This window comes from Epinephelus lanceolatus, chromosome 3 (assembly GCF_041903045.1).
Source record: "Epinephelus lanceolatus isolate andai-2023 chromosome 3, ASM4190304v1, whole genome shotgun sequence".
In the NCBI taxonomy this organism is placed as follows: Eukaryota; Metazoa; Chordata; class Actinopteri; order Perciformes; family Serranidae; genus Epinephelus; species Epinephelus lanceolatus.
This window is the reverse complement of record NC_135736.1, coordinates 31,522,090-31,630,682: the sequence shown is the minus strand read 5'-3', so window position 1 is coordinate 31,630,682 and position 108,593 is coordinate 31,522,090. Positions and strand designations below refer to the sequence as shown.

The window sequence follows — 108,593 nt, the reverse complement described above, 5'->3', positions numbered from 1 at the left end:
ACCTTTGAATCTGAGAGGTCAGTCACAGGATATTTTCACTCCAATGTGCCAGGCTACACTGCAGAAGAAAGCAGTGATTGCAGTCTATTGTATGGTCTCATTTGTGGTGTCATGTGGATGCATTATACCGTAGCCCAACACAGCAAGGCCATTATATTTTCACAGCAGAAGAAAAAGACTTTTTTCCATTTCACACTTCCTGAAATTTAAGTTATTTATGGTGTTTAGACAGTGCCAGAGCACATTCGGCACCCTAGGCATGCTTCCCCTGGCACTCACCCAATTTTAGGGACCGAGCACGGCGTGGTGCGGGGACATGACATGTAGACTCACAAGTCAGTCTTTAGACGCTTTGCTTAACTAAAGACTGATGACTTTCTCCCTGATTTTGTGTTTAGATGGGCGGATACAATTTCAGAGTTTAAAAAACTCCCTACGTTGCAGAACCAATAGTAAATCTGCAGGGCGGTCCTTCGGTGGCTCGCTGAACTCTTGTGCTTGTAAACATAGTCCCACTAGAAACACGTATTGCGGTACAAAATGGCTCAGCCGTGCTCGCAGAAAACGCCGTCAAAGTTAGTGGATGTTTGTCGCGTTTGCGGTGACACATTCTCGCCAACTAAAAGAAACAAACATAATCTTTTACAAGGCCATGACTCATCCGTCCGGCCGGACTATAGAGGGAATCGCCTTGTTGTTTACAAATACTTCCGGGTAGAAAACCAGCAGAGCTTTTAACTATATATAGCCTATATATCACATATCACTGTATCACCGTTTGGACTAATCTGATGTTTGTAAAGTCTATAAACACAATGACTGAACAAACATTACTATTTCTGTGTGCACGTTTAGCTGGGCTAACCGTTAGCCCTGTTAGCCCTGTTAGCCGTTAGTGGTGTCTGTAATAGGTAATAACTCATTAAACGGTCCGTGAAAAAAATATCTTTTCCAGCGGATATCTTAGTTACAACATGATTGAGCTAGCAAAGCAGTTTTGTGTTGCTATGTGTGGTATTTATTCAGTTTTGGGAAATCACGATGTCTAGAAAGCATCAGTGGCTGCAGCTGACAGGGACAGCTAACACTAGCAGCAAAGCTAACATCAGGACGTCATCTGTTAAAAGCCTCCCGTTGTCGGATACGACATGAAACTACTCCAGTTAGCTCAATCATGTTGTAACTAAGACATCCGCTGGAAAAAATATTTTCTTTACGGATGAGCACACGTTTGATAAAACAGAGTTAAATCTCTCGGCATCCATTTTCAAGCTCTCTGTGTGTTTGTTTCCTTGCGGACGAGAAAAGGAGGAGCGCACATTTCCGAGAAGGCGTGTCCTTTTCAAAAATGCAAGAGGCGTTGCTTTGTTGCCGGCCGTTTTCGCCGGTGTGTTAAACACACTTTAGAAAGGAGTGTCTCCAGACTATCAGAAGGCGGAGATTTCTGATTGTCTGGTGGCGAGACTACATGAAATGTTCCTTTTATATGAAATCACTCTGTTTGTTATTATTTGATAAAAAGGATCACGTTTTTGAGGGGCAGGAGGTGCTCAAAAGCTCACCTCACTGTCCACGCACATCAGAGCTGATGAAAGAATTTATATTTTACAGGTTGCGTGCTCTGGTGTGAAAAAATGTCTCAGTAAGGCTTCCTAGAAAATTTCAGAGAAGCACCTACAGTGGTACGTTTCACCCACAATTACAAAAATTGGGAGGCACATGTGACATACCAAGACTTGTACTGCTACTTGCAAGTTGACCACATCCGTCTGAAATATGCGCAGAAATGCTTTAAAACTTGTGAAGACTGTGTTCAAACTTAATCTTACACTCTTATCTCTGTTCTCACATAGTGGAAACAAGAAGTGGTACGCAACTTTTATTATGTCACTTCCAACACACTCCATGCAGGAAACAGCTAAGTCAACACATTTTAACTGCGACCTTGTCACATATTGATGTTTGGACATGGACTTTGCACGTCCACATATGATGTGCAAGGTACCCTGGGTGTGTTGGTTGTTGGCATTCTGGGACACTGTGTCAACTTCAGCCTGTTACATGATTGTCTTCTTTCAAAATAGACTTCTGTTGTCACAGGAAATTTAAGGTTTACATACAGTCTCTTTCAAAATGAACGCACTACGTCGGTACAACGTAGCAAATTGATGTTTATTTTCCTTCAACTAACGCACAAGGTCGGGTTTAGGCAACAAAAGAACAGGGCTTGGATATAGAATTTTATGGGACACTAACACCACTCAGTGTTTGCTGGATCTATCCACCACCCCTGCCGCCCGCCCAATGCAGTCAGACTCTTATGGCCCTAATTTTTGTCCTTGTCCCACTGCGTTTCCAGGGTTAAAGGACGCCTTTTTTTGCGCCTGATTTTGACGACTTTGGTGTAAGACCAGGCGCTCTTACATGTAATTTATACTTCTGCGTTGAATCGACGCCGAAGCTATGGCGTAGGCGCCACGTCGATTTAGAGCCTACGCCGTAACCTACGCCGTAGCCTGACGTGCACCTCCCCAGAGTTGTAACTAGGCGTCGCGTCGACGCAGACCACAACACCTTTGATTGGTCAGCTTGTAGGCCACGTATCTCTTGTTACGCATTTCCGGCTGCTCCTTCTTCATTCTGTAAACATGGACCAAATGGAGGAGAGGCTGATTGAAGAGGTCCGCAAATACATGCATTTATACAACTCTTCGTCAGCCCACTACAAAGACTCACAAATGGCTGCTAACTCGTGGAAAGAGATTTAACAAAACATCAGTGTGGACGTGGCGGACAGCACCAAGAGGTGGAAAAACGTGAGGGACAAGTACATTCGCCTCCACAAGAGACTGGCCAAACGGAGTGGGGACCCAGAGGAAAGAAAGTCGTGCCAGTGTCCAACTGTCACAGAAATGCACAGCCACGGTAACTGGCGTCCAGCACCCCCATTGGCAGGGAGCTGCGAGGGCCCATACGTTGCTGCTTGAACCTTTAATTATATAATAACAAATAATAAAAGAATAGGGTTGTACAAATTCACACATTTCACCCTCTTGTTTTTGCACTGTGCCCCGGATGGCTTGTGCATTTTCAGTTTTTCATTTTCTCCTCTCTAATGCTCTCCACATACACTCCGCTCCATCATTTCCCTTATGATCAGACTTCTGAATGTCAACAAGGGAGGTGGGGGGAAGTTATAAGAAGACGTGTTACTGTTTACAGACAGATGCAGATACATAAAAAGCTGCAAAACATAACCCAATCATTTTATTCTTATTCACAATGTTCATACAATATTCTCGAATGCTGTCAACATTAAAGGTATGTTTGAGTAATGGAGAGGGTCACGCAGTGCAAGAACAAAACCTAAATTACTCCTTATTGAGAAATCACTAAAACATTACAAGATGTTGTCAAATGATTAATGTTGCAGTGATTTAAAACAAGGGACTTTATGCGTTAGGGCCAGTCTACATAAATCAAATGAGTTTCTTGCTCTGCTGGGCAATGCTGCATGTTAATGCTGATTGAAATTCATATGAGACACTGACAGTTTTGAAGTTTGGTCCTCGAGGATATGCAAATACTGCCAAAAGTATCCTGATGGAGAGTCAGTTTAATAACACAACAGTGTTTGCAGTGTGGAGACAGAGCATGCATATTCAGTGTTTCAGTGCATATACATTTATGGATATTCATGTGAATATGAAAACTGATATCAAGTGATTCAGCCTCAGTTTGAAGTTTGCAGTGGCCTCTTTTTGTTGTGTGAACTCTTAGAAAACATTTAGATCTCTGTGTTAGCAATATCGAAACTACTACTTCCACAGCAAAAATTGGCCCATAAGGTGAAAATGAGGGGGGAAAAATCAATTACAGAAAAAAAGCAGCAGCTACAGGATATAGTCTAGGACTTACAGACTTACAGAGGGCATAGACCTCATCTCTATGGCCTTTACTTCGGTCTTTGATCACTATTATTACAGAGCAGGTGAAGTCTTGATATTACTGTGATTGAAATAATGCATATGGTCACGTGTGTCGCATGCATGCAAGAATACATTGAGATGCATACAAATTAATCCTTGACAAGCAATTTTGAAAAGCTGTCAGAGTGTTTTACATTACAATTGGTGCTACTTTTTTATTCATCTTTTTTTAATATTCACTCAATAATGTCACTAATTTAAAAGTTACTTTGGCTTTTTTTCAACCTGGACCTGATTCCCCCATGTTTTGAAATTGGTCCAGTACTGAGCAAAAATTGCAGAGAAACAGGCTACAATGTAACTCTGGGAACTGAAAGTGCTTGTTTTTGCCTCTTACAGGCTCAAATTGTTATTAAGAGTGTTTTATCACATACAGAACAGACCCTTCAGAGAAATTAAAAGTTTTTCTGTACCTTTCGCATGTTCCATTCTGCTTTGTGTCCAAGTCTTGCTCACAAAAAGTCTCTTTTTGAAGTCACACACACTTTTTCACGTTGTTGAAATCAGCTAAATATTCAGCCTTGACATTTAAAATCTTTTAGATAAGAGTAAGAAACACTTTCTGTACTCCAACACAACAAATTATTACCGGCACTCGTCCCCTGTCTCCAACCCTCAGTCGTGTTTCAACCGTTTCCTTCCTGCGACAAGATTTCAGAACAAAACATGTAGTTAGTGAGACTTGGATGCAAAACAGGTACAGAAAAACATTTCAGTTCACTGTAGGGTTCTTTTTGTAATGCTAACCTGTGTGTGACGTCTTCTGCTCTAATGAACAACTTGGAGCTGGAGGATGGTGGTAACAGCCAAGTTTATTCACCTCATGGAAAACCAGTTGTAAGTCTGGGATACATAGCAAAGGACAACAGTGTTAAGTGATCTCATGTGGACACCCCGCTCGTGCACTATCTCATGGAAAATCACGGAACATTAAGGCTTTGAGGGGTGAACAGGGAGAACTTTCCGGACGCGTGTTACGGGCAACAACAAACCAATGTCCACTTCATCATCCGGTTTCTTTGAGTGCGATGACCTATCTATTTTAACACGTGCTCAACTCTCACAGGTAAAACTCTGTATGTTAATCTCAGGTAAGTTTCCACTTAGCATTTTCAAGTCAACCACAGGTTTACTGTCCATTTAATAGTTAAGTGTCCAAGTTTAGTTTCCATGCTATGAACTATTCATGCTGCCACACTTCACGGTCATGAAACTGTTTGCTTATCCTATCACACACCTGTTGCTCATCACCTGCACCTCCACCTGTATTACCTACGTTACCTGTTCTAGTGCGCCACCCTGTGTACAAACAACAAAGCTGCATCTATTTACATGTGGTCACTATTCGTTAAACATGAATCAAAACAAATACAAAGAATGTTATTGTGGCTCCAACACAAATAATACAATAAAATAATAAAGTGATACAGTGGGTGGATAGTGAATTATAAATTTGTACAAATAAAATGGTGAATGCTGCCTCCCTCTCTCTCGAAATTACAACAAACAAAACAACAAAACATACCTGTTTTTTTGGGTATTTCACTTCTACAAAAACATTCATATTCCACACTGCATTTAAAAACACCAGAGGGAAACCAACCATTAAAAAACAGCAACAACATTAAATGGAGCGACAGTGAAAACGTACCTGGGATAAACAGCAAGGGACAACGGTGTTAAGTGACGTCGTGCTCTATCTGGAAAGATAGCATCATGCTAATGTTAGCTAACAGTGTACACATAGTTTACTATCGGCAAAAATAGTAAAAACGAATATTTAACTTAATTAAAACATGGCGAACTTAATGACAAACAATTAACATACAAACAGATACAGTCAGCTTAACTTAAATGTGCTTTTTGAGTAAGTTAACTTCATATTTGTCCATAAATAACAAGGAAGTACCTTTTGGAAATCCTCCGCAGCTCTGAAAATTACCCACAATCCTCCGCTCGTTACTTCTTCACGCCGATACTGGGTTTTGACAGCAGGGGGCACTGTCGCTCCATCAAATTGAATATAATCTGAATTTAAAGCATTTCAACAGCATAGATATGTCTTAAAATGTACTCTAGTTAACCTTGACCTCATTAACTATGTTAAACAATGTTGTAAGACACTCTTAATAACAATCTGAGCCTGTTAGTGGCAAAAACAAACATTTTATTAGAGGTAAATTGACACCTGCCTCAAATGTTTACATCGTAGCCTATTTGACTGCTGCAGGTTACAGCCCTCTAACTCAATACTGGACCATTTTCAATAATTGTTGTTCCCACGAGTCACTTTTACCCTTTTCTCACCGAGATTTACGTGCGTAATTGAGTGTATGGCGCTCTGCAGTCGACAAGTATGGCTTTCTGTTGTTTTTTTTCGGTGTGTCACGTTCAACATCAGAAATGGGCTGGAAAACAAGTTAGTATTCAGTAGAAAGCAGCATGGTGGCCAATGAAAATGTTATATTGGTCCCTTCTGTTTTTTAATATCTTACTTTTTCAGTCTCTTTCTCAAATACGGTGCTGTTTAATTTGGACTTATGTTTAAAGGGATAGTGCACCCAAAAATGAAAATTCAGCCATTATCTACTCACCCTCATGCCGAGGGAGGCTCTGGTGAAGTTTTAGAGTCCTCACATCCCTTGCGGAGATCGGCGGGGGGAGCGGCTAGCACACATAATGGCTGACGGCGCCCCAGACTAAAGTCCAAGAACACAAAATTTGATCCACAAAATATCTCCAACATGCTCATCCGTAGTGATCCAAGTGTGCTGCAGCCAAGTTGTTTCGAAAAACGTCATATGAACTCTGTTTTTAGACACATCAAGGGATGTGAGGACTCTAAAACTTCACCTGAGCCTCCCTCAGGCTCGGCATGAGGGATGTGAGGGTGAGTCCTCGCATCCTTTGTCTAAAATCAGAGTTCATATGACGTTTTTCGAAACAACTTGGCTGCAGGACACTTGGATCACTACGGATGAGCGTGTTGGAGATATCTTGTGGATCAAATTTTGTGTTCTTGGACTTTAGTCTGGGGCGCCGTCAGCCATTATGTGTGCTAGCCGCTCCCCCCGCCGATCTCCGCAAGGGATGTGAGGACTCTAAAACGTCACCAGAGCCTCCCTCGGCATGAGGGTGAGTAGATAATGGCTGAATTTTCATTTTTGGGTGCACTATCCCTTTAAGCACTGCTTGGATGGAAACAGATGCTATTTCATGGTGGCCTGTCTTGCACTGCATCGGCAAAAGGGCTAAAATGAGTGTTTTCCCCCAGATGTCATATTTTCATCACTTCCAATCTAAGCTGATCCAAGCTGAAGCGGATAAGTACCCATGACTACGACAGAGTCGTTTGTCCAGGGAGCAGTACTGGTACAGATGACCGAGGCCCAACGCCCCATGAAAAGGTCTATGCTTGACCTTTAAAATCGGGTCAAGTACAACAATTTACTTACTGACTTAAATCACTGACAACACATTTCAGTGTGCCATCTGATACTCCCGCCATCCCCCACAGGTATTGTGAAGTGGTACGGTCCATCTAACAGCGGCACTGCAGAGAACTCATAAGCCCACTAATGTCAACATGTGAGGTGAACTGCAGTCTGAGTCAAGATGCCTCACCAAAAATCAGGGACTCATAAAAGAAAAGTCAGGGTACAGACAGAACAAGAAAATGAAAGGAGCAGAGAGGCAAAGGCCAAAAGTCTGGCAAAAGAAGTGTGAAGAAGCAGCAGGTATTATAGGCAGAGATGAAGGTGAGAAGTGAGGCAGACTAATTTTTGGCAAATAGAACCTGCAGTATCAGGCTACAGTGAAGATATTATATTAAACTAGAGGACCTGAGGCATCGACTGGTACCAACCATGTCGGAAAGGGGGTCAAATAACGCTCCAAAGTTACACTAAATTTTGGCGAGGGAAAATGCAACATTGCCATTTTTGCAACATTATTCCTGCATACTGGGGTTCCTTAACAGTCTTGCAATTACATAAACTGGGTATGACTGAACAACTGACAATTGACAGCCATATGGTCTTTACACTATTTCAGTTCTGTGCCCAGTTTGACCAATATTTGATTAAAGTCGTATTTTTTCAGTCATGATTAGATGTTATGATGTAATAACACCTTGCAGTAATTTCTTCAGTCAATGTTTGATTTTACTTCTCTCAAATCATTCTTTGGAGGGCACTGTTTCAGCCAAAAAAATAGAAAATACACGTGAAAATATGATTAATTGGATAATAATTGCAGGAAGTATGAAATTTTGCATCGTGATTTGTGTAGTCATTTGACCCCCACTTTGAAAAGTGTTGTCCCCCAGCACATATTTCCCAACAGCTGGCCTGCCAGGGAGTGAAAGCCACTTGTAACGTTTCCCATTAAATACAAAAGCCAGATGTTGGTGGGTGTTAGTGGGTTTTTCCTCAGTGGGAAATATGGACACAAAATCATGCAAAAATAGGGTCTAGGTTGAAAAATAGTTCCACATCAATGCTTTGAAGAAATTAATTCAATCATTTTCAGTCTTTATTGGCAGACTGCAAACATGGGAAGAGTGAGGGGAATGACAACACAGCTAAGGTCCCTTGCCAGAATTAAATCAAGGACGCTGTGGTTGTATTGACGCATCCTACACACACACGACTAAAAGGACGCTCCTGCAATGAGCTGTTTGAAAAGGGAGAAAAGAGCACGATTATTCAACTTTGAGGCCAAAAAGCAAAACTTCAGTCTTCAAGCACATGACACCAAAGCACCATTGGGTCCCATTAGGCGTATAGTGTACATGTTCTTTAAGCGGCATCTAATTTACAGTTACAGCTGTCAAAGAACATGGCATCCAAGACAAAAGACGAGGTTAAAAAATGCTTCATTTGCATGTGAGGCATATTTCCACAGAGTCCAGTCTTGCAGTCTTGACCCCTGTCTGTTCTCTCCTCTGATCATTTAGAGACTGGCTGCTTAATGAGGTGCTGTAGGCTCATTGTCTGGCGGAGGCTTTGTTATGCGCGTGTACAGACTTCATTGTCGTTTGGTAATTACATCTTTTTGACATGAAATGTCATTTTTGCACGTCTTCCAGTGCACATCCTTGTGAAAATATCAGGGCAACGGTTACATATAGCTTCAGCTGCAGCATTGTCGTCAGCTCTTTTCACAGCTGCCTCTGTGGTGTGTCAGAACTCAGGGCTCAGGGCTATTTGCTTTGATCAATTCAAAATGTACCCAGGGACAGCAATTCATTTGCTAATGAAAGAGCATTGCTCTCCAAATATTCCTTGATTAGTCCTGACCTCAGACATTAACAGCTGAACATCACGTTCCTGACAAGAATACCATGTGAAAGCTTTACTTTGTAGCTTATTGTCCTCTAATTTTTTTTTGTGCAGACCGTGTGTCTATTGACCACCAACAGGCTGTGCCACACACTAATCCATTAGAGGCTATCAGAGGGCATGTCTTTGCTACTAAAACCTTTTATCACAGGGTCCAGACAGTTTTTTGTTAAGGTATTCTCCATGCAGATGCTCTACGCCACCTGCATGAGCAAGCAGAAGAGGACTGGAGACTAACTGTCATGTGGAGCCATAAGAAAGCTTAAGGCACTGTAAATAATTGTGAATATCAACTGCTCCTCTGGTAAGAATGAAGCACTCTTGCTCCTGACAATGATCCTAATGATAATGACAAGATATGTTTTATGCATAAATCTTAGCATATCAGTGCTAATTGGAGAAAGTGGAGTGGCTCTCCTTCCTTCTTTCAATGCAACGTTTCTCCAAGTCTGTCCCCCCTGCTTCAATCAGCGGACGTCACTTTCACCACAGTCATACTTTCACATTCCCCACATGCAGCATTAGTGTTTTATGACCCATGGGAGCTGGGGGAGAGAGCTCGGCAGGGTATTGGCAGATTTTGTCGATACTGCTCCATTAAATGAGTGTCAGGAGTGAGTTCTTCATGAACTGATTGTTGCTCTGGGTTTTTAGGACCAGGGGCATCGTTACAAGGAAACACCCCAACTGTTTGTCATATGTTAACTCTTCCTATTACAGGGGCAATCCTTAAACTCATGGCTGTGTCCTGTCCTGTCTAAGACCTCCTATCTTAGGAATTTGTAATGATAACTTACAATTTGATTCTTCAGTTGGCACTCGTCCCAACCAAACCGCCACAGGAATGTCAGCATCATGTTTCTGCAAACCATGGATATGTCACATTTACATGTTATTATGTAGTAGATACATTGAAACTTAATGTTTCAGCAATGCCGTGGTTAATGTGGTTATATCTAGGCACAAAACCCACTTGGTTGTGGTTTGGAAAATATCATGTTTTGGCTTTAAAGCCACAGTGTGTAGGAATTTCTCCCCTCTAAATCATATATTGCATTCAAATGGATAGCGCACTCTAGCGCCTCACTGTTTCAAACACGTATTGCAACAATGGTAGCCGCTCAGGCTCCTACACAGACACACGCGACGCGAGTTGACAAACCCCCTCCTCACCATGCTGGCTGTGTTTACAACGTAGGACTGTTGGGGCGGGCGTAAATCGAAACAAACCAATCACGTCTTGTCTTTTGACGACTGACAAGTGGCTCAACCTCACACACCTCATCCCTCTCCTCGCCTGTGATTGCATTACCTTTCTCCTTCAGCAGCTCTTTCCACCTGGGAAAGGCTACCCCGATGTTGACCCTTGTGTTTTTTTAAATTTGCCAGTCTCGTTGCCTTTTTGATTACCTTTTGAGCTTTCTTGGTGACGAGCATAATGCTCAAAGAGTGGGACTTTGTTATGCTGCAGTAGTGCCGGGGTAGTAGGGAAGCGCCTCTTGCTCCTCTCCTTCGGCTTCTCAGTCACGCAGCGCTGGCCTGGCTCTCAACGAAAACACAGAGGGTGGGGCTATGCTATATGACCCTTGCTGGCGGATGTATTTTCATGGCGAAATATTATGGAACCCCCTAGAAGACTTACCCACCCAATTTACAAACAAATCCAAAATTCTCCTTTTACAAGAATAAGTCAGATTATTGGTGGAGGTAATAATATACCAATGATGACATATTTATGAATGCAGACATCGATTTTTTGCCAATAAACAACTGAAAATGTTACACAATGTCCCTTGAAGTACCCAGTTTTGGAGGCACAATCCCCTCTGGAAAAGCGGTGACTTGTTGTTTAAAAAAAAATCACTTGTGACATTATCTGCTCCCAAACAACAATGTTTGGAGCCCAAAAGCTGGTAGAAAACCACCAACAGGTTGCTGGGAAACACCCATGTTTGAAGCCTAAAAAACAAAAACGATTTTGTTGTTCGAATGGTAGGCTGCAACTCGGTAACCGTCTCTCCTAGGTGACACCATCCATCATCCACCATCCACCATCCCCTCCATCTCCAGATGGCAAAGTCAGCTTACATTAGGCTTATATCACGTCACTTGAGAAACGTTGATATTATACGTAGGAAAGGTATAAATTTAACATCCTCATGGTTTGCAGAAACATATAATGCCAATATTTTCAGCTGGCAACCATAATATCAATGGATCTCACTTGTGACGGGCTAGCTAGCTTAGCTGTAATGTTAAAGACAGACCTGCAACCTCAGTATGGAAGTCACCTTTAGCAAAAAATAAATAAAGTGATTCTTGGCAGATCACGATGTGCCCTGGTTGACCTCTTCAGAGCCAGACATAAACATATTTCATTCAAAATCTATCATCTTGGCAGCTAATGTACACCCATTACCACAAGGTCCGGGAAATTCAAAGGGTCATGATGCAGTTTAAGTAGCCTTTCAATCACTATATTTGGTTGTTCATGTTGTTCCCCATCTTAAATGTCATTGCCATACAGACCTAATGATAGTGTTGGTGTTAGGGTTTCAGCTTTGTGTTTCTTGTTACCCCTTCCAAATGTTTGTTTTGAGTCTGTCTCAGTGTGTTTGCTGGGCGTGGCCTTGTGGCTTTCCCAGTTCTCCTGAATGCCAGCAGCTGCTGAACTTGCACACCTAAACCACATCTACAGTCAATCCACTGCAGCACAAAACCCCAGCTCAGACATCCAGACTGTTCCAGATCGTTCAGTGTCCTCTGTGGTACAGATGTCTGGGCCAACTTCAAGTTTTTTGACACTCTGCTCTGTGCCTCAGGTTCACCACACCAGCCTCAACCATAACCTGCCATGTCCAGCCTTGTTCGCGTCTTCTGCCTCTGGATACGGACTGCTCTGCCTTCAGCTAATCAGCCTGCTCTGCTTCGCCATTCCCTGCCCACCTCAGCCATCATTTTATGCAAGCCTGCAGCTCCACTTCTTCAAATTACAATAAACCGCCTGTAACCATTCCCCGTTCCTGGCTGTGTTTGCATTTGGATCCTAAGTTAAGAAATGCCACAACAGCTGGTGCCATTTTTGGCAGTTTATTAGGATTCCTAATAAAGGATATCTCTAAGTTAGATGGCTCTGTAATAGCTACAGTACATTCCTATCCTGATTTTTTTCCTCAATTCAATTAGGAAACATTTTTCTGTAATTGCAAAAATCCTAAATGCCATCATTAACTAAGATAAGACAGGATTTCAGGCTGAGGAAGTTTCTCTAATGAGGTCCCAAAAGGGCAATAAGTGCCTCAGCATCTTAGTGCCCTATACGGGATAGACGGCGGTGGAAGAAGTATTCAGACCGATCCTTCAGTGATACCACAATGAAAAAGAAAAACACAAATTTAACTCCTGTATTCCAAACAAACAACAGCAGTATTTTAATGTTGCAGCAGTTTGAGGGTGAGATATTATAAAATAATTGCATATACTGTTGGGTCATTCGAACTATAACACTTTAACATGTACTTTTGGGTAGTGGGTACAGCAAAACCTGACAACAAACATGTCACTTCGCTGTCTTACGGGGTATTATTTCACCAGTTCAGATTAATAACACTTCAGGTAAAATGTGCAAGCTAGTTTCCAAATAAAACTAGGAAAAGAAACACAACATATAACATATGTAGTTGCCATTTAATTACTGATGCGTGTCATTCCAATAAATCTTAGTAAAATAATGTAATCTACACTCTACATCTTAATAAAAAGAATATCATTTCACAATTTGTTTTGCATGTAAAATTCAAGCCAGTCGCCAGACATGAACATTTATATTTGATGATTCTGCAAAAGCCAAAGTACGTTCAGTGCCAAAGTTTTTCAGATGTTTTCTTGTTGAAAAACTTATTTAAACTGCAGCTTAGTTAAGGTTAGGGAATGCTTGTGGTAATGGCAAAATAAATATGCTGGTGAAGTAAACTTGATTCGTCACAGATCAAAGTAAGACAGGTCGACATTCGTCTCTGTTTACTGGTGCCATGAGCTGAATGAAATAGGCTAAACTGCCTCCTTTTATTAAGGAGGTACCAAACTTTCCTACCTTCAAGGCAAAGCTTAAGTGATGGCTGCTCGACAGCATCCCCAAGTAGAATTTGAATATATCAAAAAAACAAACAAACAAGAAAAAGCGCTCTTGTTTTGCTTGTTAATACATTTGCATCTTTAATATCATCAATGAGTCATCGTCTGTTACACTGTGATTGGTGTCTGGATGTCGAGGATATCTTCTACCTTGTCTGCCACTTAAAAATGTTTTATTATTTTCCAGTGTTTTAGTTGTTTGTTTCAAATATTTCTTCAGACATGGAGTGCCTGTCTGAGTTTTTAACAAATGGTGGCAGACTGGGAGGACAGCATTGGAAATTAGAAAATGCTGACAGCTGATATAAATGGTCTTGGTACCCTGCACAGATACTTTGTACACCAGGTATATGGAACCTATAGGCACGCTTTTTGCACAAACCAGGCTCCCTATATAAGGAGAGAAGGGGCTTGAAGAATGGGGTTAAAGCTCTTATGTGGGAGTTGCTGGAGCTGATCGATCAGGGAAGGGAGATGCAGGAGAACTTGACTGCATCTGCTCTTCCTCTGGTCTGATATTTATGCCCCTGGTTCTCTGCTGACACTCCCTTGGAGAGCAGAGGAAAAACCTCTTCACACCAGAAAAGATAAGGCAGAAGTGGCTGAGCTTCAACCGTGTATTCTCCTGTGTTAGTATGCCTCTGTGTGTGTTGATGTTTTTTCCAATCAGTCTAACAACTGACCCTGAAATATTTAAAGGGATAGTTTGCCGATTGTGAGTAACTAGGCAGTGCTGATCAATTACAAACAAAGATTCTGTGACTGTATTGCCTATTACTCACCCAAAGTGTTTTTGGGACCACATTTTAGTGCACTGTTTGGCTGTAATATGAGAATTTGTGAACAAATAGCAGGCGCCTTACTGTTTGGAAAAATGTAGGCTGAAAATATTCAGATCAAACTAAGCAGTGCTGTTAAAATATAAACCAAGATTTTGTTGCATTGCCTTCTTCTTGCCTTAATTTTTTAGCAACATATTTTAGCTTACTATTTAGCTGTAATTTGTGATAGATTGTTACAAGCTGGCCGCCATATTGTTTCCTGTGGAAATACGGACAAACTCATATTATGTCACCCACCAGCGGAAGCATTTATTGGTCTAGTGCGACACAGTGCATTCTGGTAGTTGTAGGTTTTCTGCCTCTTGAGCAAAAGCAAATGCCACAGCCCTTTTCATCTGTTTGTCTGGATATATAGCACCAATTTAAAAATTACTTCATTTGCATCTTTCTACTGCATATACATGTAGTTTTATGAAAAGACCATCTGTCCAGCGGTGAAAGACTTCTTGAAAGCATAACGGTGATGATACCAACAATCAATTTATCCTAATTAGTCCACCCAGTTTTACGCCAAAGTTGTCAAAAACTAGCACTTGGTCAATCACTTCCGGCGTCAGACACCGACGAAAGAAGGCGTCCTTCACATCAGCATGATACATGACTGGTCACCGTTATTCTTTAACAGCGCCTGGTGGCAACGGGGGAGAATGGCGGGACAACAATAAAAGTTTAGCGGGCGAGGGGTGGTGGATGGGTCCAACAACCACTGACTTTCATCTGTCTCGTACGATTATAAAGACAAACCCAACCCAACTGCGTGTTTTAGTTGCCTAAACCCAACCACGTGCATGTGTTGGCTAAACATAACCACTGTTGTCGAAGGAAACAAACGTCAATTTGCAGTGATGTGCCAACATAGTGTGTTTATTTTGAAAGAGACTGTATAAAAACTGTACATTTCCTGTAAAACCAGAAGTGTATTTTGAAAGCAGACAAGGCATGTAACAGGGTGAAGTGAGCACGGCGTCCCAGAACATCAGCAACCAACGTACCCAGGGTACCTGTATGTCATATCTCGATGTGTAAAGTCCATGACTAGACGTTGATTTGTGATACAGTCGGAGTGAGAATGTGTTGAACTAGTTCTGTTTCTACAGACAAAGCCTGATATAGCCTAATTGGTTCCTCCACTGACGTCCAAAAACTATTAAAAACACATAAATGAGACACACTGTTGCACTGGGTGTAATGTTTCTTTTTTTATGTTGTAAACACGCCCTGTAATCAATTTGAGTCAATCCCACATACGAGACACTGTCTTGCAGTTGTAAATACCATTTAGAGTGCCAAATGTGTATTCATCTAGAGCTTAAAAAGGTTTGAAAAAACTCGCTATTCCCCTCTGTGTGAGAAACGCTTTCTAAAAATGTACTGCACCCAGCTACTTAAGAAACGTATTCATTAAAAATTAAAGTATGCTGGACAATAGAAACACATTTTAAAGCTTAACATCTTCAGCAGGAATGAGTGGTTTTGGGGCTGAGAGATAGAAAGTATTAACAGATGGACGATGCACAGTAGTGAAAAGGAATAAAACCAGCCTTGTCCTTTAAGACAAATATGCTGTTTACAGGAGCTGAGACTGACATAATTCACATCTTCCAAATAATTCACTACTAGTGATCAGATATGTGGATAATTTGCATTTTGGCCATTCATTTGAGTTTAACTGAGAATGTAGTGTACACTAACACAGCTAAACAGCTTTACTGCTCGGTTACATGTATTTAATGAATGCCTTTAATGTAAAATAAGTCTGCTTTTCTTTTTTCCTTCCTCTCTTCTAGTCAATACAGTGAATACCCTCAGGCTTTGAATCCTACAGGGAAATGTCTCCACTGGGAAATCAGCTTTTTAGGCAGCAATTTCCCCAGGATAAATGACATGCGCTCCATCACTTCACTGCACTCAGTCTGCCAAGGCATTTTCATTGGCTATCAAAATTGAGTTCATGACAATATAGTGTATGTGGCATTAATATTTATACAATGTAGAGTGTGCTGTGCAGTTCCTGATAGAAGCAAAGGATTTAAAGCATCAGACCTGTTGATGGGAAATTGATCTCCACATTTTAAAATGTATAAGAAATGAAATGTAGTGACACTTCGTATCAACATACATGCTAACTTCATGACAGACATTCACTCTTTATGCCTGTCACAGCAAACACATGCATCCATCCATCCATCCATCCATCCATCCATCCATCCATTTTCAACCGCTTACCCGAAGCCAGTAGGTATTTCAGACGTATCTCTCCCCAGCAACGCTTTCCAGCTCCTCCTGGGGGACCCAAGGCGTTCCAAGGCCAGACGAGATATGCAATCCCTCCAGCATGTTCTGGGTCTGCCCCAGGGCCTCCTACCAGTTGGACGTGCCTGGAACACGTCTAACAGGAGGCCCCCAGGAGGCATCCTGATCATCAGATGCCCGAACCACCTCAACTGACCCCTCTCAACGCGAAGGAGCAGCAGTTCTACTCGGAGCTCCCTCCATGTCCATGCTCTTGATCTCTAAGGCTGAGCCCAGCCACCCTTCTGAGAAAACTCATTTTGGCCGCTTGTATCTGCAGTCTCATTTTTTCAGTCACTACCCAGAGCTCATGACCATAGGTTTGAGTTGGGACATTGATGGAACAGTAAATTGAAAGCTTTGCCTTCTAGCTCAGCTCTCTGTTCACCACGAAAGTCCGGCACAGTGCCCACATCACTGCAGATGCCATGGCAAACAAATTCAGTGAACAAAAATGTAAAAGCAACACTTTTGTTTTTGCTCCCATTTTTCACAGGTTAAAGATATCAATCTCAGACTTTTTTCATGCGCATAAAAGACTTATTTCTTTTTGATTTAGGTTGCAAATTTGTTAAAATAGGTGTTAGTGAACACTTCTGCTTTTCAAAGATAATCCATCCACCTGACAGGTGTGGTAGATCAAGATGCTGATGCGTCATTACTGCACAGGTGTGCTTTGGGAATGTCACAATAAAGAGCCACTCTAAAATGTGATATGCTAGATGTTATCTTGACAAAAGGAGACATGCTCACTTACATGGATTTTAACAAATCTGGGACCAGAGTCTTTTGTGAGCATAAAAGAAGTTGTAGATCTCCAACTTAAACCTGTAAAAAATGGGAGTAAAAACAAAAGTGTTGCAGTTAAATTAGTTTAGTGTAGTTTCGGGTGCTTTTTTACCACTACTAATATAATTGTTTGCTGATTTGTAAAAGCAGGACTTGAAGCTCTTAAGTATGAAAGTCTTATTTTTACTCATTGGTATTTTTTTGTGAATGAAACTGCCCACAAATGTAAAAGAACAGGATCCATTATATGTCAAATATATGGCCGTTACTTTCACTGATGATGAACAGATGGCATTCATCAGACTGAAACGAATGATTTATGTCAAGTTTGTTCAGTTAAGTTTTGTGACTCGGAAAAACTTGTTATATTAAATTAAAAAAAGGTGAGAGACATTTCAGAATAGATAAGAATAGAAAGGCGCTGTTCCTTAATTGCTTAAGTGCTATATGTGCAGTACAGTATAACAAACCATCTGCTGCCACTTAATTAATGAAGACAAAGACATCGTTCTTCTCCCACGATGCATCACACAATCATATAGTCAGAGGAAATAAGAGGAGTAGGCAGGGTGACGCACGCAGCTCCTCCAGGAATGGCAACGAATCACCAGCAAATCTGACTCATTCAGGTGTGCCAGATATCGCAAATTGGTTGCTTTTCTTCTTTGTTGGGGTTTATCAGCGATTTGATTAATGCATTAGAGCTTGTGAATGTGACTCTGTGCTGGTGCCATCTAGTCATCAGCGCTGAGAGACCAGCACAAAGACGATCAATAGTCACATGCTTAGCTGCTCTCACACTGTTATGTGGTGCTTATTTTTGTTCCGTCAGACATCTGCAGGCTTTGAGTGAAAGCGGCTCAGTTCTGTTCACAGGTGACGAGTGGTGGTGATGTGTGTACATAAAAAGCACTGACGAGTGAGGAAGATTTGTGAGCCTTTGATGTGAAAATTGTTTTTTTTCTTTGCGTTTTTACTGAGCAGAATCAAACATGTTCAGTGATTTAGAGCACAGTGCAACGCCTACCCGCAAAACGCTCATACACACATTTGATTGATAATCTTCAACATGTGTAGGTTTTTCTGCCTCTCCACTGAATGAAAGCTTCTGCCTTGAAGTAGAAACACTGTTAAGTTTAAGAAATCAGATGTTTTATTTCATGGCTTTGAAGCACTGTGGCTCAAAACTAGAAAGCAGGCTGTTTAGTTGAAGCTTCTCGTCATGTTTCAGGTGAGTTGTTTGCAGTTCCGACAAAGAGTGATTTCCCCTCTCGTTCTCTCAGATGGTTTCACTCAAATAACTGTCTGAGGCTTTTGAGGTGAAATTATCTATTATTTCTTAAAAGTGTAAACATTAAATAGTTGAGTCAAAAATATGGGAACAACATTTTTTTTTTATATAACAACTCTCCTTTTTTGTTGTTTTGGCTTTTCTCTCCCATTAATCATCTTACAGTCTCTCAGAGTCCTGACTCCAAAACACATGCTCACTCCCAACGCGTCAAATACCGGCAAGTCTTCAATGGTCACAGATGGTGTGTCAATTTACACTTATTGCATTTTCAAATAAGGTTTTGTTTCCACAAGAAAAATATAGTTTCCGCTGGTTAACTGCATCCATCTGTTTTTAAAATAAACTAAAATCATCATCTTTGATGATGTACATCTCACGGCCAATGTCGCCCTTTTTGCAGATATAGTCTCCGGGGCTGAACACCTGTGGCCGCAGCTTGAGCACCAGCTCGATCAGTAGGCCAGCCTCACAGTCCGCAAAGATACGAACTTTTCTGAGCGTCTCCATGTGGACTTGGATGGCGATCTCAGCCTTTAGCTTGTCTGGAAGATACCTCAGCACCTCTCTTTCATCCTGTGCCTTTCTCATTCGCCCTATGCAGACTTTATTGCTCTTTACTATATGGCAGTTACGTTAAAAAATGCAGTCGCTCGGTGTGTCTGATATAAGAAGCAACCTCTGGGGTTGCAGTTTCTCGAATGGCCACTTGAGGCTGGCTCCAGAAGCGAGTCAATCCACATAGACCCCTGTGTTAAAATGCCCAACTTTACAGCAGGAATAAACATGTTTACAGCCTGGTACAAGAAACAGATTTGGACCCTATGGCAAATTTAATTATTCATGACAGCTGTACAGGGAGTGCGCTGTTATATAATTCATCAATTTACATTTTATTATGGTTTAAAGTTGCGCATATTTAAAGGCAAGGCCACTTGAGTGACAGGATGTCTGTGAGACATCACCACAGTCTATGTGTCAGATCCACTCCCCACTCCTCCACAGCTCAGTCCTCTCATCCAAATACTTCTGGCTCCAAAAAAACAAAAGATGGTGACAGCCGAAAGGCCAAACTTCAAGCTTCAAATTGGCAGTCCATAAACCAGTGGGTATGTCAATTATTCTATACAGCTTGTGGACTCATACCTCTGCTCAGTGTTGAGGCTGAGGGCCACTGACTACATGTCGATATTTGACAAGTAAGGAGTGAGTGAACCACTGAGTTAGACTAGTATTTCCAAACCTAGGGGTCAGCACCCTTCAGCAGGCACCAATGAAATTTTTAGAAGACCGCAGATAACATCTTTCCATTGTTATTTCCTTTGTGAAACACTGGATGCTTTCACCTCCTCAGGTCTCTGAAAACAATTTCCAACAGCCATCTGAGAAGGAAAACTTGTTCTTTGGTTGAACTGCTCACAATTCAGCCCCACACAAAGGCCATAACTTTTGATGAAGTGTCACAAGCAGATATTGCTTTGTTTTAGAGGGTCGCTGCCAAAGCGATTGGAAACCACTGGGTTAGACTATTGTGAAAGTCTTGTTAACATGTCAAAATGTAATTGTATGAGTGCCAACCAAAAATATGGAAATATAGAAATATCAGACCCATTCTGAAGTGTCTGCATTGGTTACGAGTAAGTCAGAGAACTGATTGTAAAACACTGCTACTGTTCTACAAATCACATAGTGGGCAACAGCCAAATAATATTGAACCCCCTAAAAACTTGCTGGGTCTTTGTGACACATATCTATAACAACCTTCCCTGTGATTTTAGGCACTATCAAAATCTGACCATGGTCAAAATCTAAAGCTGAACTGTTCACTGCTCTCTATGATTGAACATTGGTCCTTGCTTTGGTTTTACCATATCTATTGATTAATAATGCTTGAATGTTTTTTTGAGCCTGTCTTATTTCTTAATTCATGCACTTTGTAACTTTTAATTGCCACCCTTGTAGCGCTGCACAAATGTGCTATAGAAATAAATAGCCTTGCCTTATGTCTATCGGTTGATAAAACCTTTTATGCAGAGAGAGCTTCAGCCCCAGAGCTACTGTATGCCATGTGATTACCTGTAAATAGTAGCTCTTTATTATCCTTGTGTGGGAAGCAGCATATACTGCAGGGGTGGGAGTAGCATAAGACTCTGTGCATATCTAGTTATGAAAATCACAATAAATAGGACAACGGAAGCCAGTATTTTATTTGAGTTGAATGTTAATATCTTCATTGGCAATATTTGCCCATTGCATTACGGTCTTTAATCTGATAATATATACACAGTGGCAACACCTTGTTAAAATGAGTTCCAGTGGATGCTTCAGCCAGTCTCTAGTGTTTCTCTTTTTTATCTTTTGCAGTTTTTAATTATCTTTGAGTTTATTAAAAAGCAAGTCCAGAAAGAGAGACTCCTTCGTGATAAAGATTCTATTGTGGCTACTTAGAAAAGTGCTTAGTGTTTTACAGAAACTATGGGTTTATTTTTTCTCTTCTTCTTTTACCTCTTCACCCTTTCCTTCTTCATCTTTCGCTTCCTCAGCTTTTTCCTCTTCTTTCTTTTCCTCTTCACCTTCTTCTTCATCTTCCTTTTTCTCCTCGCCTTTTTCCTCTTCTTCCTTTTTCTCCTCTTCCACCTTCATCTCTTCCTTTTTCACCTCTTCTTCCTCCTCATCCTCGTCTTCCACCTCCTCTCCTGTTAGGTGCTCCAGATCTGCGATGCGACGTCTCAGGGCCTTTTCAACACTCTTGTAATTTCCCAGCATTCTCTTCAGCTTGAACTGCATCAGCTCCATCGAGCCGTACAGTTTGTTGACCTTCTCCTCCAGCTCCTTGACCTCAGGCTTGATGTTAGCTGGGTCCAAGTCTATCAGATTATCTTTCATCAGGATCTCCCGGCCTTTGTCCTCGAGCATGCTTTTGGCATCTGGATACTCCACCAGTGACTCCATCAGGTCATCCTTGGACAGGCAGAAGAGGTCTGAGTATCCAATGCTGCGGATGTTGGCTGTTCGCCGGTTGCCTGCTTTGCTGCCTTTAATATTAAGAATACTGATCTCACCAAAATAGCTGCCACTTTTCAACACAACAAACTGTGTGACTCCATCATCAGCAACAACTGCAAGATTTCCATCTTTGATGATGTACATCTCACGGCCAATGTCGCCCTTTTTGCAGATATAGTCTCCGGGGCTGAACACCTGTGGCCGCAGCTTGAGCACCAGCTCGATCAGTAGGCCAGCCTCACAGTCCGCAAAGATACGAACTTTTCTGAGCGTCTCCATGTGGACTTGGATGGCGATCTCAGCCTTTAGCTTGTCTGGAAGATACCTCAGCACCTCTCTTTCATCCTGTGCCTTGCCATTATTCCACAAATAGTCAAACCACTTGATGACTCTCAATTCCAGATCCTTGCTGACCTTTCGGACCTGTGAATGAAAGGAAAACATTCAACATATAATCAAAGAATAGTTTATTTTACCCATACTTGGGCTAGTTTTTTGAGTGGAAAAGAAGAGGTCCAAGTACCTGCATGTACTGCTTGATGTTGTCAATCCGGGCCTGAAACTGAGCTTGGGCAGCGTTCATGTTGGAGATCATGGTGGCGATGTTTCCTACAATGGTGGCAAAGATCAAAACCCCCACTAAAAAGTCAGCCACATGAAAGAGAAATTCTGAGTCAAGGGCTGGCGGTGGAGTTTCTCCGATGGTAGTCAGGGTCAGTGTGGACCAGTAGAGGCTAAACGAATACTTCCTGCCAAACTCCCCAAACGCAGGCTCATCAGGATCATCCAAAGCTGGGTAAACCCAGTCGTCAGCACCAAAACCAATGGATTTTGAGAATGAGAAGTAGAAGCAAGCATTCCAGTGGATGATAATGAGAATGTACATGATCAAGTTTCCGATACGAAAGATGTTGGGGTAGTTTGTTTTAGTCTCCGTCCTTGTGAAGAACTCCAGCATGCGGCCGATTCTCAGAAGCTTGTTGATACGGATCTCTGGGTAGTCAAGGCCGAAGTAGAAATAGAAGAAGTCAGTGGGCAGCATGGAGATGAAATCGAGACGAAACTGGAAGCTGCTGATGTAGCGATCGAGTAGCAGCTGCTTATCTTTCACCATGAGGCCTTGCTCAAGGTAACCTGCATTCAAAGAGATCAAAAATTAAAGACACTCTGTACAAGGTTTTCCTCATGAGTGAAAGTAAAAGGCCCAAAGAAAGGTTGGAATCAAATCCAAAACACTTTCTTTTATCACAATATCCCTGTTATTTATTATGATTGTATTATATCGTATTCTACTGTCGTATGGACCCCTCATGGGTAATGTCCTTAAGAAAGTCTGAATTGAGTTGTATTGAATTGAATAATCAGACCTTGATTACACAGAAATGACTGCCTTTCAAATTACAATGCAACTTTTAGAACAGCTGGCTGCATCAGTGATGAGATATTCATCTCATCATAAAGAGATGTCAATATTCACAAGATTTAGTGTTTTTGTGTTCAAAATAATGATCAGTTTGTAAAGGATTGTTCTCATATTGTAGCTTTATTTTCTGTAGATCAGTGTCCCACAAATAAACCCAATGACATCCAGATTTGTAAAACGATCAAACATATGTCCAACACAGACAAATGTGTGTTTAAAATGCTTAAAGGATGGATTCACATTTTTTCAAGTCTACCGTAAGACAACACTCACATGCCCATATGTGCAGTGAAATAGTTCTTGGTTGCTGTAGTCATTCTTCCTGCCCATACTGACCGTGAAATAATCCCTTCCTTCTGCAGTTTCAGTGTAAGTGATAGGGGACAAGATCCACAGTGTTTGATACTGTACGTGCATAAACACACTTTTCAGTCTTTTTAGTACCATATTTCCAAATAGAGAAGTTTGTGCTAAAACCACTGTCACTTGGAAAATGCCCACTTGATTTCTTTAAGGCAGACTGCTTAAACCTCTGATTAGCTCAGAGGTTACCCAAAGGAGCTGTACGCAAGAATGTAAACATTCGAATAAGCTGCATCAGACACCAAACGGACTTGACCCTGCCAGCTCCCTAAAGCGACATCTGTGTAATGTCCATTTGAGCCCCATATGTGAAGAGTGTGGAGTGCACATGTTGATGACCCTTCTTTCGTGAGGCACGCGCAAAACTGGAACAACACAAACACTGGGGGATGGAATCAAAAATGTCTAACTAGAGAGATGCCGAGATTCAGGAACTTCTATCAGTAAGGGTTGAAGTTAAAATCGTCCAATAAATTCAAGGAACGGCAGGAGACTGTGTTTTTATGACCACATAACAAACCAACTACATGACTGCTGTATTATTCACATCATTTACTGCCACCACCCCTCACCTAAAACAAACAGAGTATTTCCTGTAGGTTTCACTCCGAATTCTGGTGATGGGTAATGACTTACAGGGTCAGACACTGACGAAAAAGCCGTCCTTTAATGTTGGCATGACATGTGGCTGGTTGCCATCATAGTTCAATGGTGCTGGGTGGCATCAGGGTGAAATGCTAAGGTGTTAAAGTTAAGGCGACGAAAGTCTGAGTAGGGTGGGAGGGGGTGGTGGTGGATGGGTCTAACAAACACCGACTTTCACCAACGAGAGCAGTCTTCGCATCTCGTAAAATTCCAAACCCAACCACGTGCTTTTGTTACGTAAACCCAACCATGACCATTAGTTGTTGAAGACAAAAAAAACATCAATTGGCGGTTTTAGTGTGTTTATTCTGAAAGAGACTGTATGTAAACTGTAAATTTCCTATCAAAACGGAAGTGTATTTCGAAAGAAGACAATGCATGTAGCAGGCATAACTTCACATGGCATCCCAGATCATCAAAAACCAACACCTTTCATGTCATATCTGGATGTGGACAGTCCATGACCAAATGTGGATATGTGACGAGGTCAGAGTGAGAATGTGTTATAGAGAACGCCTCTGACTCAGACAGTTTCCTGTTGTGTGCTACATGTGAGAAAGGGAAACTCCAGACAATGTCCAGACCTGGTTCTTTGGCTCCAGAAAGCATTTTTGCAACAAGAGCTGTGGATTTTTGTTCTCCATCACTTACAGTGAAAACAAATCAAGACAGGATCTTTTTGTGCAGAATGAGAAGCAGAGATAACAGTAACTGCAAATAATTTTATCAGTGTACATGTGGGTATGTGATTGAACAGTGTGCCTTATCCTTGAACAGATTTTGATTGGGAGGCTCAGGTCAGACTCTCACCTGTTCTGGTCCTGAAGAACATATCGGCCAGGTAGATTACATCTGAGGTGTAGTCCAGAATAACCCAGTAAATGAGGTAGTTATGCTGCAGCTCCTCAAAGCAAGCCCTGTTCACAGAAGAGGAAGACCACCAGCAATGAGTGTGTTTCGTAAATGAAAGGTCAAGCCTCCTCCCCACTAGATTGAATGGTGCTACTGCTGCAGCTGATTACTATAGCATTCAGTATTGCAGTGTGTTCAAAGTGAATCAGAGAACTTGTTAGCTTTTGAAAGAATGAGGCTACTCCTCCGCACAAACTCAGCCTGCTGCTTATATTCTTGTGATGTATAACAGCTACATATGGTAGAGGATATGATTTAATGGAACTTAATAGAATCGTGAGACCATTTGACCTGCAGGTGATTTACAGTGTTGAAAAGGAATCTGTGATTTACAGAAGTCACCTGGCGATAATCATGGTCCAGTTGTACATGACTGGTAGTGTGATGACGAACAGCCAGTTGTAATACAAATTCCCGGCAGGATTAATGACAAAAATTTCTTTGGCCCTGTGAAAAGGAAGAAAAAAAAAGTGTAAATTGAATATCTGAAAGTGAAAAAGTTGTCTTGAGGAAGTTGCTCTGACTGACACACTTACTTCGCTTCCTTTTCCTTCTTTTCCTTCTCCTCCTTTTCCTTCTTCTCCCTCTCCTCCTTTTCCTTCTTCTCCTTCTCCTCTTTCTCCTTTGCCTCCTGTTCTTCCTTGTCCTTCTGCTCTTGCTCCTCTTTTTCCTTTGCCTCCTGTTCGTCCTCGTCCGTCTTTTCCTTCTCCTCTTTTTCCTTTGCCTCCGTGTCTTCCTTTTCCTTCTCCTCTTTTTCCTTTGCCTCTGCTTCTTCCTTTTCCTTCTCTTCTTTTTCCTTTGCCTCCTGTTCTTCCTTTTCCTTCTTCTCTTTCTCCTCACTGTAATGCACATGAATACAATGGAGAATACTGAGCATCAAATATTCTTTCCAGGCAATATTTGCTAAAAGGTCTGTAATATAACATAATTACTATTTCTTCTCATTCTTTTCTTTTTTTCTTCTCCTGGGAACGGATTAATTTATACATTTAATAGGCCTAGTAAGGCCTATTAAAGATCAAAGAGGAACTGTGTTTTACAAGGGCTTCACTTATCTCTTCGTGACTCCATAATCGTACTTACTCTTCATTGTTATTGCTGTTATTCATGTTGAGAAGATTTAATTCAGGCACACTTCTGGAAGAGACACAGCATGTTACACATAAAGTTAATTAACAGACTTAATTTCTCATTAATGTTTACATGCCCTTTTGTTTAAATAATGTTAAGCATGTCTTTTGCTTACAGGTCATCCTCGCTGTGCTCTTCACTGTCTGTAGAGAGCTGTGGTATAGTGTGAGGTGGCACGGTGAGGGTGGTTGAAGTGGTCATGGCAGCAGATCTGCAGTTTACCCTGCAAAAATATATCACAAGAAGAGATTTTGTGTAATGATGAGAAGTGACTAAAGGTTAAATACTCTTGGTTTGTCCCAGCAATGTGATAACAGACCCTCAAATTAGGTATGGCTAAACTATTAGACTACATGATTAGTCCATAGATAGAAAATTAATCAGTGAATTTTTTGATGATTGGTTCATCATTTAAAGGGACAGTCCACACCTGAATCAAAACTACGTACTGTAGTGTCATTTATCAATCTTGATTGTTTTGGTGTGAGTTGCTGAGTGTAAGATATCGGCCACAGAGATGTCTGCCTCTCCAATACAATGGCACTCAGCTTGTGGTGCCAAAAAATATATTTGAAAAACTCAACAGCAATGTCTCTTTCAAGAAATCATGACCCGGTTACTCAAGATAATCCACAGACCTTGTTGTGAGCAGTTTCACGTAGGAACTATTTTCTTTCTACCGAACTACACCCACCAACCATATCAGAGGGACGCATGCATCTACTCATGGAGGAGCAACTTGGTCTCACCCCGAAGTCGTCGAAAAACGATGCTTGGGCAGTAGGGCTGTCAACAAATATTCTAAATTCGAATTTAAATTTGAATTTGAAAAAAAAATGGACCTTCGAATGTGAAAATTGATATTCGATTGTGCAGAGAGAAAAAAAACACCACCGCAGCTGTCCTCTTTGCGAGTGGGCGTTGGCACCAGACGCGCATTTCTCCACGCTGGTCGACAAGCGGTTCTGCTCCCAGCTGTTGTCTCCGTCACCCAGCTTGATACATTCGCTCGCGGCTCACGCAGAAAATAGACCAGACGCCGAAACGATTGAGCCGGTCACGGTCCGGTGCTTCGAGGCTCTTCGCAGCGCTTCCGCGGGTGGAGTGGTCACGGGTAAGGGGGGGGGGGGCAAGCGAGAGGTCCGCGGTCGTTTATAACGTAATGTTATAGATAATTGTTTTATGTGTTTTAATGTGTAGGTATGTAAATGTTTTCAAAGACGTTTATGTTTAAATAAAAATACCTACAGGTAGTTATGTTTCATATACAAGTATGTTTCCTTGTATTAGTTTGCCCTCTTGTGGACATAATGCGGAAAAAAATATTTGAATGGCTCAACCCTATGAGTTATTTTTAGAAGGAATATTCGAACATCATTTTTGAGCAATTTTGACAGCCCTATTGGGCAGTGACTTGCAGCGTCAGAAGCCAGTGATAAAAGGCGTCCTTTAACGTTTGCGTGAAAAGCAGCTGGTCGCCGTTTCAATCTAACGGCACCCGTTGGCATCAGAGGGAAATGCATTGGGACGAGAACGAAAATTAAGGTGGTGAAAGTCCAAGTGGGGCAGGAGGCAGTGGTGGTGGATGGGTCCAACAAACATCGACTTTCATCTGGGAGAGTGGTGTTTGCGTCCTGTAAGATTATATAGCCAAATCCCGTTCTTTTTCCTGAACCCAACCACGTGCATTTGTTGTTGAAGGAAACAAAAAAACATCAATTCGCAGTGTTGTACCACTCTAGTGCGTTTAGTTTGAAAGAGACTGTATGTAAATGGTAAACTTCCTGTGAAAACGGAAGTGTATTTTGAAAGAAGACAATGCATGTAACAGGCTGAACTTGACACGGCGTCCCAGAACGTCAACAACCGACACACCCAGGGTACCTTGCACGTCGTTTCTGGACGTTGAAAGTCAATGACCATACGTTGATATGTGACAAGGATGGAGTGAGAATGTGTTGGGATGAGAGGCTTGTGTTTGTGACAGCGCAAGATGTAAACATCAATGACATCCTCCCCAGTTGAGCTGTAACATTAGCTAGCTCAGTTTGTGCTAGGAGAGCAAGCAGTAAATGCATTCTCCCGTCTGTGTGGTGATATTCTTGGTGGGTGTAGTTTGAAAGAAAATAGTTCCTACATGAAACTGCTCACAACAAAGTCTGTGGATTATCTTGAGTAACCAGGTCATGATTTCTTGAAAGAGACATTGCTGTTGAGTTTTTCAAATGTGTTTTTTCAGCACTTTGAGCACCACAAGCTGAGTGCCATCTAGTTCCATTATATTCAAGAGAAGGCAGACATCTCTATGGTCGATATCTCCAACACTCTGCAGCTCACACCAAAATAATCTAGACTGATAAACAGCACTAAAGGAACTGCTACTATCATCTTAAATATGAATACTCTCAGTGTTGATACTGTTGGTTAGACAAAATCACATTTCAGGATGTCACCTTGGTCTCTGTGAACTTGTAATGGAGAGTTTTGGCCATTTCTGACACTTTAGACCAAACAGTTAAGACAGAAATCTGCAGAAGACGCAGCCATAGATGGTTGTCTAATAGTCTCTGTGGTTTTGATGCATTGTTAGAATCAAAAGTTTAAACAGTGACATTGTGTTCCCAGCTGCATGACAACAAAAGGTGTTGTGTTCTCAAAACCCTTCATACAACTATGACAAAAATCTTCTCAAGTTGGAGAGCAAAATGGAAAGACAGCTATTCCAAAACAGTGCATCAAATCATAAGCTCACATTTTCACTCATTTAATGGTGATATACAGGAAAACTGAAAATAAAATTTGGAAACTATTTTATGCAGTATGTTTATTGCTCCACATAAGTCCTGTGATTAAATTAGACTTGCACTGCATTGCTAAAATACTGCAAAACTGTTTGTGTGGCATGTCGAAAGCTGTGTAAAAAAGAGCCTAAAGTCTGAAACCACAGTTTGCAGAAATCATAATCCATTCAGTTTCATGTGACTCACCTTTTCCACCTGTTAATGTCATGCAGAGTCCATTTTCCGTTGAATCCTTTGTATGCTTTTTTAAGATCTATAAGTGGGCCACTTGCAGCAGCAACACATTTCTTGTTCGAATCATTAGTTGCTTATTATTATATATTATATTATATTATATTATATTATATTATATTATATTATATTATATTATATTATTATTAATATCAAAACGTAGCCGCACAAGTGTCACCTATAAGCATTGAGTCTAACTTATTGTGTCACAGAGTCTCAGTGACCCTGATAAGGATTTGTGGATTAGAGTTGGCTGAGAAGTGGAGAGGCAAACTCACTCATCCTCCCTATTTGGCCACTCAAGTGGGAGAAGAGATTTCGTTTAAGTGAAGTTTGGACAACCTTCAGTTAACCTGTTAGTGAGGACACAGAACACTGAAGACCATTTTGTGGTGACACCCTTTTTTTCCTCTTTTATCTGTGACAGGCTATCATTTTCCTGACCATTTGCGGAACAGCAGAGGATTTAGTCTGCCTGCACACACACACACACACACACACACACACAGGCATCTCCTGCTCAGTCAGCACTCTCAGCCATATCCAGCTCTGATCCTATTAGATCGTGCCAGGTATTACAGATTTCAGATCAGGTGCATCTGCTTCCTTTTACATGAATAAGAATCATGAGAGAGAAAATTAAATCTGAACCTCTATCAGTGCTGAGCGCTGCATGCTAATAGCTGGAGTTCCACCTCCCCTGTGCACTGTAGACATCCGATGGCTCAGTAGCACTCCCTGTTGGCTGACGTGGTGTTTGCTGTTTTATGACAGTACAGGAAACATCTTTGGAATTGCAATAAGTTTTATATTATATTGAATCATTTTGGAACAAGTATAAATTATGAGAGCTTTGAATGGTTGTGTTGTGTGTTTTTGCAGCAATAGGAGTGAAAGGAAAGGCAAAATAATGGACTCCTCATCAGTACTTTTTACATACCATGACAGTTTTAGCCCTTTGCAGACATGCTCACTTTATGCTAATCCCATGCAGTTTGGGGCAATATCATGCAGTTTTTTTGCATGCAGTATAAATGTGTTACTTTCACCTATTATATTTGAATATTTCTGCAGACTGGGGTCCCTAAACAGTCTTGGAATTGCATAAATTGGGTATGACTGGAGAGCTGAGACTCTTGAGGACTTTATAAACCCAATTTTATTCATGTGTGATGATGTTAGCTCCCATAGCAGCCAGTGGCACCCCCAGTAATTTTCCATAGGTATGGCCAGATGGGGCCACTGAAGACCCTAAAGCTATAGCCTACCAAATCAACTAAAAGCCACAACTGAATTTCAGGAATTTACTTATGTTTTTTATATAGGCTATTTGTAACTATGCCAATATGAAAGCTGAGCAATTGCATAGTGGTGTAGGGTGAATTAAGGGTGATTGGGACATGAGGTCAAATGGGACAGTATAACGATACAGGTTTTATTTTCTCACCTGATGAGCCCAAGCTGTGAAACCACATAATCAAAACAGCATGCCCTCATAGGTGTGATATCATGTAGAGTAGGTAGGGCAAGATTCAAACAGGAAGTTGACCCTGCAGTGCATGAAGTGAGGAAATTGACATGAGCTTTAGCTAGTTTTCAAGGTAATAAAATTGTCAGAGTGAATATATTGCACAAATTTTCTGATGGAAACATGATTATAATGTACTACTGCTCCAAAATCAATAAAAATGTGTTTATAGCATGTGTCTGTTTTTGGAATTAACCTGTTTAATCCCAAACACGCACATGCTAAAAAGCTTTGCTAATGAAGTAAATGATCAACCTTGCAATAGAGAGCCATTGTGTATGCTTTGTGTACTCTAGATCGGTGCTTCGCAACCTCTTCATGTGTGCAGAACCCTAATTAACCATGACAATATTTATGGACTGGCTAGATTTTGCTAGGCGTTTTTTTGCACGCCATTTTTGCTAGCTGAACTAGCCAGTTAGCAGGAACCACCAAGCCAAACCTAACACTTAGCCTTGACCTATTAACCCAGCCCTAACTGATCCTGATTAGCATTTTTTAAACATCAGTGAATGTATTCAATGAATTTTGGACTTCTAGGATTAAAAAAAAAAATCAATTAAATGTGTTCAATGAGAGAATTATGGGAGGCTGTGGGAGGGAGGGGGTTGTTGTGAGAGCTGTGGACGCACTTCAGCAATAAAGTGTAACATAAATGTACATGGAGTCTTAAATCTTAATGATGAAAAAGAAAAGAAAAGTGTGCATGTGAAATTATATCAAAGCATGAAATAAATGTGCAGTAAATATGCTTACACTGGCCTAAATCAGTGATAAGATGAGCTGTCCCAATCACCCAAATGATACAAAAAAAAAGAGGTTTGAGGTCAGTTTACTTAAAAGGGTATGCCATGCCGCCGTGGAATATGATAAAACTTTCTTTTCTCTTCAAATGGATAGGTAATATTGTCAGTATTACAGAAATGTGCCATTTGTTGGGGTTTTTGTTTTTATATTTATGACAAGAAAGTTTTTTTTACTGAGAACAAGCCCTCTTGAGTATATAGGAGAGACTCGTGGGTACACATAGAGCCCAATATCATTCAGATATCTTAGGCTGAGAGTACAAGGAACCCCTTTAGAAATGGCCATGCCTGTTTTTCCCCTGCCAAAATTTAGCCTAATTTTTAAGTGTTATTTAGTCCCTTGCTGACAAGCTGGCACGGTTGGGTCTTCTTGTTTCATATGATACCAGTATCATCACTCTAGCTTAAAACTCAGCCGGCTACAGCCTTAAAGCAGGAATGTTGGCCAGGATTTCCTGCGGCCTGGAGGTTCTTACATTTATTTCACACTATAGTTTTTTTCCACAGAAGGCATTTTGCCATGTCACAGTAGGAAAAGCACACAAGTAAATAATAAACATCATGGTGACTGAATTTTATTTAGCTTCTTCAGTTACAGGGTCCTGATTTTGTCCATGCTGGCACTGTCATAGCTTACTGGAACACTTAGGTAGGATTGAGTCCAAATGTCTGCTATGAAAAAGGCACACAGAGATTTGAAGTCTTGGAGGAGATATATTTTTATAGTGTGTGCACAATAAGTTATGGTGCCTGTGTGCATGGCCATGACTAATCAATCCCAACTTAACTGGAAGTACATAACTGCAAAAAGTATTTTAATTAAAGACGGAAAAAAGAACACAACAACATCTTTTAATTGTCCAATTCTGACTACAAAGACACCTCGTTTGTTTTCCTCAGTCTCTACTCAATATGCCACAGCTTTTTCATCCTTTAGCGAAACCCATCCCGGTAACTGGTAACAGAGGAGCACCTAAACTGGTAATAAGAGGAAGATAACTACACTGCGGCAGCATCTGCTACCACTCCAGTTGTGTCAATCTCAGCTGCCTGCGGGGCATTGCCGGCGTCTGCAGCATCAGCAGCAGCCACATCAAAAGCCACCTCAGGGGCTGCAGGGGCAGTGTCAACAGGAACCACATCAACAGGAGGCACATCCACAACAGCTGCATCACCCGGTACAGCGTCTGCTGGCACGTCAACCACAGCTGGTTCCACATCTGCTGCGGGGTCTGCCGCGGGCTCTGCTGCGGGATCTGCTGGTGCTTCTTCGACCACAGCTGGTTCAGCCTCAGCTGCCTCGGCCTCCTCGGCCTCCTCTGCCTCATCAGAGTTTAAGGGGGCAGCAGGGGCACCGGGTGCTGCAGCTCTGGGGGCAGGGGCGCCATCCTGTGCCGAGAGATGGAACAAAAATGACTTAGATGTGGAGAAATTCCAGATACATTTGGTTAACCACAGAAACAAACAGGCTGGTTCAGAGAGAGCTACACAGCGTGTGAAAAAAACAGTTGTATTAAATCTTTTGTGTCTCTGGAGGAGCTTTGTTAAGCATATACAATTACTCAACTGACACCTGAGTAATCTAACCTTGTTTTTGGGGAGTACACATTTTAAACGAAAGCCCATGTAACAACTGGTGGAGTTTAGAAGATTTGGACATTTACCAGGCAGGAAGTGTCCAAAGAAAATTGCCACTGGCTGCATAATAGGTAATCTTTATCCATTCAACTACAGGTCAGAATGTCTCAGCTGCTTCAATCTTGTTTCAAATTTGATCTACCTAAGTAATACTTCTTAGGTTTACACCAAGGTCATTACAAAGAATATTTGAATGTGATCTGTTTCCCTAAGATAAAAAGCAATGCAAATACAAAAGATTCACCTCATGTCTTGATAATTTTGCTGGATTTTATTTTCAACTAATGGCCTGACTAATCTGTTTGCCCAGCAGAGCCATGGGCAGGTTATCAGACAATAAGTCCCCGGACACAGATTTATGATAGGCCTCACCACCTCTCTTCCATAGGAGGTGGTTAGCCTCTTTTTTTGTTTATGTTTTGTTTTTCTTTGTAGTCGTTATTCATCTTTTTGTATTTTTATGTCTCTTTGTGGTAATTTTGTGTATTTTTGTCTTTGTTTTGAGTCTCTTTGCAGTTCCTCTCCTCTCTTTGTCGTCTGTATGTGTCTCTTTCTGTCTTCATTTTAAGTCCTTTCCTGGTTGGTACCTGTTAAGTATGCAGGTGAAAGCCAGAGAGGCCCCTGACACTTTCGGCCCTTGAGCCTGTGCCTGATAGGACCATTCACTAATCCAATGTCATATGGCTTACTGTAAATTTATTATGTCGATGTGTTCTGTATGACATCAATGGCACGTCTGTCCGTCCTGAAAGAGGGATCCCTCCTCAGTTGCTCTTCCTGAGATTTCTACCATTTTTTTCCCCGCTAAAGGGGAAGTGTTTCCTTATCCGCCTTGAGGGTCCAAGGCCAGAGGGATGTCGTATGTTGTAAAACCCCCTGGGCTTTATTAATAAAACTGAATAGAACTGAATTTGACAGCTGTTTTTTTAAAAAGTAAAATAAAATAAATGAATTGTGTAAATTCCATTCAGCTGCTTCAGTTTCAGGGTCTTGGTATTGTTCATGATAATAGTTACACCTGTGTTTTTCTCAAAGGAATACCTTATCCACAAAGTGACCATTTATATATCAGTTAGTCATGTTGTTTTACCTTGAATTTGTGATGCTGACAGTGAACAAAGAATCCCAAAACTGCAAACAATTTCAATTAACTGAAGTCACTGGGGACAATGTTTGTGTTGCTTTCACTGTCAGTCCCATTCAGAGAGAGCTGAGGGCAAGGATTTGCAAAATATTTCGGAAGTACTGAGCCCGCAATTGGATAAATAAGACTTGGATTATACTGCACAAGCTGTGTGAGAGTTTGTAAAAGCCTGTTTTGATATAGTTGCTTAGTGCTTCTGATAAACATGGTCCCCAATGACTTAAAGTAATCAACAGTGTTGCTGTTTTTGGATGCTTGCTTTACATGTTTACTTGGTTTACATGAGGCATGTGAGAAAAAACAAATTTTCCTCATGAATTTTATATATCATGGCATTAATAATTGAATATATACATGGTCTTATTAAGGATAAAGTATTCCTTTAAATATGACAAGTCAAAATATCTGATGTGAAAAATATTTAGCTCAGCAAAATGATCAACACATGATGACTGGTGATTTTGTCTTGAATTTGTTTTGGAGGAAACACTGCAGGTCTTTTTCTTTTTTTAAGCAGAGCTCTCAAGTGAAATTCAGAGCAGGAGAAATGCACCACAAGTAGCCTTCACCTGTGCTTCTCAGCTCAGTGTAAATCCAGTGTGAGTGTTTTTGTTGGTCATGTGAGACCAATCATAAAACATTTTGTGCTTTTTTTGTTTGATCCCTTCAGCAGGAGTACCTGTAGTGACATTTATACCAACAAAGAGACATCTCCATTGGTCGTTTACCTCTGTAAACAACATTTCAGTGCAGCTCAGTACGAAGATGCCCGCTCACCTCCGTCTCCTCCTCTGATGCGTCTCCAACAGCCACAGGAGCTGCAGGGGGAACATCGGCTGGCGCGGCTGGTGCTGCATTCACCTGCATAAATAAAACATTTTCAGCTCAGGCGCATATTGCATTGTGACAGATCAGACGCTGCAGTCCTGTATGTGAGCTTACCACTTCTGCCGCAGCTGGATCAGCCTAAACCAATGAATAATTCATGAGTAAGTAAACTTAAGTAATTATGCCAGAGTTTTGTTTATATTAAGTTTTCGCAGAAATCTTAAAGTCGTGTTAGAGTCAAACAAGATAAACTTACAGGAGCAGCAGCAGCAGGCAGGAAGGGGTTTCCAAGAGCTCCCTGGAAAATAAAGATTAATGATTAATGGCAAACTATCTGAACTGATAATGATTTATATTTTTCCTTCTTCTTGTTCAGTGACACTAAAATGGACCCCCACTACCTGCTGCTGGTAAAGCCTGTACATCTCCATCCACCTCAGGGCCTCATTAGCATGTGCTGCAACCTGCTGAGGAAATACCAGACATCTCCAGACATGAGCCGCAATTAAGCCAATTATCCTCTTCTCCGTCAGACACTTATCGCACTACACATCTGATGACATGACTAAAACATGGTATGACATGCCACGGCAGACAGACGGACACAGAAACCTCACAGTTAAGCAAATGTCTTACTTTTTCCTCATAGCTTTCGCTCTCCGCAACCTGCAAACCAAACAAGAGGAATGAGGAAGCAACAATGACTTAGTGCTTTTTCCTCCTTAAAGCAAAGCAGTGTTTAAAATCTTTAAAAGGGATCAAGTTGGTAGACTTAATGACATGTTTACATCATGTTAAGGAAAGACTTACAGGAGCAGCCATGGTGGTGGTGAACAGGCACATTACGAACACCAGCAGCTTCATCGTGATTGTTCCTACTGAAAAACAGAAAAGAGACAATCTTGTTTCCTTTGTTTCCTTTTCCAGATAAAAGAAAGCATTTCTGAAATTAAAATTAAGTTAAGATAATTCGCTTTGTGTCCTTTTGCATCAGCAGGACCTTGTTCCTAACACAGTGTAATCCTGTTTCCATATAAAAAGCCCATCTCACCTTTATTTCCCGGTGCAGCGAGAGAAACTGAAGTTGTATCTCCTCAGGGATGGAAAGCAATCTACTTCATCTCTAACATGGATGCCATTTATACACGGGAACATCCTGTGACAGCCAATCATATCCAGTGAAACACGCAGAGCTATGTGTTTGAAGAAATCTTCTAACACTTTGAAAAAAAGAAAAAAGAGGCATGTAGGGTTAAGGCCCCTCTTATACTTAATTACACGCTGTGTGCAAGTATTCTTAGCACACATGCCCTTCTCTTTATTGCCCTAAAAACCAAACAAAAAAAAAAGACAAGACAGCATGAAGCTGACATAAGCATGTAATGATAATGACTGGGAGACACCACTTAGTTTGTAGGCTATTTAAAAATACTATGAAGATGTGAGGGGGAAACATGGAATATATAAAAGAATTAGGCAAGTGCTTGTTGATTTAGGCAGTTCAGTGCTGCTAGGCATAATGTGTGAAGCTCTAAATATTAAAGTAAAATGATAGTGACAAAGAGATACACTATCTAAACTCTACTACACACACTAGTAGACACTTGAGCAGTGGTGGAAAGTACACATTTTCCTTTTCCTTTGTTTAATTATTCTCATTTTATGATAGTTTATATTTGTACTTAACTGCATTTCAGGTGAAATACTCTACTACAGATACAAGTTTTACAATAAAAACATTTCATAAGCTTATCAAATACAATGTGATGTCTCAAACGGTGGTTTCTAAACTTTTTTGCTTGTGACACTTTGAAAAAGAGCAGAGTGTAGATAGTGGCTGTGTCCGAAATCATTCACTAATTCACTACTCCCTACTCACTATGTAGGGAGTTCAATGTAGAGCACTATGTTGTGAGCTCACCTGCAACGTGAAAAACCACTTTCGGACACTACTCAGGTTATTTACACAATTAAATATTAGTAACACAAATAAAACATGTCGTATCAATGTCGGCTGGTGAAGCATCTATAACAAATACTGACATGCCTATTTGTTGTTGTTTTTTTTAATATTTTTTGGGGCTTTTTAGCCTTTAATGTATAGGACAGACAAGCATGAAGGGGGAGAGAGATAGAGGGAGTGACATGCAGCAAAGGGCCACAGGCTGGAGTTGAACCCGGGCCGCTGCGGCAAGAGCCTTGTACATGGGGCACCTGCTTTACCACTAAGCCACCAACGCCCCAGACATGCCTATTTGTGATAAAAACATGAAACTATACTGAGTGTATTTTCCCCAAATTGATAAATCGAATGACAAAGTACTTTGTGCGCTGCTCTGCTCACATTAAACATATTAATAATGTTACGCTGGCAGAAGGTAAGAGGAGAAGAGGTAAGAGCAGCGTATCCTACTAATGTAAGTGATTTTCTGTTTAATCTTTGTTGTGTTGAAGTTTGTTTTACCGGTCAGTCATGTAATAACTTACCAATGTAATGTGTGACATAATGCAGCATGACATTACGGCACAAATTAGAGCTGTTAGCGACCCAGCTCGCTAACATTAGCTAGCGTTTTTAGTCCTACTCTGAACAGTAACTGGGTGGCAGGGGCGGACTGGGACTAGAAAACAGCCTTGGACTTTGACTTGGCCCAGCCCACAACAACTGGTGCGTGGAAACTCATCAGCTCCAGACACGGGTGTCAAAATCCTTAAATCTTAACACATGATGGTGAACATTTCTGTTAACTTTCGACATTTAGAGGCTTCACTCTCTAATTGCCTTTGTTTTTTTCCCTCACCTTCTCAGCCCCACCCTTTTCTTTCCGTTTTTTTTTTTGATTAATACCAGTAACCATATTGTTCTCTTTCACGCTGTCTCTCCCATCTGCACCTGCTGCACACGGCTGCTCGATTCGTATGCGCTTCCTTCTTCTTCAGTTTGATTGCTGGCCAGCCGGCTCATCTATGGGCCGGCTGGCATCCAATTTAAAGGCTGGCACCTAGCGGACTGGATGTGGAACAGTAGATTATCAGGGAGAAAAAGGAAAAAAACAAACAAACAAACAAAAAAACGGTGATGACTGCGTGGCAGCCACCGGCCGTCCTTGAGTACCGGCCGTTCTGTGATTCTCCAAAATCTCCAGATGGCCAGTCCGCCCCTGCTGGGCGGCATTGTCGCCTCACAGCAAGAGGGTTCTGGTTCCTGGTTCGAACCCAGAGTGGGGGAGCCCCTCTGTACGGAGACTGCATGTTCTCCCTGTGTCAGCGTGGGTTTTCTCTGGGTACTCCCGCTTCCTCCCACAGTCAAAAGACATGCAGGTTGGGGCGTCGGTGGCTTAGTGGTACAGCAGGCGCCCCATGTACAAGGCTGTTGCCGCAGCGGCCCGGGTTCGACTCCAGCCTGTGGCCCTTTGCTGCATGTCGATCCCTCCCCCCCCTTCACGCTCATCTGTCCTATCAATTAAAGGTTTAAAAATGCCCAAAAAAATATCTTTAAAAGACATGCAGGTTAATTGGTGACTCTAAATTGTCCATAGGTGTGAATGTGAGTGTGAATGGTTGTCTGTCTCTACGTGTCAGCCCTGTGATAGTCCAGGGTGTACCCCGCCTCTCGCCCAGTGTCAGCCCGGATAAGCTCCAGCCCCCCTGCAACCCCTAGCAGGGTAAGCGTTATGGAAAATGAATTTTTACCTCTTTGTGAACTGACGACTACACATTAAATGGTCAGTTTAGTACCTGGCAAAGGAAAACTAGTAAAACAAACTTCAACGTGTCATTATAAGTTAAACATGTACAGCAGGTTGTAATCGAGTTGCTCTCTCTCCCCTTGTCGGTCTCAGTGTCAGTCCAATATAGTCCGTCCATTCCTTTGGCGTAATGCATGATGGGATATACTGCTTGGTGAGTGACCATCTGTTGTACGCTACTTTTCATGGTGCATTGTCGGATACTTTGAGTTCACTATATAGGGTATATAGACGCAGCCAGTGTTTCTTGTCACACGTCAGATGTCTGAGTTGTCGGCAGTTCCACCAGAGAGACATTTCCCCTCTAAATGTCTCACACAGTTTCATTTATCTTATTGTGTGAGGCCTACAGATGTATAGTTATCTATCATTCCACAAAATAAGATTAAAGAAAAGACTGAAAAATAAATACAGATTTGAATAGCAGAAAAAATGTCTTTGTTTTTTTCTTCTTCTTTCATAGACCATAAATCATCTCATCGCCCACTCCCCCCCAATTCATCTTGTGACACTATGAGTTGTCTTGTGTTTTTATTTTGGCTATGTGCTGTTTTTATTGTCCTTGTATGTATTAATTATGTCCGTGGCGTACCACTGTAGTGTCACGTTTGACAATGCATTGCTTCAAGTTAATTGCAGATGGGTGCAGCGCTACTGGCAAAGCAAAATTCCCCTCCAGGGACAATAAAGTATGTCTTATCTTTATCTTATCTTCAAGAGGAGCTTCTGAACTACACTATAGTGTGTTATAGTGTTACCAATTTCTCTGCAGCATGAGTACTTTTTCTTTTGATACTTTAAAGTATATTTTGTTGATAATCTCTCTGTACTTAGTTAGATTATGAATACAGGACGTGTACTCGTTATGTAGCACTTTTATATGTGTTGTACTCGGGCCTTGTTTTGCTGTGGTGTCTCCAACACGACCTTTTAACACAAGGTTTCCAGACATCTTCATTTAACACTCAAATTTACAGTGGGTGTGTGCCAGTGGGAAGCACTTTGGTGGTGTCTGAGTTTCCACTGATCCCTGTGTTTGTGTTAGGTGGTGTGGTCTTATATCACAGTGATTTTGAACATTGCAGGTTTCTCGTGTTTATTCTTTGCGGTTGCGAGTCAGATAATGAAGGACTTAGCCTGTAATCTGCGAAACTGTATTCTAGACATTCTTGCCTCCAAGTTGCTGAGCTAATGAGTTTCACTACACACCGGATAAAAATCTCATCATTAGTTCTTAGGAACTTTTACTGTTGTTATTTGGCACTCAGCACAATTGCTCCTTTGTTTGCTACCTTGACAAACAGGGCAGTGAGAGGGGTAATGATAAACTGACTACTTTCTGTACCAACGGGAGTGCCTGACTTTTGCCAGCTTAAATAAATTTTGCTTTGCCTCAGCAAAGAATCCGCAGCACACTTAGGCTTTCAGATACAATTTTCCAGCTGTTTTTATTCCTAGGGTGTCATAAACCGGCACTTTGTCACACTCTTTGTGAGTGATATCGACGCCAATGGCACCCTTTAGCATATTTATGAGACTGCTTTCAACTAACTTCATTGTAAACCCATCCATGGCAATACTTGAAGCAGAGAGCAACTGATGCAGCATAAAGAACGAGAAAGTCTGCAACGGGCAGGAGGGAAGGGAGGTGGATGGGTGAAACAAAAGCTGACTTTATTATCCATGTATTAATGAAGTACTTTTAACTACAGTCAGGGGGCCTCAGATGCATTTTTGGATTACCTGCCTGTACTACGGACTTTTACACTGAGTGAGCAGGCCAGTCGTTTTTTATCTTTATGTAAATATTTGCCCCATCCTCGAGGAGCACTTGATTTTTTTTACAACTAACTACACAGAGCCTTAACCCGGTGCAGCACTCCCTATTTTCTCCTCAAAACCAGGCTTTGAAACAGCAGACCACAGTGCGTGTAACATGTTAAACCAAAAGTCAGTGTTGTTCTAACGTTGTGAAATTCATGTACGGTTGTTTTGCACTAACATCACTCACATGACTTATTTATGTCACACCATATTATCCTTCTGAAACAAACTAATTTTAACCCCAAACATGATCCTTTTTCTAAACCTAACTGCGACAGTTTCACAACATTTTCCACATGCTACAATGTGTCTCAGTTGTGCGCTGTGTGTCACTTTGAGACGCAGATGGGGGTGACAAAGCATCTGTATTTGTCAACCTGGGAATAACATCGGGTTGTAGCCATATTGATATAAGTCTTGCAATATTTTCATCTCATACTGATACTAAATCACTAATTGGGTGAATAAAACTTAAAGGTGTAATCATGCAAAGGCTGACTTGCCTAGACGTGGCAGGGACTTCACCAACATTGCATTCTGGTGAGGCAAGATGGCAGTGATCTACAGATACAGAACAAGACTCATCTTGGCCTCAAAGAAACTTTGGTCTTTAACCAACCTTGTCTTTAACTAGAATTTGATGTCAGACTGTTTCCATAATGATTTTACTTCTTTTATGGGTGTAGACCCAGATTATGGCTGGGATCAGCTATCATTGTCTGTGCAGGCTGACATTTGTATAAAGTGCTAATTAGTAATTTTTAGCATGCAAACACAATAAACTAAGATGGTGAACGTGGTAAACAACAAACCCTAAACATCATTTTAAGCATGTTTGTATGCTTGTGACTTCTAAATTGCCTCCCAGATTCTTACTACTGTACAAACTCATTCTGAGCAGGTTTTGATCATGTAATGTGCTCTCAATAAAGAATCATAAAACAATAAAAATACAAAAGACTAGTCCATACCCATTGGTAGCTTTGTCACCTTCTACCTATGCCAATCCTCAATGCCTATGTGCAATTTCACATAGATTGACCACGTCAGTGAGTAGAAAAATGTGGGACTGATAGAATGACACACTGACAGTTTCTGTGATTATGTACAGCATACCATACCATGACTTAGTCATACCAAAAATTAGAAAAAAAAACAACAACATTGGGCCACAGGGGGAGCCACAGCGATCGGTCGCATTTTAGCCATTTTTAAGCATTTTTCTGTTGTTATAGTGCCACCCAGTTGCCAATTAGAGTTAAATTCCTCCAGTCACCTTGAGGCGTCCTGTTCTACATATCTACCAAGTTTAGTAAAAATCAATATGGTGGTTAGGCCTAGATAAGAAATTAGCTCTCTAGCGCCCCCATTTTGTTTGATAGGGTCAATAATGGAGGGGTCCTCTCAGATAATGTGCGGTCATATGCCTACAAAGTTCTGTGGTGATCGGTGAAACCCTTGAGATGTTATACACCTTTATGTGATGAGCCACACCCTCTGCAATATGCATTGCCTTATAGAAGCTCAGTTTTAGTAAGTTTTCCAACTTTTGCCAAGAGGGAACTTTAGATATTGGTCCCTAGATTATGTTCACCGAGTTTCATGCAGATCGGTCAAACTTCCTAGGAAGAGATCGATTTTAAGTGTTTTTCAAAAAATTAAAAATGGCGGAAAATCTATATAACCGGAAGTTATGGGTTCTTGAGGCAAATTTGTTCCTCATGAGGAGAGGCATCTCTGTGCAAAGTTTCATGTCTCTATGACATACAGGGCATGAGATATGCCCATTCAAAGTTTGCGATTTCAATCGGTTGCTATAGCGCCCCCCTTTGGCCAATTGATGTAATATTGCTTCATTTGCATCCTCCCATGACCCTCTACCACTGTGCCAAATTTCACATGGACTGACAAGTCAGTGAGGAGAAAAATGTGGAACAGACACACAGACAGAGTTTTCGTCATTATATAGTAAGATAAGATATACCAAACAGCTGGTTTGCATACTGGTGTTAGTAGTCCTACAGTACTCCATACTATATAAAAACTGAATAATCCAGAGTTTTCCTCCAACACTGAGGCACAACATACAATGCCAAGTGATACTTTCCCAATTTACAACAAGCTTTGTGTAATAATTACGTGGGTAGTATAAGTAAACTTCCCTCCATCTTAGAGGGTCGCCACTCTCTGTCTCTCCAACTCAAACTAAGCTCATATCAAATGGTAAAACTAGGCATTGCTGATCAAATGTGAATCAAGATTCTGTGACTATTCCTTGTCGAAAATGTTTTCAGAAACAAATTTTATCTTACCGTTTGACTGTAATTCAAGATTGTTAGTTGCATCTTTGTTACCAGCTGGCTGCCATATTGTTACCTGTGTGGACACACTCAAGCTCGCATGATGTCACCCACCGGTGTTTATTGGTCTCGTGCAGTGCATTCTGTTTACTTGTAGGTTTTTTACCTCTGAAGAAAAAGCATACGCCAAAGCCATTTTCCTCTGTTTCCTCTGGTCAAAGCAGCAGTTTTAAAAATTATGTGGGGGCTAAAGAAAACACTGTGAATTATTTGAGTTACAGTAGGCCTACAAATGTCAAATAGATTTACATTTTCCACATTAAACGACACTCCACTCTGCTAAATCAAATAGTAATGGCAGAATTTATGATTCTTTGTATGAGACAATATTTTCTAAAATGCAGTACATGTCAGTCAGGTGAGGTCAGATATTTTACTATAACATTAATCTTGAAAAGCTGAAATATATGGCTGCGTCAGAGTAATGACTGTTTGTGTCTTTCCAATTTTTATTTTGATGTCTGTCTGCGCCAGCATCTCCCTAGAATGTGTAGGTGTGTGTTGTATAGGCTTCATATAACAGCTCAGGATTAAAACCACACAAGCTCTGTTGCCCCATCCACGTTGCCAGATCTTTCTTTAACCAACCAGACCTGCAGATGATATCATCTCTTCCTCCATTATAACCTCTCTTATTTTGTGTTTGTGTATTTGTATGTATAACAAGAAGACCTGTATAGCACAAAGGCCATCATACTGTAGTTGTGACAACTCACATTAAGGCTATTAAACCTGCTGTCAACATCTCCTCTGCTGTGGGGGGTAGAAGTTGTGAATTTATATGATTCAGTATTCCAGGAAGGAGAGCTTGTGGGGAAGAGACATGCATGAGAGGATGGCGCCTGCATGTATTTTAAGTGTCTTTGAAGAGGTAAATGTAAAGTCATGTTGCGACAGGCTTTGATCCCCAGGGGAGTGAACATCAGGAGGATATTTCTCTCTTTGGTATTTATTTTTAACACAGTCACGTTTCACTGAGGGAAAATTTGCTCAACCACTGTGGTAAATTATGTTCACTGTATGTTGTAATTATGATGTACTGTAGTCTATGTAGTATGTAAGATACATATACTGATCTTGTACATGTACAACATGTACATGTTGGCTCCAGTGATTCCTTTAATCTTATTTCATAGTACAGGGGTGTTAATGGGCATGACATATATACACTTAGATCTCTTACCATTCCAACACTAACAAAAGTTTCTGTGTTAGTTTTGACTGAGATAGCTGCCCTGTCCTTTGCTCTTAGGGGTTCAACAGGTGTCAATCATTGGGCCTTTACTGTTTTCAGTTTCCGTGTTTGTATATTATTCATAAACATAATTAACAAACAAAATCATTTTTACTGTCATGCTAAAATGCTCACTATTTTATAATAAAATCCTGATGACAACATTCTTGCACCTAGCCTATTTATATTAAGTGATATGGTCCTGATGAAGTTCATCGGTATTTCCAGGCCCATTATAAACAACCTCATAGATCCCTCTTAAGGAAACAACTGTTATTTTATACTGGATTTCTTCGCAGGCATCATGAACTAAAAAATATCACAAGATGTCAAAACTCCACAGAAAACAACAGCAATGAAACTAAAATTCATATGATCCTTTTTGATTAAGAGATCTGCCTTGCCCTTTGCCCAAAGAGATTCCACAAGGCTTGATCATAGGGCCTTTACTGATTTCACTTTCAATGTTTGTACATTATTCATAAACATAATAAACAAACACCTTCATTTTTATTGCTATGCTAAAAATACTCACTATTTTACAGTAAAATCCTGCCGACAACATTCTAGTGATATAGTCATGATAAAGGTCGTTGGTGTTTACAGGCTTATAATAAACTACTCATAGATACCGCACAAGGGAACAACTTTTATTTCATACTGAACTTCCTCCCAGACATCATGAACTAAAAAATATGACTAGAGGTTAAAAACTCCACAAAGAAGTAAAACAACAGCATCAAAACTAAATTCACATGATCATTTTCTTTCATGATGCCGACGTTTGCGCAACATATCTTAAGAATATAATTCTGTTGGGCAGTCAGTGCCCATACTTCACATCCAAAAGCCTATTACCTGCACATTGACATGATATATTTACTCGGGATATGCTTAATGTAAAGGATGTATTATCTCTAGCAAGTTTTTGCAAGTTAAATTTTGTTTGATATAGTTAAATGAATGGAAATCAATAGCTGCCTTGAAGGTGTGGAAAGATTCACAGCACTTGACAATGCATAATGTTGGGGGGAAATGAAGGGTAACAAGTGGATGATTATCAGTGGACTACAACTGTGTACAGCTGACTGATTCAGAGACAGTAAGCTCAGTAAGCCAGTAGCTGATTGACTACTATTATTAAATTAATTTTAAGCAGTTTTTTTTGTTTTGTTTTGGGGGTTTTTTAAAGAAAAATGGCAAAATAGGGCTGTGGGAAATTGTGATGGGTACTTTTTGCTTTTTCCCCCTTTTTAAAAGAAACTATGGACCAAATAATTAAATGATTACTTTGTAAAATAATCAGTACTGAAAAAAAATAGTAAATTGCAGCCATACAGCTGTTTTATCACATCACCACATACATGTAACACCAATGAAATTCTGAAACTCTTTCAATAATCACAGACAAAAACTAAAGTTGCTTGAAAACTTAGACTTTAATTCTTAAGGAAAATGACAGTTCAGGAAAAGTTCAAATTAGTTAAAACACAAATGAAGCACATTTGTTTTACACTGTGGAAATGCAGCATTACAAAGTACTCGATTAACTCAGTAACAGTGAAAATCTATGAGGACTATAAAGTAAAGCAGAAAGATTCTTCAGAAACATGTTTCACTCTACGCAGATGATCTTGCTGTAATTTAGTTCACTATTGCAACAATATCCTTAATAAAAAGTGGTTATTTTATGGTCATACACATGTTGCAGAAACAGAGTCAGTCATTTAACGTCATTTGTTCCATTGCAGATTTCTTTCAAGGAAGTTGGAATAGTTTCGCCTCCTTGTCATGCTTCTCATTCACTTCACACCTTCGCCGGCATCTGCAAGGACAAACAAGAAATATAAGGCAAGTATTAATTTCACACACTCCACACCACAGATTACATTTGCTATATATTCATATTGATAGTCATTTTTAACATGTATGTAAATCTGCTGTATGAATCTTATTAAACCTCAATACATTTAAAGTATGCAAATTGACTGAAGTACCTGACTTGTCTGTGCGGGCTGGTCCTGCAGAGGCTGCAGGGGATCCTGGGATGGGAGAGGACTGGCATCAAATGTGGGAATCTGAGAAAAGAAAAACAGATGGAAATGCTCAGAATTTATCACAATGTGAAATATTACTTTTTCTTATTGTTATTATCATTAGTAGTAGTAGTAGCAGTAGTAGTAGTGTTCCTCTTACATTTGGCATTTGCTGGGGAATATTTTGAGGAGGATAATCAAATGGGAGCACCTGTGGAAAAAAAAGAGAAGTGGTGAGTATAATATGATTTATGAAACAGTAAGAACCAGTAAAATGCATCATTTGAAATCAATCTGGTCTTACATTTGTCATATGAGGGGCGTTTGTCATGGGAGGAATGTTTGTTAAGATCTGGAACAAAAGCACATACCCTTATTTAGTACTGCAACATGAAATATGATATACTGTAGAAATAATTTCCTATTTACATCATGCATCATGTATTATCTCAAAGTTTAAAATCTTTACCCTTTGCTGGGAGAAGTCATAGGGGTAGTACTGCAAATTTAAAAACAAAAGAGCACAAACATATCAATAAATCTTGTTCCAAGAAGTTGCTCATCCTATCAAACATGCTTCTGCAAGCAATAATTGAAGTGTTTTCAGTCTCAATGGTGCCTATTTATCTGAACTGGGGATAAAACAACAACACTTACGACTTCCACACTGGATCTGCCTGGTGGCTGAGGAATGGAGATTTTCATGAAACCAAATGGCTGCAGAAAGAGAGAAAAGGGAAAAAAAAAATCAATGGAAAGTAGAGCAGTGAGGTGGTGTTTTTACCACTTTTTTTTTTTTTGAAGATGTTTCTTTAAAATGTGTGTGCTTACCTGTGCACCTGCACCACCAGCAAATCTGTGTGGATAAATCTTAAGGGGAAAAAAAACAGAAGTAAACATAAGTGGACTGCAAGCATTTGTCTTAATCACGTGTGCAAATGTGATAAGACAGAGTCAGACATACCAGTTCCACACTGTAAGCACCAGGATGTCCAGGTGGTGTTAGAGACTGGGCAGCTGGGAAGGGATTTCTCACCTGAATGGATGCAAAATTGTCAGTAGAAGGTTAACTCCACATAGAAATATTTCAGCTATGCTTCATATCTGTATCAAAAGGAGCTTTTGCTCAGTAGGTAACTGCATATTATTCATTTTTTGCATAGTAACAACCAAACAGATCACCTGTGAGGGTGGTACCTGTGGCCTGGAACCTGCGTAATGAGGCAGGTAATGGAAGATGGACTGAAAATAAAGAAACAGAAATAGTTAACCAAAATGAAACTGCATTGAGAAAATGAAGTAGGGTAACCTTATTTCATAAAACTCACAGGTGCAGCTGAGGCTGTGCTAGCCAGACAGAGGCAGAGGATGGCAAACTTCATTTTTGCAAATTATCCGAGTCCTACAGACACAAATCATCATGACATTAACAAAAGTCAAAGTCACACTGAATGGTTGGCGGTCTGTTAGGGAAGCATGCATTAACTTATGTTGAAGTTCTTCCAAACTCACCTTCTGCAATAAAAACACCACTGTAGAGGATGATGTGTTTCAAAGCTGGAGATGATGCCAGTTGACCGTATCTTCCACTGAGTAACTTGGTCTTTTATAGGGAGCCAGCTCACCCGAGAGCCAATCACAGCCAACCGGAGTGACGTTATCCAATGAGTAGGTGCAGCACAGGTGTCTAGTCTTCAGCTTTACTAAATGACCAGTGGTCAAATCCACTTTCTGTTTAATAGCAGACTCTGCTTGTTTACACTGTCTAGAGCAGCACACACTGCACCTTCACTCTGCCGGCTCCTCATCCTGCCATCACAACAGTTTTATTACTGCAGCAACTGCAGCAATGTGGCAACAGCATCTGAAACTGCAATTTTATTTCTGTTACTTAGTATATGAATGTTATTTTGTATTATTGTTGCCCGCATGTAAGTTATGTTTCCCAATCATGACAACAGCTGAGACAAGTCTCTCCAGACAACTGAGGGTTAAAGTACTGAATATGTATTCAAAAATTGATTGATTTAATTGAAATTAAAAAACATGTCTTTTGCTTTATTGAATTTCACATTCAAAGGCTCAGTGTGTAGGATTTAGGAGGATATATATTGGTGCTTGATCAGTGACTTCCAGCATCAGATACCAACATAAAAAGCTGTCTTTTCATGTTGGCATGATACGCAGTCGGTCATCGTTTTAGTTAAATGGCACCTGGCAGTGTAAGGGGGAAACATGGCGGGGCAAGAACTAAAGTTAAGGTGGCAAAAGTCCAAGTGTGGTGGGTGGGAGGGTTGGGAGATGGATCCAACAACCACCAACTTTCACCTGCTGATGTTTGCTTTTTGCTGCGTAAACCCAACCACGTGTGTGTGTGTGTGTGTGTGTGTGTGTGTATGTGTGTGTGTGTGTGTTAGCTAAATGTAAACGTGTATTTGTTGTTGAAGGGAAAAAAACATCAATTAACAGAGTTGTTCCAACGTGGTGCAAATGTTTTGAAAGAGACTGTATGCATATTGCAAATTTCCTGTGGAAACATCAGTGTATTTTGAAAGAAGACAATGCATGTAACAGGCAGAACTTCACACAGCGTCCCATAACTTAAATGATCAACGCACCCAGGGTACCTTGAGTGTTGTGTAGGAAGTCTATGACCAAACGTTGATATGTGACAAGGTCGGAGTGAGAATCTGTTGTACTGGCAGAAATGGAAAATAATATAACAAGTACGTTTTTTTTAGTTAATAATCACCTGATAGGGAGTGGGTCCTTGTCCACAGAGTACACCATGTTGCACCACCACATTTCTACAGTAGCCCAGAACGGACAAATCAAACACTGGGTCCTGATTTACATTTTTGTGTCAGCCACCATAGTTAGAGCCCATCTGCAATGAGCAGCGTAGGAGAAATCACTGGGTCTATTTCTTTTGGAGGGGAAGAGACATCTGCGGATAATTTGGCTCCTGGTAAAACAACACATTCTCACTTTAACCTTGTCATATATCAGTGTTTGGTCATGGACTTTCCATGTCAACATACGACGTGTAAGGTACCCTGGGTGTGTTTGTTGTTGACGTTCTGGGACGCCATGTCAACTTCAGCATGTAACATGCTTAGTGTGATTTTAAAATACACATCCATTTTCACAGGTAATGTACAGTTTGCACATCGATTATTTCAAAATAAGTGCACTACGTCGGTACAGCACCGCAAATTACGTTTTTTTCCCTTCAACAACAAACACACATGGTTACGTTTAGCCAACAAACACACATGGTTAGGTTTAGCCAACACACGCACATGGTTAGGTTTAGGCAACAAAAACATGGTGAGGATTAGACAGAATTAACACGGTTTGACTTTCTTTCTCCGGCCCTTCTGGGTCAAAGTCGTTGTCGAGCTGCGTTTTCCCCTGATGCTGCCGGGCACCATTACAGCCACGTATTATGCTAAGGTGAAAGAACAGCTTTTTTCGTGGGTGTCTGACACTAGCAGCCACTGCCCAAACACCAGTGTTCGACAACTTCGGAATGAGACAGGGTGGGGTAAATACTTCCTGAACGTCTGGATCTTAACTTAACCAGGGAACAAAGGTGAGCAGACATTAGCATGGTGTGCGAACCGCTTGTCTCCCACATGCCAAACAGCGTCAGAGATACACTGATTTGTAACATAAAACTGCTTTATTGGTTTAAATCCATTTGTTTTGGAGAGGAGGAGAGCTTTGTGGATAATGCTGCTCCAGGTAAAAACTTCCTGAAGGAAATACAGATGGGAGAAGTATCAGCTGGTTGCTGCAATCCTCACCGCTAGATGCCTGTAAATCCCTCTGACTCTTACACACGGGACCTTTAAATATCCTGAAAAAGAAAAACTTCCTCATGTTTTCACGTGCATATCTTTATATGTTACTGTCTGCCTGTGTTTTTTGTTACTTGGCTTGTAGATAAGTGGTCAAAAAGCACATTTACATAGTACCATTATAGAATTTTATTCATGTTATTACAAAATGCTGAATATGATTATTTACTTTACATTTACAATCATGACCATGATCACCTAGAATGACCCATGTAGGCGTATTTTTTATTAATGTAATGTTCAATTATTTGAAACAAAGAACCAGAAGAGAATGGGTGAACTCTTTTTTTTTTACCATGAAGCATCGTTTTAGTAAACGAATCAAGGAAACAGTGAATCAAGATGATAAAAAAAACACTCATATTTCATTGCATAGCACCATATTTTATTACAAGACAGAGCACCTTTTCCACTTTTTATCCACAGAAAAGCATCGCACCATCTGCAGAGCACTGCTTTCTTCCTTTGAAACACATAGCACCATTTTATTCTTTCAAAAGCATTGTACCATATTTTTTTCATACTCTGGGAAACAGAAGTGTTGGCTGGTTATCTTTCACCAGTGTAGGCTGCTGGTCTTTGTTGCACTGTTCACCTGAAGTGGGAAGGGAGGCAAATACATCTTAACTGCTTTTGTGATGAAGAAACTTTCATGTGTTCAGAGACACTCAGTCACCCAGGAAGAGAATATATGATCGTACTTTGTTTCCAACATTACTGTCTGAAATATGCAGTAGCACAGTAAATATGTGAATGTGTATTTTATGTACCTACCGTGTCACATCCTGCTGACTCTGAATGTTTAGTCATCGTCATCATCATCATCATCTCCTTTGGGTCTGGCAGCCTGAAATGACAGAGGCTTCTGATGAGCCAATCAGGAGCGAGAATCGTGTGCTGACGAGTCGCTGTTTCTCAACACCTCAGCAGAAATAGCCTGTTTCTGTGATGCAATGCTCATTTATTAGAATGAACCTGTTGCCCTCAGAACCACCTCAGTTCAATTCAGTTACCCAACAGTGGCAGAGCATGAAGGGGGTTGTTTATGCCAAATTCCCACCCTACCTATCTTACATAACTTCTAAAAAGAGAAGTAGCACCAGACACTTTCTGCCTCTTTTTGGGTGTCAGGAGTGAAAATTTAACATCCTCAACATTTGTTGTGCTATAGTTTCAGACAGATGAAGACAGCTGGAGAACAATTAGATACAAAATAGGATGTAGGCTCTACGGGATGATTGTTATCCTTGACAACTATCATATTTTCACAAATTGAGGTACAGTTTTTTAGGCATTATACTATCTTGAATGATGTGGAAAAAATAGTGCATACCCTATGGCTACCAAAATCTCCAAGGGGGAGCATGCCCAACGGAGCCCCCTAAGATTGGGCTGAGCCCCAAACGTTAACAACATCTACTCCCCTGTGCTGCAGTCATTCGAAGCTATTATTGTACATTGAAATTAATCAAACCATTTATATGGTTGACAGATGACATGACCAAGTCTTACTGGTCTTTAATACATTTAAATGTCTCAAAATAAAAATCTGTAGTCATTCTTACAGGGGCAGCAGGAGCAGCAGGAGCGGCTGGAGCAGCAGGAGCTGCAGGAGCAGCTGGAGCTGCAGCTGCAGGAGCAACGGGATCAGCAACAACAACAGGGGCAGCAGGAGCCGGCAGGTCGAAACCAAAGGGGTAGAACTTGCGCAGATCAGGAAGAGAAGAGATCACAAGTTCAATGAAATCTTTTAAACCTCTGTCAGAGTGATGAAAATCTGCCGACACTTACCACATCCTTAGTGTCAATGCCGTTTGCCTGGAGGACCTCCTGCTTGATGAAGCCACGGACCTTTCAGTGACACATGCAGGCACACACATGCTCTTAAAAACTTGCATAATTCAGCTCCTCTTTGTGATATATATATTGTCTCTGAAACTGCATTCTGTTGGACTGTGTATACTGTTAATTATCTTTCATTCAGATGGTAATATAAGCTTTCATTGCAGAGATTAAGCATCTGCAAAGTGCTGTATACTAACACACAAATAAAGCTATACTGTCACTCACTGGTCCTCCAACAGGCTGCCTCTGGGCATCAACAGGGAGCAGCTGAGAATAAAAAGAGTCAAGATTATCATACAAAAGAGAGATTGTTAAATAAAATTCACTGAAAATGGGTGTAAACAGTATATATTATATCTTACAACTTCTAGAGTCCCAAGTGGGGCTCCGGCAGGAATCGCCTGAGCTGCCTGTGAAAAACAAGATCATTTCAACTTTTGGATGAGTGTTAGAAAAAAAGTAAAGTAAAGTAAAAGTGCCTCTGGCAGGCTCGGCTAAAGAGACATTATCATCAGTGGTAAACACATAATAGCAGACCTGTGTGCAAAGCTTCAATGATGTTTGAAAATGTGTCTTTTACTGTGGTTTTTGTGTGTAATTCATGATTTACGCCCGCTGGCCCGAGCTGCGATTTACTGTACCTGAGCCGGAGCATGACGGATGTCAAACTCCATGTACATCTGCGGCTGTGAAGGAGAGAATATCTTGCAGAATCAATGGAATCCAGGTTAGTGTAAAATCAATAATTCTGAAAAACATTTAGTGGTATATGCAGTATTATTCACTGGCAGCATTGTCAATAACCATCATGTACAATAAGTTGTTTAACTGCTCAGAAAAAAAGTTTGAAGATCTACAGCTCCAGGAAAATTAAACAAGTATGTGGAGCTCCAAAACAGCTGCATGGACCTTGGGTTAAGATTGTGTTGTCAAATATTTACAGTGTGCAGTCCTGAAAAATATATGAGAGAAAACTAAGAAGGAGAAATATTTTAGGAATAGAGTTTGCTTACTGGAGCACAGACAGCCACCCCAAGGATGCAGGCAGCAAGCAGGAATTTCATGTTGAATGAAGCTGTTAAAGAGATTTTTTTGAATCATTAAATTGGATAATATTCATTTGAAAGAGCATTAAGATAGATTATCATTTTAAAAATCTATGGTATATGATATTAGTTGTCGGTATTACCTTTCCTTTCTGGCCACACACGAGTGCTGGAGGATTGTTGAGGAGGGGTGTGATCACCGCAGAGAGATTTACTCCTATTTATTTGCTGACAAAACAAAGGACGAGCAGACCTATGACAGGTATTGGTGACAAGCCAAGGATTTTCACTTTTATGATGACAAAGTTGGCAGCTTTACCTCTGTGTGAGATCTCGTAACACATCTTTGGCTCCAAATGCACATTAATCACATTTGATCCTTTCACTCAGGTGAACCATTGCAACATCAGCCCAAAAGTGCACCAGGGTCGCACGTGATTCTGAGTTCAATGTATCCACAGGTTGTGAAGTAAGACTTTTGAAACTAACACTTTATTATTATGCTGTAGCTGTAACAGATGTCTTTCATTTAGTTGGTCTTTCTACATTTTCACACATTATGACAGACCTCCATGTGCTAACTGAAAGTGATTTGATGACAAATATTATGATTAAATTGCAGTTGTACCATTTCCGAACTCCTTCGTGATAATAATAACATGTTTGAGGCCTATTAAGACTTTTTTTTATTTTGACTCATCTTTTTATATAAACTGATTTAGTAGTTTTAGTTAGCTTGAAAAATACTGTACTCAGGCAGTCACCTGTACGTCAGCCTTTGGGGACCATAGACTGTATAAATTAATGAACAAAGCCACTAGGATGTCAGCCATTAGTTTGTGGACTCAAGTTTTGAAGCCTTGATTTTGGTGGTCGCCATCTTGGATTTTTGGAGACAGAAGTGACCATATTTGGATGAGAGGGTGGCAATAACCCAAAAGCTAGCTGCTAGCTCCATTAGTATGGTGCATTTACAGCTACAGTTAATTTTTATGATGCAAAATTTTGACAGCAAAAACAAGAGAAATTTTAGCTGCTGCACAGCGATGGGTCGGGTCTGGCCATTTTAAGGCAATCCTGAGCAACCTCTGGAACCTAAGACAGTCATCTACCGCTCTGAGCTAATTGCAAATGAGCAACTCAACAGTGGCTTCACAAACTGAGTAAGGCATTCACTGTTGTGTAGGAAAGCAGCCATCCGTGCATGGAAAGGCAGATTTGAAACCACTGTAAAAAATTCAGTTATTAAGACAAAAATCTGAAAATAAACATATTGCATCTAGACAGCATGGAGATGTTGGTAATTTGTTTGTAACAATGATTGATTTGCTCCATAAGTGAAAAACTGATGTTCAAAATTGCCATTTTTTACATTGACTCCAATTGTTCACATTAGAGCAAAATTCAAAATGCTGTCAGCCACACATCATCTACCATGACTCTAGAATTTTGTCATTTTTTCATGAACATTGAAGATTTATTTAGCAAGAACTTGCAAGTATATGTTTACAGTACCGTTTACAGTCAAACATTCTGATGCATTTTGATAAATCAAAAATCTGAGAAACGTAGTTTTTTGTAGGACAGTCTGAAGATGCTCTGTAGCAAGTTTGGTGTCAATTCAACAAAAATTGTGGGAGGAGATAGGTTTAAGAAGTTTTACAGTTTTTGAAAAAAACAGAGTGATGAACTTCATAATTTTAATAGGTTTAAATGTACAAAGGTTTCTTCAGTATTGGGGCTACAGTTTGATGAACGTTGTGAAGTTGTAGCACGTATGGTTGATTTGTTATGAATTTTCAAAGTTTTGAACTTTAGACGCTTGCTGTAGCGCCACCATCAGGACTATTGGCTTGAGTTTACAGCTGAGGATATCTGGTATGAGACTGGACCTTTGTGCAAAGTTTGGTGAGTTTTCACCCATGGGAAGTATGATTTCCTCGGAAGAAGAAAGAAGAAAGAAGAAGAATACCTAGGATTACAATAGTGTCCTGGCAGCTTAGCTGCATGGATCCTAAAAACAACAGGCTTGAAACCACGAAAACAAAATGTACTTACCAGAAAAGCCAACCCGGTCTCACTCCGAAGTCGTTGAAATCCAGCACTTGGGCAGTGACTTGCAGCGTCAGACAGTGACGAATTTTGAAAGAAGACAATCTTAGAACAGGCCGAACTTAACATGGTGTCCCAGAGCAAGAATAACCAATGCACCCAGAGTACCTCTCACCTCGTCTCTGAATGTGGAGGGTCCATGACCAAACATTGATATGTGATGAGGTTGGAGTGAGAATGTGTTGGAAAAACTGTACTTTTGACTCCTTAAAGGATCAAAAGTATAACCAAAGGCTGAACCAGACTTTTTTAGATGACCCAAATGTTCCTGACTTTCATGAACTGAAAACACACTGAAAAAACAGCGCCTATGCTCTGTGACATGGGGTTACGTCATGGTTATGTAAAATTTCAAACCCCACCCATTTGTCACGAACAGGGAAATTAGCTACAGTGACCAAAACCGTGTTTTGTACCAGGCTGTAAACATGTTTATTTCTGCTGTAACATTGCGCATTTTAACATGTGGTCTACGGGGACTGACCAACTCTCGGAGCCAGCCTCAAGTGGCCATTTGTGGAACTGCAGCTTTTGGCACTTGGGCGTTGGCTTCTTTTTCAGCCTTAGAGGTTACCACTTGGTCGGGACACATAAGTGCTGCATTGTGGCCAAAGCCTATGATGGGACAACCTCTTAGATTATGGTGTTACTGAGCACAAAATAAACTCAGTAAGTACCAGTCAAGGCATTTGAGTTCACTTAAACTGTAATTCCTAAACAGGAGACATTACAACAGGTTCACACAGAGAGTATGTGTGGGATCTACCTCAACTTTACAAAACATGATTAAAATTTAAAGACCGATAAAGGACAATGTGTGTTTTTTTTTGACACGTGCCTTGTGGTTATAGGACAGACTGCTGTAGGGCAGTTTTGACTGTGTGACACTGTACGAACATGATCAGGGTGTTGCTGAGAAAATCACGTGTAAGAAAGTCACAGTGCCGGTCTGATGGCATGTGCATGGATGGAACTGAATATATTAAAGCTGCTACACTTAATATTTTTACGTGTCGTTTGGAGCGATGAACCCACAGAAAATAATCCCCCAATTCAACTCTCACTTTCAACTCTAGTGGTGTTTTCGTTTAGTTACACCGCTGTCATCAGCTTCATTTTCAGCCACAACAGGCAGATGTTTTCAACTTATAATCACTAGGAACTCAGTGCTCACTACCTGTGCAGCAGACAGACACAGTTTGCAACTAGCTGGTGAATGTAGTAGGGAAATTAGCAGCGAAAGAGGGGATGTTTCCCTCCTTCTTCTCTGCAGGAGACTAAAAACCTTGTAAAGTGAACATTGGGATTTTATTGATCAGGGGACACAAACACCACTTAAAATTAATGTTTCTGTGTGTGAGCTGGGTGTGTTCATCAACTTAAAAGGGGATATTATATCAATGTTATGTTTAAAGCTTGTCTTCAAAATCAGTTGGCCACAAAACCTGTTAATACAGGTTTAAGATGAGAATAAATTTACACTAAAATCATAAAAAAGAATTAGAGACATAGTTTTTGAAAAGGGGAATCAGCTTTATTTGACAAGATCAAAAGATGGAAACAAAATGTTCACAGTTAGTAAATTGCTATAGTAAAAGAAAATGCATGAGAATCTTCATTTGTTAGTCACATTTCATCAGTAATGTGTTTTTGCTCAGTACGTTCTGAGTCATCTCTGCCGGTGGCTGCAGTCTCAGATATGGTTACCCACTGTGGGTTGGAGCTTGGCTTGAACAGGTGTTTGGGCAGTGACCGCCCCCTGTGTGGCTTTCTCCAAACCTACAGGGCCGCTGTTAGTGTTCGCCTGTGGTCCAGAGCTGGCCGGCCCTGGTGTCTGTTGGATTCCAGCTGGGGTCCCCGCAGTTGGCCCGATGCCTTGCTGCTCCGAGTTTACGAGCCCGGCAGCCTGGTTCACGGGCAGAATGCCTCCTGCTGGTGAGTTTGTGAGCACATTGGTCAGGTACACTCCCAGCTGACCCATTTTGGCTGCCATCTGAAACAGAGAGGAGATGAGAAGTAGTCTGAGAGAATCGGATCATCAGTGGGATCACTGAGTTCACTGAGCAGGTTGTTCAAACAAGCTGAGAGACAGATAAAAATCTTGGCTTTGTTACCTGGAGTTCCTCTGAGCTCAGGCTGCCAAGTGCAGAGCCCTGGTAGAGGATGACAGCAAATATCAAATAAAACATAATCAGAAAGAAGATTATGAAACAAGACTGGGATTAATCCCAAGTTTATTTTGTATTCACCTTGGCTTGCTGGAGCAGGTACACAATTTGGGGAGTCTGTGGATTAAAAACAAACAGTCTAACACAGCTTCAACTTTGACTTTTTTTGTCACATTTTGAAACACAATAAAAACACAACCCCATTGCCAGAAAAATAAAAAATGGCATTGTAAGTTTCTGCAAACTGTGGATACCTACATTTGCATGTTATTATGTAGCAGATACACTGAAACTTAATGTTTCAAATATGTTATGGTTAATGTGTGGTTAGGGTTAGGCACAAAAACACTTAGTTATGGTTAAGGGAAGATCTATATTCTATCTTAAAATATGCAGCTTGGAGGGTACAATCTCGATGGCAAAACAATGACTCAGTAAAAAACATCTGCTTTCCGGGACGCTATACCAGCAGAAAATGCTGCAATGTCTCAGTGAAAAACAATCACTCATTGTGGCCCTATCCCTGGTAGAAAAATAGTGCTGGGTTGCTAAAAAACACCCATGTTTGGCGCTTAAAAAGTTGCTTTTGAAACAGTCACTTGTTGGTCTCAGGTATCTTTCCTCAGTGTCACATCATCCACCATCCCCTCCACCTCCAGATGACAAAGTCAGCTCAAATACTACATCACTTTAGAAACATAGATATGATATGTAGAAAACATGTGAATGTAATGTGGTTTGCAAAATATACAATGCCAACATTTTCCTCTGGCAACTGGGCTGATGAGCATTACTGTTTGTCTCAAGTGTTTACAGGTAGAGACACCTGCTGTTGCTGCACTGGCTGAGGTGCCTCTCCTGGACCGGCTCCAGGTGTTTGTACAGGTAACACGTCATAGTTCTGAGGCTGAGTTGCTGGAGTTTGAGGGAGAGGTGGTTGGGGAATCACTGGAAATCCATATGGGGAGTACTGGAGGAGAGAAAAATGAGATTTACCTTTTCATACTTGTCAAAATCTGCAATTCTAACCCTCTTTTACTCCAAACATCAGACAGTTAGACACAAAGTATTACAGCTATAATATCGCTCATGGCAGGAAAACATGCTAAAGGCAAAACAGCATCCAAGTTTCCTTCTCAGGGTCATAAATCAAGTGACAGATTGCGGCAGAGTACAGATGTCGTTATTTCCATAACACTGTCTATCATGGCAGTTTCAGGCTTCCCATACAGTGTATGTTGACAGCACAAAACATGTGCTGAAGAAATATGTTATCATCCCCCCAGGTGAAATCTTTCAAGCTGGGAAGTGCTTGGAAAATATTCTTGCATCTACATAGCACAGCACATTAAGTGGTGTTCGCATAGAAAAGATCAGTCTCAAACACAAAATTGAAATTATATCTTACCAGTTGATTGCTATAGGGTGATGAGAAATGGGGGAAGTATCTATAAGAAGGGTAGACCTAAAAAAGAACAAACAAAGTTAAGATTAGTTGCATTCAAATTCAGTATCTTAAGTTTTTTTTGTTCTTGCTGTAAGTAAAGAAAACAGATAATAAATACATTGTTGAATATATTGTTTTGTCTCCAGATGTTCTTTCTTTTTATGTCCTACCAGAGGCTGCTGTGGGAGTGCCGGCTGGTTTGCAGGCTGAGCTCCGTAGACGCCCGGCTGCAGAGGGATGATCACCGGACTGCCCCCTAGTGCAGACCAGATGTAGTGTTGTGCTGGAAGCATGAACTGGGGGCCAACCTGGGGACCTGGCTGCGGGGGAACCCAAGGCTGTAGTTGCCCCACATTAGGGGAAAGCGGGGCTGGCGTCTGAGCATCAGGCAGCTGGCTAGTGGCTTCAGCAAGTCCTTGAGCTTCAGCAGTTCCTCCCTGTGGAAGCGGGGTAGCATGGGCATAAGGACAGACCTGAGAAAAAAAATCCCAAAATGATCATTGTCACAGCAGATTTCACATAAAATGAGCCAAATGTTTAAATTGAGAAAATAACATTTCAGTAAATGTTTTTAAGATATAATATAAACGACGCCACTCACCGGCACTGCGGACACCATTATGGTAAAACATGATAATAGGATTAAGATAATCATTTCCAAAAATAAAATGGTTCCCACACGATCAATGTAAGATGTCAAGTAGTGTCCACTTAGAGCACTTAGAGTAAATTCAGTGAAACACTAAGAGGGGGGGCATTAACTTATGCACTGCTCACAGTGTGAAACAACCAATCACATGAGAGAGAAAAAAAAACAGACAAATTCAGCCTAATCGTCTGTGAATGAAGCAATGAGGTGGAAGCCAAAGAAAATCCACTTAATGTCCTAAACTGCCTGTTTTCCTCGACTTATGATGCTGTAATGTCTACAGAAATGAATAAACATACACACAAGCACCCAGGATTTGAGGTTTTCCTTTTACTCAGAGCACCTGTGGGTGCGGCTGATGTGTCAGTGTCTCACTGATGTAATTATGGTGACAACAAATATGTGTAATGTCCAACAAAACTGAGAGAAAAGATGAATAAGGGAATGGTACAAAGTGGGTTTCAGTTATGGACCATCAGGCGTCAAATTCACATTGTGGGGCAGCATCTTTATTCTAGAGCCACAAGCTGAAACAACCAATCAAAAGGAGCCACTGGCTGTACAAACTGTAAAGATGTTTTTTCATATTGTGAATCTGATGCCTGACAGGGAACCACGCCAGACACATGGTTTCTCTAGTAAACTCAGTGCTGACTGTGTTGGAAAATGTTCTTTTGTATGATTTCACCAGCACGCCTGTCCACCAGGTGTGCATTAGACAACTTTCAGTGGGTTTAGTCGTAAATAAATAATTACAGTTATTACAATACTAACGCATTGACTGCAAAAAATGTAAAACCGTGTATACCCATTGGTTTGTGGACTTTTTTTAAACTTCATTTTGAAGCCTCAAGTTTGGCATTTTGGCTGTCGCCATCTTGTTTTTTTGGAGCAATAGTGACCATATTTGGATGAGAGGATGGAGCTGCAGAGGGGCAAGGGGTGGATCTGACTCACAGACTATAGCGACGCCTGCAGACGCCTGTCACTCAAAGCAGCCTGACCTTTAATATTCGTAACTTTAAGCCTTTATAAAATATAAACGGGTGAGTAATATAAAAATCCAGCCTCTGTACAGTTTTCATGAGTGGATATAAAACAAAACTGTCAAATATTTTTTTGTACCAGGCTGTAAACATTTTTATTTCTACCATAACGTTGGGCATTTTTAACATGGGAGTCGATGGGGATTGGAGCCAGCCTCTAGTGGCCATTCAAGGAACTGCAAATTTTAGGACTAATGCGCTGGCTTCACTTTTCAGCCCTGGAGGTTGCCGCTTGTACAAAAGTTGCTAAGCCCACAAGTGGCCATTTGAAGAGCACTTAAGGTAGATATTTAGAATATATTACAGTTAAGGCATGAACCTTGATGACAGAATGCAAACACTAATAGACAAATGCAACAATCTGAGATTTTACATGTTATCATCAAAGAATTTTTAACTTTTGTCAAATTTTGTGTTGCATACTTATATTTGTATACACTGGTGTACCAACTGAAAAATGCCACTCCTGATACCCAGACATGGAAGACTTTGCCAACCTGTAGCACTGACACCTGGAGGCTGCTTGCATGATCCTGGATCCATCCTTTTCATATATGTTCATATTCTACGCATCATTTGTCACATGAATTGTCTAAATTGTCATTTTATTATGCACTATCCTGTAAACACACAACATCTACTGCATGTCTGTCCATCCTGGGGTAGGGATCCCTCCTCAGTTTCTCTTCTTAAAGTTTCTTCCTTTTTTTCCATTTAAAGGTATTTGGGAGGAGTTTTTCCCTAAGCAAGGGTCAAAAGCAGATATTGCAGTGCCCCCTGAGGCAAATTTGTGGTTCTTGGCTACAGAGATAAAAGTGTCTTGACTTGACTCACTAAGTGGAGTGTTTAAACATTTACTGAATGTCTTCTCAGCTGGATGCAGTCAGGGACTGCAAGTACACACAAGCGCACAAGGGGGCAGACTAAAGCTGGAGGCTTTTTACTGTCAGTAAAGGATCTAAATTTTATCCAAGAATAGCTGTGCATACTGTAACAGCTGGAGGTTCCAGTGTGGTGGGCAGAAACAACCAGAACACCTTAACATGCTTTATATCTAGTGACTACATATGTATCTGGAGTCCATCCCAGCATGCACTGTGAAACAAGGTGACACCCTGGACAGGTAACCATTGCATTACATGGTTAATAATAACAGACAGATGCACACTCATTCTAATTCATAGCTATATGAGGCTTGACTCACTATAAAACACGCATTACTATTATGTCTTTTGCAAATGTCAGAATTCTGAATTACTGTTATTTGATCTTGTACAGTATGTAGAATATCAGGAGTACACTTTACTCATATAATTGGACAGCATTCCACACAATACTCAAGTCATGTCACATACATGGCCTGAGACATATTGGAATGTAGATCATGAATATAGCTTTTTGAGTGTCATTTATTTATTTTTAAGAGCTTTTTATTAGTTTCCTTCCTCTTCAGACTGTCTCTTGTACTGCTGTAACACATGAATTTCACCTCTGGGATCGCCAAAATATCAATATACAAAATTTATGCATTAAAATGCTTTAAAAAATACCATGAATCTGGACATACTTCTGACAGATTTTGACTTTAACTTACAATAAATGTGTATAAAATATGTACTTTAGCTTCGACGTTGCAGTGTAAATGAGTCTAGGTTGCAGTATTTATGGTCACCAAATTAACGAACAACTAACTGGTGCCACATTAAAAGTAACTCATGGTCAGCTACACATTTGCCAGATTTGGTAAAAACAAAATGCGACAAAATCCCCCTCTTGTGGATATATGAAACATTTCTATTGCTTTATCAATACCGCTAACTAAAACAGCCAAGGATTCATTGTAGACGGATAGCAGAAGTAATTTATCGCTGAACATTATACGTGCTGAGTGATGAGATGAGTTGGTTTGGCATGAACACCACCAAACAGAACCGGGGTGGAATTACTCCAGATCATAATTCGTTCTTATGGTGTGTCTTTACAGAAAGTGCTCAACACATTACATTCTTGGTTCACCTTTATTCATTATCCATAAGTCCTGGTACAGAGTTGCAGGGGTGCTGGAGCCTATCCCAGCTGATGTTGGGCAAGAGGCGGGCAACACACTAGACAGGTCACCAGACTATCACAGGGCTGACACATAGAGACAGACAACCATTCACGCTCACATTCACGCCAACAGGCAATTTAAGGTCACCAATTAACCTGTATGTCTTTGGACAGTGGGAGGAAGCTGGAGAAAACCCATGCTGACTGAGGAGAACACGCAACCTCCACACAGACGGCCGACGACTGGCAGATTTGAACCTGGATGATAGTGCTAGCCACTGCATAAAAATATATTTAAATATCAACAGACCAGCTGACCGACTGACAGATTAAAAATGCCAACTCAACATGTATCTTCAGATTCAATTTTATTTTTCCAAAGCCCCACCAAATACAAATTATACAACACGAAAAAGGAATTATTCAGTGCTTGATTTAAAAGTTCTGATTTACACCAACCTCTGCCTGTTGTTTGGCTGGTTTACATTACTAAACAAAAATTGCAACACAGCATGAATTAACATTAACAAACAAAAACCTGGAATAAGATTACATTCATTATGAGTATCTGTGAAAAACCCACCATTTTGGCACCAAAAAGAACTGATTAAAATGTACATTAACAAACAGATGCATGTTTTGTGAGAATGTTAATGTAGTCATAGAGTAAAGTGTCTGTGAATACATGGAGCAAAGAGCTAGCAGCGCAGTGTGATGAATGGGCTGAGTCATGATAAAAGTACAGTGTGACAGACTTCACTGATGAAGCAAAGAGTCGGGTATTAAAGGCTTAGCACTCATCCCTTTCTTAAGCTAAGTTGATCCGCGGATGGTGATGTGTGCGCCCACTGAGTGGATATTACAGCGGAGTGTCGTCAGCATCTTCCCACAGGTGTCTCCGCCGCCGTCCAAGAAAGACCAACCTCCGACAGAAGTCATCATCACACCCTGACAAACTGCCACATCACAATATATCAAAACATTCTTTAGGTTTTTATGGACTGCAGCATAAAAAGAGCTGAGAAACACTTTATGTGGATTTGAATTATATGAAAGTGCAAAACAATGAAAGAAATCAACAGGAAAATATATGAGAATGTGAAAAGGTTGTGAACCAATACTGAGATGTTAAAACATGCCAACAAAAAGAGGTCCAAACAATCTGCGTCAAACTTCAACAGGATAAAACACTACCGACATATATCAGTGCAAAACACACACACTGCAAACCAAATCAACTCGGTCCGTTTTTCCTGTTCTCAGATCAGTACAGTTTAACCGTTGTCTCCTCGTGGGCTCTCGGTGGTGGTAACGATTGTGGTCCCTGGGGCTGGAGTTGTAGCTGGTTTTGGGGTTGTGGTCAGTTTTGGGGTCGTAGTTGGTTTTGGGGTTGTGGTCGGTTTTGGGGTTGTAGTTGGTTTTGGGGTTGTAGTTGGTTTTGGGGTTGTGGTCGGTTTTGGGGTTGTAGTTGGTTTTGGGGTTGTAGTTGGTTTTGGGGTTGTGGTCGGTTTTGGGGTTGTGGTTGGTTTTGGGGTTGTGGTCGGTTTTGGGGTTGTAGTTGGTTTTGGGGTTGTGGTCGGTTTTGGGGTAGTAGTTGGTTTTGGGGTTGTAGTTGTGGGTGGTTTTGTGGTTGGTTTCGGTGGTGGAGGTGGAGGTGGAGGTGGACGTGGACGTGGAGGTGGGCATGGACGTGGACGTGGATGTGGACGTGGACGTGGACGTGGCCACGGAAGTGGACGTGGTAGTGGGGGCTGTGGCCACAGACCAGGAAACAGCCAAGACCAGGGACGATGTGGTTGATACCCCGGCCGCAGATTAATGCTCTGCTGCAAGACAAAATAAACACAATAAAACATTTAAAGAGTCAAAGCTGTTTTGCTATAATCTCACTATAGCTGATAAATGATAGCATTTAATTTAACTCTTACCTCATCACTATCAGACTCGCTGCTAGAGCGATGAGAATACATTCTTACCTCATCACTGTCTGAATCACTGCTGTGATAGCAATTCTGCAAAAAAAACCCATCTCATTAAATGCTTTTCTATTGGCTGAAAATCCAAAAGACTGAACAAGAAAAGATTTTTTTTTGGTACTTACAGCTGGAGGGAAATTGATAAAGTAGAAAATCAGCATAAGAAAAAACTTCATCTTGAACTCCAAACTGTAAATCAGATCCCTCGATGGTTAGAAATGGTTGCGTGCCACGTAACAGTGAAAATGTAAACAGCTACAATCAATAAAATACGAAACCTTGTGTTCGCTACCGCTACCATACAAGCTGGTGCCTTCAGGAAACTCCTTTAGCTTTTAAACAGCCTTGGTGTGCCCACACGGTTGCTCTCGCACTTTAAAGGTGTGTTACTTCATGTCAGATGTGGTCGGTCTCACGGCAGCCTCCGGAGACAAAACCAAAAAAGGCGTGAACGCGATTTCATTACACGACTAGACACATCCTGTTTATAATCCTCGTAGACTTAAAGTATTTACTGACACATGTTCAGCTGAATCAACCACTAAGCCCAATTTGTACAGCTGATCATGTACACACACACACACACACACACACACACACACACACTTCACTTCCTTTGGTCTAAAGACAAAAGAAAAGTCTTTGAGTCTGAATTAAACGCAGAATATCAACACGCTCTCGGTTATGTTTAGAAAAGAATTTCAAATATTTGTCATCAAAGTCTTGTGAAGATCGAAATGTTGTTGAAAGGCTTTGCACTTGCGAAACTGTAATATTTGTTGCCAGGAGCCATTTTTCCACCTGCAAAACAATACTTGCTCAATCCTTATCCAAATACTGTAATCATCTTGTTTACTCATGGTGGACCTCTTTCATTTCCTCTGTAGCTGTCATTAGATTTTACGACCTGTTGCAAGCGTCATCCAGAGATTTTATCTCCAACAATCTAGAGATTTAAAAAACGTTTTATTTTCCCAATAATGGGAAAAAGTGTGAGGACCGACACTGCTATTAAAACTTAACAGACAACTAGCTCCATCATCATGCTTTTTTTTTGTAAACTTTTAGTTTAATAATCTCTTCTATCTGCTCTGATGAGGCTACCAGGGGAAATTAGTTTTTCAGAGACCTACAGGCTACAAGCTCATTGTTAACAGTAGTTAGATAATTATACAGATTCAAACAGGGCTTTGTAACAAATCTTGTAAATTAATCTGATGGCTGCCTCGTTATTAGTTTGGTCTTTGATCATGATTTGTTATGGCTGACTACTGTGTCGCCTCAGGTCGCCTGTGTCTTGGACAAAAGGTTGCACTTGAACACACCACAAAGACTACAGCCAAAGGCCAGCTAGCGCTTACATTCTGCTTATTTCCTTTCCTCACTTCAGTTTTTCTTCTCATGGACTGAGCTGAACTGCCAATCAGAGAAGTATCTTTGACTGACAGCTCCGACATCGATACAACACACTGAATCGGGGAAAAAATTCAAGTGGGTATAGCTGGGGCTGGAATCACCATGTGGTCTGCCCACTGGTTATATGACTCTCTCACCATAACTTTACAATTAGCCCCCTTCGCTGTTTGGTCTGGAAGTGAAAGCCCTGAAGAAAATGCTAAATTGGTGTTAAGCAAGCCATTAAATGTTAGGTTAAAAGACAGGCATTTAAGGTTATGGTTAGGGTTACATCTCGTTACTCAAAAGGCGAGGCGTGTCCTAGTGTATAATCATGAAATAAATGAATAAAGTGGATTATTGCTAACTTTGGCCTCATATTTATTCACTATAATGTTGCATCATAGCAAGGTTCAAATAACTGTCGTGTTGGTGGGTTGGTCTTGCACTGGTGGTGGGTGCAGTTTGTAGGTGTCATGTAGGCTCCATACAGAATGTGGCTGCAGCTCTACATGTCTCAAAAAACAGGTGACGAGGGCCGTCGAGTGCCAACAGTGTGGGATACACAGCAGGGGCTCTTTACAACAGACGCTCACCAACAGCCTGACATCGACTAATGGCCGCGTGACGGCTTGCTGTGTTAGGGCCCTTATTATAGCTACATTAAGGGTGCTTTCACACCTGCCCTGTTTGGTTCGTTTCAATCGAACTCAAGTTCGTTTGCCCCCTACGTGCGGTTCATTTGTGCAGGTGTGAAAAAAAACAATCGCACCTGGGTACCACCACCAAAACAACCACACCGAGAGCTTCTTCAAGAGGTGGTCTGGCCCTGTTAAAAACAAACTCTGGTGCGGTTCGTTTGTGGTGAGAAGGTCTTCCGACCTCGATCTGAACCAACTGCAGTCACATGACACATTGTTTGGGTTAAACATGAGCATGTTACAGTCCTGGAGGATTATTAATGTGCACCTCCTCCTGTACTGCCTTAATATGCACATTCAGCACATCCAATGCATCAAAACATTGTTTTCTAGTTGGAGCCGCGCCTCGTTTTCAAACTGTATGGTTTGACTAAAATTAACAATGACAGCAATATAGTCCACGATGAGCAGCGCTAAAATCAACCTGCGTAGTTGTCCCTCCATTGTGACATTAGAAAGTGTCACATTTATCTTGCAAGTGTACTCTTCTTCAACGTTTTGTTTACTTCCTGGTCTGAAAGCATCTTTAAATAAGCACAAGCTTTGAATGAAAGCACAACCAGTTTTTAACTCACCGCTGTGCAAAAGTTGTTTTTCCATGATGATGTGACGATGGCATTACAGCATATCAAAGGCATATGCTTGATAACAGGAGCAAAGACAGTGATGGCAACATTTCAAATTCACAATAGATTTTTGTTTTTTGATTTTCCACTGGAAACAAAATCGAATTAAAAAAACGACACTTTGGAGTACATCATAAAACAGTTTTCCCTCAGGACAAAAGCAAAATAAAAGGAAAAACAATATGATCTACACATCATTGACAAGCAGCTCCTGATGTGTCCTGACATGCTACATGTTTACCCGTGCAGAAGTCACACAATGTTTATCATCAATGTTGTTGTTTTTGTCGACGATGATGATAAATCAAGGAATTCCATTGCCTACACAGTCATGACCCATGAGCTTTGCACAAGCTAACTGAGCTAGAATTTAAATGTTTGTGCAAAGCCCAAAGATTACAAAGATATGTTTAAAATGTATGCGGCAATTATTCAAAAGACATTTACAATTTTCCATTTGGTGTGATTAAATAACACTGGGTGTTTAAATTTAATTCAGTTAATTTTATAAATCTGGTTAAAGGGATTTTAATCTGTGTTCAGAAGATTTTAATTGCTGATATGTTTTGAGAAATCATGTACAACTCAAACAATGTGCATATTTTCCTATTTGTTTCTCTTTTTGTTCATAAAATGTAACTAAATAATGTTCTGTTCGTCTACTCTGAACACGTCTGTTGGAACCACTACCCAGGTCTGCCTCTATTATTCCAGAAGAAGCATTCTATCAAATATCAAATGCGTCTCTCAGCGAGGAAATGACTTTGTTAACTTACATGACAAACAATGTGCAGCTTCACGTCGCCTATCAGAGGAAACTCATCTCTTGTCATTAGGAAACCGACTCAATTGTGCTCCTTTGATAAAACAAACAATAAAAATTCAAATGATGTTGTTGCCATCCCTGCTGTGAAATCGAGGTGAAGAATTCTAAAAACCCAGTTCTACAAGAAACTAATTTCAGTGCAACCTCAGGAACAGCTGCTTACACAGTTTGGAAGAGTGAACGTGAAGCAGGGGACAGATTCAGTTAATACCTCAACAGAGAGTATCAAAGATTTTATTTTTCATAGATTTTCACTGTGAAAAATTAAGTGTATATGTGCAAAAGCAGTGCACATGTAGACCTGAATTCAAATAGAACCAAACCGGTCTGGAGGTTAACACATCCGACATCACCTGCTGATTCTCAGGGCGTTTTCACATTTTTGTGCTCAGTGAATTTCCAGGTAGAATCTCACAGGGTCAGACAACACGCCTGAGTCATTATTGTGACATTGCACATTTGTGAAATATATTTATTTCCTGCAGTCAGGTTGCTGTGACTGTGCTTGTCTGTGCCTGAACCCGGTGTGGTAGCAGCCGACTTTAACACCTGCATAGAGGCGATATTGTTTCCTCCATGCAGCTGTATGGTGATCAGAACAATGTGCAGTTACAGAACACCAATACATTACATCCATGGTTTGTCTTTTTTTATCTGGTGTTTTAACTGTTGTTACAAAAATGTTTTGTCAGACTAAAGCTGCACCACAGTATGTTAATGTTTCTCCCACTTTTTGTCCAACTTAATATTCAGACTATCTTCCGAAATAAAGACCAAGAGGAAATGAAGTGCATTGTAAAGGTTCTCTGTGGCTTTCATTTGAATTAAAGCAGTAAGTAATTTATTCAGCGCATCATCACATCATGGTTTTGTAGTTGTGGTAGACTGATAAATCAAGTCCTTGAGGAACTTTAGGATCTTGAGCACGTCAGTAACCTGGGCCAAGGATGGGTGGTCGTTGTTGGTCTACAGGTTGGGGGGGATAAAGAAGGTGTACAAGAACTTATCTTTTATGTCCATATTTATTTGTTTCAATCTCTATTTATCCCATCTAAGGTTGGTTAAAAATGGCAGTTAAAAATTGATGGAGTACAAGTGATTCAGGCCTGACTCATTGCAACCAAACTAAATACTGAGCTCCTCATTTGGGAACTTCTCCATCATGTGGGTAGCTTCGGCATTTAAAATTGAGCAAAACATTTTAAAACATAGTAAGACTTCCAGAGTTTGTCCTTGACATAAACTTTTGTAGAGTACAGACTGACCTACCAAAGAGCCAGAGACGAATATCATGGGGTCTGCCCATTATTCCAACAGCCCATTGGTCCGACAGCCCATTGTTCCGACCATATTAAACCCATTTTTCAGAAGTCCCGTTGTTCCAAAATCATCATGATGCCCTGTGGTTAAGGTCTGGTTAGGTTTAGGCACAAAAACCACTTGGTTAGGGTCAGGAAAAGATCATGGTGTGGGTTAAAATGAAAAAAAAAGTGGCAAACACATAAGCCGTGAGCCTGTTTCTCCTCAAGCCTTTCCCAGCTGACCCAGAGCCGGTCGCGGCGCACCATCAAGGCAGAAATACGCCCGCCGGGAGCCGTACAGCACCGCGGAGAGCTCCCCACACAACCCAGACCCCAGAGTTAATAACAGGAGGTTATGGTGTTTCATTCTCTCCTCTCTATGACACTTGTATCTCGACCAGTAGCCTTTTGTTGCGTTTGCTGATCCTGTGTGGTACGTGGGCTCCCTCTAGTGGTACGCAAAAGAATTATTTGATTAAATATAATAGGGTGACCATATTTTGATTTCCAAAAAAGAGGACACTCGGCCGGCCACGACATAGCCTTCTTAAATGATACTCGCAGTTTAGTCAAAGATGCCTTATCATTTTAATATATTTAAAATTTATATGTATGGATAGAAAATTCAGTTATATTACAAAATAATATCTCTCAAAGACAGAAATTCAGATAGGCCCCTATAGGGGACGGGACATGAAAAGTGGACATGTCCGGGCAAAAGAGGACGTTTGGTCAGCCTAAAATATAAATAAAATAAAATAGATTTAAAACGTGAAATACTATCCAACATATTAGAACAGATGAAAATATCTTATCAACCGATGACAAGAAAACGAAAGGAGATACAAATTAAGTTAATACTTTGCAAAAAAGATTGCAAGTGCTTCTAGGTAGCCGTACGTAGCGTTCCTGCTGATATCGACGGTTATCCGCCGTTGGTAGCCTACAGGCTGTGATGGGAAGAGGTGGAGGTGGTTAATAATGAAGAGTACGACGAAACTACTGTCCTGGCTTAAATCTGCGAAGGGAAGTGTGGATCAGGAGAGAGCGAGAACTGAAGAGGGCGTGCGTGAACCGAGTGCAGGCGCAGGTGCTAACAGTGGCTACTTTAGAGCCGGTGAAGCCAGCCCCAGAACATCTGCTAGCAATAGATATGACGAAAACTACATTAAACATGGATTCATTTGGAGCGGGAGAGAGGAAGAGCCCAGGCCGCAGTGTGTGGTATGTGGCGACGTTTTGAGCAATGAATCCATGAAACCATCGCATCTCAAACGGCATCTTACAACCAAACACACGGCACTTACGCACAAACCAGTGGAATTTTTTTTTTTACGAAAACGTGATGAACTGAAGCAGTCAAAGTCCGCCATTCAGTCCTATGGTACACCCATAGCCAAAGCACAGGTAGCATCATATCGTGCCAGCCTCCGGATCGCCAGAGCCGGTAAGCTGCACACAATCGGGGAACAGCTGTGTTTACCTTTAGCCAAAGAGATGACACGGATCATGTGTGGAGAGAAAGCTGCCAGAGAGTTGAACTTGGTGCTGCTTTCAAATGACACCGTGTCAAGGAGAATAAAAGACATGGCTGACGATGTTAAAAAGACACTGATTGAGCGCATTAAGAACAGTCGATATTTTGCCATACAGCTTGACGAGACTACAGATGTTGCAAATTTGGCCAATTTATTGGTTTATGTGAGATATGAATATGATGGTGCAGCTCAGGAGGATTTTATGTTCTGTCAGTCACTTGAGACGAGAACTACAGCAGAGCACATATTCCAGGTACTGAACGTGTTATCCAAGAGAAAGGACTGGACTGGAAAAAGTGTGTGGGGGTGTGACGGCGTGAGGGCTATGACAGACGGTGCGAGGGCTATGACAGGTCGTAACAGCGGGGTAGCAGCTCGCATCCGAGAGGTGGCACCTGAAATGCGCTGGACTCACTGCAGCATCCATCGTGAGGCACTGGCAGTGAAGAAGATGCCTGATGACCTGAAGTCTGTGCTGGACTCTGCTGTAAAAACTGTGAACTTCATCAAGGCCAGACCGATGAATGCTCACTTTTTTCATGTGCTCTGCGAGGAGATGGGCAGTGAGCATGTCCAACTCTTGCTTCATGCTGAAGTAAGGTGGCTTTCAAGAGGAAAGGTGCTTTCAAGGCTTTTCGAATTGCACAAGGAGGTCCAGATGTTCTTGCAGGACACAAATTTCCCCTTGTCAGACATTTTTGAGGATGCTGTGTGGCTCAGTCAGTTGGCATATTTGTCTGACATTTTTTCACGTTTAAACGAACTGAATTTGGGACTACAGGGACTCTCCATCAGTGTTTTTGATGTGCAAGACAAAATCAATGCACTGCTGAAAAAGTTGGCGTTATTTGAAATCAAAGTCAAGACAGGTGATGTTTCAGCTTTCCCTGCTTTGGAGAGTTTTCTGTCTGACAGTGACCTGATGCTTGATGATGGAGTCAGGGAGAACATCGCTGCACACCTCGCATCACTCAGACAACAGTTCTGCAATTATTTCCCAGTGATGCCTAAAGATGAAGCTAGCAGCTGGATGAGAAACCCTTTCAACATCGACACCTCTCACGTGGCCTCAGTGGACTTAACTGTTGTTGAGCAGGAGAGTTTAATAGAGCTGTCTTGTGACGAAACACTGAAGGCTTTCAGAAAGCACACTTTGTTGGAGTTTTGGATAAAGCTGTACAGTGAATACCCTGTGCTTTCTGACAAGGCCGTACGCTTTCCTCTTCCTTTTGCGACCACCTACCTGTGTGAGAAAGGCTTCTCTTCACTTGTTGTCATAAAAACAAAGTACAGAAGCAGGGTGGATGCTGAGCCAAACCTGAGACTGAAGCTGACCTCCACTGACCCAGACATTGCGGGACTGTGTTCACAGAGGCATGCACACCCATCACATTAAGCTCATGTAAGTTGTCATCAATGTGTATGCTTAATTACAGCTGTTATTCTTAATGCTTTTCCTCACTTTTGTTTTATTCTTAATCTTATTGTTCTTTCTCTGTGTTTGTGTGTGTTTCTGTTTCAGAAAGCAGTCACTGAAGTTGAGAAACTGCAAGAACTGCAGCTATGCATAGCCTGTTTTGATTTTTTTTATCAACAGTACATTTTAATACAGTTTTATTTCACTTTTAAGTACATTTTCATTTAATCTTTCAGAACTGTTTTTTTTAAACATTTAGTTTAGTACGATATTTATTTAACTTTTATGTGCAATACATTTTATTTGATTCATTATTTAAATACAGTTTTTTATTTTCCTATATTTAAGCACAGTGTTACTGTTCAAACTGTGTGTAATGTTACAATGGCTGACAACATTAAATATAACATCTTAAGAGAAACAGTGGACATTACTGCAAATTACTGCAGCAGATAAATGCAAAGATCTCATCTTGACATGTCTGTATTACTACTACATGTTAAGTCTATCCTTACCTTTCTGAATGTTCGGCTCTATTAGTTATTGTACACAAACAACGTGTAGATTTTTGTATGGGGACACAGGGGACGAGTTTCTCTTAATATTTCGAAGATGTGCATGTGGACTTTTATTTTGACAAATTTAAGGACATTTACATGCCACAAAATGATACAGAAAAGGCAAAAACTGGTGCATAACAATTCAGCAAAATGCAGAAGAGTGTGAGAAAAGTGCAGGAGTGTTTCAGACACCCAACTCCCTATTTCTGAATGATTTTCTTAAACTAATATTGTCATATTGTTGACATAAAACTATTATTTAAAAAAAAAATTACAAATATATTAATTACCTGTTTTTATCTGCAAGTGTCTTGATAACAGACATCCTTTAATAATAATAATAATAATAGATATGATATTAAACTGTCATGATTCATATGATCATGATTATAATTATACATGTAATAATGACTGATGACTAACTGTAATTATAATTGTACAATAGATGGTTAGGGATTAAAGGATTATTGTACTTGACATTTATGTATTGATGAATTGTGTTGTTCCTGTTTCTGTGTGTGAGTCATCTGAGTAGCATTCAGCTCCAATGTCAGAGGGTGGTTTTTATTTCTGCCAGCTCACCGTTGCACATTTAGGGATTTGGTGGGGACACAACAAAATCAGGGAGTGTATGCCCTCCGTTTCTATTGCTATTTCTATTTCAGTTTATATTGAATGGTAGCCTATTAATTTATTTCATTTAGGTGCAATCCCGCAGGGGAGAAGTGCACTTGGTAGCAGTTTAGGATGAAATATAAAAACATTGTTCAAACAGGTAAGACCTCGGCATAATCTCATGGGGGTACCTCATTTTGATCATGTTTTACATTGTAAAGTAAATATTAAGTGGCTGTTTGACTGTGCAGTTGTTTTTATCCCCAACATAATGCTGTTTTCACACATAAATGTCTTCTCATCTATATCATGTTCTGTTCAATAATTAAGCCCATTTAAACTAACACAGACTTCTACTCAGCCAACAGAAAGAAGGCAGATGCCTGTAAAACGAGCACACTTTTCTGACCGCCCTGCGTACAGTTGCCTTACTCAAGTGCTCAGCATCTCCGACATTGTCCAAAAACTTCCATTTGCAAAGAAACGCAGCGCATTTTTATACAGTCTATGAGCGCAACACACAATATCTGCTGGGGTGTGAGAGCATGACTACGATTGGTAATGTTGCAAATGTAAGGACGGATTAGGTTGTGTATGTAGACAATGGACTGTGATGTGAAACGGTACAGCTCAAAAAGATAATTTTGTGGAAATGCTAGAACATCTATGCGTGGTCTGATAACCATCTCCCGACGAATATTTAATTCTCTGCGCAGTAATGCTGCACCTTCATCCACGGGATCGTTATCAAAAGGACATGCCATGTTAGTGAAAAAAGTCGCCACCTACTGTGCCTAATAGACTTCTAATATACTGACTCTGATTTTTTTAAATGATTTTTTTTAAATGACAGACAGCAGAACTAGGCTACGCCAAAACTCGCCTGCTGACTGAATGAATGAGGAAATCAAATGGAGTGTGTGGCTCTGAAAGAGGGCGGAGACAGAGAGAAACTCGAGGTTCATTGAGAAAAATCTGGTCCCGACCAGGTTAGGTTCATAGAGTCTGTTACTACGGTAACTGACCGAGAGCTTAAGTTACCTCTCTCTCTGAAACAGGCTAGAGTTACCCCTCTTTCTCTGGTTTGAGTTACCCCCCTTTCTGAAATGGAAAACTCAGAGTTTCCCTCATTTCAGGGTTAACAGACAGAGTTTTCACTAAACCTGCTTTGTGAAACGGACCCCAGGAGCTGCGAGCCCAGTCTTACTCCAAACTTGCTGAAATCCGACGCCTGGGCAGTGACCTGTGGCGTCAGAAACCAACAAAAAAAGGCATCCTTTAACGTCGGCATGATACGTAGCCAGTTGCCTTTGTAGTTCAACGGCGCCCGGCGGCGTCAGGGGGAAACACGGCAAGACAAGGACGAACGTTAAGGTGCCGAATGTCTGGGGCAGGAAGCAGGGGTGGTGGATGGGTCCAACAAACATTGACTTTCACCCGAGAGAGCCATTTTCGTGTCCCGTAACATTATAAAGCCAAGCCCTGTTTTTTTTTCTTTCCTAAACCTAACCATGTGTTTGTTGTTGAAGGAAAAAAATGTCAGTTTGTGTTGTTGTATTGACATAGTGCGTTTATAGTGCGTTGAGACTGTAAGTAAACGATAAATTTCCTGTGAAAACAGAAGTGTATTTTGAAAGAAGACAATGCATGTAACAGGCAGAACTTGACACAGTGTCCCAGAACATCAACAACCAACGCACCCAGGGTACCTTGCACGTTGTATGTGGACGTGGAAAGTCCATGACCAAACGTGGATATGTGACGAGGTCGGAGTGAGTCAGTTTTTAAATGGTAAACTTGTCTAGACACTGTGAGCTGAGTGGTGGACAGCTTAGTTGGGTAAGCAGCTGTTGTTGATTCTCCTATTGTGCGTCTTATATGAAACAGTACGAGCTACATCCTGCTTATTGTAAAAACTACACACAATGAAAATATGATGATCAATAACTTGCAAGCACAAACAGAGAGAGATCCTTCTATTGTGTTATAATTTCTGCATGCCTGTCAAAGTAGAGTTAGAGTTATGCCTCAGAAAAATAAACAAGAGCAAAAGACAGATATCGTAATTTGATCATTCCTTCATTTATTTTCAATGATTTGTTTATTGTATTTTAGTCACTCAAGAAAAAAAAAAGCCAAACATGAGAAAACTACCAATAGCATTATCTTAAATCCAGCTTTTGTCTGTCTTCCAATCTGTTGCCTCACTTTCCTGCTATCGGAGGGAGAGGAATTAAACTGGCAAGACTTGACAACAGAAACTGCAGGAATGCAGAAATGGGATTGCTGGGTTGATAGCCGGGGTAAACTGCTGGATACTGAGACTGATACTGAGACAAATACTGAAGCATGAAATGGCCCATCTGGGGGAAAAACACAAACACATACAAATATTAAGCATTTTGTGAAAAGTAATAAGTTTATATGAATGAATTAATTCATGGGTAAGAAAATCTTTTGCACCTCATTACTCCCTGAGCGTTTGACTCGATCGTTCTCTTCTTCAGAGACCTTTAAGAGAGAAGAATCTTATGTCACCAGCTGTTGCATGAATTCAAGTTACTTGCTTTTTCTTGTCTGAATTGAAAGGATGATAAAAACCTTAAACTAAATGTGTCACAGCTGAGCACTTACAGGAAAGGCATAACTTAAGGCAATGAGGCACAGAGCGAGGACCAGCAGTTTCATAGCTGAAAAACACGAGAGTCCTTCCTAGAGCAGAAACAGAAAGGTAGAAAACTAAATTGTAAATTCAGTCATAGGAGCTACGAATAGTCTCCAGAGAGGAAGATCTTACCTTCAAATCTGAAAGTGAAGTTGACAACAAAGGCCAAACACAGAGTCCAGTGGTGAGTTTTGGTTTGAGGTCTTGTCATCTCCAAGTGCACTTTTTAAAGAAAAGACCCTGCCACCAGTCGTCCAATCAGCTGTCAAAGCTGTTTTGATTTTATGTTTGTCCCAAAGGTACAAAACGTGATGAAATGAAATGCGGAAGGATAATCCTAAAAACTTGCTGTCCACTGTCCATGCAGGATTTAACACTAATCCCACAGCTGTTGGGAAACAATGAAGTGGTTTTCACTGGACGTGATTCATGTACACAGCTTTATGTTGTTTGTCCACACTTCCTAAAAACAATTGACTGCACACCGGCAAAAAGGATATAGTCAATTTACACCAGAGTTATCATCTGGACAATCCCCTTCAGTGGACGAAGGTGAGGGTGTGATAAAAACCTGCAAAAGCTTACACCTTGAGAGGCATGTAGGGAGTTTAAGCTCCTTGGTCTTGATATGCAGTTTAGACAATGGGCACATTAAGATGTACCATCTTACAATTAGAACTATAATATAAGTATATATTGCACTATGATTAATGGTAATGACTTAGAGTCTTTTAAACATATTTTAAATACATATTATTGTTGAAGAATTTTCAGGGCGGATGATTTAATAGCTAAAGTAGACCTTGATGACGTTGATGGATCACACATAGTTTTTAATGAAGACTCGATTGAGGACAATGGCAGCTCAACATACACTGTATGTAACACTGTGTATGCCGTCCACAGATACTGAGGGTGTCCTTGCCCAGTTCTTGCATTTAACCCAGACAGTATTCCCTCGTGAGCTACTCCACGTTCCCAAAAAAGGTTATTCTGTCCCGATCTATGGCTCTGTGAAGTTTCTATCTTACTATATAATGACTAAAACTCTGTCTGTGGGTTTGTGTGTGTCTGTGTCTGTGTCTGTTCCACGTTTTTCTCCTCACTGACTTGGTCAATCCATGTGAAATTTGGCACAGTGGTAGAGGGTCATGGGAGGATGCAAATGAAGCAATATTACATCAATTGGCCAAAGGGGGGCGCTATAGCAACTGATTGGAATTGCAAACTTTGAATGGGCATATCTCATGCCCTGTATGTTGTAGAGACATGAAACTTTGCACAGAGCTGCCTCTCCTCGAGGAACAAATTTGCCTCAAGAACCCATAACTCCCGGTTATATAGATTTTCCGCCATTTTTAATTTTTTGAAAAACACTTAAAATCGATCTCTTCCTAGGAAGTTTGACCGATCTGCATGAAACTCGGTGAACATAATCTAGGGACCAATATCTAAAGTTCCCTCTTGGCAAAAGTTGGAAAACTTACTAAAACTGAGCTTCTATAAGGCAATGAATATTGCAGAGGGTGTGGTTCATCACATAAAGGTGTATAACATCTCAAGGGTTTCACCGATCACCACGCAACTTTGTAGGTATATGACCACACATAATCTGAGGGGACCCCTCCATTATTGACCCCATCAAACAAAATGGGGGCGCTAGAGAGCTAATTTCTTATCTATGCCTAACTGCCATATCGATTTTTACTAAACTTGGTAGATATGTAGAACAGGACGCCTCAAGGTGACTGGAGGAATTTAACTCTAATTGGCAACTGGGTGGCGCTATAACAACAGAAAAAAGCTTAAAGGGCCAGTGTGTAATATTTGGCATGGTTTATTGTCAATCTGAATCTGAATCTGAATATTCTACTCATTAATATGTTTATACAAGTGTATGATCGCTATAAAATAAAATTCGTTTGGTTTTCGTAGCCTTATAATTATGCTTTTATATATATATATATATCAAGGGCCTTGCTTTAGAGAGGTCGCCATCTTGCGCCGCCATGTATGTACGGCAGACCGACAATCCAGCCAGCCAGACAACGCGTTTCGTGTGTATAAATGAACCAACAAAGACAGCGGAAGGAAGGAAGGAAGGAGGAGGAAACAGCAGAGAATGTTAGTAGTTCGTCGATAGAGAGTAGTGAAAAGTTTTTTTAGTTATAAAGTTTGCGAATGGACCACACTTACCACGCAGCAGGAGGGAATGAACCCGAACCGTCATCTGCGAGGAAAAGAAGACGCAACTTCACTCCTTGTGATGCACTCTCTGCGGCGCTTTTCCTCCTGATGATATGTCTCCCCAACGATGGTAGCAGTAGCACCGAATCCCATTCTGTGCATTCAGCCTCTCTTCTCACCCGCTCAGCATCAAACACATGGAGTTCCTCATCTGTATGCTCCGGCTCAAACAGGTATGGCTCTGGGTCTGTGTCCGCTACAAGAAACTCTTCAAAATCGCGTTCAAAGTCATCCATTGCAGCTACTATAGTCCGGAGATATTGCTAGGCTAAATAAACAGCTGAGCTCTGTTTACCGGCTACGCTGTCAGTCAGTGTGCGGGCTGGAGATTGGTGGAGCAGAGAGGGGAGGGGGGTCCCCACTTAGTATGGTAAACGAGTATGTGTGTAAAGTTATGAAGTGTGTCTGTTACGCTAGAAGAGTCAGAGTTTGGGACGGAGTCTTTTACCCCCTGGAGTGTTACCGGAGTTTCTGGAGTGCTCAAATAAACTGGCCTTTTTCCCAAACGCTCCTCTGGTCTCCTGCTCGTGAGGGATTCATTACAATATCGTAACATGGTTTAGATTTCTAAATAAACATTCACCTCGTCGCTAGATAGACCTACTCCTGAAAAAGTCGTGCGCAAGGCTTTTTGTCCCTATGAGGCCACCGTCATTTACCCGACGGGAGGGGTGAGCGAGTGAGCCCTGCAATCTAAAATTTGACCACTGATGTCACTGTTTTCAACCCATTTTACACACTGGCCCTTTATAAAAATGGCTCAAATGTGACCGATCACTGTGGCTCCCCCTGTGGCCGAATGTTGTTGTTTTTTTTCTAATTTTTGGTATGACTAAGTCATGGTATGGTATGCTGTACATAATCATGGAAACTGTCAGTGTGTCATTCTGTCAGTCAGTCAGTCTTCTACCAGTGCGCCCCACTTTTAAGTCAATACAACATATTAACACTTTAACTATCTGCCTTTCAACGTGCTACCTCAACTACTAATGTACAGTTTTAGCCCACTAACTATCCCACTATTGGCAATGGTACTACTGTACTTTCAATAAAGCAGTTGTACTATCAAGTTCACAAAAACTCTGTCTGAATACATTGCTCTTCTTAATGGGTTCAGTTGACTATTTAATCTGCAATTTCCTATGACCTGTATCCCAAACACACACCTGTGAAACTATACATGGGCAACTGTGCACTCAATGGGTATGGACTAGTTGGTTACTAACTTTAAACAACAAGCACGCTCAAACTGGTTCTCTAAACCGAAACAACCGTTTCTTCAAAATGCACATATCTAAAAAGAGACTCTGGTCTGTTGAGCCTGGAGCACAGGGCAGTCTCCCTTCCCCTTAACCTTGGGAGCTATGGCAACGGAGCCAACTAGTTATCCTTATGCCAGGTACACACTACACGATATCAGCCCAATTATAGCCCAACGCAGCGTCGTATGGTGTTGGCTTGGAAATTAAACGATGGATTATCATGCACAACAACCCATTGTTTCATCTAGTGTAGTGTGTCATAGTTGACGACAAACAACGCCATGTCTGGTACACCTCACGACATCCCGACAGAAAGTCTGGCATGTTTGATTTTCTTTTTGTCATTCAGGACTTCTCCCGTCGAGCGATCTGCTGCCATAGACAACTGTACGGTAACAACAACCCAGGGTTTTTGATATTTCCTCTAGGAATGGTACCACACAGAGTAAAGAAGGAAAAATGCTGGTGTGAAACAGCAGACGTTCATAAGCAACCCGGTGAGTACTGCCATTAGCATCAAGCTAGCAAAGTATGTTACTTCTTCATAAGGGACAATATAAAGTAATAAAATTTTAAAAACAGAGGCGGGGCTTTTACTCACCACAACTGTAGGCTACCAGCTTCATTTGAAACAGACTACATTAGAAACAGGCCGTTATTTATTTTTACTTACATATCTTTATATTTTCACTTTTCATCCCATCTCCACTTTGCCTTGATAAAGTTAATGCATCATGCCATCATTTCAAACTCAACACTTCCTTTATCTGTTTCAAATTAAAAGCTCCTGATAACTTCGGTTGAGAGAATGCCTCCATTTTCTAAACAGGCTTTTATTGTGAAACATTTGCAGGAACTTGTTGTGGAGGATTCAGTTTATGTCATAGTATGCATGTGGCACTTCAAATGTAGCTCCTGCCATCTAGTGGCACTTTTTATGTTACTACAAGAACATTTCAGCTGGCACATGAACACACACAGTGACTGAAATAATAGTAATAGTCATAAAAATAGGACAAGAATAACCCGATGACATCACACACGTCATGAAAGATGAGACGATGGGAGTAATTGGTGTGCACCATCGTGTGTGTCATATCTGTCGGCCAAGTCATGATTTTATGACTCCACAATCGCCTAATCTAGACAGAAATGTTGGTACTCCGTCTTCCACAGCTGGAAGATAACTGAAGGTCAAGTGGCCTGACCTCGAGGCCTCTTTCAGGCATTCTGCTGACCTTAAGCATAACTATCATCCATTTCCTTTACTGACCATGACCAAAGGCTGTAACAAAATCCTTCACAATTATAGACACTTTTACTGTTAGTAATCAGTATGATGTTTTTTGATGGGCTGGACTTAGCTGCAGGCAAATCAGTTCTCCATAGACATTAGCTAGTATGAGCTAGCAAGTTCTGTTGGTTTGTTTTAGACAATGGAGAAAGATGATGCGAGTGGTGCATTCAGAAATACTTCTCATACACATGGATTTAAAGAAAAACAAACACATCTGGTCCACGTTTTCTGTTTATGAAGTTTATTGTGCAGATAGTACAGAGAATAAAGTGATTTGGATCTGCATGTTTGAGTGAACTACAATGATGAGTGTAGCAACATCATGGTTAAGATAACGTCATTACAATTTGAAAAGAAAAAAAAAACAGTTGACATGATAAACTGACACAAAACAAAACTGATGTCAAACATCTGTCTCATTTAATACTGTTTTTTCTGTACTCATCAATCTCTGCTCAGATTTTACTTTTTAGAAGGAATAAGCGGAGCTAATAGATTGGCGAAGTAATCAATGATGTTCTGGACAACCGCAGGCACTGGCACTGGCACTGGTGCAGGCACTGGCACTGGCAGTGGAATTGGAATTGGCGCAGGCACTGGCACTGGTGCAGGCACTGGCAATGGCCTAGGCTGTGGTCTATAAACCTTGGAGAAAATCAGAAACATTCATTGTCAAACACACAAAAGAGGATGTTAAATGGTTTTTACAGTCACTGACATTCAGGTGTGTTGATTGTTGAGGGATAGTGAGAGCACTCACCTCATTGGACCTCGAGTCAGAGTCGGACTCAGACCGAGCAACTCGTTTGCGCTCCATCTGTGGAAATTCCACAAGTTTAATGTTACCAACATTATACTATCACAGTTAAAGTGGTGTCAGAACACTGGTATCGAGTATGACAGTGTTACACTTACAGGATGAGCCGGAGCGAGGCTCAGGAGGCATCCAAGCACAAGTGCTACCTTCAGTATGGTTACAGTGATCACACCTGTTGAAAAGGAAATAATAAAGACTTCATTAACAACAGCAAAATTGCCACCATCCTCACACAGAAAATACAGAAACCATATAATCACCTTTTAGTCTTGAGCAGAGTGTCTCGCAGATGGTCGAGGAGGTTGTTGTAGTGCTGCTCTGAATGTTGGGCTTTTCTTATATACACTTACAGGAGCACATGTCACCTCATTAGCATTCAGAATTCTTGGGAAATCCTCTTTCCCCACATTTCAAGGTGTGACTACTGATCAGAGATGGAAACCACTCCTGGATCAAATGATATGATTCATTTCAGAACTATTTTAACAATGGCTCATAACAGAAATCATATAGTCCACTGCATTGGATTGTTTACACCAATCTTATTATCAGTTTTAGTTTTGTCAGATAACATTTTATATCACTGCTGTTGTGTAGGTTTAGTCTCTATCTCCGCCCTTCAGTAACGGCAAATCAGAAAACAGATGGAACTAGAAAAGTGCACTCAGTAGAGCGCAGATCTCTGCCAGGTCGTTGCGGCCACTCAGGATAATTCCTGTAATTCCAGCGGATGTGCTGCAGCGTGTTTCAGAGGTGTCCCATAAGCTAAGAGAAACACATGCCTTGCCTAATTTTGATGGACGCTTGTTCATAACTGGACTTGTATGGTGTTAACTTTGTAGGCTACAGGAAAACAAAGTGGAAACTAACAACAAAATTGGGCAAGCAAGGTGCTCCTTTTTCTGAAACACTCCTGTCGTGGTTTGATGCTGTGCAGCAGACAGAACAAAACCTTGTCATAGTTGCACCCAGCAAAAATGTCCTTCCTGAAAACAAAAGGCTGCCAATGTGTATTTTCCTTCAGCTTTTCAAATTTAGGAAAATATAAAGTTGCGACAACATAAATTTATAATACGCAATGACCATCATTTGTCATTTGTAATGTAGCACCAATAATATTAACAACATAGTAAAAATGATCAGCTGATATCCAGCAACTAATTAAACACTTCCCATTACATTTAACTAATGTTATTATTTAAAACAAGCAGCAGTTAATAAATATATATTGATTCACAGACTAAGTGGCAACCTGAGATACAGTGTGTGCTGTACAAATACAATATGATGAAACAGTGGTGGCTCATTCTGACCACAGTCCTCTCAAAGCTCAGACAGACACTCAGAGGTGTTTGGAAACACTGAAGGTGCTGAAACAATCCGTCTATCCAACTATCTATCTACCTACCTAAGAATACAGATACACACTTTTCTACACATCTCCATTAATGTTTCTTACATATGCATTTTAAGAAAACCCAAATCTTTGCTCTGTGTTTTCCAATTTTAAAGTTTATTCAGAATAAAGTGTCTTTGATCCACATGTTGGATTCAATTAGAATGAAACAAAAGAAACAATTGTTGGTTCTTCGTAATACATTGACACAAAACAAAAGCTGTGTCATGCAAAACTGGTTTTCAATCACTTATTAATTAATTACATTTAGATTGTATTGTGTAGCAGAAGCTGCACCAGTAGTTGTAGCAGGTCACTTTTCAGCATGGTAAGAAAGTCTGAGACATTGTAGGAAATCCACTGCAGCCGTGGTAGTAGTCACCGTGGTTGGCTTGGTTGTGGGACTCTTAAAGAAAAACAAAGGCATCCAATGTCAGCTGTACAGCAGAGGAGTCTCTAAGGAATTTAACAGTGACTGACTTTCAGGTGTGCTGAATGTTGAATTGTAGAGGAGAGAGAAAGCACTCACCTCATTGGACTTTGAGTCAGATCTCTGATTACATTTCAGATTTTACTTTTTAGTAGTAGCAGGAGGTGGAGTTATTAGTTTACTGAGGATGCCAATAAGATCTTGCCAAAATTTTGGCACCGTCACCGTCTGTGGCCCAGCAGCCTTCAAGAAAATCAGAAACATTCACTGTCAAATACGCATAAGAGGATGTTAAATGATTTTTACAGTTATTAACATTCAGGTGTGCTGAATGCTGAATTGTAGAGGAGAGAGAAAGCACTCACCTCATTGGACCCCGAGTTAGAGTTGGAGTCAGACCGAGGAACTTGTGTGTGCTCCATCTGTGGAAAATCCACAAGTTTGATATTACCAACATTATACTATCACAGTTAAAGTGGTGTCAGAACACTGGTATCGAGTATGACAGTGTTACACTTACAGGATGAGCCAGAGCGATGCTCAGGAGGCATCCAAGCACAAGTGCTACCTTCAGCATGGTTACAGTGATCACACCTGTTGAAAAGGAAATAATAAAGACTTCATTAACAACAGCAAAATCACCACCATCCTAACACAGAAAATACAGAAACCATATATATATATAAATATCATCACCTTTGAGTCTTGAGCCGACTGTCTCACAGATGGTCGAGGAGATTGTTGTGCTCTGAATGTTGGGCCTTTCTTTTATATGCTTACAGGAGCGGCTGTCACCTCATTGACATACAGCATTGTTGGGAAACTGTAAATATTAGGAAATCTTCTACTTCCACATGTCAAGCTTTGATTAATGATCAGGGATTAAAAACCAAACCTGGATTATATGGTATGTGGCATTCAATTACAGTTTCAGTTTCAATTACGTTTAATTATCAAGATGGCCGCAGTGTGAGTGAGCCAGTCTGAGTCATGGTCTGCTTGCTATTTTTTTCATCTTAAACCTGTGGCCATGCATTGCTTGATATTAAATTACATTTAACAAATTAGTAGGACTAACCTAACAAGGCGCGTGACTGGCTTGACTAAGTGACAGATTTACTCCTCATATCTTTAAGGAAATCAAATCGCCAACAACTGATCAAACAATGGATCCAATCCAAATGAAGTCTCTGCACGATACCATCCATCAAGTTAAACAGGATTCAATGACTTAGTTTGACACTAAAGTTGATCCGATCTTTGGCACCTTGAGTGGTATGGAGAGATCCCTATCCACATTAGGGGATCATGTGTCGCTACTGGAACAACGTGTCGGAGTAAATGAAGACAACCTACCCGGGTCAAACAACTCGAAAATGATAATAAATACCTGGTTGATAAGGTCGAGGATCTTGACAATCGGAGCAGATCTGCAAATCTGCGCTTTCTCTGGATACCAGAGGCCGCAGAGGGCCTCTGGTACAACATTCTTGGATTTATGGCTGGTCTGATCCCTCAACTCCTGGGCAAAGACGACTTTCCCACACCGCCGGCTATCGAGAGGGCACACCGCACTCCTGTCCACAAAGTCCACTCAAACGAGAGACCCAGTCCTAGGCCTATCCTGATCAAGTTGCTCCACTTTCAAGATAAATTAAAGATCCTTCGCCTAGCTCGTGGAAAAATAGATCTGACTTTTATCGGCAGCCGCATCTTCATCTACCCGGACTATAGCACTAACTTGACGAGGAAACGATTAAACGGAGGCTCCGGGAAATGGGTCTCGAGTATTCCCTTTGTTATCCTTGCACTCTGAGTGTTGTAGTTGATGGAGAAAAACGATTTTTCAGCGACCACAAAGCTGCTGAAGCTGCCTTCATAACATCCATGAACTCCTCCATGAACTCTCCTGTATAGCCTACTGATGCCCATTGTTGTGCCATTCATCCACAACCATTACCTCATGTTGCAGCATGATAATGCACGGCCCCATGTTGCAAGGATCTGTACACAATTCCTGGAAGCTGAAAACATCCCAGTTCTTGCATGGCCAGCATACTCACCGGACATGTCACCCATTGAGCATGTTTGGGATGCTCTGGATCGGCGTATACGACAGCGTGTTCCAGTTCCTGCCAATATCCAGCAACTTCACACAGCCATTGAAGAGGAGTGGACCAACATTCCACAGGCCACAATCAACAATGTGATCAACTCTATGCAAAGGAGATGTGTTGCACTGCGTGAGGTAAATGGTGGTCACACCAGATACGGACTGGTTTTCTGACCCCCCCAGACCCCCGCAATAAAGCAAAACTGCACATTTCAGAGTGGCCTTTTATTGTGGCCAGCCTAAGGCACACCTGTGCAATAATCATGCTGTCTAATCAGCATCTTGATATGCCACACCACACCGGTGGGATGGATTATCTCGGCAAAGGAAAAGTGCTCACTAACACAGATTTAGACAGATTTGTGAACAACATTTGAGGGAAATGGTCTTTTGTGTATGTAGAAAAAGTTTTAGATCTTTGAGTTCAGCCCATGAAAAATGGGAGCAAAAACAAAAGTGTTGCATTTATATTTTTGTTCAGTGTAGTTTAACAGTGCTCGGTGGCATCGGGGGGAAACACAGCTGGGCAAGAACAAAAGTTAAAGCTATGGTCTACGTTTAGAAAGATTGATCACTATTATTAACATCATTTAGATGGTGGTTATGGCCCAATAGTGCTAGCGACACAATGTGAAGAGCAAAAGGAACCAAAAAAATCCATTCTCTCTGGCGGCTGCAGGCCTGCAAAGAAATTGACCAATCACAGCCATCCGGTCCGCATGGGAGTTACTCCTTGCTCAAATTTGCACTCTCTCTCTCTTACCCTGCATCCAATCCCCTCGCTCCATTTTGACACTCCTCTGCTCCTCGTCCCGCCTCGTCCCAACCCCCCTCCGCATTTGAAAGTTAGAGCGGTTTGTAAGGCCCTGAGCGATTCAGCTACACGAGCTTCGATATGGAAAATACAGAGAGCGACAGCAGCAAGTGGCCTCTGCTTGCCCCACCGGCAAAGGCCGAAAGGAAGCGTAAGTCTGCCCCTGAAAAGGCAGAAATGAAGAGGAAATGCGACAAATTGAGGGCTCAAAGCAGAGTAAACATCGGGTCATCCTTTGACCAATGGAGAAAGCTCCGGCAAGACCTGGGCCTGAAAAGTGATGCTGATACAACGGAGTTTTTGTTGAACAGATAATATTTCGTTTTTATTGTGGATGTTGTGACATAGATAACTGTATGCCAATGCTGGCTTTTGACTGTGAAAGCTGCTGTTAGTTTTTTGTGTGGTTAGACGGCGTCGAAACATTTTTTGTCTGCAATATTGTCAACACTTGTTTACTTGTTCGACGGAGACGTTAGCCTTATTTTTGGCATTGTAAGCTACAATTGCTATCATGTTTACACATTGTCACATCAGCATGTTTATGTGTCGTTAGGAGGCTCCGAGGGGTGGGGGACACGAGATCGGAGGGGAGGGATCATGGAGCACAGAGGTGTGTGTGTGTAGGGAGGAATGCTTTTTTCAAATCATTCTCATCGTCTTTCTAAACATAGACCATAGCTTTAAGGCGGTGGGAGTAGTGGGAGATGGGTCCAGCAAACACCAGCTCTCACCTGGGAGAGCGGTGTTTGCATCCCCGTAAGATTAAAAGCCAGACCCTGTTCTTTTTTCCTAAACCTAACCATGTGCGTTAGTTGTTGGAGCAGCCATTAAACCACAGAAGAAGAAGGAGCCGTGTTTACGAGTAGGATTTAAGAAACAGGCTAAATGACATGTAGTAGGGAGTAGTGAATGATTTCGGACACATTGCACACTCTTGTACAGTAGATGGTGGTATGCACCTGGAAGTGGAGAGAGCTGAGAGATTTGAAAGGTTTTAAAACTGATCCCGAGTTGGCCCTTTTCCTAATCGACAGGTATGTAATTTTTGTTTTTATTTAGAGAATATACCGCAACTTGTTAGACGTCGTTTCACTTCAATATATGACAACATGGAAGTTATAAGCAAGCTAAATGTAACGTTAGCTGATGTGAACCGCTTTTGTCTAGTAACGTTACAACAAACGCCACAAAATTATCTGTGACTGTGACCATGAACACAAATATACAGCAGGCAGTTGTTCTCAGTTTATAAGAAATTCAGAGCTACACCAGAACATTTATGATTTTCCTCTCGCTCTCCAAAACAAATGCATGCGGTAATTGCCGGTTGCAGTCGAGATTTTATGAATGAAGCCGAATGCCGACTGCAGTCAGAATTTTACAACACCAGGCTGTGGGTGTCATACCGCTTTGACCAAAGGGGACACTATAATCAACGAAAACGTATGGATGGTGATTTTGCTGTTGTTAATGAAGTCTTTATTATTTCCTTTTCAACAGGTGTGATCACTGTAACCATGCTGAAGGTAGCACTTGTGCTTGGATGCCTCCTGAGCCTCGCTCTGGCTCATCCTGTAAGTGTAACACTGTCATACTCGATACCAGTGTTCTGACACCACTTTAACTGTGATAGTATAATGTTGGTAACATTAAACTTGTGGATTTACTACAGGTGGAGCACAAACGACTTGCTCGGTCTAGCTCCAACTCTAACTCGGAGTCCAATGAGGTGAGTGCTTTCTCTCTCCTCTACAATTCAGCATTCAGCACACCTGAATGTTAATAACTGTAAAAATCATTTAACATCCTCTTATGCGTATTTGACAATGAATGTTTCTGATTTTCTTGAAGGCTGCTGGGCCACAGACGGTGACGGTGCCAAAATTTTGGCAAGATCTTATTGGCATCCTCAGTAAACTAATAACTCCACCTCCTGCTACTACTAAAAAGTAAAATCTGAAATGTAATCAGAGATCTGACTCAAAGTCCAATGAGGTGAGTGCTTTCTCTCTCCTCTACAATTCAGCATTCAGCACGCCTGAAAGTCAGTCACTGCTAAATTCCTTAGAGACTCCTCTGCTGTACAGCTGACATTGGATGCCTTTGTTTTTCTTTAAGAGTCCCACAACCAAGCCAACCACGGTGACTACTACCACGGCTGCAGTGGATTTCCTACAATGTCTCACAGACTTTCTTAACAACCTGAAAAGTGACATGCTACAAATACTAGTGCAGCTTCTGCTACACAATAAAATCTAAAATGTAATAAGTAGGCTAAATGAAAACCAGTATTGCACGTCATAGGTTTCATTCTAATTGAATCTAACATGTGGATCAAAGACACTTTAAATACACTTCAAAATGGAAAACAAGGAAGAAAAATGTTGGGTTTTCTTCAAATTCAAATGTAAGAAACATTAATGGAGATGTGTAGAAAGATGTGTATCTGTATTCTTAGGTAGGTAGGTAAGGTAGGTAGGTAGGTGGATAGATAAGCCCCTTTTACACTGCCAGATTTTCCATGAATGTTGGGCTGTGTTGCCGGCAAGCTGCAAGCATTTAGACACATAGGGCCGGATTGGCAAGTTGTTCCGAGGTGCCCAATTTTCCACTTCGTAGGGTAGTCATATTGGCGGAACCCTTTTAGTTTAAACAGACCGAGGCCACCTTCCGCAACGGGAGGGGCTGTTGATGACTTGTGGGAGGAGCTGTTGATGAAGCTGCACGTGCGAGCCACTGGCGGTGGATGAACAGGAAACAGCTGATAGCAGGAATGAGCAGCTAGTAGCAAGAGGGAAATGCAAACATGACGGACACTGTAAAGATGAGCAACTGGGGGGACAAGGAATTGTGCACCCTCCTTGCCCTCGCAAACGAAGAGGCCGTTAACTGTCAGATGACGGGGATGGTGAAGAACAGGCCGACTTATGAGAGAACCGAGAGAGTACTGTTTACGCCACACGCTGAGCTACACATTTTACTTGCTCACGCCCCCCCATTGCCCTGAAAAAGGCGCATTCTGTATAAACACAAGTAGGCAGGCGGAATTTTGCTGCACTCCCCGATTTTGTTTTTATACTGCCAATGCTGAAAAAAGACTGATTGGGTTTTCCTACAAATTTGCACAATTCCTATCTAAAAAGGGTTAGAAATAGATAGATAGATAGATGGATGGATGGATAGATAGATAGATAGATAGATAGATAGATAGATAGATAGATAGATATTGTATTTGTACAGCACACACTGTATCTCAGGTTGCCACTTCCTCTGTGAATCAATATATCAGATGTCAGCTTGGCATTTTTAAGTGTTATTAATATTTTTAATTACTTGTGCGTGAAAAGGGTAATTGGCATTCCAGTCTGAAAGATATGGCCGATTATGGAGGATTTTCCTTGGAAAAAAACAAACAAACAAGTAAAGTAAATTCCATCATCACAAATTAATAAAATTAAAAAAACAAAAGAAAAACAAAACTTTTCTTAAATTTGAAAAGCTGAAGGAAAATACACATTTGCAGTCTTTTGTTTTCAGGAAGGACATTTTTGCATCAGCGTTTCGCCTTCCCAATTTTGTAGACTTGCAGATTTTGTTGATTTGGTCATTTTTCCTTGATATTTCTGCTTTTACCAAAAGTAATTATGTTGGCTGTTTAGTTGAATTGTGCTGAGCCATTGTTAAAATAGCTCTGAAATGAATCACATCATTTGATCCAGGTGTGGTTTCCATCTCTGATCAGTAGCCACACCTTGAAATATGGAGAAAGAGGAATTCCCAACAATTCTGAATGCTAATGAGGTGACATGTGCTCCTGTAACTGTATATAAGAAAAGCCCAACATTCAGAGCAGCACTACAACAACCTCCTCGACCATCTGCGAGACACTCTGCTCAAGACTAAAAGGTAATTATATGAATATAATGATTATGTGTGAGGATGGTGGTGATTTTGCTGTTGTTAATGAAGTCTTTATTATTTCCTTTTCAACAGGTGTGATCACTGTAACCATGCTGAAGGTAGCACTTGTGCTTGGATGCCTCCTGAGCCTCGCTCTGGCTCATCCTGTAAGTGTAACACTGTCATACTCGATACCAGTGTTCTGACACCACTTTAACTGTGATAGTATAATGTTGGTAACATTAAACTTGTGGATTTACTACAGGTGGAGCACAAACGACTTGCTCGGTCTGAGTCCGACTCTGACTCGGGGTCCAATGAGGTGAGTGCTCTCACTATCCCTCAACATACAACATACCTGAATGTCAGTGACTGTAAAAACCATTTAACATCCTCTTTTGTATTTGACAATGAATGTTTCTGATTTTCTCAAAGGCCAGGCCAAAGCCTGTGCCAGTACCTGTGCCAGCGCCAGTGCCGGCCCCAGCCCCAGCCCCGGCTGCCCCGGCTGCCCCGGCCCTCCCGGATTTTGTCAAGAACTTTTTTGATGTGCTTTCCAAACTGGCAACTCCACCTACTCCTCCTAAAAAGTAAAATCTGAAATGTAACCAGAGATTGATGAGTACAGAAAAAAAAACCAGTATTTAATGAGACAGATGTTTGACATGAGCTTTGTTTTGTGTCAGTTTGTCATGTCAACTGTTTCGTTTTCTCTATTCAAATTGTAATGACGTTATCTTAACCATGATGTTGTTACACTCATCATTGTAGTTCACTCAAACATGCAGATCCAAATCACTTTATTCTCTGTACTATCTGCACAATAAACTTCATAAATAGAAAACGTGGACCAGATGTGTTTGTGTTTGTTTCTCAAACATTAATGAAGTTGTATAGGAAGGTGTGTATCATACAAATGATTAGATATGTACATCATAATAAAGCAGCATAAAACAGAGCTCAGGAATCACATCCAGTTTCAACACCTTCACTGTTTCCCAACACCTGTGAGTGTCTGACTCTTTGAAGGACTGTGGTCAGAAGGAGCCACCACATGAACAGGTTTCATCAGATTATATTTGTACAGCACATGTTAGGTTGTTGTTTACTCTCCATTAAAAAGATTAAAATCATGTGTGGGAGGTAAAGCTTCAGTCATTAGTCCATATAAAAGTCTGTAAATTAATGTCTATTCATTAGCTGCAACTTGTTTTGAATGATAAAATCAGTTAAATGACTGTATCCATCTGACAAAGACAGTAGTGCAGTTTTCGGGGTTTTGTTTTCTATTGTATGTTTGTGATATTAGATGTTTCATATCTTTTGTCTTATATCCTCCTGCAGCATAGAAGGAAAATAAAGTTTGAATAAGTAATTGGGATGTAAGATTGTTTAATAATGTTTTATAACATGTCTTGTCTGTTTTAATTGTTCCTACTTTGTTGTGCTGCAGCCTACAGACAAAATTAATACCATAAAAGTCCAGTTGTGAACGAGCCTCCATCAAAATTAGGCAAGGCATGTATTGTTATTATCTTATGGGACACCTCTGAAACACGCTGCAACACATCTGCTGGAACTGCATCTGTTTTCTGATTTGCCGTTACTGAAGGGCGGAGATAGAGACTAAACCTACACAACAGCAGTGATATAAACGTTCTGACAAAACTAAAACTGATAATAAGATTGGTGTAAACAATCCAATCCAATGGACTATATGATTTCTGTTATGAGCCATTGTTAAAATAGCTCTGAAATGAATCATATCATTTGATCCAGGAGTGGTTTCCATCTCTGATCAGTAGCCACACCCTGAAATATAGAGAAAGAGGATTTCCCAACAATTCTGAATGCTAATGAGGTGACATGTGCTCCTGTAAGTGTATATAAGAAAATCCCAACATTCAGAGCAGCACTACAACAACCTCCTCGACCATCTGCGAGACACTCTGCTCAAGACTAAAAGGTGAACATTTACATATATATGTATATATATATATATATATATATATATATATATATATATATATATGGTTTCTGTATTTTCTGTGTGAGGATGGTTGTGATTTTGCTGTTGTTAATGAAGTCTTTATTATTTCCTTTTCAACAGGTGTGATCACTGTAACCATGCTGAAGGTAGCACTTGTGCTTGGATGCCTCCTGAGCCTCACTCTGGCTCATCCTGTAAGTGTAACACTGTCATACTCGATACCAGTGTTCTGACACCACTTTACCACTGTGATAGTATAATGTTGGTAACATTAAACTTGTGGATTTACTACAGGTGGAGCACAAACGACTTGCTCGGTCTGAGTCCGACTCTGACTCGAGGTCCAATGAGGTGAGTGCTCTCACTATCCCTCAACATACAACACACCTGAATGTCAATGACTGTAAAAACCATCCTCTTTTGTGTATTTGACAATGAATGTTTCTGATTTTCTCAAAGGCCAGGCCAAAGCCTGTGCCAGCACCTGCACCTGTGCCAGTGCCAGTGCCAGTACCTGTGCCAGTGCCAGTGCCGGCCCCAGCTCCAGCTGCTCCGGCTGCCCCGGTTGCCCCGGCCCTCCTGGATTTTGTCAAGAACTTTTTTGATTTGCTTTCCAAAATGGCAACTCCACCTACTCCTCCTAAAAAGTAAAATCTGAAATGTAACCAGAGATTGATGAGTACAGAAAAAAAACAGTATTTAATGAGACAGATGTTTGACATGAGCTTTGTTTTGTGTCAGTTTGTCATGTCAACTGTTTTGTTTTCTCTATTCAAATTGTAATGACATTATCTTAACCATGATGTTGTTACACTCATCATTGTAGTTCACTCAAACATGCAGATCCAAATCACTTTATTCTCTGTACTATCTGCACAATAAACTTCATAAATAGAAAACGTGGACCAGATGTGTTTGTGTTTGTTTCTCAAACATTAATGAAGTTGTATAGGAAGGTGTGTATCATACAAATGATTAGATATGTACATCATAATAAAGCAGCATAAAACAGAGCTCAGGAATCACATCCAGTTTCAACACCTTCACTGTTTCCCAACACCTGCGAGTGTCTGACTCTTTGAAGGACTGTGGTCAGAAGGAGCCACCACATGAACAGGTTTCATCAGATTATATTTGTACAGCACATGTTAGGTTGTTGTTTACTCTCCATTAAAAAGATTAAAATCAAGTGTGGGAGGTACAGCTGACTTTTTTCAGTTATTAGTCCAAATAAAGGTCTGTCAATTAATGTCTTTTTATGAGCTGCAACTTGCTTTGAATAATAAAATCAAAAAAACGTTTGAATCAGTAATTGGGATGTAAGATTATTCACTGATGTTTTATTACATGTCCCATGTAGTGTTCAGTGTCTACCACAAAACGTACAATTAATCACAGTAACTGAGAGTACACTGCTGTCCCTTTTCCCTCCCTTGTAGATCTGCCCAGGTGTGCTGCATTACTTAACAAGGTGCAGTGCACCTGGCATGGAGGAGGTGCTTCAGAGCTCCTGTGCCAGCAGCAGAGGAGAGAGGCCTCCGGTGTGGGGACTGCTGGTCCTGCTGCCTCCCAGCATGGGATTTTTGTTGTCTTGTTTGCTTGTTCTACCTGTAAGTGCTTTTTGAAGTGTTAATGTGGTTATTTTGGGTCAGTGTTGGAGTTTTGTTCGCCCCATAGGGCCGCCGGGTGGGGCTCAACACTTCGGCAGTGACTTGCGGCATCAGACGGGGACGAAAAAAGCCTTGCTTTAACGTAAGCATAATACACTGCTGGTCATTGTTATAGTTTAAGGGCACTCAGCTCTCACCTGGGCGAGCGGTGTTTGCGTCCCGTAAGATCACAAAGCCAGACCCTGTTCTGTTTTCCTAAACCTAACCACGCATGTTAGTTGTTGGAGGAAAGAAAACATCAATTTGCGGTGTTGTACTGACGTAGTGTGTTTTTATTTTGAAAGAGACAGTACGAGAACCTAACCTATGTAACTTTTCTTGCCCAAACTCTAACTACCAAACTTTACGTTAAGTATGTAACATGAAAACATCCAACCATTATTCTATTCCTAAACCTAACCTACATTATTTTCTTTAGCTATGTTTGTATCTTTTTGTTAAGTATGTCATTTTTTAAATTTTTTTTTAATGTGCATTATGGTAGGATGTAATATTAACCATTGTTTGAGTGTAACCGGTGGACTCTAGTGATGTCTGCGTTGTGTAGATACAAAGAAACCCAGACCGTGGATCTTCGGAGGCGATCTCCGTTCATTCCTCTCCTGACAACAGGTGGCAAAAACAAAATCCTCTGTCAAACACAACCATACAAACTCCAGCCTCTACACAAATTAAGCCACATAAGATTATGTCAGCATAATCTGCAACAGCAAAAGGGGAGAGGCAAGGCGGGAGACACCCCTTTATAGGTGGGGTACCCCCAAAGGTGAATGTAGGGGTACAAAAACTGGGTATCAAACGTTCCACATATTAGATGTGTAAATTTGCAGGAAAGCCCAATCAGTCTTTTTTCAGCATTGGCACTATAAAAACAAAATCGGAGAGTATGGCAAAATGCCGCCTACCTACTTTTGTTTATACAGAATGCGCCTTTTTTGGGGCAATGGGGGGCGTGAGCAAGTAACAAAACGTGTAGCTCAGCGTGTGACGTAAACAGTGATGTGGGAAAACTGCGGCTGGTCAGTCCTTCGGTGATTCTCTCGTAAGTTGGCCTGTCTTTCACCGTTCCCATCATCTGACGGTTAATGGACTCTTCGTTTGCGAGGACAAGGAGGGTGCACAATTCTTTGTCTCCACAGTTGCTCATCTTTACAGTGTCTGTCAGGGTTGCGTTTCCCTCTTGCTACTAGCTGCTCGCTAATTCCTGCTATCAGCTGTTTCCTGTTTATCCACCACCAGTGGGTCCTACGTGCGGCGTCATCAACAGCTCCTCCCACAAGTCATCAACAGCCCCTCCCGTTGCGGAAGGCCTCCTCAGTCTTTTTAAACTAAAAGGGTTCTGCCAATATGTCTACCCTACAAGGCGGAAAATTGGGCACCTCAGATCAACTCACCAATCCGGCTCTGTGTGTCTAAACGCTTGCAGCTTGCCGGCAAAACGCCCCAACATTTGCGGAAAATCGGGCAGTGTAAAAGGGGCTATTGAGCACGGAGGCCTAAGCATGTCAGGTAACACCAACTGAATCACATTTTGTTTAATTGTAATACTCAACATTACAATTGTACATTTGACTTGTCACACACATTACAGCTGTATATTTGACCCTGTTACATGAGGACACATTGTTCTGCAACATTAACTGTGAGGCTGTGCCATCCATGCAATAAATGAGTGCATTAATTTTGAGTGTGACTGAATCTTCATAGTAAATAGATAAATAAAAGATACCTTTAAAGACAGCAGTGATATATATTGCACTGCTATCTGTTGTTAGTGTTGTTTAACTTTGTTGTGTAATGAGTACAAGAGCTGATCTTGAGACTTATATGTAGTGTTTTGGTTGCACTGGTGCATTTTGGATGTGAGATCAACTGCTGTGTTGATTACATGAAATTCTTTTATCAGGATAACCCCTTGAGATGTACCATCTCGTTTTCGAGGGGGTCCTGAACAAAATACCACAAAAACATTACACTCATACTGCCAAGATAAACACAACAGAACAGAAACAAACAAACAAACAAAACAAAAAAAACACAAAACAAACAACAACAACAACAAAAAGTCACACAGAGCCTACAGTTACAACATAATAAATAACAGGGAATAATGATCATTAAAAATATAGCCAAGTGTTACTGTAAAATGTAAAATGTCAGTGAAATTGAGTGGTTCAGTAAAGACAGAAGAATGAGAAATGAGATAAAATTGGAAAGGTGTTATAGTCTACATGTACAGTTGGTATGAAAATGAGTTGCCAAGGCATGTTTAAACAGTCTGAAAGAAGAAATGGAGCGAATATTTACTGGTAAATTATTCCAGTCAGAAGGCGCTTTAAACATAAAAGCTTTTTTTGATGTGGACTTTGAAACATTAGGTACTGAAAAGAAAAGCTGTACAGTATGTCTTAAGTGATGAGTGGAGGGAAAAGGAACCAAATGCTGTTTCAAATAAAAAGGATAGTTGAAATTAACACATCTGAAGATAAATTGCAACCAGTGAATCTGTCTTCTTATATGAGGTGTGGGCAAGTCAAGAAGTTCATACACTGTGCAGTGATCAGTTGTGAATGAGCAGTTAAGAATAAATCTACACAATCTATTATAAACTACAGTAAGAGGAGCAAGAGAGGTATTAGAAGCAATGCAATACACAGAATCAGCATAATCCATTATTGGCAATATAAGTTGAAGAGCAATCTTTTTTCTGACTATAAGTGGGAAACAGTTTCTGGAATGGAAAAGGAGACCAAGACTATAATTCATTTTATGTACAATGTGATTAATATGGTAGTTAAAAGAAAGCTCAGAATCAAGGTATAGGCCCAGGTATTTGGTGTGGTCAACTTTCTGCAATGTAGTGCTATCCAGACAGGAAATACGACATGAATGTGTTTTGCATTTGGATTTGATGTTCTGTTGAGTGCCAAAAATCATAGTATGTGATTTAGTTTTATTGAGGAGTAACTTATTAACTGCAAGCCAGTGTTGTAAGTTATTAAAATCAGACTGTAAGTCTGCTTCAATCTGTACTATATTTGTATGTGATGTGTATATATAACCGTATCATCAGCATAAAGCTGAACAGAACACTTACAAATAGAGGGAAGATCATTAATAAATATGGAGAAAAGAAATGGACCAAGCGTTGATCCTTGAGACACACCATACTGTTGAGTTAAAATGTCAGATTTGTTTCCATTAATAACAACACATTGTTTTCTATTGTGAAGGTATGAGTTGAACCAGAGTAATGCAGTGCGTGAAAGGCCAATAGCGTGAAGTTTATCCAGAAGAATGTAATGATTAACCAAGTCAAGCCAAGCCTTTGTCAAATCAATGAAAATTGCACCAGTTAGTTCAGAAGTGTTCGAAGCAGTGAGAATACCGTTAGTTAGTTTTAGCAGTACAGCAATTGTAGAGTCATTGGAATGAAAGGCAGACTGAAAAGGTGACAGGATATTGTTTTGATTAAGATAGCATGACAGTTGATTATAAATTAATTTTTCAAACACTTTAGCAACAGAGCAGATGACAGAAATTGGTCTATAGTTGTTCAGATCTAATACATCGCCACCTTTATGTAAGGGAGTGATGTGGGAACATTTCCAGATACTGGGTAATTCAAAGGTGGACAGAGACATATTGAAGAGATCACATAGAGGATACATAAGTACATGAGCTGATAGTTTTAGAAATTTGGCTTCGATTACTAGGTTGTAAATTACCACAAAAAGATGATTCAGGCACTATAGAAGAAACTGATGAGAAGTGCTTATTAAAGGCTTGGGCCATTAAAAGTGGTTCTTGTAAGATTTTATTATTAACTTTAATTTGCTTAGGTACAGATTTGTTAGATGCATTAGTTATTGTTTTGATCTTAGCCCAGAATTGTTTAGGATTTTTGAAGTTTTCAGTAGAGATTCTTTGTAATAATTAGATTTGGCATTTCTCGCCATGGTTTTACTTAGATTTCGTAGCCTCCTGTATTCATCCAAATCAGCATGATTCTTAGACTAATGAAATGTGGCCCGTGCAGCATCTCTCTGCCTGAAAAGACTAATTAAGTCAGCACTTATCCATGGAAGGTGCCTGCCTTTTACTTTGGTAGTTTTCAGAGGAGCATGTTTGTCAATAACTGTATTCAGTTCAGAATGTAAAAAATCCCACACATCCTGGACATCTGGTATTAACTGATACCTATCCCAGTTAATTGCAGTTATATCATTAATAAATTGATCTACATTTAGTTTTTTATATTGTCGAATTGTAATTACACTGAACAAAAATATAAATGCAACACTTTTGTTTTTGCTCCCATTTTTCATGAGCTGAACTCAAAGATCTAAAACATTTTCTAAATACACAAAAGACCATTTCCCTTAAATATTGTTCACAAATCTGTCTAAATCTGTGTTAGTGAGCACTTCTCCTTTGCCGAGATAATCCATCCCACCGGTGTGGTGTGGCATATCAAGATGTTGATTAGACAGCATGATTATTGCACAGGTGTGCCTTAGGCTGGCCACAATAAAAGGCCACTCTAAAATGTTCAGTTTTATCACACAGCACAATGCCACAGATGTCGCAAGTTTTGAGGGAGCGTGCAATTGGCATGCTGACTGCAGGAATGTCCACCAGAGCTGTTGCCCGTGAATTGAATGTTCATTTCTCTACCATAAGCTGTCTCCAAAGGCGTTTTCAGACAATTTCATCCAACCGGCCTCACAACTGCAGACCATGTGCAACCACACCAGCCCAGGACCTCCACATCCAGCATGTTGACCTGCAAGATCGTCTGAGACCAGCCACCCGGACAGCTGCTGCAACAATCGGTTTCCATAACCAAAGAATTTCTGCACAAACTGTCAGAAACCGTCTCAGGGAAACTCTTCTGCATGCTCGTCATCCTCACTGGGGTCTGGACCTGACTGCAGTTCATCATCGTAACCGGCTTGAGTGGGCAAATGCTCACATTTGATGGCGTCTGGCACGTTGGAGAGGTGTTCTCTTCGCGGATGAATGCTGGTTTTCACTGTTCAGGGCAGATGGCAGACAGCGTGTGTGGCGTTGTGTGGGTGAGCGGTTTGCTGATGTCAGCGTTGTGGATTGAGTGGCCCATGGTGGCGGTAGGGTTATGGTATGGGCAGGTGTATGTTATGGACAATGAACACAGGTGCATTTTATTGATGGCATTTTGAATACACAGAGATACCGTGACAAGATCCTGAGGCCCATTGTTGTGCCATTCATCCATGACCATCACCTCATGTTGCAGCATGATAATGCACGGCCCCATGTTGCAAGGATCTGTACACAATTCCTGGAAGCTGAAAACATCCCAGTTCTTGCATGGCCAGCATACTCACCGGACATGTCACCCATTGAGCATGTTTGGGATGCTCTGGATCGGCGTATACGACAGCGTGTTCCAGTTCCTGCCAATATCCAGCAACTTCGCACAGCCATTGAAGAGTGGACCAACATTCCACAGGCCACAATCAACAACCTGATCAACTCTATGCGAAGGAGATGTGTTGCACTACGTGAGGAAAATGGTGGTCACACCAGATACTGACTGGTTTTCTGACCCCCCCAGACCCCCCCAGTAAAGCAAAACTGCACATTTCAGAGTGGCCTTTTATTGTGGCCAGCCTAAGGCACACCTGTGCAATAATCATGCTGTCTAATCAGCATCTTGATATGCCACACCTGTGAGGTGGGATGGATTATCTCAGCAAAGGAGAAGTGCTCACTAACACAGATTTAGACAGATTTGTGAACAACATTTGAGGGAAATGGTCTTTTGTGTATGTAGAAAAAGTTTTAGATCTTTGAGTTCAGCCCATGAAAAATGGGAGCAAAAACAAAAGTGTTGCGTTTATATTTTTGTTCAGTGTAGTTTAACAGTGCTCGGTGGCATCGGGGGGAAACACAGCTGGGCAAGAACAAAAGTTAAAGGTATGGTCTACGTTTAGAAAGATTGATCACTATTATTAACATCATTTAGATGGTGGTTATGGCCCAATAGTGCTAGCGACACAATGTGAAGAGCAAAAGGAACCAAAAAAATCCATTCCATTCAAAGAAATTGACCAATCACAGCCATCCGGTCCCCATGGGAGTTACTCCTTGCTCAAATTTGCACTCTCTCTCTCTTACCCTTCATCCAATCCCCTCGCTCCATTTTGACACTCCTCTGCTCCTCGTCCCGCCTCGTCCTAACCCTCCTCCGCATTTGAAAGTACGAGCGATTTGTAAGGCCCTGAATGATTCAGCTAGCCTGAGTATCAGACTGAAGCTCCCAGAACCTTCAGTCTGACATGGCTTCCATTGAAGGCGATTTACAAGGGGGAGGGAATTTGATTTTTTCCCTAACCAATCAGTAGAGATCAACGACTCACCCAGAATCTGACGTCATTAGTATCCGTGCCTCGGGGGTGCCGAAAACAAGCGAGCATTGCCCGTTTAAAATGTCTCCGTCGTCGTGCACGCCCAGCTGCATTGCCGTTAAATCCAGTTTAGCAGCTTCCTTAATTTGGTCCTCCATTAACGCGAGTAGTGGCGAAATACCTCGATAGCATCGTTAATGTGGTCTGTAGGATCTGTAGCGGTCGCCATTGTTGCTATCCTAACCAGTTACCCACCAGCGTACAGCTTGACATCAGCGTGGCACTGATCGGCTAATCGCTAGACTCGCCCCCACCCCCGGCGTTCATTGGTCTGTCCATCGTTTGGACGAGACAAATCGCAAATTCATTGAAGTATGTCAGACCAGTAATGCAAGCCTACTCAGTTGAGTGGGCGGGGTCTATGGTCTGGAACCAGGCTATGATTCAGCTACACAAGTTTCGATATGGAAAATAAAGAGAGCGACAGCAGCAAGCGGCCTCTGCTTGCCCCAAAAGTAAGCGTAAGTCTGCCTCTGAAAAGGCAGAAACGAAGAGGAAATGTGACAAATTGAGGGTAGCAGAGTAAACATCGGGTCATCCTTTGACCGATGGAGAAAGCTCTCTCGGCAAGACCTGGGCCTGAAAAGTGATGCTGATACAACAGAGTTTTTGCTGAGCAGGTAGTATTTCGTTTATATTGTAGATGTTGTGACATAGATAACTGTATGCCAATGCTGGCTTTTGACTGTGAAAGCTGCCGTTAGTTTTTTGTGTGGTTAGACGGCGTCGAAACATTTTTTGTCTGCAATATTGTCAACACTTGTTTACTTGTTCGACGGAGACGTTAGCCTTATTTTTAGCATTGTAAGCTAAAATTGCTATCATGTTTACACATTGTCACATCAGCGTGTTTATGTGTCGTTAGGAGGCTCCGAGGGGGGGTCCATGTCATTGGTCCGACAGCCCATTGGTCCGACATCCCATTAGTCCGATGTCCCGTTGTTCAGATATGTGATTATACTAGGCTATACTGTATTTGTGTACCATAGAGGATCAGGAAACGCAGCAAAAGTAGGCTACTGGTCGAGATACAAGTGTCATAGAGAGGGCACGCAATTCCTCCTTCCTGCTATAAGCTGTTTCCTGTTTATCCACCGCCAGTGGGTCCTACGTGCGGCGTAGAGATTTTGATGACGCCGCACGTAGGACCCACTGGCGGTGGATAAACAGGAAACAGCTTATAGCAGGAATTAGCGAGCAGCTAGTAGCAAGAGGAAAACGCAACTCTGACAGACACTGTAAAGATAAGCAACTGGGGGGACAAGGAATTGCGTGCCCTCCTTGTCCTTGCAAACGAAAAGGCCATTAACTGTCAGATGACGGGGACAGGGAAGGACGTGCCAACTTACGAGAGAGTCACCGAAGGACTGACCAGCTGCGGCTTCCCTCCCACATCACTGTTTACGTCACACGCTGAGCTACACGTTTTGTTACTTGCTCACGCCCCCCATTGCCCCGAAAAGGCGCATTCTGTATAAACAAAAGTAGGTAGGCGGCATTTTGCCATACTCTCTGATTTTGTTTTTATAGTGCCAATGCTGAAAAAAGACTGATTGGACTTTCCTGCAAATTTGCACAACTCCTATCTAATATGTGGAACGTTTGATACCCAGTTTTTGTACCCCTACGTTCACCTTTGGGGGTACCCCACCTATAAAGGGGTGTCTCCCGCCTTGCCTCTCCCCTTTTGCTGTTGCAGATTATGCTGACATAATCTTATGTGGCTTAATTTGTGTAGAGGCTGGAGTTTGTATGGTTGTGTTTGACAGAGGATTTTGTTTTTGCCACCTGTTGTCAGGAGAGGAATGAACGGAGATCGCCTCCGAAGATCCACGGTCTGGGCTTCTTTGTATCTACACAACGCAGACATCACTAGAGTCCACCGGTTACACTCAAACAATGGTTAATATTACATCCTACCATAATGCACATTAAAAAAAAAATTAAAAAATGACATACTTAACAAAAAGATACAAACATAGCTAAAGAAAATAATGTAGGTTAGGTTTAGGAATAGAATAATGGTTGGATATTTTCATGTTACATACTTAACGTAAAGTTTGTAGTTAAAGTAGTTAAGGTTTGGGCAAGTGAAGTTAGGAAGGATAGGAAGGAAAGTAAAGTTACATAGGTTAGGTTCTCGTACTGTCTCTGTCAAAATAAAAACACACTACGTCAGTACAACACCGCAAATTGATGTTTTCTTTCCTCCAACAACTAACGCACATGCTTAGGTTTAGGAAAACAGAACAGGGTCTGGCTTTATGATCTTATGGGACGCAAACGTCACTCTCCCAGGTGAGAGCTGAGTGCCCTTAAACTATGACAATGACCAGCAGTGTATTATGCTTACGTTAAAGCAAGGCTTTTTTCGTCCCCGTCTGATGCCGCAAGTCACTGCCGAAGTGTTGAGCCCCACCCTTAGGCGGCCCTATGGGGCGAACAAAACTCCAACACTGACCCAAAATAACCACATTAACACCCTCAAAAAGCACTTACAGGTAGAACAAGCAAACAGGACAACAAAAATCCCATGCTGAGAGGCAGCAGGACCACCAGAGGCCTCTCTCCTCTGCTGCTGGCACAGGAGCTCGGAATTTGGCTGGCAGTCTGAGCAAGGCCTTAAGCACCTCCTCCATGCCAGGTGCACCGCACCTCGTTAAGTAATGCAGCACACCTGGGCAGATCTATAAGGGAGGGAAAAGGGACAGCAGCACAAAACACATATAGCCCTAACACCACCAATCAATCAACTCTGAGTATGTTCAGCCTGAGGGAAGCACGTCCACAATGAGCTTATAAAGCCATCATCAGTGGAGTGGAGATGAAATGATTCTCAAGCACAGTTAAAGGCAGAGCGACGTACTGAATTAGACATGCTAATGACTGCATGTGCAGAATCAGAACATGTCTTTAGACATCAGTCTAACGCAGCAGCTGCAGCCAAACAGTGTCGGGTGGCATAGGAAAAGTTAACAAAAGTTAATGCGTGTCTGATATACAGAAAATATAGAAACATTTTTATATCTTAAAACTGTTCATATATTTTGATATAATTTGCAATATCCTCTTATTCAGCTGTAATCCAATGGGGCCAAAACGCACTTGGCAGCAACTCAAAATCAAGCACAAAACTTAGGCTGAGGTTAACTGAATTGTTGAATGTCACTGTAGCCAACAGGAAGAAGGCTGAGGCCCAAAAAACAGGTGGTGGGCCACCATCAGCCCCATTCACCCACACAGAGGAGCTGACTCTTAGCCAAAATAGTGGGCCGCCTGTTGCTGAGGGCATCCCAGGGGACAGCTCATCAGAGCCCATCAGCCCTCAGGATACCAGTGCTTATATAAAGGGTATATTCACTATTTGCGAGTACACAAGAAACTGTGGGTCCCTTTATCCACTCTGCACAACTTAACCCTGATGTTGACATTTCACCTTTGTTATATTGCAACAGTTCCTGCTGATGGAGCGATTACCCTCCTGGAGCCTCCTGCCACTGCAGATTTTCACATGGTTGTAAGTCAGTGAATATTGCACAGAGTTTGTGTGATGGTTTTGAGTGGCCTACATCAACATTTTTGTTCCTCTTTACCACAGGAGGATGATGGAGACACAGTGTCCGTAACTGCTTTACGGACACTGTGCTTTAATATTAAAGCACCATGCTCTTTATTTGCAGGAAATGAAGAACACAGACAAATAAAATCACATCTGAAAGAAATGATCTGTCCTCAGTTCACTTGAAAGCAGTGAAGAATGCTTAAACAAAAATGCATCTGACAGGGGACTGGTGGGAGGTAACGAGGGGATTACTAAGAAAAATGGTTGCGAGACAGTGTGTCTCACTGCTTGTCCATCCTGCCCATCGGTGGGGTGGAAGAGATGATCTTCCTCTGGGTCATGTCTCTGTACGGCAGGTTGATGCTCTCCTCTCAATATAGCAATATTGTGGAGCGTGACACAGGCCACATGCATGTCACATGCTCACTTTAGCGTGATCCTGGAAGCGGGTCTTGAGAATGGCAATGGACATCAATCCTCGCTCTGGTTCTGCAGTGAGCCAGGTTGTAGCGTTGCTGTGGTCCAGGGTCAGGGGTCATCAGAGAGGGCAGGCAGGGGTATCCTCTGTCACCAAGTAGGATGCCATTAAACTGTCCTGTATGAGTGGTGGAGGTACAGGTTACAATTTTGACATTTTTCTCCCATAATTATTGGAGGAGGGAAGATCAAATTTTAACTTACCCTGTGCAAATTTATGGCTCAGTGTAGACTCACGATAAATCCGTGAGTCATGGACAGAGCCTGGCCATTTGGCTTCAGCACTGTGGGCTGCATCACATATCACCTTCAGTGCAGAATGAGAACCATCATTAGTACTTTACGCAACAGCAGGCTTGAAGAGACTTGAAGAGATCATATAGAGCAAGATGTCAAAATGTTTGTGGCTGCAGTCATTGCTTTTAAAACACACTTCCAGGAAAACTCATGGATAAATGTGTTAGCTGGCTTAATCAACCCACTAGAGAGACACAGGTACATTTGCCCAGATGTAAAAGTTAAAAAAAAATGTTCTTAAGACAAATGTATCTTAATTTCATACATGAGAGTAAAATGTAGATTTTCTCTTTTAATTCATCTTGTGTTTTTGCTTGTAATTAACTGAATTGTGTAATGTATCTGCAGTCTTGAAGTGAAACTTTTGAGAGACAGTACATACTCTGCCTCGTCTTACCTGCACATTGATGCTGTGAATTGACTTACGATTCACATAGTCTACATTCTCAGATGGCGCTATGATGGGGACGGGAGTACCATCAATGCAGCCAATTACACCAGGGAATCCTTAAATGTATTAAAAGTACTTATAAATAATTGCATCATGTATCCACGTAGACTCATTTCTTATTAACATTGACAAACCTGCAGTTCTGTGGAATTCCTCTTTGATGATGCTCAGTGGAAACCACAAAAGCAAGCAAAAGTCTTTTCAGAGCCAGCATCACTTTTCTTACGGCCTGACAAACTGTTGCCTTACTGATGTGTTCAGTGTCCCCAGTGTTATAAAGGAAAATGACGCTGGCGAAGAATCAAAGGGCAATGCATAAAATTTGCTCCAACGATAATGCAAATCCACAATGTGTGATGTTTGATATGGTTGGAGGAGATTGTTCAGATAAATGATGGAGTGTGAGCTAAAATGGTATCTTTCATAGAGATACTCCTCCGCGAACGATAGGACATCCAAACGAGGTTTTATCACCCTCTCCTGATGCAACAGCCTTTGAATTATTTGTGCCTCCACGTCCACGACTTCATTCAGAAAGGGACATGCCATGTTTCACCTTCCTGCTACACCCTCAGCGGGCGATCAGCCTCAGGCTTTAATGATGTAGGTGTGATTTAATGTATTTATCACACCTACACAAAACTGTGACCAAACAAAACCTTGTCATCTCAAACAAAAAGAAAACACAACCAAGTTGCTGAGCACAGCGCAAAAAATAGAAAAAACAACTTGCTGAGGTACCCCAACCCTGACCAGCATATCAAGACAGCTAACTAACCTCGCTGAAACCATGAATAATTTAACCAAACAGATGACATCTACACTCAAACACTTGCTACAAGTGAAACAAGCAAACAAGACAATAAAAATCCCAGGCTGAGAGGCAGCAGGACCAGCAGTCTCCACACCAGAGGCCTCTCTCCTCTGCTGCTGGCACAGGAGCTCTTAAGCATCTCCTCCATGCCAGGTGCACTGCACCTCGTTAAGTAATGCAGCACACCTGGGCAGATCTACAAGAGGCCATTTACATGTACACGGTGATTTTGATAAACGGAGACATCTTCCTTCGTTTGTGCCCTTCGTTTACACACAAACGGAGATTTCTCCTCTGAAAATGAGTCTTTCTAAAAACTCCGGCCAGAGTGGAGATTTTGGAAAACTCCGGTTGCACGTTTGCATGTAAACTGAGATAAACAGAGATAAACGGAGTTATAGGCAACCAACGTCACAGTATGCACCGGAACTTGCGCCTGTGTCAAAAGTGCGACCTATGTTGCTATGGTGACAATGGATACATGGAAGGCTTGAGCTTCGCGTTACACTGCCACCTACAGGTTTGGCATGCTCTTGTGTATATATACACGGGTAAGTGTAAACGAAGATCTTTTTGAAAACAGAGATGGTGAAATGTCCGTTTATGAAAATAGCCGGCAACGTGTAAATGGCCTCCAAGGGAGGGAAAAGGGACAGCAGTGTACTTTCACTTACTGTGATTAATTGTACGTTTTGTGGTAGACACTGAACACTACATGGGACATGTAATAAAACATCAGTGAATAATCTTACATCCCAATTACTGATTCAAATGTTTTTTTGATTTTATTATTCAAAGCAAGTTGCAGCTCATAAAAAGACATTAATTGACAGACCTTTATTTGGACTAATAACTGAAAAAAGTCAGCTGTACCTCCCACACTTGATTTTAATCTTTTTAATGGAGAGTAAACAACAACCTAACATGTGCTGTACAAATATAATCTGATGAAACCTGTTCATGTGGTGGCTCCTTCTGACCACAGTCCTTCAAAGAGTCAGACACTCACAAGTGTTGGGAAACAGTGAAGGTGTTGAAACTGGATGTGATTCCTGAGCTCTGTTTTATGCTGCTTTATTATGATGTACATATCTAATAATTTGTTTGATGCACACCTTCCTATACAACTCATTAATGTTTCTCATACATATGGATTTTAAGAAGAACAAACACATCTGGTCCACGTTTTCTATTTATGAAGTTTATTGTGCAGATAGTACAGAGAATAAAGTGATTTGGATCCGCATGTTTGAGTGAACTACAATGATGAGTGTAACAACATCATGGTTAAGATAACATCATTACAATTTGAAAAGAGAAAACAAAACAGTTTTTTCTGTACTCCTCAATCTCTGGTTACATTTTGACTTTTACTTTTTAGGAGGAGTAGGTGGAGCTGCTACAGTAGGGTGGCAAAGAAATCAAGAACGTCCTTGACCAAATCTGGGATGGCTGGGGGGGCCGGAGGGGCTGGGGGTGCCGGGGGTGCCGGGGGTGCTGGGGGTGCTGGAGGGGCCGGTGGTGCCGGAGGGGCTGGGGGGGCAGGGGGAGCTACTAGTTTGGTGAGGGCATCAAGAAGGTTCTTGACAAACGCCGGGAGGGCCGGAGGGGCAGGGGGGGCAGGGGGAGCCGGGGCCGGCACTGGCACTGGCACAGGTATTGGCACTGGCACTGGCCTAGGCACTGGCACTGGAATTGGCACTGGCCTAGGCACTGGCCTAGGCACTGGCACTGGCCTAGGCCATGGTCTGAAAACCTTTGAGAAAATCAGAAACATTCATTGTCAAATGCACAGGATTTACAGAGGATTTTAAATTATTTTTACAGTCACTGGCATTCAGATGTGTTGAATGTTGAACTGAAGAGGAAAGTGAGAGCACTCACCTCATGAGAATACGAGCCAGGGTTAGAGCTAGACCGAGCAACTCGTTTGTGCTCCACCTGTAGTAAATCCACAAGTTTAATGTTACCAACATTATACTATCACAGTTAAAGTGGTGTCAGAACACTGGTATCGAGTATGACAGTGTTACACTTACAGGATGAGCCAGAGCGAGGCTCAGGAGGCATCCAAGCACAAGTGCTACCTTCAGCATGGTTACAGTGATCACACCTGTTGAAAAGGAAATAATAAAGACTTCATTAACAACAGCAAAATCACAACCATCCTCACACATAATCATTATATTAATATAATCACCTTTTAGTCTTGAGCAGAGTGTCTCGCAGATGGTCGAGGAGGTTGTTGTAGTGCTGCTCTGAATGTTGGGCTTTTCTTATATACAGTTACAGGAGCACATGTCACCTCATTAGCATTCAGAATTGTTGGGAATTCCTCTTTCTCCATATTTCAAGGTGTGGCTACTGATCAGAGATGGAAACCACTCCTGGATCAAATGATATGATTCATTTCAGAGC

At 41.1% G+C, this 108,593-nt stretch overlaps 7 protein-coding genes and 3 long non-coding RNA genes across 13 annotated transcripts; 1 reads left to right on the top strand and 9 right to left on the bottom strand.

Moving 5' to 3' along the window:
* Positions 1–21,160: 21,160 nt before the first annotated feature.
* cnga1a (cyclic nucleotide gated channel subunit alpha 1a) lies at positions 21,161–26,360 on the bottom strand. The gene is given in 8 exon segments (XM_033625225.2): positions 21,161–21,246; positions 21,283–22,108; positions 22,209–22,819; positions 24,927–25,033; positions 25,371–25,475; positions 25,565–25,716; positions 26,108–26,165; positions 26,275–26,360. Coding segments are annotated over 8 exon segments (2,031 nt in total).
* Positions 26,361–32,084: 5,724 nt separating this feature from the next.
* On the bottom strand, positions 32,085–36,320 carry enam (enamelin). 2 transcript variants are annotated; one of them, XM_033624831.2, is made up of 8 exons: positions 36,187–36,320; positions 35,946–36,013; positions 35,772–35,801; positions 35,537–35,602; positions 35,392–35,433; positions 35,250–35,273; positions 35,085–35,168; positions 32,085–32,914 (listed from the first exon to the last, which is right to left on the bottom strand). In XM_033624831.2, exons 2-8 carry the CDS (start codon positions 35,997–35,999, stop codon positions 32,525–32,527), a joined length of 690 nt encoding a protein of 229 aa, XP_033480722.2. In that variant the 5' UTR covers positions 36,000–36,013; positions 36,187–36,320; the 3' UTR covers positions 32,085–32,524. The 2 variants fall into 2 exon arrangements, with proteins under 2 accessions (XP_033480722.2, XP_033480723.2); XM_033624832.2 differs by having other exon boundaries at positions 35,537–35,599.
* A 9,402-nt stretch (positions 36,321–45,722) lies between these two features.
* Positions 45,723–47,928, bottom strand: scpp5 (secretory calcium-binding phosphoprotein 5). Its single transcript, XM_033625191.2, has 11 exons — positions 47,851–47,928; positions 47,667–47,740; positions 47,521–47,580; positions 47,303–47,374; positions 47,170–47,208; positions 46,996–47,055; positions 46,808–46,837; positions 46,643–46,690; positions 46,499–46,549; positions 46,300–46,380; positions 45,723–46,127 (listed from the first exon to the last, which is right to left on the bottom strand). Exons 2-11 carry the CDS (start codon positions 47,718–47,720, stop codon positions 46,110–46,112), a joined length of 513 nt encoding a protein of 170 aa, XP_033481082.1. The 5' UTR covers positions 47,721–47,740; positions 47,851–47,928; the 3' UTR covers positions 45,723–46,109.
* A 2,636-nt stretch (positions 47,929–50,564) lies between these two features.
* Positions 50,565–53,295, bottom strand: scpp7 (secretory calcium-binding phosphoprotein 7). Its single transcript, XM_033625343.2, has 9 exons — positions 53,236–53,295; positions 53,060–53,121; positions 52,688–52,732; positions 52,409–52,456; positions 52,272–52,313; positions 51,993–52,052; positions 51,767–51,904; positions 50,976–51,048; positions 50,565–50,796 (listed from the first exon to the last, which is right to left on the bottom strand). Exons 2-8 carry the CDS (start codon positions 53,108–53,110, stop codon positions 51,004–51,006), a joined length of 429 nt encoding a protein of 142 aa, XP_033481234.2. The 5' UTR covers positions 53,111–53,121; positions 53,236–53,295; the 3' UTR covers positions 50,565–50,796; positions 50,976–51,003.
* Positions 53,296–56,784: 3,489 nt separating this feature from the next.
* LOC117254596 (uncharacterized) lies at positions 56,785–59,438 on the bottom strand. Its single transcript, XM_078166603.1, has 7 exons — positions 59,421–59,438; positions 58,990–59,256; positions 58,781–58,837; positions 58,199–58,342; positions 57,454–57,489; positions 57,319–57,357; positions 56,785–57,197 (listed from the first exon to the last, which is right to left on the bottom strand). Exons 1-7 carry the CDS (start codon positions 59,436–59,438, stop codon positions 56,898–56,900), a joined length of 861 nt encoding a protein of 286 aa, XP_078022729.1. The 3' UTR covers positions 56,785–56,897.
* A 3,476-nt stretch (positions 59,439–62,914) lies between these two features.
* On the bottom strand, positions 62,915–64,917 carry LOC144462587 (uncharacterized). The gene is made up of 3 exons (XM_078166749.1): positions 64,665–64,917; positions 64,540–64,575; positions 62,915–64,389 (listed from the first exon to the last, which is right to left on the bottom strand). The coding sequence occupies exon 3, from the start codon at positions 64,247–64,249 to the stop codon at positions 63,767–63,769; it is 483 nt and encodes a 160-aa protein (XP_078022875.1). The 5' UTR covers positions 64,250–64,389; positions 64,540–64,575; positions 64,665–64,917; the 3' UTR covers positions 62,915–63,766.
* Positions 64,918–75,578: 10,661 nt separating this feature from the next.
* On the bottom strand, positions 75,579–76,231 carry LOC117255000 (uncharacterized). The gene is made up of 3 exons (XR_004501524.2): positions 76,153–76,231; positions 75,982–76,029; positions 75,579–75,881 (listed from the first exon to the last, which is right to left on the bottom strand). It is a non-coding gene; the product is annotated as an uncharacterized LOC117255000 (long non-coding RNA).
* Positions 76,232–81,219: 4,988 nt separating this feature from the next.
* Positions 81,220–108,293, bottom strand: LOC117254679 (uncharacterized). 2 transcript variants are annotated; one of them, XR_013490842.1, is made up of 3 exons: positions 108,215–108,293; positions 81,750–81,806; positions 81,220–81,634 (listed from the first exon to the last, which is right to left on the bottom strand). It is a non-coding gene; the product is annotated as an uncharacterized LOC117254679 (long non-coding RNA). The 2 variants fall into 2 exon arrangements; XR_004501496.2 differs by lacking the exon at positions 108,215–108,293 and adding an exon at positions 81,905–81,971.
* Positions 83,328–85,516, bottom strand: LOC117255890 (uncharacterized). Of its 2 annotated transcripts, XR_004501581.2 has the most exons (6): positions 85,023–85,516; positions 84,329–84,427; positions 84,153–84,226; positions 83,998–84,054; positions 83,732–83,875; positions 83,328–83,608 (listed from the first exon to the last, which is right to left on the bottom strand). It is a non-coding gene; the product is annotated as an uncharacterized LOC117255890 (long non-coding RNA). The 2 variants fall into 2 exon arrangements; XR_013490841.1 differs by having other exon boundaries at positions 84,329–85,516.
* LOC144462586 (uncharacterized) lies at positions 92,384–93,355 on the top strand. The gene is made up of 4 exons (XM_078166748.1): positions 92,384–92,428; positions 92,573–92,646; positions 92,747–92,803; positions 92,912–93,355. Exons 2-4 carry the CDS (start codon positions 92,590–92,592, stop codon positions 93,101–93,103), a joined length of 306 nt encoding a protein of 101 aa, XP_078022874.1. The 5' UTR covers positions 92,384–92,428; positions 92,573–92,589; the 3' UTR covers positions 93,104–93,355.
* Positions 108,294–108,593: the final 300 nt, after the last annotated feature.

Excerpts from the sequence above, each read along its gene's own strand:
- LOC144462587 (XM_078166749.1), bottom strand. The coding sequence starts at position 64,249 with ATGCCCACCTCCACGTCCACGTCCACCTCCACCTCCACCTCCACCACC.
- scpp5 (XM_033625191.2), bottom strand. The coding sequence starts at position 47,720 with ATGAAGTTTGCCATCCTCTGCCTCTGTCTGGCTAGCACAGCCTCAGCT. Across the intron at positions 47,581-47,666 it reads GCACAGCCTCAGCTGCACCT|TCCATCTTCCATTACCTGCC; the intron begins GTGAGTTTTATG and ends CTTTATTTTCAG. Across the intron at positions 46,381-46,498 it reads TTCCCCAGCAAATGCCAAAT|ATTCCCACATTTGATGCCAG; the intron begins GTAAGAGGAACA and ends TTCTTTTCTCAG.
- enam (XM_033624831.2), bottom strand. The coding sequence starts at position 35,999 with ATGAAGCTGCTGGTGTTCGTAATGTGCCTGTTCACCACCACCATGGCT. Across the intron at positions 35,603-35,771 it reads GCGAAAGCTATGAGGAAAAA|CAGGTTGCAGCACATGCTAA; the intron begins GTAAGACATTTG and ends GTATTTCCTCAG. Across the intron at positions 32,915-35,084 it reads CATCAGAGGAGGAGACGGAG|GATGGCGCCCCTGCCCCCAG; the intron begins GTGAGCGGGCAT and ends CTCTCGGCACAG.
- LOC117254596 (XM_078166603.1), bottom strand. Across the intron at positions 58,838-58,989 it reads CACTCCCACAGCAGCCTCTG|GTCTACCCTTCTTATAGATA; the intron begins GTAGGACATAAA and ends GTTCTTTTTTAG. Across the intron at positions 57,490-58,198 it reads AGCCAGTGCAGCAACAGCAG|ACTCCCCAAATTGTGTACCT; the intron begins GTGTCTCTACCT and ends TTTAATCCACAG.
- scpp7 (XM_033625343.2), bottom strand. The coding sequence starts at position 53,110 with ATGAAATTCCTGCTTGCTGCCTGCATCCTTGGGGTGGCTGTCTGTGCT. Across the intron at positions 52,733-53,059 it reads GGGTGGCTGTCTGTGCTCCA|CCGCAGATGTACATGGAGTT; the intron begins GTAAGCAAACTC and ends TCTCCTTCACAG. Across the intron at positions 52,053-52,271 it reads GGCAGCCTGTTGGAGGACCA|GTCCGTGGCTTCATCAAGCA; the intron begins GTGAGTGACAGT and ends TGTCACTGAAAG.
- LOC144462586 (XM_078166748.1), top strand. The coding sequence starts at position 92,590 with ATGCTGAAGGTAGCACTTGTGCTTGGATGCCTCCTGAGCCTCACTCTG. Across the intron at positions 92,647-92,746 it reads GCCTCACTCTGGCTCATCCT|GTGGAGCACAAACGACTTGC; the intron begins GTAAGTGTAACA and ends GATTTACTACAG. Across the intron at positions 92,804-92,911 it reads CTGACTCGAGGTCCAATGAG|GCCAGGCCAAAGCCTGTGCC; the intron begins GTGAGTGCTCTC and ends ATTTTCTCAAAG.